This window comes from Canis aureus, chromosome 3 (assembly GCF_053574225.1).
Source record: "Canis aureus isolate CA01 chromosome 3, VMU_Caureus_v.1.0, whole genome shotgun sequence".
NCBI classification, from domain to species: Eukaryota; Metazoa; Chordata; class Mammalia; order Carnivora; family Canidae; genus Canis; species Canis aureus.
In genome coordinates, this window is record NC_135613.1 from 21268917 (window position 1) to 21403600 (window position 134684).

Here is a 134684-nt window from a genome sequence, read left to right on the forward strand (position 1 = left end):
CCTTGGGTTGTAGAAAGGAAGCCTTCCCAGAGAGGAGAGAGGCCATGTGCGGGTTGCCATGGTGCCCCTGCCTCCAGCCTATGCAGACAGTTCATGGTAATGTACTGGGATCCCCAGAGAAGCAAGTTTACCTGTTTGGAGCCTTTTCACTAAGCTCTTTTAGTAGCTTGTGTTCTTAATCATAGCCTTGTGCCACACACATTGAGAGATCACTCAAGTCACAGTGCTATCATCTACTGGTCATCCTACTCTGATTTGCTTGGCTGACTTGCCAAGTTATAGTTAGGTTCTCATTAAAATAACGTACAGTTCTTAGGAACACGTGGTGTGTGGAGTCCAAATTCACTCTGGGGTAAGCAACCCCTCACCTGCCAAAATGGAAGAAAGCCCTGTTGTAGAGTACTTCATTGAGTTCTGGGTTGTGATACTGGGATCCAGGGCATGTCCCTGGCTGTGTGAATGGCTTAGCTGTCCAGAAACACATCTAGCCTCTGTAACCTGTGCTGGTCATTCACCCCTAGCAGATAAGAGGCTCTGTTGCTGGCCTGTCTGTCCCCTGTAAGGCAGACTAGTGCCCTCTCCAGAATAAGGCCCTCTGACCTGAGAATGCCTTTTCCCAGGAATCGGGAACAAGAGGTAAAAGAACATTTTTGTTGGTACCTGCTTCCAAGTCTCAGAACACATCCTGTGTGTTTAGCTGAGAAAATGTCCCTTCAGGTATCATTCATGGGTATGTAATCTTCAGGCTCCTAAGGTATGTATTTCATCTAGGCCAAAATCCCTTGGAAATGACTGAGGTATTGAGAAACTGTAAAAGATCTCCAGTCTCTCGAGTTGTAGAGATGAGTCAGTCCAGTAGGGCCTTAGGCGTCTTGGTCAGTGTACAGTGTATAGCAGTACTGCATCCACTCTTGAGGTTGCTATCTGCTGTGGGACAGTGGACTTTTCAGCCATTTGGTTGCCAGTGAAGGGCTCCTCTGTTACCCTTTGTGTGCATATGTCATTGGTTTGGAAGATGTGGGCAGCTTTGCTTGAAAGAGGAGGCGTGTGGAACCCTCCACCACCTACCTCCAATCGTGTGTGTATGTGACAGAGGTGGAGCTTCCCTATTGTGTTTCCTCAGATCAGCACACCCAGCCACAGACAGAAGGGCAAACTTGCAAAGGGACAGGATATGTGTAGCAAGGGGAAGCCTGCCAGCCTGGAATCAAGAGTTCTCATTTTGTCCCTGGAGTGAGTAATGGACCCCTGGAGAGAGAATAAGGTCATTCTAGTGAACCCAACATTTTCTAGGGTACCAGGTGAATTGTTATTTATGTGTTATCTGCTCTTGAGGGTTTGAACTCAGTATTTTATGCTGCAATATTCAGTATTTTTGTAAGTTTCATAGTTGGGTCATTTACACTGAGCACTTGAATCGTTAAACTTGGTGTTAGGGATACAGATTCAATGATTTCCCTTCAGTAGACCCTGACATGTATTTACAGGCATCTTTGAAACCAGTACGAATGCTAGGGGACTGTTGAAAGTGAATTACAGGGAGGTTTTTCCTTAGTGTGTCAATGATGACTAACAAGACTTGGAAGTTCTCCTACAGGGAAGGATGTCATGAAGCTTATCTGGTTGGTATGTTTGCCCAGTAGCCAAGAGAGTGCACCATGTACTGTGAGTTCCATTCAGAATGACACATGGCGTTCATCTCATTGTCCTATTTGTAACAAACAGTTCGGTTGCCCGAGGGGCTTATGGAAGCATTCTGCTTTCATTTCTCAGCACATTCAGTCACATCCTCATGGTCTGATTCATGGGCAACACAAGCAAGAACTTTGTGATTGGCAGATGTGCCATCTTCTGTCTTTCCCTCCCTCAGTGGAAGTTTCTATTTATTGCTCTCATAGGCTGCTTGCACTTGACAAAGCCAACTAGTTAGGAAGCTAAGATTGCAATCGAAATGGGATGCTTCGGATTAAGCAAATAAACCAGTGGGTTTACTACTGCACAGCCGTCAAACAAATGTGCATTATCAGTAAGGTGTGCCAGCTTGGGTACACCGATCTGATGGTCTGTTCAGTCCCTCGGGACGGATGGAAGAGCCAAGGCTTTTCTGTTAACTGTTCTGGCTCTTTGTCCTTAGTGAAGACCATGCCCGTTTCACCAGTTTCTTGACTGTCATTGGAGTTGGAAAACATTTAAAAAAATGGGACTTTTAAAAATAGCTGATGACCAGCAAGATCACCTGTTTACAGCCAACTGTGCATGTGACGTCGTGTTTTTCATTTAAAACCAGTCCAGTACATTGCTAAGGAGGTGTGGCTTTCCTTCAGCAAGCCTTTTCTCTTGCTTCCTAGGGTGTGTGTGTGTGTGTGTGTGTGTGTGTGTGTGTGTGTGTTAAGTGTTGCTATTCATCTTCTGGACTGACCATTCCCATCTTATTTATATCTTTTGGGGAAAAGTTTATTTGCTTGGAAAATGAAATTGACCTTCTAGCCTGGCTTCACTCTGTGGTAATGTTTGTTCTGAATTTTGAGGAGTAAACAATGAACCAGTTCACAAGCGCCCCATCCCCTTCATGTACTTGTCTGCTCTCTGCCCCCATGGGAAGGGCACCCTGTTGTAGGTGGTGAGTGGGGGGCTTCCTCACTTCCAGAAGTTGTTACACATGGTTCTCCCCCAGTTGCATACACCTTCTGCTTCACAGACCTGGTTGCGTCTCTTGCTGTACACTGATCATAATTGGGATCATTTGCTGATTTGCTGAATGCAAGAACATTTTGTCAAGTGATCTTTCCTTGGAAACAACTGGCATGCAAGCTTTTAAATCCCTGTGTTTGCATTAAAGGAAATGTTCTCAGTCTTGGCGGCTGTGGTATTTGTGAAGTGCCTTTGTTTCGTCGACTCCAGGACTCCACACCAGGACTCTACACCGACAGAGGGTCTTAAAGATATTCTTGTTTGTTTATAAACTCCACTTTTCTCTGAGATTCCCATTTAAGTGCTTGCCCTTTGTCTTGTTTGTCATTTGTTGGAAAAGTTTACTGTTTATTTTCTAACAAGTAAAGAGCTTCATTTATTCTGTATGAAACACACTAAATAAACGTGTGTGCATCTGAAGAGTTCCTGGACAGACTTTGAGGAATGCCTACATTGCTCTCGGCACATTTGGGAACTAGAGAAGCCTCAACACTGTTTTTTTGTTTTGTCTTTTTTTTTTTTTTGCGTGTGTGTGTGTGTTTTGTTTTGTTTTGTTTTAGCATTTTAATGCATCCAGAAGGTGTCTTAGTCTCCGCTGTCGGCCTTCTGTGAGGTTTTCAGGGTCCGGGGTCACCCAGGGATTATGGGATTGGGTCTGGTGAACTGATCTTGGGTTTTCTACTTGTCCTTTAAAGAAAGCAAACCACTTTACATATTTTCTGAGAATTTGGGGATTTTTAGTGATTATTCCTCTGCTCTTTAAAAAAAAAAAAGATTGAAAACCTCTCATGTAAGATGTGGATTCACTGCTGATCTGAGAATTGACTCTGTCCTCAGTCAGTCCTCGTTTACATCCATGGATCCTGGCTCTGGACCTCCGCACCATCTGATCTGCGTGTCTGTCTTTGCACAGGTAATCAGTCATTGATGGCTGTCTGAGTAGCTTCTGACACTTTTAGAGCTGAGCTTGCTTTTCTGCTTATTTTGCTTCATGCAGCTTAAAGTGGCATACTCCTGTGTGCACTGGTGAACAAGTTGGTGGCTTAACTTCCCAGCAGATACCCACCCTTACATCTGAGGCCAGCAGGTGAGTCCTCCTAGCAGGTGATGGCAGTGACAAGAAATGTGTTCTAATTTTGGAAAGTGTAAATTACCTTGGCAAATGAGTGACATTTGCTTTCTAGGATGATATCCTATTTCCTATGGCTTCAAATCCACTCTGCCAACTGGGTCACACCTCCTAGTACGGGAAGCACAGTCAGATGGAGCCGCCCACCTGGGCTGCTGATAGTGACCCCTGGGTACCGGGACTAGCAAATCCCTGGAGTGTCCTCTGTGGTCACCCTGGGGTGCTCCTGCTTACCGCCACCTCAGCACCTCTCTGCAGCTACCCCGCCTCCCCTCCCCTCTCAGGCGTTGATTCTCTTATGGCTTGGGGCTTGGTTTTGTTTCTTTTTAAGATGTTCATGGTAGCTTAGACTTGTTAGGGACCAGGCCTGCTTCTGAGCTCTTACAGACATTTTGGCCCCCTGGCGACCCCTCAAGTGCTTTTTGTATCTGTATCATGCAGCCAGGGAGTTGGCACCAGCTGGGCTGGCTCCAGAGTCTGTGCTGTGCACGGGTGCTCCCCACTTCGGCCTGCCCTGCTTTACTGAGCTCAGCCCTGGGGAGTAAGCAGGAATGGCAGAGGCCAGTGGATATATATGGCCTTGAAATGGAAGGGAACACGTGCATGAGCTCTCAATGCTTGTAGCATTAAAAAAAAAAAAAGAATAATGATTACCGAAGCTGCCCAGCCTGCTTTCCAAACTACCCCTGTACTAACCACTTACGGGACCTTGGGGTGGTGGCCCAGCATCTGGTCTGTGAAATGGCCAGGGGTGGCACTGGGGCTCAGTGAGCCCAGGACACTGGCGGCCCTCCTAGGGTCACTACAGGGCTTGTGGCCAGGATCTTGTGGCTCACAACTCACATTTGAACTTCTGCCTTTGACCTGCCTCCGGCTTTGACTCTTTCCTCGTTCCCTCATTTCAGTTTTGCTATCTTGTCAGTTCTGGGTGCTTCTGTTCCAGCTCAGACAGCTGGGCAGTGTCTCCTGCCTGGTCAGAGCCCACCAGGGTAGAGAGACGTTTGCTGCTGGCTAGATTTCCACTAAAAAATAGTGTGAGTGGGTGGTGGGCAACCGCATCACAGGCTGCCTCGGGGAAGTCATCCTGAACAGCTCCGTAGACGGTTTATTGTTCCCACTGCCTTCCTTGGGTTCAGATGCAGAGGCAAGGGCTGGCTGCACACACGCCTCGTGTGTTGGTTTTTTTTTTTTTTTCCTTTTCTTTTCTTTTTTTATGTCTAGTCTTCTTTAAAGTTTTAATGGGACTTTAAAAAAAGCAAGTCACTAGAGCACAGGAAAAATAAACCAAAGACTAGTCCAACCTAAGATGTGGAGCAACCAAAGATTTGTTTTCAAATAAACAAAGATCTTCAACTTATGCTTACAAGAAGAAAGCACGCATTTCACTCTATAAACAAAGCACACACTTTAAAATGTGCTTTAACTCTGTGTTGGGACCAATTATGGGCACAGAAAGGCTGAGGCTGTGGGAAGGGAGGAGGAGATGCAGGAGAGGAGAGGAATACGAGCAAGGAGGCTGGGAGGGGCATGGGCCCAGGCGGCCCTGGGGTGGCTGGGTCCTCTGTGAGGCAGTGTTGACCATGGCCCACAGGTCAGAGCTCTGGCCTGTTAATGGTTGCCACCAGCCACAGAAACCAGCTTCGTTAACCCTAACCCCCTAATCTCTGCAGGGAAGAGCCTCATCACTATTTCTCCTGGAGGTAGCTTCCGTGAATTCTGAAAATCTCCGTATCTGAAGTATGGTTTGCATTTTAGAAACTCATTTTTGCAATTTGGAGGTGTCCATCTACTTGGCCTGAAAGCACGTTCCTTGTTCACAAGCAAGTGGTTGCTGGTTTTCTCTTATTGGGGCATTGGGTGGTTTATGTCCATGGTGCCCAAAGAAACCCACGTGTCCTCTTGAGTCCTGAGTGTTTTTCTCCCACCACCAAACCTTTCTCCGCGTGGTACTGTTAGTCTTAATGGTGAAAGTGTAGAGCATGAATCAAAGGGAAAATAAAATTCATTGGGAAAAAATATGAATAAATGGGACCAATGGCTCCTCTGCCTTTTGGGTCAGTGCCTCAGCACTCTCTTCCTGGAGCAGTGGCCACAGCAGGACCTCCTTGTCGGGTCTGGCAGGCACATCGCTGGCCCCCTTTTGCCCAGGACTGGATGGGATTAAGTCCTGGCTCAGAACTCGAGCTGCAAGCTGGCTCTTCTGAAGTGACCCCTCCCCAGCCCATGGAGCAAATGACCCACACTGGGTCTTTCAACAACACCCCCCACCCCCCCAAGCGTGGACACCCCTGAGCAGGTTTGCGTCTGTTTCAGCAGAAATGGAGAGAGGCAGGCCTTCCTTTCACGGAAATGATGAGCTCTCTCAGGCAATGGTGCCAGAGCAATAAAATCTTGGGGAGGGGGGAGGGGGGAGCGTCAACTCCAGACGCTTCTGTGCTTTACTTGTTGCGACGGCGGTGGTTTGGAAAGTATTGAGAAACAGAACGAAGTGGCTACCGTGAGTCTGCATGTTCATATGGTTCGTGTTTGCCTTGGAATACCCCAAAACCCAGCCCTTTAATTTCACTTGAGTAAAAGTGATACATTGACTGAAATGTCCCGTCCTACTTAAGTGGGGGCGACAGCCAGGCTGTGCTGCGCTGGAGAGGGAGGGAGGCAGGGCTCACAAACACCCGAGCAAGCAAGGGAGGGAGCAAGCGCATAGCTTGGAAATGTGCCGCTTGGTGGCTTGTTGCGAATTTACACACCCATGTGACTATGTAGAGTTTCCCAGCTACCCAGGGCCCCTGGGTTTCTGACGCTTCATGGCACTGTGGTCATTCTGTGGTTGGCCCATCCCATGCATTGCAGGGGGCTTAGCATTCTGGCTTCCACACCCCCTCCCCCAGGTGTGACAACCCAGTATGTCCCCCTGCATGGCCCAAGTCACCCCTGGTTGAGGACTGCTGCCAGAGACCATTTTGTCTGTTTGGGACTTCATACAAATGCCATTATGTAGTATGCACTCTTCATGTCTTCTTTTACTTGGTGTTATTTCTCTAAAGTTAACCCACATTTATTCTAGTAGCTTGCCCCTTTGCACTGCTGAGTACTCCACTGTATGACTGGACCTCAGTGTATTGCTGCATCTGCTGTAGATGGAGGGACTGAATAAAGCTCTGCAGATTCTCCTGTTTGTCTTTGGTACACACGTGTGCTTGTTTCTCTGGGGTGCGCACTCAGGAGGGGAAGTGCAGGGCCTGGCGTGGGCCAGTGTTGAGCATTAGTGGACACTGCCACACAGTTTTCCGAAACACTTGTACCGATTTCCACACCTACCAGCTGTGAGAGAGGATGCCAGTCATGGGGCTCTGGTCACAATTTTTTTTTAAAGATTTATTTATTTATTTTTATTTATGATAGAGAGAGAGAGGCAGAGACACAGGAGGAGGGAGAAGCAGGCTCCATGCTGGGAGCCCGACGTGGGACTCCAGGATCACACCCTGGGACAAAGGCAGGCGCCAAACCACTGAGCCACCCAAGGATCCCCTCCGGTCACGATTTTAAATGCACTGCAGGGCCAGTGCAATCCTTTTTATATGCTCCAAGTCACATTGTGTTGAAATTCACGGTAGGAGGAGTTAAGCTCACAGAAATCGACCAGAGTGCGCCAGTTTTAATAATGCTGTATCTGCCACTGGGTTATTCTCAAAGCGATAAACTCTCATAGTTCAGAACAATATAAAACCCTTTTCTTCCTGTTGGCCATTTATTGAAGGCATGCTACGTAATCCAATGCTAGGCTAAACAGGTAACACTGAGTCTTCACGCACATCTTCCTAATCCGCACATCTTCCTAATCCGAGGGGGCGGTGGGGCAGGATTAGTCCTGTTTGAAAACAAGGAAAATGAAGCTTAGCTAGTGCTGCTTTGCAGAGCCTCACATTGTGTCCACCGTGGCGTAACTCCTCTCTTGTCTGGTTTCCTCCTACTCTGATGTCACAGCCTCTGTGGAACGGGCAGAGTGATGTCCACTTTTTGTGGATGAAGTTCGCCTGAGTGACAAGGCTGGCCCCCTCTCCATCCCGCTGCCCACCAGGAGGGCAGCCCCACCCGCGTCCTGTGCCTGCAGCTTTCCCTTTCCCGGAGGGGCCACCACCGATGCCCTTACAGCTCCACCACACCTTTCAGTGACACATTTGCCACCTTGAGAGCCAATTCCCAAAGCCCGGGGCAAAACCCTGAAAGCAAATACCCTCATCTAAAAGCATCACCAGTGGTTGTCTTTGTAGGTTGCTTTTAAAAATCTATCTGTATATGTATTCCGAGTTTTCTACAATGGGTCTTTTTTACTTTCTAAGTTTAAAAATACTTTGTGCTCCTGTGTCTCCAAGCTTGAGTTGCCAGCCCAGGATGGCTGGAGCCCCTCCTGTCCTCCACTTCCTGAAGACCAAGGGTCCTGGTTCCCCAAGACCTGCAGTTTGGTTTTGTTGTAACCCAAGGGGCTTATTTTGATTCCAGTAATTCGGGAACACATCTGCCAAGTCTACACCCTCTTGGAATTCATGTACTGGTTTGTGAAGGACCATGGGATTCACTGCGTGCGTCTGAAGCGCAAGTGTCTAATTGCACGTTTCAAATATGGGGTGTGCGAGCCTTTGGGCATCGTGTGCCGTTCCATTGGGATGAGCTCAGCACAAACAAAGACTAAACCTAAGGATTAAATTCTCCTTTAAATACTTAGGGGTTTCCAACTTCTAGGGAAAGTATGCCTGGGAAAAATATCTTTGAGGTTTCATCAAACACTTGGAAAATAATCTGAAAAATTTTCCAAACCCTGGATGGTTCCAGCCTGAATCCTAATTGATACTTAATAACTATAGGGGCTTCGCCAGTCTATTCTTAGTACCCTAAATGGCTAAGGAGTCATCTGTACTGAGAATTTGTACTGGTGCAGATGAGGTCTGGGGGTTATGCTGCTCTGACCAGTCTCTCCACCATCACAAACCTGTTTTCTTCCCCTCCTCTCCCCCCACCCCAAATATTTGCCCCACAGCCACTATTAAGCATTATCAGGATCAGATCTTGAATCAGTTTCAAGTGTATTTATTCACTCTTCAGACCATCAGTTGAGGCACCAATTCAGTGGCAGGTTTGATTTGTAGTTATGGGGAGATCAGAAGTGAAAGGAGGTGAGAATTTGAACCAACTCTGAATTTTGACCATTTTGATGAGTTCACAGTCAGTGATAGGAAGCTGGGCCCAGGGAATAGGAGGGATGTAGTGTGAGTGCTTGGGTTACAGAACAAGACCTGTGGGTGGGGGAGCCCAGAGGAAGGGCAGACTGGGCGGGGTGAGTTCAGTCTTCTTTCTCAGAATTATTTTCTGTCTTTCTTTGCTTTCTACGTTGATTTTACTTTTAGCTTGCTTCTGTCTACAAATAGTGTGCTGGAATTTTTTTTTAAAGATTTTATTTATTCATGAAGGACACAGAAAGAGAGAGAGAGAGAGAGAGGCAGAGACACAGGCAGAGAGAGAAGCCGGCTCCATGCAGGGAGCCCGATGTGGGACTCGATTCCGGGACTCCAGGATCAGGCCCTGGACTGAAGGCAGTCACTAAGCTGCTGAGCCACCCAGGGATCCCCAGTGTGCTGGAATTTTGTTTGGAAATGTATCAAGACCTAGAAATCAACTTGGGGAGAATGTGCAACTTAATTACATTGAGTCTTTTTTTTTTTTTTTTTAAGATTTTATTTATTTATTCATAGAGAGAGAGAGAGAGACACAGGCAGAGGGAGAACAGGCTCCATGCAGGGAGCCCGACGTGGGACTCAATCCAGGGTCTCCAGGATCACGCCCCGGGCTGCAGGCGGTGCTAAACCACTGCGCCACCGGGGCTGCCCCACATTGAGTCTTCTTAATCCGTAAAACACAGTATCCCTCTCATTTTGTTTAGGCCTTATTTTTTTTTTTAATTTCTTTCATTGGCGCTTTGATGAGACCTAGAAGTAATATACAAGTTTAGTTAGATTTATACTTAAGTGTTTCACTTTGAGGAATAATTGAAAATGGTATTATTTTCAGGATTTCTGTTATTGCCTATTGCTAGGATATAGAAATATGATTGTATTTTGTTTGTTGACCTCATATCCTGTGACCTTGTTAAACTCATTATTTCTATTGTTCTTTCATAGGTTCCATAAAAGTCTCTATATAGACGATGATGTATGCAAATGCGGATAGTTAGGTTTCTTCTTTTCTAACCTGTATGCCAGTGATTTCTTTTTCTTGCAATCTCTCTCTGGTTAGACCTTCCAGTAAAATGTAGCATAGGAATATGGTAAGAATATATGTATTTGCTTTGTTTCCAATCTTAAGGGAGGTCATTTGACCTTTCCTCATCAGTTATAAGGCTAGGTAAGGAATTTTTAAAATGTCCATTGTCAGATTGACGAAGTTCCCTTCTCTCTCAGGTTTCTGAGCATTTTTATTTATTTATTTATTTTTTAATTTTTATTTATTTATGATAGTCACAGAGAGAGAGAGAGAGAGAGAGGCAGAGACACAGGCAGAGGCAGAAGCAGGCTCCATGCACCGGGAGCCCAACATGGGACTCGATCCCGGGTCTCCAGGATCACGCCCTGGGCCAAAGGCAGGCGCTAAACCACTGCACCACCCAGGGATCCCTGAGCATTTTTATCATGAAAGGATATCATGAGTTTTTTTTTTTTTTTATCATGAAAGGATGTCACATTTTTTCTGCACCAATTTTGATAGTGATTTCTTCTTTAGTTTATTAATATGGAGGATGCTGATTGATTAAATACTTTTTTAAAAATAATTCACCAGCCATGCAATCCTGGGATAAACATCATTTGGTCATGGTGTGTTGTATTCTTTATATATTGCTGGATTCAATTTCCTACTATCTGTTGAAGATTTTTGTGTCTGTGTTCCTGATGCACACTGGCCACTTTGCTTTTCTTGTATGTCTTCATATGGCTTGGGTATCAGAATAGTACTGCTCTCAGAAAATGAGTTGATAAAGATTCCTTCCTCTTTTATTTTCAGGGAGACACTGTGTTGTTTCTTCTTGAAACATTTCGTAGGATTCACCAGTAAAACCATCTGGGCCTAAGGATTTCTTGTTTGGAAGGTTTTTTAATTTTAATTTTTTATTTTTCAACTCGGGATGGCATGAACTCATGACCCTGAGTTTGAGACGTTGAGCTGAGATCAAGAGTCAGATGCCTAACTGACTGAGCCTCCAGGCACCCCTGGAAGGTTTTTAACTATGAGTTCAATTTCTTTAATAGATGTGGGGACTCTCCAATTCTCCAATGGTCTGTTTCACCTTGCAAGAGTTCTGGTAATCTGTGATTTGTCAGGAATCTTTCCCATTCGTCTGTGTTGTTGAGTTTAAGAAGTGCTTAAGCACAGAGGTGCTTAAACTATTATTTCATTAGCCTTTTAGTGTCTGTGTGGTCTAGTGATAGCTCCTTTTTATTCTGGATGTTGGTCCTGTTTCTTTCCCTCTTCTCTTTCTCTCTCTTTTCTTTATTTTTAATTTTATTTTATGGTCAGTTGTGCTAGAAGTCTGTCAAATTTTACTGGTCTTTTTGAAGTACCAGTTTCTGGTTTCATTGCTTTCTTCTATTTTTCTGCTTTCAGTGTCATTGATTTTTGCCTTTCATCTTTATTATTTCCTTCCTTCTGCTTGCTAACAGAGTGAGTCATCCAGGGAGCAAATGCACTTGGGTCAAGCACGCACAGCCGGGAATCTCTTATTTTTAATATTAATAGTAAGCGCTATCACTCATTAAACACGTAGTTGCACACTCACCCTTATGCACTTAGCAGTTACTAAACACTTCATAATTCTCTCATTTATCTGCCCAGCATCCCTGGAGGTGAGTCAGGGTTACCATCCTCATTTACAGGCAAGAGGAGTGAGGCCCAGAGGAGGGAAGTGATTTTCCCAAGGACCCACAGCAAGGAAGTGTTCTGGTAAAGATTCAAACACACTCCCTTTTTTTATGGTGCCTTGTAGCCAGGATAAATTAAAAAATAAAGTTCTGAAGCCTTCCAGGTATAGCTTACCTTCTGCTGATTAGTTGCAGAATTTCAATATGTGACTGATCTACCCTCCTCTCCTGAATAATCGACCCATCAGCCTCCCTATCAGCAGGTGCTCCACAGAGACCTCGGGTGGAAGCCAAGTTGCCAGTGCTCTCTCAGATGACTTCAGTTTACTGGTGGGAAATGTCATAAAGAACAGTTAACTTCGGAAAGTTTGTACATTTATGGCGTTCTGTTTTGATGAAGGTTTCTGGGAAGCTAGAGACCTCTTTCTGTGTAGAAAGCTGCCATTTCCCCACCAGTGTTGGCTCTTTCTACAGATGGAGCAAGCTCACGTCATTCATGGGAACTTCTTAACCTTCCCTTCCGCTGACCCGTCCAGTCTTGGTCAGCAGCACTGACTCAGAGAGGTCCGATTCTAAGGAGTTGGAGCCAGAAATTTCCCCGACTCCGTCATATTGATGAATCTCTGGAACAGGTCCGGGGAAATAGGGGGGCTACCCCAAGACCTTGCTGAGGCTGTGGGTGTGCACCAGAGGTGCTTCATCTGCTGCTCACACACTTGCACGGCTGCAGGAGGTAGACTTGATTGCTGTTCATAGTTAGCATGCTTCCGTCTGCCCTCGGTTCATAACGAGCAGGGACTCTGCAGCTATAGGTGCGGGCTGTTGAGCGAGTAGGTTTTGTCTGCTCCAGGCTCACAGGCTGCCTTGTCCTGGCAAGTCACCTGGCAGCCATCACCCTATGTTTAACAATGTCCTGACAGGGTGTTGGGGGGGGGGGCCTCCTGGCTTGCAAGTGCCCCGCTAACCATTCCCTCCTCTGTCCACCCCGCGAGATTCCCACCATGTGTTTTTCTTCGCTCCCTCTCTCTTCCTCTTTTTCTTCTTGTGCTTTTTTTTTTCTCCTCTTCCCTCCCACTCACTTTTCTTTCATTTTCTGGTTTTGCATTTTTCCCTCTGAAGTAACACGTGCTCTCTGTGAACATTTTTGCTAGGCATGGAACGAAAAAAAAAAAGAACTACCCCATAATCTCATCATCCACATGAGTGATTTTTTTTTTTTTAAGATTTATTTTTTAGACACAGTGAGAGCACATGAGGGGGGAGAAGGAGGGGCAGAAGGAGAGGGTGAACCCTCAAGCATACTCCCACTGAGCACAGAGCCAATCTCAGGACCCCCAAGATCATGACCCAATCTGAAACCAAGAGTTGGATGCTCAACTGACCGAATTCCCTAGGCACCCCTGAGTGCATATTTTCTTTTGGCCTTCTTATATTCCTTTTTTAAAAAAAGATTTATTTATTCATGAGAGACACAGGCAGAGACATAGGCAGACATAGGCAGACATAGCAGGCTCCATGCAAGGAGACCTATGGGGGATTCGATCCAGGACCCCAGGATCACGCCCTGAACCGAAGGCAGACGCTCAACCACTGAGCCACCCAGTCACCCCTATTCCTTTTATATATTTAGGATTTCTTTCTTTCTTTTCTTTCTTTCTTCTTTCTTTCTTTCTTTCTTTCTTTCTTTCTTTCTTTCTTTCTTTCTTTGTTTCTTTCTTCTCTTCTCTTTTCTTTTCTTTTCTTTCTCTTCTTTCCTTCCATTCAGATTTATTAGAGTGTGTGAGCAGGGGGAGGGGCAGAAAGAGAAGAAGAGAGAATCCTCAAGCAGTCTCCCCACTAAGCAAGGAGACTGAGGTGGGGCTTGATCTCAGAACCCCTGAGATCGTGACCTGAGCCAAAATCAAGAGTTGGCTGCTTAACCAACTGAGCCACCCAGAGCACCCCTATATTAAGAATTTATATATTTAGGATTATACCCTTGGTATGACGCTGCTGTCCTGTATTTTTGCCTAGTGTATTTTCATAAACTTTTCCTCTGGGGCCATGGAAAGAACCATAATTTTTTTCTGGTTGTTCTAGGGATCCTGGTGTGCATCTTTAACTTTTTTGCAACCTAGTTAAGGTTACTATTGAATTACTCCAGAAAGATGCAGGACCCTGGCAATAGTGTATTTCCATTTATCCCTCCCCCTGACTTTGGGCTCTTGTAGTCTGCACACTGTAAGCCCAGCAAGGCAGTATTACAGTACTTGATTTAAACAATCCAGTTTATCGAGATGCTTGGGTGGCTCAGTGGTTGAGCATCGCCTTCGGCTCGAGGTGTAATCCTGGGGTCCTGGGATCGAGTCCCACATCAGTCTCCCCGCATGGAGCCTGCTTTCTCCCTCTGCCTGTGTCTCTGCCCCTCTCTGTGTCTTTCATGAATGAATAAATAAAATCTTCTAAAAAATCCAGTTTATCGACCTGTTCTTTTATTTATTGTGTTTTTGATATTGTATCTAAGACATCCTTGCCTAACCACAAGATCACAAAGACTTTCTCCTGTGTTTTCTTCTAGAAGTTTAATTGTTTTAGGTTTTACATTTAGGTCTAAGATTGGATGCAGTTAACTTTTGCATGTGGTATGAGGTGTAGATCAAGGTTAATTTTCTGCATGTGGCAGTTTTTCCAGCACCTTTTGTTAAAAATACTCTTCTTCCCCTATCAAATGTGTCTTTCACCTTTGCAAAAACTTGACCATTTATGTGTGGGTCTGTTTCTAGACTCTGTTCTGTTCTGTTGACCTCTTTATCTCTCTTGATGCCAGTACCACACAGCCTTGCTTTCTGTCCTATATCAGAGTCTAGAGCAGCAGTGTAAATCTAACTTTGGGCTTTTCTCAAGTTGTTTTGACTACTTTATGTTCATTGTATTTCCATATGTACTTTCGGATGTGCTCATTAATTTCTTTTTTCTTTAAAACAAATTTATTTTTGCTCATTAATTTCTACTAAAAAACAACTTGCTGGGATTTTGATTGGAATTGCATATAATGTATAGATCAATTTAAGTTCTTCAAATCCTGATCCATGAGCGAGCATAGTGTATTTCTCCATTTATTTAGGTCATTAATTTCTCTTAGCTCAGGTTTTGGTATATAGATCTTTTTTTTTTTTTTTAAGATTTTATTTATTTATTCATGAGAGAGAGAGAGAGAGCGAGGCAGAGGGAGAAGCAGTCTCCATGCAGGGAGCCCGACATGGGACTCAATCTCGGGTCTTCAGGATCAGGCCCTGGGCTGAAGGCGGCGCTAAACTGCTGAGCCACCCAGGCTGCCCTAGTATATAGATCTTTTTTTTTTTTTAATTTTTATTTATTTATTATAGTCACAGAGAGAGAGAGAGGCAGAGACACAGGCAGAAGGAGAAGCAGGCTCCATGCACCGGGAGCCCGATGTGGGATTCGATCCCGGGTCTCCAGGATCGCGCCCTGGGCCAAAGGCAGGAGCCAAACCGCTGCGCCACCCAGGGATCCCCTAGTATATAGATCTTGATCATCTTTTGTGGGATTTAGACTTAAGTGTTTTGTATTTCATAAAATATAATAAATAATAATTTGGAAATTTCTGTTTCCAACTGTGATTTGATTTGTTACTTTCAGTTCTATAAGTTTCTGCTTTTTGTATTTTAAGCTCTATTATAGAATAGGGATTTTATTTTTAATGAATTGGCCTTATTAATCATTGTAATGAATTTCTCTTCATCCCTGGAAATATTCCTTGTTCCGAGGTCTGCTTCGATACTAATACCACCACTCTGCTTTCTTTCAGCGAGTTTATTTCGGTGGGTTTACTTTTTTCCATCCCTTTCACCTGTTTGTAGCTTTGTATCTAAAGTTGGTTTCTTACAGGCAACATATGTTGTGCCCTGCCTTTTTGTACAATCTGATAACCTCTGCACTTCAATTTTTTAGACCACTTACATTTAATATAAACTTTAGCAAAGTTGAAGTGAAACCTGCCATCTTGCTCCTTGTTTTCAATTTGTTTCATCTCTTCTTTGTTACTTTTGCCTCATCTTTCCTGCCTTCTTTTAGATCAATTGCATGGGTTATCTGATTCCAATTTACCTTTATTATTTGCTTACAGAAATTTAAAAAGTTGAAAGTTCATTAGGGACATATAGAAAGTAGAGGTTTTCCCTATAATAATGAGACCAATTTCAAGACCATTGGCTAAGGAAAAGGTTAACGGTAAGGATGCACATTTGGATTTGCTGCCTCTGGTTACATGAGGACACAGAATACATCTAACACCAGAAACATTTTATTCCTTAAGCTCACAGTTGTGGTATCTATGGTTGGAATCATCAAAGGAGCAAAGTGGAGAGTTCTGGAAATTCGGGAGAGACTAGATAATGGGCCCAAAGCCCAGCCATCATGAATACCATGCTCACCTCTGTTCCCCTTCCTTGCCGTTCTTCCTTCCCTCGTGCTAAGGCAGGAAGCTGCATAGCCCATGCTCCAAAACTGCCCTGGCCAAAGGATATTTCTCTTAACTAGTATTTTCCAGTTCTTACCATCATTAAGTGCAGTTCTTGGGTTAGTTTGCATGTCTCTGCCATATCAATTTTAGCATTTTGGGGGCTGATGACGTACTAGGCACTATATCCAGAGTTTTACCTGCACTAATTCATCTCCATCTCCTGACAACAGTCCTGGGTTCACACTGTTATCAGCTCTACTTGATGAGGTCCAAGCCTTTAGGGAAGCTACTGGGATTTAAGCCTGGGGTGTCCACTGATCAGAACCCGTGGTCTTAACCCCTAGCTTTCCCAGGGGGGGTTCCATCTTGCTTAGATCTCCTAGTTCTATCTTTCCTTCCCAGTGGCTGAAATGAGCGATACATAACCTCACAAAGCCTTCTAAAACATCTGCCCCTTCAACTGTGAGCCCTTTGCTGTGCTGGGGAGGCAGAGGGAATGAGACGCAGTCTCTATCCTACACGTGCTTGTCATAAAAAGAGGTGAGAGAACAGGTAGCTATTGCACAGTGATGCTGTGTAATGAGGCACCTGTAACTCTATGCCTCTGTCCTGCTCCCATATCTGCAGGTCAACGGAGAGCAAGGGCAGTGGAGTCACCTGGTCTAGGCCGGGCTCAGCTGGGCTTGCCTCCAAGCTGTAGATTTGATCCAGTTCTACTCCATACATCTTTGTTCTGTGCTTGGTTCTCCAAGGGTCACCTGGCACTGTTCCCTTGTGGCCATGGGAGAAACCCATTGGTCAAAACAAATCACACAGCTAAACTCAAAGTCAAGAGGTGAGGAGTGCTCTCTGCGCTCCAGAAGGCCGCGGTAAGCTCCAAGGCAATGGGGCCATAGAACAGTCTTCTAGCAGGGTAAAGAATTGGGCCCGGTAACTCAGTTTACCTTATACACCTGTGTAAAGTAATTTTCATGATAAATGGGGAAAGGGAGGAAGCTCTCGATGCTGAGGAACACAGTTGTCAGTAGCTGCCACGCCAGCCACATACCTTCACAGGGCAGGTCGTGTTTGTGCTGGGTCTTCCCAGGTGGGGATGGCATTCCTCAGGGACAGGGGTAGAGCACATGCAAAGGCCCAGGGACACAGAAGGCCCCTGTGGGTTCAGAGGGCGGGAGAAAGTTGGGTGTAAGCATCTGCAGGTGGGGCACGGGGTCGGGTGCAGGAGAGGGGGATGACCCCAGAAAGCTGCCAGTAATGGAGCCAACTGGGATCTGTAAGTGCTGGAGGTGTCTTAGGCGTGGGTTTGCCCATGATGCTTCTGGCTACAAAGTGGGCAGAGAGTGGGCACAATAATGACTCTCATTTATGAGCTTTTAAGTGTCAGGTACTTCATACACCTCATCACATCTGAATCTCATAAACAACCTAGTGAAATAGTTTTGTGTGTGTGTGTGTGTGTGTTTTAACACACAAATCAATGAATCTTTACTTACGTTAAAATCTTTCCTCATTGGACAAGCTTGCTGAGCTGGAGGCTTGAATGTGCTCTCTTGTAGGGGAAGGGAAAGGTCAAGAGCAGCTCTTAACATACCATATGATTCCATTTATTTGACATTCTACACCTGGCAGAGCCAGGACGGGTGGGAGGTAGGGGGAGGTCGACTCGGGAGGGCCACGAGGCAGTGGACACATCCAGTGTTGTGTTGTAGTTACGTGGGTGGAGAGGTTTGTCAGAACTCCTTAGGCGGTGTGCGCTGTACTGTAGAGGTGACCTCCCTTAGGGGTTGACCTCTCTTGTAGGGGTGATTTAAAACCCACGTCTGAGGCCTCCTGCTGGTGAGAAGGGGGGTCAGAAGAAGGGGATCAGGTCTTCAGAACACATGGATTGTGCCTTCCTCTTGTATCTCGGGGTACATGGCCCTTTCCCCTCCCAGCTGAGGCTCCCATCTGCCTCGAGGGTGGGGAGGGACGACTGGGCTTGCTTAGCAGGAGCTCAGCAAGAGACTGAGGAGTGTGGGTTTTGCTTTTATGTCCTTATCGAGATGGTAGCCCTGAAAGCTAAAGTGGGTAGAAGACAAAAGAGTTTCCTAAGTCCCTTTGGCTCCCTTCCCACTTAGGCATCAGGAGTCAGGCCTGTTGAACTTGACTGACAAGCTAATTACCCAGAGGGAAGATAAAATCCAGGGCTTCATGAAAGAGGCATCCTGTGGCACAAGAAGGTGGGAAATCGTTCCCTCCAGGTTCCAGCTAGGGAGAGGGAAGATGATAAAGAGATAGAGGCAGTGGAGGTGAGAGCCACCTTGAAGTGTGATGTGGAGGGGAGACCTCTGTGCGCTGTGGCCCAGCTCCAACGAGGCAAGGGGATGGGCGTTGCAAGCCAGCTGCAGCTGCTGGTGTGGCCTGGTTAGCGGTGACCAGCCAGAGGTGAGCCCAGGCTTGCTATAGTGGATTGAGTGGGGCCACTGATAAGATATATCCAAGTGCTAATTCCCAGAACCTGCAAATGGGCCCATGTTTGGGAAGAGTCTGCAGATGTGAGCAAGCAGCAGCTCCCAAGCTGAGTTCGTCCTGGATCACCTGGGTGGCCCCTAAATGCAATGTTGAACGTTGTTGTAGGAAGAGAAGGCTACGTGAGGACAGGGAGCAGCGGTTGGGGTGATGTTGCCACAGGGGACATCTGGAGCCACCAGAAGCTGGAGAAGGCAGGAAGGATTTTCCCCTAGGTCCTTTGGAGGGTGCATGGCCCCTCTGACACCTGGATTTTGGACTTCTGGCCTCCAGAACTGGGAGAGAGTAAATTCCAGTTGTCTTAAGCACCCTCAGTTTGTGGTTATTCGTTATGGCAGCCCCAGGAAACTAATCTTGCCTCCTATGTCTTGTAAATGGGTCTGGAGGGTTGGGGATGGGCGGTCCCCATCAAAACCACAAGGACCCCAAACCCTGTCCCAGGAAGGGCATCTCAGGAAGGTGAAAGCTGAGGGAGACACAGCAGTGAGAGGCTCCAGATGGCACATCCGTGGACCTGTGACCAGAGCCTTTCAGATGAACAAAGAGGAGATCAAATGAGAAACCGAGATGTGCTAAACGTCCAGTTTAAGTTAAGTACTGCCCCCCCGCACTACCCTCCTCACCCTTTGCTTCTGAGCATCTGCCCCATCTTGGGGAGGTGGGAAACGTGTGGAGGATGGCAGCTCGGGGAGACACCGAGGGTGCGCTGGGCTCTCTGCCCACGGCCTCGGCCCCTTGCCAGTCCAGCCAGGTCAGGGCTTCTGCAGGAGCATCCAGGTTCCCTGCGTGTGGCAAGCCGGCTACTGCCCCCGGACAGTGCAGGCGCTCAAGGGCTGTGGGGGTGCTGTGCAGCCCTAAGGGCTAAGGAACCCACGGGAGTGGCTTGTGTGCACCTCCCAGGCCACGCACAATCTAAGACTGGTCACTGTCCAGTTTGCATCTGGAAAGTGTTAACTCTGATCACTAGAAAAATAATCAGGGCAAACCCAGGGCATTTCTGGTAAAGAGGCTGTAAGGAGGCGCCTGTTGGAGCCCGATGACTCAGGGCTATGCGGAGCGCTGTGTGGTCTGCGAGCCCGGCAGCCTTGCCTGCCACAGCGCTCGCCTGGGAAGCGGCTTTGCTGCGCTCTGCTGATTCATGGTGGTTTCCCCTTGAGGGGCGGCGCAGGGGCCCCTGGCCCAGCTCAGCAGCCACCCGAGGCCCTTTACAGATGCAGCCAATCATGGGTCTGTGCCAGTGTCCCATGGCTGCTGTGACAAGTGACCCCAACCTTAGAGGCTGAAAACAACATAAATTTACCATCTCAAGTTCTGCAGGTCTAAAGTCCAAAATGGGTCTCACAGGTCTCAAGTCTAGGTGTGTCCAGGGCTGGTTTCTTCTTGGACTCCTGGGGAGAATCTGCTTCCTGGCCTTCCGGGGCTTCCAGAGGCACCCATGTCCCTTGGCCCGTGGCCCCTTCTCCACCTTCAGTGCATGTCATTCCCACTTCTCCTGTCACCCCATCACCTTCTCTGACCTCTGACTCCCCTGCTTCCCTCTTATAAGGACCTCTGTGATCACATTGGACCCTTGAGGGAATGCAGGATAGCGTCCTCCTTAATCACATCTGCAAAATCCCTTTCACCCTGAGTGGTGGGTGGAGCAGTATCCCCCTTCCCACAACATTCCTGTCCTCTTGGACCCTCCAAATGTGACCTTATTGGAAAGTAGGTTCTGCACACGTATGAAGTCAGACTGGATTAGGACTTGCCCCGATCCAGGCACCGGCGTCTTGGGAAGGGAAGGGGAAGGTGACCAGGATGCACAGGAAACACGGCCACGTGAAGACGGAGGCAGAAATGGAGGCAGAGGAGACTTGGAAAGCCAGCGGTTGCCCACGACCAGCAGGAGCTGAGAGCAAGGGACATTGACTCCTTGATTTTGGACTTCTGGCCTCCAGAACTGGGGGAGCACATGTTTCTGTTGCTTTACCGCCTTTATGCACTCCCCCTTTGTGGCTTTTCATCACAAGGGGCAAGGGGATAACATGTATACATAACATATATTCATTCATGTGACATAACATTCATGGGGGCCCAGAGTAGGAGGGGACATCTTTGGGGGTCATTATTTAGCAGTGCTGGAGACTGGCCTGGAGGCTCTGGGGTTCACAGCCTCAGCTGTGCACACATGAGCAGGTTGGGCAGCCCCTCTAGGCCTCGGTTCCTTTATGTGAGAGAGGAGATAGCAGCACATGCCCTGCAGTAAGCATGAGGACTGCCCAGCAGGCTCCGTGGGCCGTATTAAAAAATCTTATTCCACAAGTATGGAGTGGGGCACCTGAGTGTTTGGGGCTCAGGGCTGAAGGCAGTTGGGCCCTTGGAGAAAGGTAACGGTTTCCTGTCCAATGATGACCCAGCAGCGACTGAGCCAAGGGCAACGCAAATTTCCAACTCAAAGGTCAGCAGGGAGGCAGGACCTCGGCCTGAGCTGCATAACAACTTGTATTGGTTAGGCCGACTGGGGGCTTAGACAACAGAAATTTATCTGAGGCCAGTCATGAGAATGACCTCATTTTACTTTAATTACCTTTTTTTAAAAAATCATAATTTTTGAGTAATCTCTACACCCAATGCAGGGCTTGAACCTGGAACCCTGAGATCAAGAGACGGACGCTCCACCAACTGAGCCAGCCAGACGCCCCTCCTTAATTACCTTTTTAAAGACCTATCTCCAAATACAGTGTCACTCTCAGGTACTAGGGGCTAGGACTTCAACACGTGAATTTGAGGGTGGGGGGGGGCACAATTCGGACTATATCAGAAATACAGAATATTCCCTGGGGTTTTTTTTGTTTTGTTTTGTTTTGTTTTTTTACTGGACAAGTGGCTATTTTGGAGGGGAAATGTTTGACCTTCAGAATAATCTCTCCTTGACAATGTTTGTCATTCCAGGACATGATCTGTTAGTGTTGGCTGCATAACAGAGTACCCCAAACTGTAAGGGCTTCAAACAGTGACAGTGTATTATTCTCATGTTCTGTAGGGTGGCAATCTGATGGTGCTTCTGTGCTCTTGCTGGGCTTACTCCTGCAGCTACAAGTGGCTGACAGCTTGAGTGGGGCTGAAAGTCCAAGGTCACTCATACAAAAGCCAGGCAGTTGGTGCTGGCTGTCAGCACAGGTGCCTGGCTTTGCCTCCATGTGGCCTCTCATCCTCCAGGAGGCTGGACTGGGCTTCTATAGGGCACAGCTGTCCATGGGTCTGAGAGATGAGAGCAGAGGCTGCAGACCCCTGAAGTCCTAAGCTTGGAACAGGTACTCTCACTTCTGCCATAATCTGTTGGCCAAAGTCAATCACATGGCCAGCTCACGCACAAGGGAAATGGACTCCACCTCTTGAGGAGACAAGGGGCAGGACACAGGGAGGTGTGGGGTTCACTGGGAACTTTCATGATAATGATCTATAATGATTCACATGGGCATTTCTCTTTTTGAGAGACAGTCTCAGTTTTGGCTTGGGATGAAAGCAAGACCTAATGAGCACCAGCTCCCAGTCAATGAGCTGATGGCAGTGATCTGAAATACCTGCACACAGTCACTCTTACGTGTGTCCCCAGGTTGAAGCACCTGCTAGGACTTGCACGTCTGCAGGACTTATGAATTCAATTACCCAGCCAGAGCTGACCACTGGCCATGGAAGGTCTGTCCTCCATCAGGGGCCAGTATGGCCTATTTAATAGGAGTGCTGAAGCCGCCCCATCATTTGGAAATAAAAGTCTCAGTTTACTGTGGTCTAGGTGAGAAGGAAGATGGACCTGGCACATTCTATTTATTAATGGCTTCAGTTGTTGCCAGTGCCAACTAGTTTCTCAAGAGTCAGAGAGGGTTCTGTTCTACTCAGCAAACACCGGTGAGCATCTGCTGTGTGGTGAGGGCACTGCATTCATCCTTCCTATTCTTTTTTTTTTTTTTAAGATTTTATTTATTTATTCATGAGAGACACACACAGAGAGAGGCAGAGACACAGGCAGAGGGAGAAGCAGGCTCCATGCAGGGAGCCTGATGTAGGACTTGATTCTGGGTCTCCAGGATCACACCCTGGGCCGAAGGCGACGCTAAACCGCTGAGCCACCTGGGGTTCCCCATCCTTCCTATTCTTTTGTCTGTTGCTGCACAAGAAGCTATCCCAGCACCTGGTGGCTTGGGGCACAACAGTCACTCATTTTGCTCACATGTCCACTGGATCTGAAGTACCCGTTCCAAGATGGCACACTCATACCTGCACATTGGTACTGACTATTGGCTCCTTTTAAGAAGAGGAGACATCAGGCAGCCCCTGTGGCTTAGCCATTTGGCACCGCCTTCAGCCAGGGTGTGATCCTGGAGACCCGGGATCGAGTCCTGTGTCGGGCTCCCTGCATGGAGCCTGCTTCTCCCTCTGCCTGTGTCTCTGCCTCTCTGTCTCCGTGTCTCTCGTGAATAAATAAATAAAATCTTAAAAAAAAAAGGAGACATGAACAGAGCAGAAGCTGGAAGAGGCAAGAATCCTTCCATTCCAGCTCCAGATGGAACACAGCCCCACCAACACTTTGATTTCAGACTCTGGGTTCTGGGAGAAAACAAATTCCTGTTGTTTCTGTCCCCTCTTGGTGGTCATTTGTTACCAGCTTCAGGAAGCCAGTGCAGTGCATTCATGTACCCTGCTTTTCAAACTTTGGTCACAGACTACTTGTTTCTTGGGGTGGGTGTGATTAGGGAGGGTGCCTTGTAGGAGGTCATGCTTGGCAGGGATGGTGTTCAGAGAAACAGGAGTATGGACAACTTGAAGAGCAAACATGGAAGGCAGGTTTCCAACAGTTAGCTTGTTTCCAGCCACTGCGCCGTAATACGGGCTGTTACTAGTGCCGTCTATGGAGGAGGACGCTGGCAGACAGAGAAGGTGAGGCGGGTGGGATGGAGCTTGGATTCAAGGCCCACAGGGGAACTGGAAGCTCAGTATTGTGAGGAGGGGTGCGAGGCCCTCTCCCCGGCAGGAGGGGGCCGTGTGGTTTCCATTCTGCGGCCTGGCCCTGGCACGGAGGGGCCCAGGTCATAGACGGACCCAGCACACGCCCTGGGGGACATGGGAGAATGAGCAGCATCCGGTGGCTTGGCTTCCTCCCAGGCTGACAGAAAGGTTTAGAATCTTCCCGAAACACCACACCCTGGGCGTGAACCTTGGGGCCAAGCCTCCTCTGGAGAAGCCTGATTGTCTCCCAGGGAGAAGGCAATCACCGTGGCAGCATTTGCCAAAAGAGCTGGATTTCCGAGGAGTTTCCAGTCATGGTCATCGGTGTTCTCTGGCTCCTAGGCTCGGAGATCGGGGAGACCAGACAGCACAGAAACCCCGGGGAGGGCGGGAACCTGGACGTGTTTGGACATTGGTTTGGGCTGACCTGGGTTAATGGTTTCAAGGCCCTGTGAGCAAGGAGTTTCATGAAATTATGATGTGAGGTCTCCTTTTTCGTAAGGATGTGAAGACTGAGCTGTGGGCCGTCCCCATCAGCCTGGCCTTCGGGTGCATCCACTCTACCTCTCAGTGCCTGCTGTCACGCTTGTGTTGCCTGACAATGTTCTCTGGGTGTCACTTGATTGACCAGAGATGGACATCAGCTCCCGACAGGGCCAATTAGATTCTCTCTCTAGGAATCAGAGCTGGGAGGTGCCTGGGCACAACCTGAGCTGGTCCGTGGAACCAGGGGGATGTGAAGCCACACATGCTGGGGGGATGGTCACGTCCACAGGGAGTGGGCGAGGCCTGGTCACAGAGGGAGGAGGAGGGGACCCCTAATCAGTGCAGTGAGACAGGCACACAAAGTACTGCCAGGATGCCTGACACCCTCCAGGACTAATTCTTGTTCTTTGAGGGTCTTGACTGCCCTTGGGTTCCACAGCTAGCTACCATCCTTCCAGAAGATCCCTGCTCACCTGCACTGACTTGAGTGCATTTTTCTTACAACTTCAGGTGATCAAGACCTTACCCCAGATCTCCCCACAAGCAGGGCCCACACTGCCCCCAAAGGGTTGCCTGCCTACATAAGTTGTAGAACTCACTCTGTACCCCTTTTTCTGCAGCAAGTCAAGCAAACCCATCCCACTCAGATCCCAGAGGACCACATGATTGGTACCTGTCAACCCAGAGATGTCACCATCTTTCCTGACCTTCTGGTTCCTCTTTCTTTTTTTTTTTTTTTAATAATAAATTTATTTTTTATTGGTTTTCAATTTGCCAACATACAGAATAACACCCAGTGCTCATCCCGTCAAGTGCCCCCTTCAGTGCCCGTCACCCATTCACCCCACCCCCCGCCCTCCTCCCTTTCCACCACCCCTATTTCGTTTCCCAGAGTTAGGAGTCTTTATGTTCTGTCTCCCTTTCTGATATTTCCTACCCATTTCTTCTCCCTTCCCTTTCACTATTATTTATATTCCCCAAATGAGTGAGACCATAGAATGTTTGTCCTTCTCTGATTGACTTACTTCACTCAGCATAATACCCTTCAGTTCCAGCCACGTTGAAGCAAATGGTGGGTATTTGTCATTTCTAATGGCTGAGGAATATTCCATTGTATACATAGACCACAGTTTCTTTATCCATTCATCTTTCGATGGACACCGAGGCCATACCACCCTGAACGTGCCCGATCTCGTCTGGTTCCTCTTTCTAAGCCATGTCCATCACAAAATGGTACCCCTGCCCCATGTCTCCTTGTCTCAAATTGTTAGTGACCTTTGATGCATATTAAGGCTCCCTGACCTGGTAGCTGCTGAGCGGGTGTGGCAGGAACAGACAAGAAGCTGAAACTCCCCAGCCTTGGCTCTTGATGTCCAGCCCAAGAGCTTCTGATGAAAACAGCTGGTGAAGAAGATGTTGGCGAGAGTCCAAGACCCACCAGTCCTGTGGCAGCCTCGTCGAGATCGGAAAGAAAGACCTGGCCTGTGCTCTGAGTGGGGAAACCCTTGGGACTGTCTGAGGCGACCCACTGTTCTGCACTTCTGTGTGTGGCCTTCCTATCAGCCCACCCGGGTTCTGAGAGAACAGGTGGGCAGAGGGATGGAACCTCTCCCTGATGTCGAGACTGTGCTTATACGCTCCCATTTCCAGGCTGGGCTGCATTCTAACCAGAAAAAACTTTTCCTTTGTCTCAAATGCTCCATGACCTGACTCCTGCCTGGCTAGCAAACAGGATCCTTTTCTGGGATTTCCAAGGATATAAGTTTCCAGTCCCTTCCCACAAGGACTCCTGGGTGCATCTTGGCCTTTCCCCATGTTCAGAGCCTCTCAGGGACCCACGTTCCCCATGACACATCAACTTACTCGAATTCAAATAATTACTTTTTGGAAATTAGATTCTAAGATGGCACAGTGATGGAAAATTGTTGATTAAGATTAAAATTCTGTCTCTTGTTTTAGTTTGCTGGCTCTAATAACAATATTAACTAATTCTTGCTATGTGCTAGGCCTTGTCCCAATTATTTTCTATTAATTAATGTATGCCTTTAAGCCATTTAATGTTTTAAAGGCAGCCCCTAGGGAGAAAGATGCCATTCTCATCATCCACCTTTTATAGATAGGGAGTTGAGCACTAGCCAGCGGCTTGGAAGTGGAGTTGGGATGGGGACCAGCCTGACTGGTGCCAAACGGTGGCACCAACCAGCAAGTCACACACTCATCCTGCCTCTTTGGAGCCTTGGAGGCAGTTGTCACTCATTGAGGTCAGGTGACTTGAGCAATGACACACAGCAGGTGCGTGCCTGGTAGAGTCAGGATTGGAATTCATCCGTGGACATGCGAAGATGGTGCTCATTCCACACGACTGCCTAGCTTAGCCCCTAAGAAAGATGGATTCTCTTTTATTGAGTGTCTGCTCAGTACCAAGCTGTGTTTTCATGTATCTTGTCTGCAAATTCTTTGATCTCCATCTATTGAGAAGTGTGACCTGTGTCTTCTCTTCTTGACCTTTGTGGCAGGCTCGGCGATTCAACTAAGCATACTAAGCAGGAGTAAGGTTCTCTGATTGCCAGTGGTGGGTCACAGAAGGCCATGAGGGAGTAAAATTCTGACTATCCTGAGACCACCTTCCAGGAAAGACCATGTAGGGGTACCCCAGTCGAGACCTCCCGCTGGGCTCCCACCACGTGGGTGACAACCCGGCGGATGTCCAGCGCCGCTGAACCTCAGATGCTGCCCCCCACCCCGCCAACATCCGACAGTAACCACACGAGAGACCCCTAAGGAAGGACCGTGCAACCAGGCCTTTCCCAGACGCCTGACCTGCAAAACTATGAGCAAAATAAAATGGTGGTTTTAAAGCACTACATTTTGGAGTTGTGGGGGTGGGGGGAGAGTTGACAGGCTCATGTGTGTGAGGCTCCATGTCCGAGAGGCATCTCTCTCCCTCTGGGTTTGTCCTTTGTCGAATAGGAAGTTGTTCTGGACCGGTCTGCTCACCACTGGATAGTCCGGTGTTTGGAACAGAGCCTGGCACACAATAGATGCTTAGTAAGTGCTAGATGAGTAAAGGGAATGAACCAAGGAAGATAACAGGATGCCTGTGTCTTTCTTGGCATTTGAGCTGCACCGAAGCCCTGGCAAGCGTTTGGGCTTTCCGAATCTGTGCCACGCGTGCCCTGCCCCACTCTCTCTCCTTCTTGGCTCCCCCATATGCTCTGACCCCTCTGGATGCCCCCGATGCTTGAGATCCCAGAGGAGCTCTGTCTGCCCTGCTGGCGCTGCAGAGGACAGGGCTGGTGCAGACTGACCCTGCTGGAGCGTGTGGAAGGAGCAGGAGACCATTCCTCATCTTCATGCAGGGACGTGCCAGGGGAAGACAGGCTCCTCCAGCCCTTGTCTGCATGCAGTGGGCCAAGCCGCTAGCCTTGGTTTCTTCACCTGCCAGCAAGGGCCTTGGATTTACGCGTTTCAAAGGCAGTGTCTTCTGGCTCTAAATTGATTAGTATTTACCTGCACAGGTTAAGAATGCTAAATGCCTGCAGGCCAAGTGTGGCAAGAGCAAGGCTGCTGCTCACCAGCTGTGGGACTAAGGACACTCTTCTTCCGGCCTCAGGTGTCTGATCTGTGAAATGGGATCATTTCCACCCTAGCAGAGTCCTGTGAACCGGTACCGGTTCATAATGAAGGGAAAGCGCCTGGCCTGGAGCACAGTTTCTTCATCTGCACATTGGGAATGCGCACGGGTGCATGAGTGTGTGTGTGTGTGAGAGAGAGAGAGACAGAGAGAGACGGAGAGATGAGTGGAGTTTTCAGCCACCGTGTAGAGGATGGGAGTAAATATAGCAAGTGTGTATTCTGTGCCACAGTTTACAGAGCCCACACCCTTCCCGGTTTTATTTGCTACAATCCCGGGAGGTCACTTCCCTGTTCCCAGTTTCCATGTGAGCCGCAGAGAGAAGGGATTTGGTCAACGTGCAAACCCCTGGTGGAAAGTGCTTGGCACCTCGCCGGGCGCCCATGAGCGCCCAGGGGAACCTAGGGTCGTCACGATCGCGGAGAGAACCCGAGCGCGTCCTGCGCGCAAGCCGAGGTCTGGGGACGCGGGGTCCGGCCCGCCGCGCGCCCCCCGCCGCCCGCACCCCCGGCGCCCGCGGGCCTCCCCGGGGGAGGGGCCGGCCGGGCCGGGGCGGAGCGTGGAGGAACGGCCCTATCGGCGCCGCCGGGGGCAGGGTGCGGAGGTCCCATAAGAGCCGCGCGCCGAACCCGCATCCCCGACATCCCTCGGCTGCTCCGGCGCGGGGTCCCTGCCGAGCCGCTGGGCCCGCCGTGTCCGCCCGAGTGTCCGCGCTGCCGCCGCTGCTGCACCGGGGACGCCGGCGCGCTGGTGACAGGAGAGCCCCGCGGAGGTGAGTGTGACCTGGCTGCCCGACCCCGGCTGCCCTCCGCCCCCGCGGCCTCCCAGGCGCCGACCTCCCCGAGCCGGGGCCGCCCATCCCTTGGGGCTGACGGGTGCGGACCGGGCGCCGGGCGCGCGACCTGCGGCTCCGACCGGCTCCACCGCTTGGCCTTTCGCAGATGGAGAAACTGAGGCTCGCAGGGACCAAGGCACTTGCCCAAGACCTCACAGCCAGGGAGCAAGGGGGCGGGGGGCTCAAAGCCCGTCTGACGCAGATTCAAGCTCCTGGCGCGGGTACTCTCGCCTCCCTTGCTATTTGCTAGCATCTGTAGCGTTCCTGTCTACGCAGGGGGCTCAGTGAGCCGAAAGCCGGCGGCGTGAGTGTGGCAGGGGGTTGGATGTGTCTCGTCTACCCACGTGTGGATGGCCAGGCCGATCCTAACGGAGCTGCTGTTCTGCTCCGGTTTACAGGGCCACACCCCTCTCCGCCTTTATCTGCAGCAAACCTGAGAGGTAGCCTCTCTCTTCCCATATTTCAGATGAAGATACTGAGGGTCGGGGAGGGGGAGCGAGGTGTCCAGTTAAAGCGAGGGCTGCAACCCGGCTCTCTCCGCCTCCAAAGCTCCAGATGGATGTGTCCGGGTGTGAGGCTTGCCAGAGTTCCTGCGGGCTTGGGAACACACGCTGGGTCTCTTCAGTCAGAGTGGACATCCCATACACTCCTTGTGGGGGGAGACTTGTGCTGGAAGCTGAGGACTCGACTCTGTGGTCCTGAGAAGACCGGCTGCCCTAGATGGCCAGAGCCAGGGAGGCCCCTCGTGTGGTACAGACCCAGAGCCTCCCTTGCCCAGGACTCGGGGCGGGGGGACGAGTCAGAAAAGGCTTAGCTGATGCCTGCTTGTTGAGGTCTACCCTGAACGGGGCATCTTTTAGCCAAAAGGTGAGCTGCTGCTCCTGCTGAGAGAAGCAGCTGGGGGCCTGTACTAATGCCCAGCTGGCCTTGCTAAGTGGGTTTGTAAATTTCCACCTTGAGCATTTGGGTGCCACGTTCTGGCAGAGGAGGGTGACCCTGCCTTCCCTAGTAGGGTCATCTAAGGTCTAAACCTGCCAGGGGAGAGCCCAGGGTCCAGCAGAACAAGATGAGGGGCATGTCCTCTTCCCCAGGCAGATTGAGAGGGGGCCTTCTAAGGTTCTCTGTGTACCTGATTTTCTGATCTGGTAGTTTCCACGTGGGAAAGAGGAACAGAAGGTGTGGGAGCTGTACTGCTGGTGTGGCAGGTATGAGACCGTGCCCCTTCCCTGCATTTCCATCCCTGCCACATACCTGGGCGGTCAGCCTCTTGATCCCCATTTCATAGCTGAGTAAACCAAGGCTCAAAGAGGTAAAAATGGTGCAAAAGGCCCCCTAGCTGATGCGCCATGCTGTCACCCCCTGGTTTGTCTGGTTGCAGACCCTATACTCTTAACTCCTGGGCCCTGCCTCCTTTAAGACCCCTCTCGACCCAACCACTAACTCCACCTCTGGACCTGACCTTCACACAAAATGTGTTGTCTGAGAGGGGCTCCAGGGAAAATCTGTCAGCAGAGTTAAGCCCAAGTCCCCAAGTCCCAGTAATATACACCCTGGGGGGAGAAGGAGGGCGATTTTGTTTTTTTATGGAGTCTCTTAAGATGTAGGAGTGGGAATAATAATAGCAACATTTATAATAATACCAGCAGCTGACATTTACCTGACACTCAGAATGAGCCAGATGTGCCCAGGTTTTACACAGATGATCTCATGGACTTCTTTATGAGGCAGCCACTAGACTGCCTTCCTTTTTACAAGGAGGAAATTGAGTCTCGGTGTGATTAAGGCATGTATGCATGACATAGCCAGGGCTGGGGAGAGCTGCCCTCCAGGCTGGGTCGCACCCCAGATTCTAGAAGAAGGTGCTCACCCCGTGGCTAGCTGCTTGACTGTCACAGCTGAACTTGCTGGGTCTCACGGCTTCTCAAGCCATGTAGGATCTGGATCCCTGCCTGAGTTAGGGGCGGGCCTGGGGAGAGGATGCCCTGACACAGGGGCTTGGGCTCCCCTCTGCTGACAGGTACCAGTGTCAACATGGAGGGAGCCCCGCTCTGGGACCCAGATCAGTCCTGGCTCGCAGAGCCTGCCACTGGACTGGAAAGGAGAGCTGGCTTGGCAGGGGAGGGCCTGGGGCCTTGGCAGAAGCACACAAGGCCTCTGGAAGTCCTACACTTCATCCCTCCCTCAAAGACCCCTCGTTGGATATCTGACCTTTTGTAGGTTGCATTTGAAAACTGGCTTTTGGAGGCGGGACCCTCAAATACTGACCTCCTTGGCCTTGTGGGAGCTGGAACGTTTCTTTGCTCTGTCACCAGTGTAATTTACTACGTATGGGAGGTGCCTCTGTGTCTGCTTGCTCCAGACCTAGGAGGATTTTTTTCTTTTTTTTGTAAACTCACTGGTTTTTGATCAGTCCCAGATGTGCAAACCCAGCATCACTCAAAGGGGCTGACGGCTTGTCAGGAAAGGAAAATACAACATGAGCATCATTGCACTTTATCTTCAGTTAATGGAGCCGAGTAGCTGCTCAGACCTTCTTGGGATGGGCACCCCGAGCCTCTCATAAAGTCTTAAGTGAAACACGCTGTGTTCTGGAACAGGAAGGGTAGGGCCGATCTAGGTGGTGGGTGGTAGGACCTGCCATAACCTTTCTTCTTTGAAAAAAATTATTTTAATGTGGTAAAATATGCATAAGCACCAAATTTACCATTTTAACCAGTTTAAAGTATATAATGCAGTGGCATTCAGCACATTCACAACGCAGCGCAACCACCACCTCTATCTAGTTCCAGAATGTCTCCATCACCCCCAGAGGACACCCTGCCGCCATTGGCCACTCTCTCCTCGACCACCAGTCTACTTGCTGTCTCTGTGGATTTGCTTATTCTGGAAATCTTATATAAATGGACCGATATAACACGTGGCCTTTTTTGACTGGCCTCTTTCACTCAGAGTCCATCCACGCCGTAGCATGTGTCAGTGCTTCGTTCCTTTTTATGGCTGAGTAATATTCCATCGTGTGGATGCACCACATTGCAATTATCCATTCTTCCATCAATGGGAGTTCGGGTGGTGTCCACCTTTTGGCTGCCGTGAACGGTGTTGCTGTGGATATGTGTGTGCACGTCTTTGTTTGGACATCTCTCTGCAGGTGTTCTGGGTGTGCGCCTAGAAGTGGAATTGCCAGGTCACATGGTCACTTGATGTTTAACGTATAGAGGAAATTGTGTTTTCCTTCTTGGCTTATCTTGAAGAAGCATAGACCCAGGTCATCTCGTTACACAATAGATCAAGGCCCTCGACTGTGGACGCAGGGAAACCTGGCATCTGGGTGTTCTGGGGGAGGTGTTGACATTCCAGTAGGGTCACAGTGGCAATTGGCAGAGAATCCCGTCCGAGGCATCGTGCCCCAGGCAGTGCAGTTGTGGGTGTTCACGGGCAGACACCCCTTGTCCAGGCCGGGAGGACAGGCAGTTTCTCATGGTTCAGCCCCAGGGAGATTTATCTTCTCTGATTGTCTCGAGTGCTGTGTCAGCTTAGACAAAAACCACAGATTCCGGGGAAAAAGAAATTCATAATGCAGCTCATGCAATTTCTGGACCATCATTTAAAAATATTATAAATTATGAAATCCCACATTTTCAATCCAAATTTCTGAACTGTGTCCCATTGTGAGTGAAGAAAGGCAATATCCCAGAAGGAAAAAAGAATAGAGCTTCCATTTCATTTGTAGTCAAATGGTCCTGGAGTCAAGCCTGCTCTAAAGTTCTTCTAGATTGGAAAAACAAGAAACAGCCCACTCTGATCTCCCTAGGATTGGGAGCTGGATGGTACCTGCTGGGATGGACTTGATAACGGCCTGAGAACTCTTTCTAGAACAGAGGCAAGGAAAGATGATTGAGAGTGCCCCAAGCGGAAGGACCATGTGTGTGCAAAAACTTGGAGATGGGGAGGGGCCTGGCACTCCTGGAAGGTGGCAGGAAGTTTGGCTAGAGTCTGAGCATCAGGCCCAGAGTGGCAAGTGTCTGCCCTTCGGGTGGTGTGAGTTTAGATTTCCTTTTCTTTTCTTTTCTTTTCTTTTCTTTTCTTTTCTTTTCTTTTCTTTTCTTTTCTTTTCTTTTCTTTTCTTTTCTTTTTTCTTTTCTTCTTTTTTCTTTCTTTCTTTCTTTTTTTTTTTTTGAGAGAGAGAGAGAGCATGTGTGTGAGCAGGGAGGTGGGGGGGCTGCAGAGTGGGGTGGAGGGACAGACGGAAAGAGAGAGAGAGAATCCTGAACAGGCTCCAGGCCCAGTTTACAGCCCAAGTTAGGGCTCCATCTAATGACCCTGAGATTATGACCTAAGTTGAAATCAAGAGTTGGATGCTTAAACGACTGAGCCACCCAGGCAGCCCTGCGTTTGGATGTCCTCCTACAGGCTGTGGGGCTTGTACTTGAGAACAGATTACAGTGAAATAAGCAGTGTTCCCCAAAGCATGGGGAGCCATCCCCACCAGTTCCCGAGGTGACCTAGCCTGTGCACAGACCGCAAAGGCCCCAATCTATGGGCTGTCCTTTTAGGTCAAGGTGAATGTGGGTGGTGCTGTCCATGCCTAACGCTTCCCCTGCACCCCACTCACCCTTTACAGCAAAGACAGAGCACCCTCGGCCTAACAGCCTGTGGCTGGCATCCGTGACCAGATGGGAGGCCCTCAGTTTGTTCTGTTTTCAACACATAAACTTTTACTCCTGCCTTCCGTTCAAGGCAGATGGGATCATGTTCTTTGCAAACAGTGATGATGGGAAATCACCTTTTTTTTTTTTAAGATTTTATTTATTTATTCATGAGAGACACACAGAGAGGCAGAGACATAGGCAGAGGGAGAAGCAGGCTCCATATAGGGAGCCCGATGTGGGACTTGATCCCAGGATCCCGGGATCACGCCCTGAGCCAAAGGCAGATGCTCAACCTCTGAGCCTCCCAGGTGGCCCGGAAAATCATCTATTATGTGTACATTTCTCCGCACCCTTGGTGTGGGCCATCTTACATAAAAGTACAGAGTATGGACTATAGCAGGGGGCGGGTGAGAAGAGAGGTATGCCAAGGTGGGAGTTGGGGAAACGCTGAATTAGGGTGAGGCATGGGATTTGGGACTGTTACGATCTGGGGCCATGGCTGTCACAGTGGGGTCCCCCTCCAAGGAGGGCACAGCAGTACCTGGGAACTTGCGAGAAATGCAGATTCTCAGGCCCCATCCCAGGCTTCCTAAATCAGAAGCTTATGAGGGTGGGGCCAGCAATCTGGGTTTTATTTTTTTATTTTTTATTTTTTAAGTTTTATTTATTTATGATAGTCACAGAGAGAGAAAGAGAGGCAGAGACATAGGCAGAGGGAGAAGCAGGCTCCATGAACCGGGAGCCCGACGTGGGATTCGATCCCGGGTCTCCAGGATCGCGCCCTGGGCCAAAGGCAGGCGCTAAACCGCTGCGCCACCCAGGGATCCCACAATCTGGGTTTTAATGAGGCTCCCGTCACTTTCTGGCACAGGCCTGGATGTGAGACCTGCCACCCCATACAGCTGATGAAGACTTGCCCAGGGACCCTGACACTGAGATGGGCTGGAGACGGCTGGCTAGTGGGGGTGGATGTGAAGTTGTGTGGAAGGTTCTGTGTCTAGGGCCTGGTGCAACCAGAGAGCTGTCTCACGGCCAGACGGGAGTGAGAGCCTTGGGGGCCTGCATGGCCACCTCCCTGCAGGGTCAAGACGCCCCTTGACACGTTGTTGGTAGGTTCATAGCTTTCCTTCTAGAAGAATGCTCAGCTTGTTGGCACTCATTGCTCGGGGGCCGGAGGGGTCTAGTATCTTCTTTCAGAGCACATTCACTGCCCCTGGGTGTCCAGGAGCTTTCAAAGTCCATCTGTTCATAAGCCCAGAACGCCACCCCCCCGCCCCAAAACAATGAGCTGCTCCCCCACGGCAGTGTCGACCGTCAATACCTCTGTGTGTCCGGCTGTCCTCCGCCACCATCCCCTCTCTCTCTCCTGCCCCAAACCGGCTCCAACACAGCCAGTCTGTTCTCTTCGGGGGAAGCGCCTGGCCGCTGAAAACCCTGTTTATTCCCGGGAACCGTCAAGACTCGGGCTTCACTGGCACTGAAGGTATTTTCAGCTTTGGCATCGCCGGACAAAGTGCCCTCTCAGACTTGGGATGAACTGGGCCCTGTCTGGGAGAGTCGGTGTCTGGCCCCAGTGGGAGGCCCCGGCCGGCCGTGGGGCTTTCTCGGGGTTGCACTCTGAAGGGCTGTCAGAGGTCAGGCCCTGCAGCCTCCTGAGGCTCCTAGGGACAGCCTTGAGGATCTCCTCCTGCAGGCTGGCGTCTTCCTTGCTGCCTCTCATGTTTCCCTTGATCTGTTCTTAGAAGCCAAAATGACTTGAAACTTAAAAAAAAAAAAAAAAGTTGTATTAAAGTTTCACATGCCAGAGAGGAATGCACACTCATTGGCTCGCTGGCGGGCGACTCTTCCCCAAGTGCATATGCCAGGCCACCGCCCCAGGGTGGGCTGCAGAGAGCCTGCGGGCCCCTGGGCCCCTCCCACAGTCCCACCCCCAGGGGTAACCATTCCCCCCTCTAATGGCACAGGTTGGTTTTGTGTGGTTCTGAACGTGACATAAACGGAACCGAGCATGTTTAATCCCTGGAGTCTGGCTTCTCCTGTTCGGTTGCTGCCTGTGTCATTGCATGCTGATGGGCCTTCAAAGCATCAATCTGACCCTATCACCGTCAGCTGTACCGCCCCACTGATGCTTCAGGACTCCTGGCCACCTGGCCCTGTCCTCCTCTGTGACCCCGCTGTCCCCCAGCTCACAGATTTGTGCCTGTCCTCGGTCATGCCAACACGGTGAGCATCCCTGAGCCTCTGTCCTGGTGGTCCCCGCTGTCTGGAGTTCCCCTTCCTTGAGATTTCAGCGAGACCTTGCTGTCCACCCCAGCCAGAGCGGTCCCTGTCCCTTCACCTACCGAGAGTTAACATCCCATTCCCCGGGCGCTTTTCTCACACCTTCTGTCTCTGTCTATTAGCTGTGATGTCTCCTCCCTCTCTCGAGGGCAGGCTTGCTTGCTTGCCTGCACATCCGAAGGACTCCGTGGCCACCTGAGGGCTTGCCCTGAGATTCCTGTCCGCATGGCTGTGGAGATTCCATAGGCTGGTGCTGTGGGATTCTTGAGCACCAAGAGTTGGGTGAGCCGTGTGCCTTCAAGCTTGGTACATGAGCCAGGGGCCGTGACTCATCCTTCCAGATACCACCCAATACTGGTGAATCAGGCATTTCAGCAGAAGGCGGGTGCAAGTGCTGCCAGACCCGTAGCCTGGAGCAGAAATGATCGGAGGAGGGAAAGACACAGTCGGTAGGCAGCTCCAGAACCACTAGTTCTCCCCTCATCTTCTCACCCTCCCTCCTCTACGCCTGAGAGCAATTCAGAGCCTCATCGTCCTCTTGAAGAACTGGAAAATCAGAGGCTGAGGTACCTTCTGGGCAGCACGAGGCTCGCCGTGGTGCAGTCACAATTCAAACCCAGGGCTCACCCAACAGCCACGCTTTCCCACACCCCCCTGGGGCAGCCCTGGACTGCTTGTCTTCGGGAGCCTGTTTCCTGATGCTTATCTGAAGCTTTGCTAAACATCCACACATGGGCAGGAAGGCAGGCGAGGGGCCCTAGGAGTGAGATACTAGGTATTTTGAGAATATATTAATTTTTTATCCAGTCACTTTAAAATGGCTTTTCTCATATATTATCTTGGTTTATATTGGACATGCCTGGTTTTTAGTTCTTTTTTTGAAAAATGAGTTCTTCTTTTGCCCAGGTCTTTATATATTCACAGTGTAGTAGTTAAAAAAATCGAGGGGCACCTGGGTGGCTCAGTTGTGCGTCTGACTCTTGATTTGGGCTCAGGTCAGGATCTTGGGGTCATGAGATTGAGCCCCGAGTTGGGCTCTGTGCTCAGGGTGGAGTCTTGAGATTCTCTCTCTCTCCCTGCTTCTCTCTCTTTCTTTCTCTCTCTCTCAAATAAATAAAATCTTTTAAAAAAAGAATTGGATGGGTTTCACATAGGCTCTTGTTAGCCATCTGTCATTGGTTGTGCGCGAGCCGGGGCTGGGTGCAGAGTGGCCGCAGGGAGGGGAAGGGGCTGCCTCCTGCTGTGTCCACCCCGCATCCTGAGAAGAAGAGTTTAAGGAAAACCAACTGGATCCCATGGAGGAGGGGAGACACCCCCTCATGCCATGGATGTCTGGTGCTCACACCCAGACGCTCCTCTCTGGAGGTTCGGCCAGTCCTGGGATCTGCCCCAGACATGTTGCGGGGGGGTCCCTACTCCCCGCTCCCAGCCACGGCTTCATTCCTAGAATTTTGGGTGGTTTGTGGGCATGAGTGAGATCTACCCTTGGCCTCAATCATATTTGTATTTCTCCTCTGTGCTTCAGAGGAAGAGCAGAGCCTGGTGCCCCCCTGGCCTTTCGGGTTCGCTGCTGCCCCATCGAGTAGGCGTGTCACTGCATGAGCCTGGCTGACGCGTGCCGGAGGTTAAAGCTGTCCTGATGTTTCAGAGAGCCGTCCCTACGGGCCAGGGCAGGCCAGTGATCAGAGTGTGACGAAGCATCGCATCCTGCAGGCATTCTGCGTGACTGGAAGCAAGTTGCTTATCTGTTTGGAGCCTCCGTTCCCCCGCCTCTAAGACGGGGCCCTAGCGGTGATCCCATCCGGGTGTGGAGTGCGGGGAGTGGAGGGCCCAGTGCAGTGATTGCTGCTCCGTGCACGCTCCAGAACTGTTGGCTGTGGTATTTGTGATAAATGTTTGTGGAGCAGTTAATACTCACTGGGGTATGAAGTGGAACAGGACTCAGTGCCAGCCAGTGGTGTGCTGGAACCGGCTCGTTACGTTTTGTTAAATTTTTCAGAAAGCTTGTGATCCAGTTAAACACAACCATCATTAAACATCAAATTATATGAAATTACAGTTAAGTAAGTCCTAGGTAAAATGAAGGTAATGAAAACTCACAACTTAGCCCGTCCTAATCTTTTACTACACTTTACTATTATCTCTGCCTGCAAGGTGATTGGGGTGGCCCCATCCCTGTGATAGAAAGACCACATGATGGTGTGCCATCATGGGTCCTTCTAGAAATTCCATGTGCGGTGAGCTCCCATGAGTTGCCTGAAATTGGCCACAGTGGGAATATTTATACCAAGGGAACTGATGAACACTACATATCAGGGTGATTTTTAAAAGTTTTTATTTATTAAAAAAGTTTTTATTTATTTATTCGTGAGAGAAATAAATAGAGAGGCAGAGACATAAGTAGAAGGAGAAGCAGGCTTCCTGTGGGGAGCCTGATGTGGGACTCGATCCCATGACCTTGGGATCACGCCCTGAGCTGAAGGCAGATGCTCAACCACTGAACCACACTGGCGACCCAAATTTTTTTTTTTTTTTGAATGTCAGTTGTTAGACCTTTACCAGCATACACTGGTTCCAGCCCTCAAGAAGCATGCAGTCTTAGCTGGAGAGGCTTAACACAGTGATGGTGAGGTCTTGGGCACCTGCCACTTCCTAACTCAGCTAAGACTGAGCCCTGGAATGAGGTGGAGCTTCATGGCAGTCACGGCAGGTGAATTGGGTCATTGTCATCAACATGAATGAGTATGTCCCTATGTACAGGCAATTCCTGGCCAGATAGTCAGCATTAATGCCCTACACCCAGTTCATTTTAGTTTTTTAAATTTTTAAAAATTTTAAGTAGGCTACATACCCGACGTGGGGCCCAAACTCACGACCCCAGCATAAAGACTTGCATACTTTACTGACTTGAGCCAGCCAGGCTCCAGACCTGGTAGTTTATGACATCTTGGAACCTGCTTACCCAGAAGCTGGGAGAAAGAGGCCATGGCTCAAGGCATGAACTGAGCAAAGCATGTTTCCAATTTAGGGGACAGATTTTAACCCCTGCAAGCATTAGACATTTAATATGATTTTAAAAAATTAGTTTTTGGGACGCCTGGGTGGCTCAGTGGTTGAGCGTATGCCTTTGGCTCAGGTCGTGATCCCGGGATCCTGGGATCGAGTCCCACATCAGGCTCCCTGCATGGAGCCTGCTTCTCCCTCTGCCTGTGTCTCTGCCTCTCTCTGTGTATCTGTCATGAATAAATAAATAAAATCTTTAAAAAAATAAAATAAAAATTAGATTTGTGTCAAGGCAGCGATGGGGCTTTGAAATAATGTAATGAAGAGAGAACAGTCTTTACTCCACTCCCCATTATTAATCCTGGCCTTCTAGAAACTTCTTCAAACAATGCATGTGGGGCACATGTAGCATCACCATCATCGTTATAACAGCTAATACTTATGAAGTACTCCTGTTCATGATCTCGTTCATTCCTCAGCACACAGCTCATCCCATGACCCTAACCAGGCCAGGTGGATGAATCCCTGCTCCTCTGTGGACCCTGCTGCGAAGGACGCTGCTTTCTGGAAGCCTCCTGGCACACAAGCACGTCCGCAGACCTGTCTGGCTTGTTCACCGCTGCATTGCCAATGTCAGACAAGCCCTGTAATTCCCCTGTACCCTATAGACGTGGCAGCCGGGGCCCAGAGAAGGTACGTGCCCACGCCACGCCACTGGTGAGGGGCAGTGTCGGCAGTTGACTCTGCTCTGTGTGCCCAGACGGCCCGTGCGGCGGGGAATGATCCAGCCAACACCACGCACAGCCCTTATATGGCTCTCCGGACCTCGTCGGGAGGATGAGACCCGCACATTCATTTCATAAATATTTATTGAACACGGACTTGTCAGTTGTCGGCGCTTCAGCAGCAAACAAGCCCGGCAGGTCTGGGGGTGTGACTCAGCAGTGACCCTGGAGCTAAATCTTAAGTGAAAGAGCAGGAATTAATCGGCCTTGCCCGGGCCAGGGAGGGGGCAGGTTGGGGCCGCGGGATGAGCTGTGGGAACAGCATGTGCAGGAGGGAAGAGCTTGGCACATCTCAGAGCTGACGGCCCACGAACTCAGGGCTGAGATTCATCTTCCTGGCAGGCTTTCCCAAACACAGGCCGAGGCGGCCCTGGCCGGAGGACGCCCGGGGCGCCCAGCGCGCTCTCTTTCTCTTATTGCTCCCCGGGGGAGGGTTGGGGGGCGGCCTTGCCCTGGAGGTAACCACGAGGAGACCCCGATGCTAGATGGGCCCCGGCGGGGGTGGCGGGGTGGATGCAGAGCTGATACCACGACGTGTGTTGAAAGTTCCACCTGGGACGCCTGGGTGGCTCAGCGGTTGAGCACCTGCCTTTGGCTCAGGGTGTGATCCTGGAGTCCTAGGATCGAGTCCCGCATTGGGCTCCCCGCGTGGACCCTGCTTTTCCCTGTGTCTTTGCTTCTCTCTCTCGGTCTGTCTCTCATGAATAAATAAATAAATAAAATCTTAGAAAAAAAAAAAGGAAGTTCCACCAGCTTGCAGCAAGCTGGATTTCAAGCTGGATTTTGCTCCATCTTGGACCTGGCCGCACAGCCTCACCAACACCGGGCAGTTGTCTCCTAGACTCAGTTTTTTTTTTTTTTTTCTAATTTTTATTTATTTATGATAGTCACAGAGAGAGAGAGCGAGAGAGAGAGGCAGAGACATAGGCAGAGGGAGAAGCAGGCTCCATGCACCGGGAGCCCGACGTGGGATTCGATCCCGGGTCTCCAGGATCGCGCCCTGAGCCAAAGGCAGGTGCCAAACCGCTGCGCCACCCAGGGATCCCTAGACTCAGTTTTCTTTTCTGTAAATTGGGGTTGGAAACAGCCACCACCCTGGCGGCTCCAGATGTGTTGAAGAGGTCTGGGCAGTGTTGTAGGAATTTGATTCCCTGTGACTTTCATTTGCCAGGCTGGGGTCTTGCCGTTGGCCATGAGGCTTGAAAGCCTCATTGCTTCCCCCCCCCCCCCCCCCCCCCGGGTGGACTGACATCTGCATCCTCGTGAGACCTTGGCACTGCTATCATGTTTGTACTCTCATGGGCTTGGTTTTGCAATTGTGGCAAAGGAGAACCATAGCTTCTGGTGAGTGTTTCTGCCGCGCGGTACGGCTGTCCACGACACGTATCTCAAGCCACCAGAGATGGGCCCAGGCTGACAGAGTGGAGGAGGGCTTCTCTAGAAACGAGGTTTGCCCTAGGGGAACCAGAGATCCAAAGAGTCTATGCCAGGGGTCAGAGGTCAGCTCGCCATGTGGGAGTCAGGCGCGGCAGCAGAGGGAGGTTAGATGGGTGCCACGCCCAGTGATGGAGGCATGTTTTGATGAAAGGTCACTGTGTTGTAATGTTTTAGTCCCCTGAGGTGACACATGGGTGCCTTCTCAGTTCCAGAACCACTATCTGACCCAGAGGCCGGCGTGGAGGGGGCTGCCGCGGGGTCCTCTCCCCCACAGGATGCTGCCAGGAACCCCTCCAGGAAGCCCCCTCCCAGGGAGGCAGGGCAGTGTAAGGAGAGGGCCCGGGGCCAGACAGGCTGGGTCCCAGCACACTGTTTCTGCTCACCAGCTTTGCGACTTCAAGCTCTTCCGGAAACCTCAGAGGCCTTACTCTCTCCTCTATAATGGGAACATTAGAACCCAAGCCTCGTGAGTTATTGGGTGGGTGAGATGAGAAATCCAGGGACTGGCGCACAGTAGGTCTCCCTCCGTGTCAGCCTCCCTGGTCGGTTGTGCGCTGTACTTGTCACTGGGAAGCCCCAGGCAGCCTCAGATACTGCCTATGTCTCATTTGAAGAAAGGATTTTAATGTTGTGATTGTAGGTGGGAAAGGGGCTGAAGTACTTTGGCCCTAAGTTCTGGTTGAGCTGTTGGGGTAGCAGATGCACAGGCCCGGGCTGCCGGCGATGCCGCAGTGAAGTGGGCCTCGGCCTCCTGGTGAGCCATGCTCCCTTGCCTCCTTCCCACAGCAGCCAGTAGGGTATTGGGAACGCAGTCCTGATCAAGCATGTACTGCCCGACGCACATATTAGGTTGCCAGAGGCCCTACAGGCCAGGGGGCTTCGCCCACAGAGATTGGTTTTCTCGCACTGCGGGAGGCTGGACATCCGAGCCCCCACTGCAGGCAGGGCTGCTTCCCCCCGAGGCCTCTCTCCTGCGCCTGCAGATGCCGCCTTCTCCCTGTGTCCTTGCACAGCCCTCCCTTGGTGAGTGTCTGCATCCCAGTCCCCTCTCTTATGATGACAGCAGTCAGACAGGGTTGGGGTCCACCTAGTGGCCTCATTTTAACTTAATGACCTCTTGAAAGGCCCTATCTCCACATACAGTCACACTCTGAGGTGCTGGGAGCCGGGCCCCCAGCCTGTGAATCTGGGGGAGGCCATAGCTCAGTCCAGAAGCCCATGCTTGTTTCCTTTGTGCCAGCACCATGGGGGCCCCTGGGAGGAGAGCCACTGTCTCTGTCCTACGTGCAGACTTGGCAGGAGTGGCACGATCCGGGCCTTGCTCCTCCCCAGCCCCCTGAGCTCTGGCCAGGCCAGAAGATGTTCAGGACCAGTGGTGCACGGGGTGTACTTCCTGTGCAAGCCATGAGCGGCGTGACCCAGGGCGTGTGCATTTCCCAGGCGGTGACTGGCCGAGGCGAGGCAGAGGAGGCCCTTGGAGAAGTGTCTTGTCCCTGTCCTTTCGGTTGTGTTCTCCTCTGTCGGGAGGGTGTGACTACACCCTGTGAGTGATGCTCCCATGAGTGGTGCTCCCATAAGTGGTGTTCCCAACTTGGAAGCTGCCCTCAAGGCCTTACAATTTCTCTTTGGGGCCATGCAGACAAGGACCAGCCTACAGGTCCTGCGTGCAGGCAGTTCCGTCATGAGCACAGTGAAGGCACCGTGTCTTGTCTTTTGAAATAAGGCTGCACCAGTTCAGAACTTGCCCGAAAAATGTACTTGGAACCAGCAACTGCTTCCTTGTCTTTTCATGCTTTGACATTGTTTTCCTTTTATTAATTGATAATTTTAAAAAAACAGACAAGTCCAAAGGATAGCACGGGCTCCCCACCTAAGTCCTGTCCCTGTGGCCACCCTCCTTGGGCCACCACTTTGCGGGTCTTCCCAACTCGACCTGTCCCCGTACAGTAAACAGTGGTGGACAGTTTGCCTTATTTGCTTAAGATTCTTAAAATATAAATGATATATTAAAAAATCGAGACAAGGTCCATCGTATTCTCCTTCCCAGATTTTCTTCCCTCACCCTGGAGTCAGCCAGCATCATGAACTTGGTCTGGTTCTGTTGTGGTTTTACCATATAAACACGCACACACACCCCATATACTTATATGTACATGCAAACACAGACATGTGTGTACGTGTGTATAACATATGTATATAACATGCACACATAGCATACACCTAGATGTATGTATGCCTATATCCACATCTACCCATGAATTACACAAGATATGGTCTGTATGTTTTAAAATTTGCATAAATAATACCATTAGTGTCCTATTCTCCAGCTCACTTTTTTAACCCAACATCGTATTTGGGGTTTATTTGTGCTGACGCTTACGGGGTTCTAGGTTATTACACCTGTTGTGTAATACTCCACTGACTCCCCACTATTTACCTGGCCCCTGGTGACAGTTGTTTGAATGGTGCCCACTGGGGATTTAAGCCCCACTCAGGCTTTAGTCTAGTTGAATCACATTTGAGTTGTATGAACAATTCATGCCCCATGGCTTCGGGGATGCCCTGGCCCTCAAGCTGCCAAGACGCAGAGTGCAACAGACCCAGTTCCGTCCTGAGGCCTGGTGGGTGCTCTGTGACGTTGGTCTCTGCTCTCGCTCCATCATGGATCACCATCCGGCGTCACTGTCTTGGCAACTCTGTCAGCTTGGCCTTTTGCAGCTGGAAAAATGTTCATATATGGCCGTGCAACTAACCCTGGAGAGAAGTCAGGACTCCAGGGGTCTGCATTACTGGTTCGATTCCCAGTAGGGCAGGCAAGGGCCCATGCGCAGGTCCTTCTGTGCCGTCGGTTCCCTGGGGCTCTGCATCTCACCCACTCCAGAGGATGCCGGGCCTCCCTGCTGGACGGTGGCTATTTTTGTCTGAGGCATGGCTCGGTCAGGACCCTGGAGAGTTTCCAGGGTTGCCCTGTTCCCATGGCTCCTTGGCTCCCTGCTCTGCCTCGCACTCGTCCCTCTGCCCCTCTGCGTCGTGCCCCTGACGATGCCTCTGCTGGATGTTGTCTTGGAAACCTAGCCAGCTGCACCCATGAGAGCTGGCTCCTGCTCATGTGGAGGAAGACCAACCAACGAGCTCTGGTGGTAGGACAGGGCGTCCCGGTGGCCCAGGTGGCCCGGCACCCTGGCGGGGTCCTGCAGCGCCTTCCTCCAGCACTGCCCCGCTGCTGGTGACTGTGGTGTTCCTTGCCTCTCTCCCCAGCCTAAGTGGGAGCTCCCCGAGTCGAGGCACAGTGGCCTCTTTCATCTTTGTGTCCCAGGGGCTGCCACAAATAGATGCCCGGTCAGGGTCCCTTGGAGGTGAAGCAGAGGCGAGATGTATGAATAAACATGTATGAATGTATGAATAAACACACACTCCCCAGCCCTGCCTTGTCCTCTCGGACCAGACGACAAGCCAGGATGAGGGTGACTGCACCTGTCCTGTCTGTGGGACCTTCGGTATTGAGCTTCCGGGAGCCTTGGTTTTCATGTCTGCAAAGTGGGCAGAGTGATAGCTGCTCCTGGCGGCTCGAGCCCAGGCTGGAGCTGGGTTCATGCTGACCGCCCGCCCCTGCCCTGCCCTCTGCTTCCCTTCAGAGCTCGCGCCCAGCACCGCCTCCGGAGCCCAGCCTGCCTCCCCTGCCCGGTCCTCGCCGCCTGCGTGGCACCATGAGCCTGAACGGAGTCGTCCCCTTGGGGCTGGTGCTGCTGGTCTGCGGAGCCCAAGGCTTTTTCCTGCCTAACGTCACCCACTTAGAGAAGCTGCTCAGCAAATACCAGCAGGACAAGCCCCACTCCCGCGTGCGGAGGGCCATTCCCCGGTCGGACAAGGAGGAGATCCTCATGCTTCACAACAAGCTGCGAGGCCAGGTGTACCCCCCGGCCTCTAACATGGAGTACATGGTAAGCGCGGGCGCTCCCACGGGGGCTGGGGGCCTCTGCTTTTGTCTCCGGGTAGGGGTGGGGGTGGCAGGCTCGGGGTCTCCCGGCAAGAGGGGGTCCCCTGCCTCTGTTGTCGACATCACAGTGGCACTGGGGAGTCCCCAGGACAGAGGAGCCCAGCCCAGGCGCCCACCCCTGGCTCCCCACTGGCTCTCCTCCAGGCTGGTAGAGGCTCTCAGGGCTGGGCTTTGGGGAGCCCTGAGACCTTGATGTGCCCTTGACCAGTGGGAGCCTCGGCCTCTCGTGGTTGTCTGATGACAGTCTGATGACGGAATGCCCTGCACAGGTGCTCACGCCTGGGGCCACGGTCACCGTGGGGACTGAGCACCTGGGCCTTCCTCCGGCCCCTTTAGCCGCCCTACTCTGCTTGAACAGCAGCAGGGCCAAGCCTGTGAGAGATAGGGTGTCTGCTCTCTGAGGGGACAGTGGAGGGTCTCCCACGACCCTGGAGAGATCCTGCATGTAGGGAGCAGAAGGGCTCCCCGATCCCTGCCTCCAGCCCTGCCTCCAGCCACGCCTCTCTGTTGCTGCCAGAACCACTTCCCGCAGTCCCAGCCCCACGAACACACCTGCTGCTTTTCTCTCCTCGTACAGACTAGGAAACGGAGGCCCAAGGTCAGAGCTGGGAATGGCAGGACTGGCCGCGGGACCCCGACTCTCGGCCACCTCCATGCTCACTTTAAACCCTGGCACCCCCGCGGCTCCTGTCCGCTTCCATGGCCCCTCCAGATGTTTTATCCTGTCTGCCCAGCCCAGCCCCCAACACCTCTCACGGTGCCCCCACCAGCCCCCCGAGCCCTGCCTCCTGTAACCTTCCTGACCTCCAGGAAGCCTGTCTGCTGCCCAGAAGCCTCAGGGCCCTGTGAGCCCAGGATGGAGCCCAAATACTCATGCCTGGCGCTCGAGGCCTCCAATCAGGAGTTCTTCTGTCCTGAGAGGCGGCTCCGTGTTCCCTGAGGATGCCACCAGGCCCTCCCTGCCCCAGAGCCCTGTCCCCACCTCGTGCCTCAGCCCATCATAAGCAAGCCTCCCTCCCTCCCCTGGACCCCACTGTCCCTTTCCTGGGTACCTTGTGCTCCGCTACAGGTAGCACATGTGGCCCCTGTCCCTCCCACGTGCCTGTGGAGCCCCTCCTGAGTTGGCCCATCAGAGGCTGTAGGGCAGATGGAAGGCTTGCCCTTCTGGGCAGATCACCGCCCCCACCCCCACCCCGCCCCAAGCAAGGCTGTCCTTTGGAACCTGTGATGAAGCCATGTCTTCATTCCTTCCAGAACATTGCCCAGGCATTCACTCTGAAGGGGTTGTGCTAATCTTGGGAGGAAGCGTGGGCACTCTTCCAAAATACTAACGCAGTAGCTGCTGGCGCAGACCTTCTTAGGGTTAAAGGTTTCGAGAATTAGCGTAGAATTCTTTGTGACTTTGGGTGTGAACTCTTCCCCCATCCTTCCCGGGACCTCGTGGTTTGGCTTGGCCCCGGGGGACAGGGCGCTCTCCGCCTCCCTGGACAGGTCAGCCTTCCTCCTGTCGCCTGCCCACTCCAAGGCGCCCTCCAGGCAGTAGAGAATTTTCCTCGACTAGGAGCTTGACTGAGCCCTAAAGCCCTGGGATCCTGGTTGTTTCCTGCCCTGCCTCCCGTGGGGAACAGGCTCCGGTTACGATGGTCTTGTCGTCGCTGCTCTGTGCTTGTCCAGCGGGTGTACAGAAGATTCCAAGCGAGGGGGGCTCACATACACAGCAGGGGGCGTCAGTACAGCCCAGAATGAGCCTGCCATGTTTTCCTATTTTTTTACTTTGTGTTATTTCAGGATTGGAGCTGGGATCTGGGTGCTCAGGTCTAAATGGCCTGCCTGTCGGGGAAGCTGAGCTTTTATGACTATTGTTGGGGCCATCCCTGAGCGGGCATCGTGAGGCAGGGAAGGCAGTGCGAGGCCCGGCCGCTGCACCCCAGGGCTGCCCATCTGCTCCTGTCTCCACCCTAACAAGTGGCACCAGCTTGAGAAAGTGGCTTGAAAATCTAGCTTCCCCCCCCGCCCCCCAAAAAAAAGAAAATCTAGCTTCCCGTTCAGCCCTGCCTGCAGGGGCTTCAGGCTGTCATCCTTTGAAATAGCCTTAGCCCCAAAAGGTGGAATTTAAAACTCCGAAGACTTAAGACACCCTGTTTTGAGGTTTTATAAGTGGATAGGCTCTGGAGCCGGCCTGCCTGGGTTTAGGGTAGCTGCCGCTTGGTAACCGTGTGACTTTAGGCCAGATTAGTTAGCCTCTCTGTGTTAATGCTTCCTCACGTGTCAATGGGGAGAGGAAAAGTACCTTTCTCAGGATTGTTTGAAGGAGTTGATGAGACGATGCATAAGTAGTAGATAAATGTACTAAATAGGGATCCCTGGGTGGCACAGCGGTTTGGCGCCTGCCTTTGGCCCAGGGCGCGATCCTGGAGACCCAGGATCGAATCCCATGTCAGGCTCCCGGTGCATGGAGCCTGCTTCTCCCTCTGCCTATGTCTCTGCCTCTCTCTCTCTCTGTGACTATCATAAATAAGTAAAAAATTAAAAAAAAAATGTACTAAATAAAATGTTGCTATTTACTATTTTAGTAACTATTATTATTTTAGTGGAGTGGGACCAGCACGTGGTGACAGCACGCAGAGCAAGATGCGATCCCTTAGAAGCAAGATAAAGCTGAGTTGTTAAAGTTCTAAATTCCTGCTGTGTGATCTTAGGCAAGTTACCTAACTTCTCTTAGCCTCAGGGTTTTGTTTGGGTTTTTGTTGTTGTTGTTGTTTAGTTTTTTTTGTTTTGTTTTTTTCTGTGACAATAGGAAGATATTCCCCAAGGGCTTATTTCGAGAACTAAATAAGAAAATGGTGCTAATAAGGTTCTCTGGCAAGTGGCAGGTGTTCAGGCACAAGACCTAAGCAGTAGGTGCCTAAGTTGATTTCCTTAATATCCATGTACTGTTTACTGAGCTGCTTTGCATCTCACCTGGAGGCTGGATGCCTGTTCATTCAACCCTCTCCCCAAATCCTCTTCCAGCAGCATCATTGGCCCAGATGGGGAAACAGGCTCAGAGAGGTGAAGCCACTTGTCCACAGTCACCCAGCCAGCACGGGGCAGAGCCTGGCACCACAGCCAGGCTCGCCTCACAAACACTCTCACTGGTGCCCCTCACTGCCCTCTTCTTTCCCTCTTTCGACCCCCGGTCATCCCTTCATGGGGTAGGGGATGTTCACCTGCGCCTGTTCTTCAGTGAGACATGGACTGGTGGGGGGGCGGGGCATGTTCATCTGGGAAAGCACAGGCTGAGTGGGAGGTGAGGGGCAGGTGGGGCCTGGGGAGGTCTTTGAGAGCTGCAGTGAGTGAGGGTGGGGAGTTGGCGGGGGCTGGGCCTCACCAGGCTCGCATTCCCCCACGCACGCACGCATCATTCTGGGGTGACAGTCATGACATGTAATGCTGCCCTGGCAAGGCCACTGAGCCAAAGAGCCTGTTGGCTGTGAGTAACTCAGCACACAGCCAAACCCCTTTGTTTGGGAAACATCACTGTGACGTCCTACTACGTGCCAGGCACGGCTGGAGCCGAGAGGAGGGTGGGAGGTGAAGAATGGGCCTGGAAGGCCCATTCGAGGCCTCAAATGCAGGGAGGGGAGAGCTGGGTCCTTGTTGGGCTGCGTCCTGTTGCAGACCACATGTCAAGTTTGCCCGTCTCCAGCCAGAATTTCAAAAGCCCTTGACCCCCAGAGATCTTCCAGGGCCCTCCCTGCAGCCCTCCTCATGGAGCTGTAGAAAATGTTATGGACGCGGACCAAAGGGACACAAGGTTCATGTTGATCAGAATAAACAGGGAACTTCTGAGAAGCTAGTGAGCCTCGGGCTGGGGTCAGTGCCTGCACAGGCTGTGCCTGATCTCCCTGGACTCTGGGAAGGGCCTCCGCTGGCCCCGTCCAGAGGGATCTTCGTGCACACTCAAGCTGCCCTCCCCCCACCCCCCACCCCCCACCGTGGATGCTGTCTTCTCCTTCATGGAGCATCAGGTGGCCCCCTGCTTGGAGACAGATTCACCACATTGGTGCAGGTAGTTTATTTGGGAGGAGGTGATCCGTAAGTCCAGAAGGCGGAAGGAGAAAGTCCGACGTCACAGCATGCTACAGGGGGCTCCTGGTGGGAGCGGGAGCTTGGATCTGCTGCATAAGGGGAGCAGCAGGAGGATCACCCACCCAGAGGAGGCCTGTTCCCTCCCCGTCCCAGGCTGTGCCCTGGGCTTTGGAGAAGGATCCCAGGCAGAAGCGGCACAGGGCTTGGTGGGCACGAAAGGGGAAGGCATTGACGGCAAGAGATGAGTCTGAGGGCTGAGTGTACCCAGAATGTCCACTGCAGCCGAAATGGGGTTCATCAGAGGGTGTGCCCCAGGTTCCCAGAGGTGTCTGTTCTAGGCCAAGGCTTGCCCCTGGATTCTCAGGAGTCTCTGTCGTTGAGGCAAGAGGTCAGGGAGGTGTGGGGCTTCATGATGTTCCATACCAGCCCCTCCCCGCAATTGGCACGGTCCGTGTCCCAGTCCCGAGATCCCAGGGCTCTCCCTGACTGTCGTCCAGTGAGCACCTACTGTGTGCCAGGGGCTAGGGCTCCCTGAGGAGGGAAGAGCGCCTGCCTGCCTGCCTGTGAGTTGGAGCATGTGCCTGATGGCTGAGAGGAGGCGGCCGACAGATGGCCGGAGGGCCGCTTGGCATCTGCTCCACCGCGGAAGAGCACTGACCCCACCGCCTTGTTCACCGCGTTCCCTCCCCGGGAGTCATGTGTGTCCCTGGGCCAGCTGGGAGGCAGGATGGGCTGCGGACTCTGTTTCAGACCCTCTGGCCCAGACCCTGCCCCTTCAGGGTGGGCTGTGCTGGGGAAAAGCTGGATGGGGCTGCTTCTTTTTTTTTTTTTTTTTCCAAAAAAAACAGCAGTAGATTAGGGACGCCTGGGTGGTTCAGTGGTTGAGCATCTGCCTTTGGCTCAGGGCATGATCCCGGGGTCCTGGGATTGAGTCCTGCATTGGGCTCCCCACAGGGAGCCTGCTTCTCCCTCTGCCTGCGTCTCTGCCTCTCTGTGTGTCTCTCATGAATAAGTAAATAAAATCTTTTAAAAAAAGAACAGCAAAATGCACAAAACATGAAATTTCTGTTCTGACCATCTTTAAGTGTACAGTTCTGTGGCATCAAGTACGTTCACAGTGCTGTGCAGCGGCCACCACCATCACCAGGGCTTAGGCGTCCTTTCACTTCCCGGGCGAGGAGGTGAAGGCCATGCAAGGGGCTTGCCCAGCATCCCGGGCAGGTGGGAGCCCGAGCTGGAGCCGCGAGGACCGCCGTGGGCCAGGCTCCTCCGAGTGCTCTGCTGCCTCGCCCCTTCCCACTTGCTGGGTCAAGAACCCACCCAACGTATGCATAGAACCCTGTGTCCAAGAACTGCGCCTGGCCCGGGCTCCACCTGGGGCCCAAGCAGGGGTGGGGGAGCATGGCTGCAGGTTGGGACCCTCTACCCATCCCTGACCCTGGCCTCCTGGTGCCTGTGTGTCCTCTCCCTGCAGACCTGGGACGAGGAGCTGGAGCAGTCGGCGGCAGCGTGGGCTCAAGAGTGCATCTGGGAGCACGGCCCCACCGGTCTGCTGGTGTCCATTGGGCAGAACCTGGCCGTCCACTGGGGCAGGTAAGAACTGCCGTGGTTCCCCCCTTACCTGTGACTTGGCCACCGCTGCTGAGCACCTACTGGGTGCTGGGCTTGGCGCTCACTGTCCATAGTCATGTTTAGCCCTCAGGACCACCTGTGCCATTTACACATCGGGAAACGGGCTCCGCGCCCAGGGCCACTTCTGAGTAATTGGCAAAACGGATGCGAGCCTGCTTGTTGGCTCCAGACGCTGATCCCTGGGCTCAGGGTTTCTGGAGCTTGGGTGTTCCAGTCCACCTCCTTGAAAGGATTCCTGAGCCCGTTGTGGCTGGCCAGCGGGGAGCTGGCCAGGTAAGTGGGAAATGGGAATGTCGCTCTTGCAGTGCTGGGCCAGGGCGTCTTCTGTGCCCTGGCACGTCTGGGTTCTGCTCATTCTCAAGGCCCAGCCAGTTCCATGTTGAGAGCAGCTGTCCCTCACCTTCCCTTCCTCATCTGGCCATGGGGAGGCTCAGTCTCACCCCCAAGGACCCCATAGCTGGAGGAGGGTCTTGGGAGCGGTCTGTAAGATGTTGCCCCATGGCCTTCCCCGGGGTCAGCTGAGTGCACCCCCGGCTCAGGGCTGGTTTCCTTCGTGGGGAACTTGCCTTCCGGCCAGTGTAGACTCATTAGCCGACCAGACAATGTGGTGTGTATGCAAGGCTCCGGGGTTTGGACCCAGGGCTGGCCAAGGGCTCAGGGCCCACCTGTGCTTTGCCTGTATCATTGAAAAGTTGGACTGGGCTTATCGTATCCCCTCAAAGCACAGGTGGCCTGACCTGCAGTGCAGCTCTTTCCCAGCTCCGTAAGCGCCTGCATCGGTGTGACCGCGAGTGGAACGCTTCCCCTAGGTCCCTGCCTTTCCAGGATGGAACCTGCGCAGGTGTCCTGAGGGCTGCAGACATCTGGCTTTGCAGAAGTGAATCAACACGTTGTTTTTGGTTTTTTTTTTTTGTCCTCCGGTGAATTCTGCTTTTTTATAAAAATCAGTTTTCCGGTTTCATGAAAAGAGAATGTCTACAGGGAGAAAACCATCATTCCACTGGTCTGGCTCAACAACCAGAATATTCTTGGACTCCTGTGTACCATCTGGCTGTGGGCCGGCATATTTTTACATACTGGTAATAGTGGCCAGGACAGCTTTTAATTCTCCCCCCCACCTTCTCATACGATATCAGACAATTCTTCTATTCCATAGAGGTCGCGGCTATCGTCGTCGAGGCTGCCTTCGGGCTGCCCAGCTGCCAGCTGCCAGGTTACAAGTTAGCCGTTCCATCAGGCTAAGTGCCGGGACTGATGGCGCAAAGGCCACAAAGATCTTGCCCCTGCTGGACGCAGAGGGCCATCTGATTTCACAAAGAGCCCCCCTCATCCTCCAGGGGCTCCCGCAGCAGCCTGGCCATGGCGCTCCGGGGAAGCGGACGGGTGTCCCCACACGGCCCTGTAGCTCTGTGGCCGGTGGCCGCGGGCGTCCTTCCCCCGGCTGGCCCCGGCCACGTCACTGACCGCCACCATGCGCTCTGGGCTGTGACCGTAATTGTTACAAGACCTCTAACTGCCCGGCTCACCACAGCGCTCTTAGGAACGGCCAGACCCGTTGTGCCTTTTCTCTTTGATTCGAAACCGTTTTGTTTACACTTGCTGGTGACGCTGACCTGACCGGGGATTTGCATCCAGTTTATTTTCTTTCCTGGGAGGAAAGTAAGGATGCCAACCCCGTGGATGGGGCCGAGCCAGGAGGCAGTGGCCACTCATGGAGATGACCAGGGTGGGGGCTGGGGTCTCCTCACCTGGGGGCGGATGAGGGCTCAGGTGATCAAATCCTAAATAGGAACTTCTTGAAAGGCTTTGCCCACGTGACAGCAGAGCTCTGCACACCTGCAGGTTTCCGCACCTTGATTTCATTTCCTTCCTTATACCGGAGTCCTTGGGTCCTCAGCAGCTGAAGAATGAAGCCAGTCATGACGAAACAGAAACCTGAGTCTCTGGGCTCTTGTTTGGGGGTGACGGGGACCCGTGTGCCCTCTTCCCCATAGCTGGCTATCTCACAACTTTTAGGCCTTCCCTGGCCCTTCTGTGCATTACCTGGACAATTACTTACTCATTGTTTTTCTCTGCATTGACTTTAAATGGACTCATGTTTTAAATCAAGTTGCGTTTTAAACAATAATATCTGGGAAGTACAGGGTTCGTGGGCTGCATATATCTCCCCAAATATACATGAGGGTAAGTACATAATTGTAATATGAGAAAATGACTCACTGGGGGCCAGGCAAACGTTTCCTGAACACACAGGTGGCTTGTGGGCCACCCAGGAACACCCCTGGATCCCAGAGGGGCTCTAGGGATCCCCAAGGTACGCTCTTTGCAAGCTTGGAGTTTAGGCACTGACACAGGTGCTGGGCAGGACTGGGGGCTCTTCACCCAAAGTAGCCCCTCCTCCAGCCTGCCCCGTGGGCAGCAGTGCTATGAGCCACCGTCTCTGCCGGGTATCATGGTGGCCGGGACGTAACAATGTGGTCTGCCCCCGCAGGTACCGCTCTCCTGGCTTCCACGTGCAGTCCTGGTATGACGAGGTGAAGGACTACACCTACCCCTACCCCCACGAGTGCAACCCCTGGTGTCCAGAGAGGTGCTCTGGACCCATGTGCACCCATTACACACAGGTAACACTCGCGGCATCAGCTGAGACCTCAGCCCAGGACCCCCAAACCCCATCACTCCCCTGGCTGTGCAGGACTGCTCCCCGGTTGGAAAACTCTGCTCTGTCATCACCATAATTTTTTCCTTTAATTTGCTGTTACTTAAAGTATAGCTGCTGGGCTGAGCTTGTGTTTGTGAGGCCAGTGCAAGAGACCGACAGCGCTAGAAACCTGTATGGCGATTTCACATCGCTGGCACTTTTTCCACGTGTGTGTTTGTTTTTGTTTGGGGGCGGTGTGTGTTCCACAAACAGATGGATCTTCAGTGGGTTAAGGAAAAAACCCGGTCCTTCACTCCTTTAGCGCCAGCACCCTGTCTGTAGATCCAGGCCGGATTCTGTGGCCCCGCTGTGCCTCGTCCCTGGCTCTGACACATGGATGTCATCTTTTCAGATAGTCTGGGCCACCACCAACAAGATTGGCTGTGCTGTGAACACCTGCCGGAGGATGAACGTTTGGGGAGATGTTTGGGAGAATGCGGTCTATCTCGTCTGCAATTACTCTCCAAAGTAAGAACAAGTTAACATGGTTGTCTGGGTTGGGATGCATTTGCCTGCCATGGAGGACCCAACAAAAATGAGCTTAAACAGTGAAATCTCTTTATTAATTCACAAGACAAGACATCTAGAGATTGGTGCATCCAGTTCAGCCCAAAAGCTGAGCAGTGTCAGTGAGGACTCAAGCTCTTTCTGTTTTCCTGCTGTACCATCCTCTCTTCATGGTTCCGAGATGGCTGCAGAGCACCGGGCATCACATCTTCCCAAACCAAATGGAAGAGAATGGTAGAAAAGGGCTTTCTCTTAGGCCTTTCTCAGCCCTGGTCCACTTTCCCCTTATGTCACGGGCCAGAACTAGACCACTCACAGACAAGCGGTAGGGGCACGAGGTTTCCCTAACTGGCTTCGACCAATGACATTGCCCAGTTGGCTTTGCAGGTCATCTTCTGGGACTCCCTGAGCAAATCAGAAATGGGAATAGCTGTTGGCTGGCCCATCAGTGGGGTGTGCCATGGGGAGAGTCTTTTTTTCTCTGAAAATATGCAGCAGACAGCACTCTAGGAAATGTATTCACGCTAGACCTAGCTTTTGCATTTTTATGTTTTCCCTTCTAGCAAAGACCACATGGAGCCTCTGTGTCTCAGCTCCCCCCCTCCTCCCAGCATCCTGATAGCATCCGGGGGCCATATACCCCTCAATGTACTCATTCACCTCCTTTGCCCATCAAGTATGTGCTGCTTCTCGGAGCACTGCCCTCCCCGCATATGGCCTGCGGTTTGCACGCCGGCCGCTGGGCTGGCCGCCGCCCTAGCACCGTGCCTTGCACACAGTGTGCCCTCAAGGCATATTTGCTCGGTGACTGAAATGAAACGCAGTGACCTCACTTATTTGGTTTGGGTCAGGAGTGGCCTCGAGGAGGCGGGATGAGGGGAATCGCTGAGGTCAGGAGGAAAATACACGCTCTCCGTCGGGCGTCTGGCATGTCCGTGCTGGCCGTGTCTCAGCAGCCCACAGACGTGAGGGCAGGCGGATTAGGTCATCATCACTGGGGAGGGACTCCCGCCCCGTGCAAGAGCTGTGACTGGCCCATGATGGGGGGACCCCCCGGCAGAGTGGCAGGTGGGGCGTGAGGGATGATTATCAGACTCTGTATATAGAGAAAAAATACACTTGAAGATCCTATGAGAAGCCGCCTTCTGCCCTTCCCAGTGCCCAACTGCTTTCTTGGAAAGAAGAAGAACACGTAGGATACACACTGGTCTCAAGCGTGCGTGTGCATGGGCTAGCCGGCGCTGGTGGCCGTGACCAAGGGCCAGGGGCTGCGTGTCCCGGGGGGAGGCACGGCGGGGCCGGGCGCTGGCGTTCCTCTTCCTCGCTGCATCCCCACATGGCATTTCTTCAGGGTGTGCACGCAGAGGGAGGCAGGGAGGCCGGGGGGCTCCCCGGTGTCTCCTCTTCTAGGGACACCGATCCTGCTGCATCAGGGCCTTTCCCTGTGGCCTCATTTCACCTCACTTACCTCCTAGGAAGCTCCACCTCCACACACAGCCACCCTGGGGGTTAGGGCTTCAACGTAGGAATTACAGGTGGTGGGGAGACACACAGTCAGTCCGTGGGACGCATGTATACCCAGGTAACTACCACCCAGCTCAAGATGGAGCATGTCTCCAGGGGCCTGGGATGTCCCCCACAGGGGCCACCATTCCACATCTCTCCCCGCTGGTCAGTGTGCCTGGTTTGGACCCTCACGTGAACCGACCAGCCACGTCTGTCCTGCTGTGCTCAGCACGTCCTGCTCACCACTGTGTGTTCGAGGTTTGTGTGCTGTATTGCCTGTTCACTGGGCCATCCTGATTGCTGTGTGGTACTCCGTGGCGTCCATGGCCTCTTTCCTCAGGAGTCTGAGGGCCTGGCCATGCAGGACGCTGACCTGGGCACCAGAGCTTGCAGCCAGCACCCACAGGGCCCCCGACTCCCTGGACAGCCATCAGACAAGCTTGTTGGTTCAGCAAACGCTCACAGAGCACGCGGCCCTCTTCATAGGCCCTGGTCCGAGGGCCGCCACACCTCACCCCCTCACCACCTGACCTCCTGCTGTCACCCTTGTTACAGAGAAGGAGACAGAGGGTCAGGGCTGAGGGCAGCGCTGGGGTGGCGTGCTGGCAGGGCCGGAGTGCAGCCCGGGGAGTCGTTCTGGACAGCTCGGCTGAGGGAGGCCGGGGCCAGGCTTGGCTTAGCAACGGGGCTCTGGCTCTCCTTCCTGAGTGAGCCAGGTCAACCCTGAAGGAAGTTTCTAGAAGGAATCACAGAGATGGGTCCCCAGTCACTCCAGCTTGTGCTGCCAAAGGCCCAGGCTCTGAGAGAAGGGCTTGGGAATACCGCTCTGCACCTGCTACCCGGCCCCTGGAGAACTTGAGAGAGAGGTGGATGGTATCCATGACATCCAGAGGGACCTTGGTCCCCACCCCAAGGGCAGAGTGGTCAGAGGCTCTGAGCCCTTCCCCTTGTGTGCTGTGTGACCTTGGGCAGGTCACTTAAGCTTTATGAGCTCTAGGAGCCTCCTGGGTGTTGGCAGGACAGAGGGACCTGGTTGATAGGAGCTAAGTAAACACCAGGTCCTCCCTAGAACATGCTGATATTGAGAAACAGCTTAGAAGGAGGGATCTCAGCAGCTTCCAGCACGAAAGTATTGGGGCTGGGGTAGGGGTGGCCGATAGCGTTCAGTCTGTAAGGCAGGACACGGGAGATGCAGGGCTAGGTGGTGCACACAGCAGTGCCACGGGCCGAGGGTGCTGGGGAGGAAGGATGTGTCGCAGCTCCCCACGGGGATTCCTCTAGCATCCTCTAGACTCTGGGCAGCTGTCTCCCTTCCTCGCACCTGGCACACAGCGTCCTTCCTCCCCTGGACAGCCCAGGCCCTTGGGCGGTGGCCCCCCTGACGGTGTTTTTGGCGTGTCCGCAGGGGGAACTGGATCGGAGAAGCCCCGTACAAAACCGGCCGGCCCTGCTCCGAGTGCCCGCCCAGCTACGGAGGCAGCTGCAACAACAACCTGTGTTACCGAGGTAGGAAGTGACTTACAGGCCGCCCTTGGTGGCCGTCCCTTCTGTCTGTGGGTCCCGGAAGAGCTGTCGTCACACGGGAACATGAGCACTGAGGTCAAGACGCCTCTGCCTTCCCTCCCCCTGCCTGTGCAGCCCTGAGCGGCAGGTGTCCCCCTCTGTGGCCCCGGGGGTGCTCAGCGCCCAGCTCCCTGGGGACACAGGGCTGTGCTGGCATGTGCTCCCCGTACGCATCTCCCACGGCCACCGCCGGAGCGGATGCTGGATGCACACACGTCCCTGCCAGAGTTGGGCTCATGGTTCGCCGTCAACACACAACAAACAAGAAATGCAGAGCACTTGACTAGACGGTGCCCGTCCCGGATGACCCCCTCCGGGCTCGGCCAGGCTTGCCCCTGGGTGGTCGGTCTCCTTCCTTCTACCCTTGTTTGCATCTTGCTGACGCCTCACCCGATTTGTCATCGCTGCTCATGCTGCCTTCCCCCCTTGGCTGAGGCAGATCCCTGGCTTTCAGAGGCCGGGTACCTGCCCCCTGGATTCTAGTCAGCCACCAAGGTGTCCCCACTACCCCCACTGCTGTAAGGAGCGCATCTTGCCTAAGGTGCTGCTCACGATTTTCAGTATTTTCTCAGGCTCTCCGCCAGGAGGGACAGAGTGGGGCCAGAGGGACGAGCCAGGGGTTTGTGTTTGGGACGCGCTGTTCATGTAGCTGCACCCGCAGGCCCTGTGACAGCAGAGAGGGGCGTGTGGGAAAGGGCAGCTCTCCACGTGGGACTTTCCCCATCAGTCCAGTGGGCTCTGGGGTGCAGAAACAGATGGGCTAGGGTGGGGGTCCCAGACCTGCTCGGGGCCCAGGGACCCTGTCATCCTGGCCAGCCGTTCACCTCTACTTCCACCCATTGTGGGGGGCGAGGGTCTGGACGTGTGACAAACCTGTGTGTGCTGCTCCCTGGGCTGTGTGTCATCCATGAGCAGCAGAGCGGCCAGGGGCAGACTTCGAGCCTGGTTCTCAGACCCTTTGGTCACTCTGACCAGCAGGAAGATGAGCATGACACCAGCCTTCCGTGGGGGGTGTCAGGCTCCATGGAGAGAGTCCGCATTTGGTATGAACGTATTGAACGCCTGCTGTGTGCAGGATGTTGCTGGGTGCTATCTATGGGGATGACCATGGGACCTGACACTTAAGGCCCTACCCTCTTAAGATTGGGATCCAGGAGGATCATTGCCGCACAAGCAGCGACATGTGTCTTCCTGGGGAAGTAACTGACTGTCATGGGGCTTATAGCAGGAGCATCCACTGTTGTCTGGAGGGGTCAGGGAAGGCCTCCCGAGCAGGTGGCCCTCTAGGAGGGGGATGTAGCCTAGGGGTGAGAGAGGGGTGCTTCTGCAGGGGCAGGAGCCCACGTGTATGCTTTTAGGTGTGAGGGTGGTGTGACCCTGAGCCTGGGAGACAGGGAGGCTGTTAACTGAATTCCTCCTGCTGGCCCAGCCGTCTTCTCTGTGTTCGAGGCAGGGCTCCACACGCTGTAGTGAAACCCCCCTAATATCCCTGCTCGGAGTCCTGCGTTCATGAGACACGTGGGTTCTAGAGTCTGGCATACCTGCATTAGGAAGAGCACACCCGCCACATTCCAGCAGCAGGCCCCGGGCAGGCCACCCCCTCTCTGAGCCTCAGGCTCCCTGCCTGGAAGTGGGGTCAGTGCAGGACAAGACCATGGGTGGAGGCTGGCCCTTGGGCCTGTCTGGGCCCTTCCCCGGGTCCCTGGCAGGCCGAGCCTGTGGCTGCTGTCCAGTTGCCCAGGAGGGGGCAAGTCCCCCGTCAGATCCTGAGTGCTGATTTGGGGACTGAGAAAGAGAGAGAGAGAGAGAGAGAGAGAGGGCTGGCCATTGAGGCTCCTCTTTGCGTCTTCCACTGTTCTTCACTCAAGCCTAATCTCGTCACAGGGCTACTTTGGGGGCCCATCAGGTGCACAAGCCAGAGCTGCTCAGGCTAGGGCTCATCTCTGTGGTTCCTGCAGGTGCATCCTTGGGCCTACTGCTTGCTCTCTCTGAACCTGTTTGTCCATCTGTGACCGTAAGAGTCGAGTCCCTCTGTAGAAGCTTTCCTGGATGGAGGATGTGGAGAGAAGGGTGTGAGATGCTAGCACAGCAGCCTGCACATAGTGCTTTATAAACACCCCCATTCCATTCCCCCTCCCCGAGAGGAGTGGGGGTGGGTGGTACGACTGCACTTACCACCTTGCGTGGGGCCCTTCCTCACCTGGTGGGGAGTGTAGGCCCTTTCACCGCCTGGGGGCCTCATCCATGTCACGAACCTGGCAGATACCCGCTCCCCTTTGGAAACACAGCTCTGGTGTCACACCTCCTCCAGGGAGCCTTCCCTGACTACACAGGCAGTGCACCTGTGCTCTTCTGCACCCAGACTCTCCTCGAACCCTGGTCACCTGGTGTTACAACTGCCAGTTCGCTCTGAGGGCTCCAGGGTCATGTAGCAGATGTGTTCTGCATGCCATCTGAACACATATACTGCCCATACCCACAGAGGATCATTTTCAAAGAACAAATGCACACAAAGACACCTTAGATGCTGGGTTGCCCACCCAATGAAGCCTCTGTGCTTGTTTTTTTATTTGTGGTGGAAAATACCCAAGTTCCCTTGGCAGGCATCCCAGTTTTCTTAGCTAACCATGCAGAAAGTCTCCTGTAAAGCAGCTTATCTGCATAAGCTACTTAATAAGCATTGATTGAGGGTGCCTGGCAAGGCCTTGACCTATAATGGAGATAGAGCAGGGATAAAGATAGACCATACGAGAAGCTTCCGTCCCTCCAGGAACCACGTGGCGATCAAGGGCGTGGGCTTCATGGAAGGCCAGCTTGACACTCAGCTGTGTGAGCTTGGGCAGGTAGCTTAGCCTCTCCAAGCCTTGATTTTCCTGTCTGTGAAATGGGGCTGACTCAGGGTTCCTAGGGAGCCAGGAGAGCACGCCAGGCAAGGGCCGAGCCAGCAAGTCATCATTCAGTTGGTGTCCAGCAAACGTTAGCTCTGAGTGCTGTCACTACCTGCAGAACCAGGTAGGAGTCTGGAGGTTGATGTGAACGATGCCGTGGGGCCCGAGACCCCTGGTCTGGAGCTGGACGGTGCACACAGTAACCTTGCCATGAACTTGGGCATGGAATTTCCCCAGGTCTGCACTGCTCTGCACAGAGGATCTTAATTAGGATGTGCTCAAATACAGCCTGTCCTCTGGGTAAGCATTCCACTTTTCATGTGTGTGTCTGAGGGCGAGGACTGTCTGCCCATTTTCTTAAATAGTGAACCCTCAAATGCTTTAGACTGCTTTACCAAACTATATTCGGCTGAATAAAGCCACGATTATGAGGTATAAAAATCCTAAAGGCCAGTGGAAGAAAACTCGGCTCATTCCAGAGATAGCTCTGGCCTTCCGTGAAGCACAAACCTGAATAGCCACATTGACGGGAAGAGCAGGCCAGAATCAGATGTGTACCGAGGGGTGTTTGCAAACCTGGTGTCTTCGTAGAGATTTTGCCTATAGCTTTGGGTGACAAGTGGTGCTGTCAGAATTCTCACCGTGAATGTCTTTAAACTCAGCTAAGACTTTTTTCTTTTTCTTATTTTTTACCCGAAAGAACTCAAAGACCGAAATCTTTAAGGGTTAGCTCATCCTTCATTCAGCAAATTTTGTTGAACAAAATTGTTGTGGCTGGGAGCCGGGTGTCTGGTGAGGGGGAGTGAGGCAGGCTGGCTCCTGGCCCCAGGGAGTTTGCAGCTGGTGGGAGGGGCAGGTGGTGGCAACACGCTGTGAACCCTGATAAGGACGGCCCTAGGGCTCAGGACTGCCATTCCCTACCTGCTTAAATCCCACCCACCTTCCTCACCCGGGGTGGTGCTTGTGCTTGGGGGACTGGCCTGTGAAACAGATGCAGAGCGGCCCTGCCTTGACAAGCGCCAGAGAATTTGCCCTGGATTTGGATGCTTGTTTTGCATAGCCACCAAACACCTGGTCCACCTTTGGAGACTGAGAGATCGTGGCTCCTAACCAGAAGCGGGAATGAGTCTATAGGGTTGATGAGCACTTGCTGGCACTTGAATTTTAATCCGGTGCCACAGAAGAGGCTTGGGAGGCGCTCTATGTCACCTTCACCCGAGGGGCTCCCAAGGCAGGGTTTCCAGCTCTGGTCCACAGACGCCCTTAGGGGATGGGTGTGCACACCGTAAGGGTGGGAGGGCTCTCCCGGCAAGGGTGCGCATCGTTAGTGCTGGACAAGGCCTTGCCGGCAAATAAAAATAGCAAGATTTTTCTGTGCGTTGGCTGCAATTTATAGCGTGGTACCCTGACGGCCTGCAGGTGGGTGCTGTTGAGTGCCCTCAGGTGTCTTTCAGGATGGAAACTGGAAAATACTTACAAGAAATGGAATCTATGGTTAATTAACATGCTTGAAACCTGGGGGTCATGGTCATGGGTTGTCAATGAACGTGATAATACTGGGGTTGGGAAAACTATGAGGACCTGATGGAGTCACTCTGTTTTTAACCTGGAGTTGGGTCTTTGGCTGGTTGTACGCGTTGGACAGTGAAGCTTCCGTGCAGAGAAAGGCGTTGAGTTGGTTGAGCAATGACTCACAGGGGCCCAGAACGGAGCAGAGAGTGCCTGCGGCGGGGTGCAGCGTGGTCCAAGGACACCGACTCGGGTCTCCTGCACCACGGTGGGCACAGAACCTAGGAAGGCTCCCCTCCCCCCTAGTGAATACCTGGGGCCAGAAGGACCTCAGGGGAGACGGTGCCAGTTTGGGGTCAGAGGGTGAGGCAGCTCCTGGAGCCGCCTCCTCGGGCAGGTGGTGGCGTGCAGGAAGAGGTGGGACAAGAAGCCACTGTGATCCCCCAGGTGCCAGCAGCAGCAGGGTTTGCACCTCTGGCCTGCCCGGCTGCCCCCGGTCCAAAGCAAACACGGCGAGCAGATTGCCCGGCCGCTGGCCTCGGCCGTAGAATTCCACCTGGCTGGCTCTGCTCCGAAGCGTAACTCTCTCGCTGCCGCTGAGCCCACTCTTTGTGAACGTGAACCTCCAGCCAGTTCAGTTTCACAGTTGCTGTTTTCCCCACAAAGTGCATTTTTCTTGAATCCTCTGTGTTATCTCTTTCGCCCTCTCCACGATTAAGGAGAGTCTTACAGCCCCAAACCCGAAACAGACGAGATGAACGAGGTGGAGGTGGCTCCCATTCCTGAAGAGAAGCACGTCTGGGTCCAGCCCAGGGTGGTCAGACCCACGAAGCCCAAGAAAGCGCCCGCGGTGAATTACATGAGTGAGTGGGGGCTCTGTCCCCTGCCCCAGGGCTGCGGGGGGGGGGGGGGGGGGAGGGGGGGGTGCGTGTAGCGCTCCTGCAGGGGTGCGGGGAGGGGAGTAGGGATGCTGGGGTTGTGTGGAGAGGTCTCCAGGTCAGCAAACAGTGGGGAACAGGGCAGGGCGTAGCTGCAAAAGCACAGCCCTAAGGTATTTTTTTAAAATGATATCTTTAAGTCTTTTCAAAATCTAGCATCCCAGGGGTGGTGCTTGGGTGGCATTCCCCCCTGGCCAGTATTTTAAGATTAGACCTTATCCTTTCAGGACAAGGGGGCCAGCCCAGGGGGGCCTGGGCTAAAACTGGGTTCTTCTGGGGGTGTCAGCTGGACGTGGCTCCCCAGGGCCGGCACTGGTGAGCTGTGGCCCCTCACCGCCCCATACCGGCTGGTGACTCGGACCCTCACTGGCCTCTGAGACTTGGTTTGCTCATCCAGACAAGGGGGCAGTAGGGCCCAAGCAGGGCTGCTGTGAGGACCATTAGCAGTAATGGGGGCCACCCAGTGTCAGCTCTGTGGTCATCACCACGGTGCCTCCCAGGGCTCCCCACGAGGCTCCTGGAGGTGCCCAGGTGTGGAATGTTGTTATGTTCACCCCTCATCATGCTTTGCCCTGCCCTGCCAGCTCACTCAGCTCACAGCTCCCTTTGTTCTGCCCTCATATGCTCTGTGTCCCCAGTGTAGTGCCTTTACTGAAGGTTCGGGGCTCACGGGCACGTCACAGGCCTGGGCTGTGTGCTGGGCTTCTCCGTTTCCCCCTAAGCTTCAAACAGCATAAAATGCACCCCCCCCCCCTCCAGGGCCAAGGTTGTGCTCCTGTTTCTTTAGGTTTTTCAGCTGCTCCACCCTGCCCTGCCTGACCAGTCTCTGTCCTCTCGGGCCTGCCAGTGTCCTTCCCCGGGGAACTTCTGCCCACCTCATCATTCTGTAGCTTTCTTTCACCAGAAAATACTCTGATGCCCTTGTCTGTCCAGAGGTTAAAATTGTTCCATTTCTAAAAAAAATTTTTTAAATTACAAAATAATATATGTCTTTTGGACCAACTCTAACACTATGCCAAGATTCTGATGTGTCCCTAGAAAACAAACAAGGAAAGCTTGACCAAAGCCATCTTGGCTGGGGAAGGCCTGTAAGTCCTACCCTTCCAGAGCCTTCCAGGGCTTTGGGGCACTTGGTGTGTGCCAGTCCCCCTTCCAAGGCTATGCTGACTTTCTTGGTTAATGCTCACAGAAATAGCACCTGCTGGACTTATCCCTGCTGCTCAAAATGTGGAAACCAAACCTCAGAGACAGGAGGGAATGTGTTCAGGGTCTCACTGCTACTCTAAAAGGGTGGGCCTGGGATTCAAACATCGCAGCTGAACTGTGCAGCCTTTGGGCAGCACTGCCGCTCGGGTTATGACCTGGATCCCAGGATGTTCCAGAAGGTTCATCGGTGTGGGGGGTGGTCTCTTTTAACTCAGACCAATTCTTCCGTTTGCATGACGTGTATTATCGTACTTTCATCCTAGCCCAAGTTGTCCGATGTGATACCAAGATGAAGGACAAGTGCAAAGGGTCCACGTGCAACAGGTAAGGTCTAGGCTGAACTTGTTGCCGGCACCTGCAGCCCTACGAAGGGCTGCTGTGGGTTATGGGTCACCTCACAAGTTAGACTGACCGTGATGTCTTGGAGGTCTCTCTGACTGCCACCATTTATTATGAGCCTGGCACACGAAAATGATCTGTGTCTGTCAACTCAGAGCAGGGCTTCTGAACCGTGATGTACTGACACTTAGAGCCAGATAATTCTTTGTGGCAGGGCTATTCTGTGCCCTGGAGGGTTCTGAGCAGCATTCTGGCCTTAATCCACTGGATACCAGGAGCACTCCCACCTTTAGGTGAGATGACAAAATGTCTCCAGAAATTTCCCACCGTTCCCTGAGGGGTAAAAATCACTCCCATTGATAACCTTTGACTAGGGAGTTGGCCCAAGCCCTGGGTCTCCTCCCACCTGGACATATATCCCAGTTAAGTGTTTCATCCCTAATGGGGAGGAGAGGCCTGAATCATGGATGCTCTAGGTTATTGGCCTGAAAAGAGTCCCCAGACTGTGGATGTGCAAGTAGCAGATGTGCTGTAGACATGGAGATCTTGCACGGTTGGGGCTCCATTCCACCTGTGTGTGTGAAGGGGGTCACAAGGCAACCCAGGGTTCTGTGCCAGGGAGGTCAGGGAGGGGGCCGTGGGAGGGCACGTGTGAGTTGGCGCTGTTGGCCACTGACAGATTCAGCAGGACTGCGGTCTGTGAGTCTCCACTGAAGGAAGAACTGTCAGTGTATTTATTCCCCTGGTAGTTGAATGAATTCATCTAACTGATGGAGTCAGTATTGTCCATTCAGATGTTGAAGAATGTTTGCCAAGAAGGATGGGTTTGGTTTTGGCAGTGCAGCTGCTAGGCCGCTCTTTCTGGCAGCAAATGGCCAACAGGTGCAGTGGCCTCACGCAGAACCTCGGGCTCATGGTTGGAAAACCATGTCAGTGGTAGAGTGGTACTTACTCCTCTTCCTCCAGAGTCTGGCAACCATTCATCTAAAGGTGAATTGTGGTATTTAGCACATATGCTAAAAAGAGAAGGTAGCAGATCCTGCTATATACAATGGGGATTTGGGATTTTGTTTGCCAGGAGAAGCTTCCCTTGGACTTTGGCAGGAGTGTCAGGAAGTCAACTTTGAACAACCCAGGATGAGGTCGCTCAAGGGCTCGTGCAGCCCAAGAGCAGCTGGCCAGCAAGTACTGCAAAAGTAAAAGCAGTCAGTTTGTTGGTGAGATGAGCAACATGTGGCCATGAGGGGTGGTGGTTTAACTGTCCCTGTGCATGGCGTTAGGGCACATTCGCATGGGGCTGGGGTTTTCAGAATGCTGAGATGTCCCTTTGCGATGATGTGCCTTTCTATACTGCAAGCTCATTATGAGAGCAACATGCCTGAGTAGTCAATGCGAAAAAATTATAAGGTTTGGAGACCATCCATCAGGTGGCATTGAGAAAGTTCCAGAGTCGGTAGGTGGGACCCTCTGCAAGCAGCGAGAAGGTGGGCGTCCATCCACACATAGACTATTTGAGGCCTCCAATCAAGAACTATAACTCTCCCACCTGCAAACACAAGTGCATCCACAGTCTGTCTCCTTAAAGGGATCCCATCACCTGATGCTTTGACAAAAATAATATTTACTGGGCCATTTCTTTTCTGATCTAAAAGGTATTCTTGTTTATTGTAAGTAATTCAGGAAAATTCAGGAAAAACAACAACAAAGAAGTTTAAAGCAAAAAAAAACCCAAATGTCCCAGCATCTTCTTGATATTCTTAGCAATTTGATGTAGTCCCTTCTCGTCTGTTTTCTGTGCCCCCGTGAGATTACCGCTGCTTATGCATCTTGTGCATTACTGTTTTCATTTAAGATTTTCCAAAGTCAAATATTTTTCAAAGACTTCATTTCTAGCAGATGCATCATACTCTAACATACGACCACACAAACATATGTTTGGCCATTGCTTTGACAGTGCTGGCTTATTTCTAGTTTTTCATTATTATAAACACTTTGGAATAACATGTGGGTCTTTCTGACTTCTACCTTGGGTTATACACTTACAAGGAAAGTTCAAGAATTGGAGGATATGAATTTTTAAGGCTTTCCAGAAAGCTTAATTTATGCATTTTCATGGGCATGAGCATTATCATTGAATTTTATTCTATTAAAAAAAACCTTGCAATTTGACACCTGAGAGAGGCATCTCCTTTCAATTAGTACCTTCTTTGATGACTGATAGTTCAGGATTTTGGGGTTTTTTTTGTTTTTGTTTTTTTGGTTTTTTTTGGTGCCTTTAAAGTTAAAGCCACATGTCTCTCTTCTGTGAATTGTCCTATTTGCGTCTCTGCCTTCAACACGAATCTCAAACACGTGATAAGAAGGTCAGATTGAATCTAGAATGGTGCTCGTGGGACTATGAGCTCCAGCCTAGGGAAGTTGTGACTCGCTTGGAAACAGTAAATTGTGTATCACCGAAGCTTCTCTCTGATATAATAGTAAAGCTTTTGTAGGAGACAAACCCAGATAAGTTCTTGGCGAGATTCCATCAACACGTTCACCTGTGAAAGTCATCTCCTTTCTTTTCCATTAGGTATCAGTGCCCCGCAGGCTGCCTGGAGAGCAAGGCAAAAGTTTTTGGGACTCTCTTCTATGAAAGTGTAAGTGTCCTGTGTGGACTCCCACCGTGTGTTTGTAAAGGAGGTTGGTGGTTCCTCACGATGAGATTTCCTTTCCACCCCTCAGCCTGAGAGCTGATCCGCACATATCTCTGGGATCACGGACTAGTAAAGCCACTTTGGGGAACGGGGGCTGACCCTCATGAAAGTCCGTCTCCATTCTAGACCTAGCATTAATGTGCTCCACTGGATGGGGAGAAAGGGCTGTTTGTCACTGTTCTTAGTTTGTAAAGCACCTCGGATGAGTTTTCTAAGATAAGCTACTCCAGGAACAAAGACGTGTTCTAGGGAAAGGAAGGTCAGAAGTGGGGCGAGCTCTGGCCTGACGTTTCAGCTTTTTGTGGGTTGAGGACAAACATCCTGGATATTTCTAAGAAGCCTGGACAAAGGCCAATTCAGATGGACTTATGGTGCCCCGTTCTTGCCCCCAGTCATCCAGCATATGCCGGGCCGCCATTCACTACGGAATCCTGGACAGCAAAGGTGGCCTGGTGGATGTCACCAGGAACGGGAAGGTCCCCTTCTTCGTCAGATCTGAGAGACATGGTGTGGAGTCTTTGAGGTAACTATTCTGTGATCAGGATTCCTTAAAACATTTTCCCCCATGGGTTATGAAAACATTGTCGAAATTTCGAAAAGCACCGAACAGTATAACGAAGCAGGGGGAAAAAAAACTATAAAGATAAACTTAACCATGTAGCTCAAAAATCACCCCATAGGCAAATTACCATCTTTCCCCCAAGTGGGTTTTTCTGTGTTTAATTTGGCTGAGTTTTGACCCCTTCTTGAGTTTATAGGTTTCTTCCTGATTAGCATCTTTTCTTTCTAGAGAATGAGGCTTTTCATTTTTAAAATGTATTTACTTTTTTTTTGCAAGATACTGTTTTTCAGATAAGGCCTGCAGAGGCTGCAGGACAGGCTGTCCTCCCTATCCTGACTTTCTGGGGAGTGGTGGGGGAGGCCACATCGTGGTCTGTCCATAGAGGCATAAAGTAACTGGGAGCATGGAACCCAACAGTGGCCAAACAGACTGGCTCTACCCTTCCTCTGCTCTGTGACCTTGGGCCAGTTTCTTCGTCTCTTCTGGGTGTCAGTACCTCGCTGGTCAAAGAGAGCCATGGTAGAACCCAGGGCTGACAGGCTGACACCCAGCTAGTCCACAGAGGTACAGCCAGCCAATCTTTAAAATGATAAAGTTCTTCCACAGTCGCCAGGAAAGATCTGTCACCCAGAGCCCTCAGAATGCACCCCTCCTCATGCCCGGGAGCCCCCTCCCCATGCAGGATTTAGTGTCTGGCCCAGCAGGGACACTGGGGACCCTGTCCCAGCTTCCTGCAGCCCTGGGCCATGGTGCATTGCATCAAGCAAGCTTCCCCGTGTCAGTGCCCTTCCCAGGGTCTGCAGCAAGGACCACAGTGACCAAAGCCCCTGTGTGTGTTCCAAGGAGTTCCACTCAGGACATTTCAAAAACCACATGAGTCATTCCCCTTTCAAAGGCCTGGTTCTTCAAGAGGTCTTGCAAAATTCCCTCTTCGTCTTAGCTAGGGACTCAGGGGTTGTGTAAACACAAGAGCAAGGAAGTCTAAACGGAAGCAACATATTCTCGGAGGCCCAGTGACCTAATGCTGGCCACACGAGGCTCAGCAGGGGCACCAGGTTTGGGCCCCACGTGGCCCAGCACGCTTGTCACAGAGCTGCTTCTGGGCCCTCCCAACTGCCAACTTTGCATCTGGAACAGAGTTCTTCACATTTTAGGGAGTCTGCAAACAGCGACACAAAGCAAATCAAAGCTTTATTTTCTCTAACCTCTAATTGAAATGTAGTATTTCCTGCTGGTATGAACGTTGGCCCCAAACCACAGTAGCATTAGCAGGGCCAGCAACCCTCTCACTGGGACAAATCTGGTTGTTGCGGCCATCTGAAAACACGGTCTCTGCCATCATTACCCTGAGACAACAGCGGTTAGAAGACTCGCCTCTCCATTGTGTTTTTAATGCATTCACTGGAATGCAGAGTCGTTTTAATACCTCTGTAACAATGTCATGAGTAACTGATTCTCTGTTAATCTTGTAAATTTATCATACACATTTTAAAGTCACTTTTCTGTGAAGAGGTCCATAGGCTTCCCAAGGCTGCCAGAGGGGTTCTTGGCACAGAGAAGTTTAACGAGCCCCGCTCTGGAATGTTCTAAGGGTGAGCCCTACTCTGGAATGTTCTAAGGGCTTTGAGCCTTCCCAAGGCTGATGAGAAACAAGTAGGAAAATATAAAGTTGAGGCTGAAAATAAAATAAATGCAGGAGCAATCTTGGACTTTTAGAAACGATTCTGTTTGCATTTACCTCCTGTTTTCTTTTCTAGCAAATACAAGCCTTCCAGCTCATTCGTGGTGTCAAAAGTAAAAGGTAAGCTGGCCAGTCTGTTTTTATGGAACTGTAATACACAGGTTATCTTGGGTTTTCCTGGAGATGTCATTCTCCTTAGCTATTGATTGTATTTGATGCCTGTTAACACTGCTGTTCTCAGCCCTTAAAAAGGCATTTGAAAGGAGGCTCCTGATGAGGTCAATTCTTTAACCAGTTTCTAAACATATCTGAACTTGACATTGGTTCCCAGCTGAGTGCTGCAGAAATGCTAATGCCTGGGTGTAAAGCACCTGATAGGAGGTAGTCCGTTCCTGCTGGTCCACAGTAGCAACTGGAGCCCTGTGTTGAGAAGGGTGCTGAAGCCGCATTCTGAGCTCATTAGAAAATAGGGCTTGATAGACCAGTATTGTCTGCCATGAGGACCAGAGGAAAACGCAAGGAAGTATGTGGCACATGTTTGCCATCTCTGGCCCAGCTTTTCCTATTACCTATAGTTTAAATTGCCTATGTATTTTTTTTATTGTCTAGGGTACGTTCATTCAGCAGGGTGGGGTGCATCCCTGGGAGAGCATGCCATAAGCAGAAGGGGAGCTGTGCGTTATAGTTGCGCAGACTGGGCACTGGACCAGAATAGTCTCAGGCAAGCGGAGATGCAGGGGCCCTTCCTCAGGAAGCTGGCCTGCCAACCCTTCCTTTCCTTTGGGAAAGCAGTTCTTGTCGTCATAGCCCTGGATGCACAAAGATCTGGTTAGATGATTTTATAAAAACATACGGTAGTTTTTTTCCTTATTACAAAAATAATGCCTATTTATTCCAGATAATTTAAAAATATGAAGAAGCATTAAAAAATGTTTGGCCCATATTCTAGAGATAACATTTGTGAACATTTTGGAAGTACTTTTATAATTTATTTTCCCATGATTGAGTATGTGCACTGGTAATACACTGATACACTTTTAAAAATTGCAATGGAATTACATAAATTTGGTAACATGATTTTTTTCCCCTAAATAATAGTGTATCAGGAAGATGCTTCTGTGCCTTTAAATGGTGTTCTAAACCTAATTTTAATGACCTCCCCTGCCTTTCATGGTATAGCAACCTGTGGCATATAGAACCGGTCCCCTTTGTTGGATTGCTACCCACAAATGTAGGCTGGACCAGGGGTTGGCAAACTACCACCCTCAGGGCAAATCCTGCCTGCCATCTGTCTTTGTAAATAAAGTTTTATTGGCACACATCACACCCATTCATTTACACGTCTGCTATAGCTGGTTTCTGCTCCTCCAGCAGTGTTGAGTGGTTGCTACATAGTCCACAGGGCCTCAAAGCCAGAAATACTTAGCCTCTGGTCCTTTAGGAAAAGTTTGCCGAGCCCTGGACTAGCTGACGACATGCTCTCAGAGACCACAGGCAGCCAGTATTAGAGCCACTTTCAGACCTCTGTGACCTTGAGGATGAGCTCTAGACCACGAATCGGAAACCTGCCCTCCCACCATGCCCTATGTGGACCCAGGATGGTCTCTGGCCTTTGGGCCTCTGTTTTTCTCCTCTGTGTAATTAGAATAATACCTGCCATGAGGATGGGGTAGGGGAGAGCTTCAAAATAGAAAAGCAGACAAAAGGTATCATTGGTCCCATGGAGAAACTATAGGGGGTGATAACACTCCTGAACCGTAGACACACTCAGGCCACAGGGCATCTCATCCCTTGAGGGGCCCAAGATGAGGTGCCGGTCAGTGCCAAGACTCAGCACCTGCTGGCTTCTTGTCCCACCTCTGTTCGAGGACCCAGTGAGCCCCCAGGACCTGCTTGTCCAATGGGCTGTTTCACAGGCTGGTGGCCTGAGACCCCAGCTTGCCAACGACCTCACCATTTCCCATCATGTTCCTGTCCCCAGTGCAGGACCTGGACTGTTATACCACGGTTGCTCAGCTCTGCCCGTTTGAGAAGGCGGGGACCCACTGCCCGAGGTAAGGCCCACTGGCATCTGGTTTAGCAAATACAGGGGCTGAGAGGAGGCATCATGCTGAGTTGTGGGGGAGGGGCGGGAGGTCATCTCATGAAATGAAGCACAACTGCGTTCTAGGTGTGTCCCTTTGGTGCAGACACCCAGAAAACCGACTTCTTCATGCTGAGTTACAGACCCGCTGGACTCCTCCCTGAGACCACAGTTCCCAACCCTGGCTGTGGGATAGAATTGCAGGACGTCACCTTATTAGGAACTCCAGGCTGTCATCTGTCTGCTTTCAATCAGTTCCTTGATCCTTGTGCTTCATCTGTGACATCTTCTATGGGTCATTTTAGAACCAGCTCATTATACCCCAGCTTTTCTGGGGTGTAACTTGCACACACTAAAATCCAGCCATTGTTAAGTATGCAATTCTATGAGTCTTGACAAATGTACCCAATCGTGTCGCCACCTCCACAGTCAAGCTGGAGAATGTGTTCATCATTCCAGAACGTCCCTTCTCATCCCCCTCTCCCTCCACCTCACACCCATGTGTCTGCCAGCCACTGGTCTCCTTTCTGGCATTATAATTTTGCCTTTTCTAGCATTTCACACAAACAGCACCATCATAATATGTAGACTTCTGTGTCTGGCTTCTTTCACTCTGCATAATACTTTTGAGATTCATCTGTGCTGCGAGCATGTCAGCTGTTCCCTCTGTCGTGTTGCTATGTGGGGTTCTATTCTGTGCACGGAACACAATTCGTCCAAGGAATTGGTTTTACATGTGTTTACCCACACCTTAATTGGCTGGTTTTTGGAGGATGATGAATGGTGACGTAAAGTAACCTTTGGTAATATTGGCCTCTGAAGTACCTGGTAGTCCTCTTGGAAGCTACGAATCCATCTCCTGGGCCCCTAGGCCTATGGACTTTCCAAAAGACTCACCTTAAAACTAACATGTAGACACCCTCAAGGTGTGTGCAGGGAAGAGCCCTGGGAGGGTGCTGGTGATGGAGAAGACACTGGGTGGGGAACCCCCCCTCCTCCCCTCTGCTGCTCACGATCCCCCTGGAGCTTTCTCATTGGCTTCTACCACCAACATCACCACCATGCTGATCCCCTTGGAATATTCAATCAACTTTTTATTAAGTATTAAATAGTTAACCCAAATATTCAAGAGAAGCAGAAGGAAATTATTTCATAAAACATAAAAGAATAAAGATCTTGATCTAGTGCAAGCTTACAAAACACAGGTTTCTCACCTGCCATTCTAGAAAAAGTAGGAAAGAATTTTCTTCCCCAATTTCTTTTTTCTTTTTTAAAATCTCACATACATCTTCCTTCTCTCCTCCCACCTGCCCTCACACCTGCCCCCCTTCCCCCCAGACTATTTTAACTTCCCAATGCCTTTGCCTGGCTCTCTTACCTGCCAGAATCTTGTCTGTTGTGGGGCCAGATGGTTTCCAGCCACCATCTTGGTTTCTTGGTCTCTGGGTTCCAGCAACATGGTGTACTATTGCAGATAAAAGCTAAAAAACCTTTTCTTAAATTCATGCTTTTTACTGATTTGAATCTTTTGTACCACCTAGGACCCACCCATTTCCAGTTTGAGGTATTCTCCTCATCCCCTATGCCTTTAACAGGGACGTGGTGACTGACCCAGTGGTGATCTAACCTCTTCCGCCTTAGGTTATCAGTGCCCCTTCCCTGGAATAGTCTGACTCACTGAGGTGAGGGCCCTCCGCCCTTTCCGCCCTCACCCAGGGAAGTGGCCTTTAAAAAAAGTCTATTGATTATAATCGCTCTGATTATGAGGTACCCATAATATGAATTGGCCAACACCCACAAACGGAAGGTTCAACCTCTCCCAATCCCATATTCACCTTTCTTACATATTTATTCTTTTTCACCTTGTTATTTTTGCATGTCTCATATGGAATTTAAAAATTCTGTATGCACTGTTTACAAAGAGGGAAAATATCTACCACTGCTAGGGTGGGAGAGGTATATTTTTTTTTCTGAAAGAGTAAACTGTATGGTTGTCTCCTTTCCCATGTAAGAAGTTAATCTTGAAATTCAAATAGGGAAGGCTAGCTGCTTCTCGAGAACTTTTGTTTTCTAATGATCATAACCATCATACAAATGTTTCTTATTTTCCAGAGTTCATTGCCCAGCACACTGCAAAGACGAGCCATCCTACTGGGCTCCTGTGTTTGGAACTAACATCTATGCAGATGTGAGTATGCCAGCATTTTCCATGACCACCTCTCAAAGCATGCTAAGACCTTAGAAACCACGTTCCAAGGCCTGGATACCAGAAACCTGAGATCTCATTCCTGTGCTTCTAGCTAAATTTAGATCATTTATTTCTGCAACCCTACCCTAGTTTCCCCATTTATAGTGGTATTAGTACTTCCACTTATGTATGCTTATGAATGCGGATGCAGGTGAACCTCATGTTATGAAAGTGTTTTCAGAGTTTGGTACATTGAATCCTGCTTCCCCATTCATGTGCATTTTTAATATGAAGGCTTTCACATATCACATATATCATTTCCCCAGATATTTAATAATCTTTCCAGCTCTCTGCTGCATTTATAGAACTGGTCCACTCTACTCACTGCACTTCTTTTTGGCTATATCTTCACTTAGCTAAAAGCACATGGAAGGTGCTACAAATTAGATTAATTTACTACTTGTTCATAACCACTCTTATTACACTGGAGTCCATTCTTCTACATTTTCTTACTAAATTTAACAAGGAAGCTTTAGCTTGATTTTTCTGAGTGAATCTTCCAGAATATAGTCTGTTCTTTCCAGTTGCCCAGCGTTGAGGGACATGGTGTCCCAAAGATGGGAATGTGGTCATAGCCATGTGCACCAGGCTGTGTGATGTTCTTGCCAAGTTGCTTACCTCTCTGTAGAATTAGCCAGCTGGGCCTTTCAAGTCCAAGGAATTTTTGAGGCCTAACATTTCATGATTAGTTCAGCATCACTCATCCCCAGCTAACATTTTTACTCAACTCTTTTCCATCTTCATATTAATTGTTCTCTCCCACCCACCACCACAATCTGCCTCCCTCTGCTTCATTTGTTCCAAATTCCTATAAATATGAGGTCACTAAGTTCTTTAAAGTCAAAGCAACCTTCATGACTACCTTTTTTTTCCCCTCATCTTTTTTCTCTCCTTTTTTAAATGAATTTTTTTCTTTTCAGAAGCCATTCAGCCGAAATTGAGTTTTAAAATTTTAATGAAGTAAAATAATGTCTATCAATTGTTATACCAAATGTTTGACCCAAAGCCTGCTATTAAAGATGGAGACTTTGATTTTAAGGACTTAAAAATAAAGGGATAGGCCAAATGATTCTAGTGAAATACAGAGAATAAAGCAGGCGTGACAATATTGCTATCTGAAAAGTGGAATTTAGGGCTAAGCATACTGAATAGGACAACACAATTCATTGCGCAGTAGCACAAATGGTATAATTTATGAAGATAAGAGATCAAATCTGTATGCACCAAACAACATAGCAGCTAAACATATAAAGTTTTTTTAAAAGGTTAGAAACGCAAGGAGAAATTGATGAAAATTAACAAAAATATAAAACTATCTTTTACTATGTTTTAGGTTCTTTAAAAACACCATTTCTAGGTATTATTGTCCCCATCTTATAAGAAAATAAAGCGAGGCTTAGAATAACCTGCCTCCAAATCACATAGCTAATACAGAGCCACGATGAGATGCTGTGAGGTTATGTCTTGCTTTAGGTTCTTTTATTTCCCTACTGTACTCTGCTTTGTTTAAATGTACCTGCATTCATAATTACACTGATGTGAATGGGCACGTGAGTGAAGACCTGTATGTAGTCTTTAACTTGTTCACTAGGGTTTTGAGCTTTTAGAACCACAGTGCTCACCGCAGGGCTTGGCACATAATGATTGTTCAGTTAATGTCTGTTGAAGGAATAAATAAATAAAGATGCTACATTAATCAATGTTTAAATATTAAGCTCTTCAGAAAATAAAAGAAGGAAGGGAGAAAGAGAAAGAGAGGGGAGACAGGGAGAGGCGAGGGGAGGAGTATGGAGAGAAGGAAAGGAGTTCTGTCCCTCTCAAAGGTTCTTTCCTGGCCTTGGTTTCTAGGTCACTCTGTATTCTGGGAAATGACGATGTCTTTTGGAAAGTGTCTGTTTAGCTAAGAGATTTATTTTGGGAGAGTTGTCTCCAGATCTTCGAAGGGCCTAATAGAGCCACCATTCCTCCTGCTCACCCATAGTGCATTACTTGGCAGCCCCTTCCCTCCATGGTGAGCTGCCTACAGGAACAGCAGCAGGGTGTAGCCCAAAGAGCAAAGTCTTGGTCACAGATGCAAATTTAAGACCTGGTTGCGAGATGGTGGATGAGCCTTTCTCCTACTCCGAGCCTCAGTTTTCTTATCTCTCTTCCCTGTCTCCTTCGGCTGCTGGATAAGTTCTCACACTTGGGCATACATCAGAATCCCCCAGAGGGCTTGTTCAAACAGATTTCTGGGCCCCACCCCAGCATTTCTGACTCAGTGAGTCTGGAGGAGAGCCAGAGAATCTGCATTTCTGACAAGTTCCCAGACGATGCTGATGCTGCTGGTCCGGGACGACAGTCCCTTGAGTGTTTTCAATAATGGTGACGGTGACAGTGATGATTATGGTGGTGCCCAGTTATCTTATTTACTAACATCTACTGAGTGCTGCCTGCAGCGAGCCTGCATTCAACCCCTGAGCTCATTGCATCTTCCACATAGTCCTCTTAGACTCTTCCTGGTCCCATGAGGAGTAATGGGCAGCTTGCTGGCTATGGAGGGCAGTCCTGGCTCAGCTGTTTGCCAGCTGAGTGATTTGGGGCAAGTCATTTAACCTCCTTGAACCTCTTTCCACTCCTCTGTTAAGAGAGGACAATAATACCTACCTTGCAGGATTATTGAGAGATTTCTCCATCACTGCACAGGGAAACTCATAGAACAGGGCCTGCCTTGGTAAATGCTCCTAAGTGTTACCTATGATGATCCCCCCTTTATATCAACAAAATAGGGGCTCTCGGGGTTAAAGCAGGTCATTCAAGGCCACCTAGCTGGTAAGTGGTAGAGGCAGGATGGGTTCCAGCCTCACTGAGACCACATTTGTGGTGATGGCAGCAGTTAATAAGCATGCAGATGTTCGTGTTACTCGGGCCCTGAGGAGAGAAAGTGGACAACCTGTATCTATAGAAGCTTGCCTCATGAGGGGAGACACCTCTGAGGAAGGGAGAGGAAGGGGAAGACACGGGTTTGTCCAACGTTGTGGTTGCGTGAAGAGGTGTGTGTTGATAACGGACGATAGCTGTGCCTATCTCGTGAGAAAGATCCGGCTGGCTGGGTGGTGTTCATACTCACCGCTGATGTTATCACAGAAAACTTTCTGTGCCACTGGTGTCCAGAATTCCTCTGGGGACCGGAGGCAAAGGACAGTCACAGAGGGCGCAAAACCAGAGCACCCCACCTTCCGGCAGCGTTTAGTTCAGAGGATGCGCCTCCCCAGGAAGGGTCTGCGCGAGGTGGGATCGGGGCCCTCCTGGCACTGCCGTGGAAGTGGCCGCTCGGTTGGTGGAATGAGCAGCAGCCGAGAGGCCGGAGGACTGCCAGTTCGGCCCACGCACGGGGACAACCTGCACGTCTGCATGCGCGCGGCGTTAGAGCGCCCCGGAGGCCCTGCCTCCTCATCCTCGGTCACCGCACAGCCTTTGCAGAACTGGAAACCTACGGATCGTTTTTCTGAGATGATCGTTAAGAAGGCTTCCTCGTGCAGACAAGGCAACTGACTGTCCCCGCTTCCCTGGGCCTGAGGGGTCGCCCTCATTCGGCGCTAGCATCAGGGTCCTGCCCACCCTACGGGCCCCCAGAACGCTGCCTGCACCCCTGGGGCCTCCCAGATCCCCGGAGCCTGCTTTGCTAAGGAACCTGCCCTCGTCCGTTTATTTATCAGAGAAGCAAAGATGTGTCAGGGCAGGATCGGCCGTGGCCTTCGGTTCCTCACCTCGTCACAGGGGTGAGCACTCCCACGTCGTTGGTGCGAATGCTCGCTTGGGCTCTCGGGCTCTGCCCTTTCCACAGCCCTCGGCACCCCCGGGAACAGGCCGGGCGGCCTCTGCTGCTGAGAGCCTTATTCTTTGTATGCAAAACCAGCGGCTTCTCGGGCAGGACCTGGTTCCAAGGAGGGGGCAGGAGCCCACAGCCTGGACGGGGGTCCCTAAGAGGGGCTGCCCGGGGCTCCCAACAGGCTGCAGGTTCAGAGCAGCCACGCGTGAGATTTCAAATCTGGATTTTCAAAGAGCCCACTTGAATCCGTTCACTCACGTCTGGTGTTAGGAACCTGCTCATGGGCTGCTTGTCCTATTCAAAGGGCGGTTTAGGGTACGAACTCCAGTCTACGTTCTGTGTCTGCACTTGGCCACTTCTGATGCCCCGTGTAAGTAGAATCATACAGGGTTCTTCTGCACCAGCCTACTCTCTTCAAGAAGGAGGTGCCGGCTGGGCTAACCAGTGGTTGGAACCTGAGTCACGCCCCAGGGGGTTCCTGGGTCCCAGGCACTGCGTCGACAGGTGGCCTTGAGAAGACAGCCAAGCCCAGACCCACCCTCCTGCCGAGTGACCATCACCTGGTGGTGTTTGCACACTGGGGGCACGGCCAGCAGTGGCCTCACCTCCACTCCCTGCGTGGCACATGTATGGCACGAAGCATCCTAGCATCCTCCCCCATCTACCCTCGACACACACGGAGTCTGCGGGTAAAGCCCCCAGTCATGGCCACGGCCATGGCCACAGGTCACTCGGTCATGAATGAAGGCAGGGACTAGAGTCAGTCCTCCTGCCCTGTAGACATCGGCCTGACTTTCCGTCTTCAAGTTGGCAGGTTGCTGAGCTGGACTGAGCAGCTCGCTCCATCAGCCTGGGTGAACACGTTATCGGATGTCACTGGGGCCACCCTCCTGGTGACTCTGTTTTCTGGATATTTGGAAGTCATCAAACTTTAAGGGACCTCATCCGTGGAACATGTTTGTAATAAGACAGTGATTAGAAGCTGTGTTGGTGTCTTAGGGCTGCTGGAATAAATGTCCACAGACTTAGGAACCTCATGGCCTAAAACACTACCTCCTTACTGTCCCACAGTCTGGAGGTCAGAAACCCAACACAGGCCTCCCCGAGCTCAGGTCAAGCTGTCGGCAGAGCTCCGTTCCTTCTGGAGCTTCCAGGAGAACCTGTGTTTTCCTGTCTTCCCCACTTTCCAGAGGCCGCCCACAGCCCCTGCTCGTGGCACCCCCTCCATCGGCAAAGCCAGCGGTGTGGTATGAGGTTTCTCTGACTCTGCTCCCTGTACCCCCCTCCTGGAAGGACCCTTGTGATGACTCCTCACAAACTCCTCGCTTGACTCAGTCACCTCTGTGGCGCCCTTTGGCCACCTGAGCTCACACGGTCCCAGGCTCCGGAGACGGGGATGTGGACACCGTTGGAGGCCAGTACTCTGCTGACCACAGAAGCATAGACTTTGCTCAACCAGAATCTCTGCTAAGCCACATTCTGCATGACCCTGGCCAAGTTCTTGAATCTTACAAACCCCATGCTTCCCGGCCTGTAAAATGGGAATAGCGGTACTCACCCATCCTATTGGAAGATGAAATGAGATCACGAGGCAGAGGCAGTCAGCCCAGGGCCTGGCACTGAAGAGGCTCGGAGTTAGGCATTAGGTCTACTGGGAAGGAGGCTGGTGGCCCCACAGATGGATCGGCTCAGCCCTTGTATGCAGCCCTGGCCACTCGTGAGAACCACCTGACCAGTGTGTAATTAAAATGCTGAAGTTCAGGCTTCCCCCACAGCAGCAGAATCCAGTGGGGTGGGGAATGGGAGGCCGGGCACTGTCACCGAGTGAAGATGCGGCAGGTGGCTCTGGGTTGCAGTGAAGACTCACGCCCACTGCCAAGGCCAGGGCTGGATTTTACCCCAGGATGGATGACAGGATCATGGAAGTGGCAGGACAATGTACCGATGTGGTTCTTCACCTTGAGTGTGTCTCACATCACCTGGCCCTAGTTGGGGGCGATTCTGATTCAGCAGGTCAGGGGGACCAAGAACCAGCCACCCCACCCCTGAATGAATCTCCCCAGTTTGAGAAATCTTGATTAATTAGTCCCAGACATTTCATCCTGAGGATCATTTTCCTCCTGGATAAGTAAAGACCCTAAATGAAAGTTTAACTCAAGGACGGGTTTATTATCCAGAAATTCAATTACCCCATAATCTTGGAAAACAGCACATCCTGCCTCTACTTCAAAGGCAGTGGCTCCCTTGGCCCCTAGAATGAGCCTAAAATCCTTGTGGTCCTCACGGCCCCACATGATGGGCTCTGTTCACCTCTCCCTCCTGTCTTGCCACACTCCACCTGACTCTCTGTATTCCAGCCACCCTGGCTGTCTTTCTGTTCCTGGGACATGACAAGTTCACTCTTACCCCAGGACCTTTGCACAGCCTGTTTCTAGGCTGCGGCCAATTCTTTTTTGTCATCCAGATATAAGCTCAAAAGTCACACCAAGAGCGGTCTTCCCTGATGAACTGTTGAAGAGAGTGCCTCCACCCAGTCATTTTATCTCATGAGCTGGTTTTTTCTTCACAGGCAGAGTTGCTTGCTTGTTTGTTTGCTTGTCAGGCTCCCTCAACTGCATGAAGGCAGAGTCTTTATTTTGTTCCCTGCTGGGTTTCCCTGCATCTAGCACAGTGCCTGGCACATAGTAGGCACTCAGAAAATACTTGCTGAATGAAGGAATGAGTGCATGAATGAATGGTGCCAGGTTTCTCTGGAGAGACCCCTGAGAAATCAAGGTGGTGATGGGTATTTCCTAGGGGTAACTTGATCAATGCCCCTTCCCCAACCAGGCCACCAAGTACTGGTTGGCAGTGGCAGGGTCTTGCCTGAGAGCACAACATCCTTGACGTTGATCATAGCTCTTCTCGCGCTTTTAGAGTTCAAGCATCTGCAAGACGGCCGTGCATGCAGGAGTCATCAGGAACGAGAGTGGGGGCTACGTGGACGTGATGCCTGTGGACAAAAAGAAGACTTACGTGGGCTCACTCAGGAATGGAATCCAGTCTGAAAGGTAGGGCTGCGTTCTCTGGCTCTTGACACCCAAGGCCTGCCACGGGTGCCCCTGGGGCCCCTGGGAGGAAAGCCAATGACCTTGACCCTGAGAGTAAAACTCAGGTAGGCTTGCACTCATTCTCACCAGAATATCCAAGACGAGCCTGTTCTTTTCTCTTCTTTTCTGTTTTAAAGATAAGAATGTTTTTCTATGACAACATGTTATTGTAGACAATTTAGAAGCATCCAATAAGCCCAGAGAAAAACAAAACAATCATCCATAGCCGATCACCTGGGGGAGTTGCTGTGAGATTTTTGGTGCGTCTCCCTCTGGCCCTTTCTCTGCCTGTATGAGTGTGAAACAAATAGGATCAAATTATGTTGACACGATGGTTCTCATTTGCAACATGGTAGTATAGTTACATTCGTCACAGGAGTAAGGGCAGAGGGTCTGAGTCCAACAGACCAGGCTCTGCTTCTCACCAGCTTGGTGACCACGAGCCAGCCATTGATTTCCTTGCACCTCACTGTTCTCTCCTGTGATATGGGGTCAACAGTGGTCTCGGCCTCACAGAGTCACTGGAAGATTAATCCAGTGGCTGTTTGGTACCTGAGAGCAACAGGCCCTTGGTAGAGGAGAGTTTATTACTCTGTATTTTCACAGAACAGATTCTCTAGGCTCCTCCTAAAACCCACGCCCCGTGTCACTGCTGGTGACCCCACGTCGTTGCATCCAGTGAGCGTACCACACCTCGCTTCCTGGTTGGGCAGTTCAGCACTCCTCCACCCTGGGGCAGGCGGGGGGCAATTGTCACCATGATGACCATCCTCACAAAGGACTGTCTGAAACTGTCATGCTTGTTTCCTGAAATCCTTGGAAGTGACATTCTCAGATCAAAGACGAAGAGAAAGTCTAAGGCTTTGGGTATGCCTTTCCAGAATGTTCTTCAGAAGGGGTCCCAGTACCACTTCAGGCTGCCAATCCATTTTCTGGCACATGCTGCTCAGCCTCACATGTGTCCCTCAGTTGTCCATGGAAGCATGTCACAGCCTTGCAGCCCAGGAATCCAGACTCCACGCCCAGGGTCTCCTCTTGAGACCCCCATGACCTCACACGAGGCACCAGCCTTTCCTGAGCTTCAGTTCCTGTATCCGTGAAATGGGACTGATGACTCATCTTCCCTGGGGGCAGATCCCCATTGGGAGTATATTTGTTCGTAGGGCTGCTGGGGCGAGGTACCCAGACAACAGGGGGCTTATACCATAGACATTCATTTCCTCGAGGTGCTGGAGGCTGGAAGTCCCAGATCAAGGCGTGGGCCGGGGATAGAGTAGGGGGGACTTCCTCCTGAGGCCTCCCTCCTGGGTGTGGAGATGGCCACCTTCTCCCTATATCCTGACATGGTCCTCTCTCTGTGTGCATCTGTGTCCTGCTCTCCTCTTCTAAGGACACCAATCAGATTGGATCAAGGTTCACCCTTGTCACCTCATTTTTAACTTCATTATCCCTTGAAAGATGCACTCCAAATAGGGGCACATTCTGAGGCACTGGAGGTTGGGACTTAGCCATAGGAATGGGCCAAGGGGGGACACAGTTGAGCCCATAGAAGAATGGAGTGCTGAGATTTTATATTTGAGGGGCCTTCTTTCAAAAAGAGTGTAAAATCAAGAACACAAAATGTGCCAGGCCCCTGGAAGCCTAGGCTCCCGTGGCCCCCCATCCTCCCGGGCTGCCTGGGAGTCTCAGGACGGCGTGCAGATCCCCCGCCCCAGGGGCCCACACAGGAACTCTGCCCTGGGCCCCGACGCTGCAGCCAACACTTCTGTGTCTTCTCCTGCAGCATGGGCAACTTTGGGAAAAGCTTAATGAAAGGAAATTCCATTGATTTAATGGGAGGGAAATGAGGCAGCTGATGAGGTGGAATTTCCCGGCCAGGCTGGAAAGAAGTCCCAGGACCCCCCTCCTCTGAGCTCTCTATACCCCTGAAGAGGAACCGGTCATGCCGAGCAGCTTGGCCTCCGTACTCGCTGCCCGGCTCCTCCCTGAGGACATCGCAGCGGCTCCCTGAGGGCTGCCACACGGCTCAGTGTGCAGCCCCCAGAGGTGGGTGTCTGGGGAGAGCTGGGGACTGAGATGGGTCCCCAAAGTGGCTTCTTTCCCATTGTCACTCCCTCCCCCCCAGGCCCAATCGTTCTTTCTCTCTTCCCGAGGGACCCGCCCAAATCGCCACTATCATCATAAATATCTTCCAGGCAGGCTTTCCCAGGCCCAGAGGGGGCCGATGCCCGCCGCACTATTCAGAGGTTCTAGTGAGTTTCTGCAGCATCTCCAGAGTTGAGATCCTGCTTCCCTTCCTCCTTGGATGCTCTCTTGTGCCTCAGTTTCCCCACCTATAAAGAGGAGGGTGATAGCACCTACCCCCCTGGGGTAGTGGTAAGGCAGTGGATCTCAAACCCAACCCCACAGACCAGCAGAATCCAAATCAGCTGGGAGCTTGCTAGCAAAGCAGATTCTGTGGTGCTCCCCAGACCTGCTGAGTCACAGGCCCCAGGACTAGGCTCTGGTGCACTCAGGAGGATGATATGAAGGTGGTTAAGTCCCTGGAACTTACAGACACTGTGTGGGATTCTGATATTTTGCAATTAAGACTCATTTTTTTCATTACATATTCATGGGGTTCCAGGACCAGTGCTGGGGTCCACAAGCAGCCAGATGACAGAGTCCATCAGAAGGGAAGGACTAGGCCGGGAGGGCGTGCGGAGTCTGATGACATTTAGACATCTGCTCCACTGCTCACCAGCTGGGTGTCCTCGGGCACGATGAATCCAGTGGCCCTTGTTGTTATGCTATACCTTATAAGGTCTGCTGTACACCTCAAGGCGCTATGGTTCTTACACACAGGGCCAAGCGACTTGTGTGTGAAAAATAGTCTGTATGGATTGTCTTTCAGGATGAGGGGGAAAGCACCTTGCAGGAACCCCCTCTTTTATCCTTGTATCAGTCCTTCCAATGTGCACCCACTATCAGGGATCTTATACTTGGCAAGCCCACACGATGTCCCAGGCACTGGGATCCAGCAGGGAAAATGTAGCCTACCCTCTTCCCATATGGGGTGTGTCATCCAGTGGGGGTACAGATGATGAGACAAATAAGCCCTGCAGCTGTAGGGTCCCAGGCATCACTGTTAGGGAGGGAGGTGCAGGCAGCTGAGCATGTCAAGCAGGGCCCCACCTCACTATCTGGAGGCTCCTCCTTGGTGACATGGCTCCAGCCATGCGCTACCCGCCCCTTGTTCAGATGGGATCTTGGCAGCCCTCTGCACAGAGACCAGAACTGAGAAATCTCCCAGGAGCCTGTTCCCATTAGGGACTGTGGGAACGAAGCCTGGGGCTGGAGAGGCCTTTCTCTCCAACCTCTGCCGGTATCCTAGAGTAGGTCACAGTCGGTCCCAAGGGAGTTGTGGATGCTGGACACTCTGGGACCCATTCGCAGCAAACTTCATTCCAAATTTAGGGAATCCTTCAATCAATCACACAAACAAGAGCCTCCTGAATAGAATTCTCAGCACATGGGCCAAAAGCTGCTGCAAAGCAGCTTTGGTTTAGCAGTGGTCTTTTTCTAGAAGAGGATTTCCTGAGAGTTTTGAAAAATGAGTGTGCAGAACTGGGACACTGTGAGAGGACTGGAATCTTCTATCTCACACACGCGCCTGCAAAGGATAGCAGAGGAAAGGAAAGGTGTCAGGAAGAGCTTTTGACATTGGGACTGGCGTTTCCCTGTGTATTCTCGTAAAGAAGCTGGACATCTGGATGAATATTGGTTTAGGAATTTGTCCTAGACCAGGACTAATTTTTTTTTAAACTGATTTCACAAGGATATTGGGAAATAGACCAATGATGACAGATAGCATTCTTGGTCACTTTGTTTTAGTAAATACAAGCCATATACAGAGGTTGATGGTATCTATGTGGCTGGACTTCCATCCAAAAGTGGACTATTCAGGTAGCATTTGTGGGGCAGCTTCTGTGCCAGGCACTGTCCTCCTGGGATACATCCAGAACACACTTGAGCCACATAGTTTCTAGTGGACACAGTAAAAAAGAAACAGAAGGGAAATTTTAGGATTTATTTGATTTAATCCAGTGTATCAAAAGTGTCATAATTTTAACATGTATTAATAGGAAATTATTGATAAATATTTTTTTAAATAAATAAGACCTTGGAGATGTAGTGTGTATGGCACACATGCAGCACATGTTTGGGTGAGCCCCATTTCAAGTGTTCAGAAGCCAGTGTGACTGTCGGGACTCGTAAGGGTTGGGTGTCTGAAAACCACTTAATGCATACAGAAACTCTGAGAAATAGAGACTTAATGGTTGTTTCCAGATATCATGCGCTCTGCACCCTCCCTCAAGCCAGCTGGACCAAGGCTGGGTGTCAGGTTCCCTCTGCTGTGCAAATGGGTGGGTTTCCCCCTCCCCGTCCTCTAGGATCTATACATGCTGTAGCTCATCTCATTCCCCCAGCAGCCCCAGGAGGTGGGGGACCCCAGTTATCCCCACTTTATCAATAAGGAAAGGGAAGCACAGAGAGGTTAAGTGACTTGTTCAAAGTCACCCAGCCGACAAGCCACAGAGCCGAGACTTGAACCCAGGCTGCCTGCCCCAGCACCCATGCCCTTCACCAGCACACATGACTCCCACCATAGATAGGTCCCTGAGCCTGGGGACAGGCCCTGCCTAGGAGTGGCCGGTGAGCCTACAGTGCTAGGGTACACTTGTTTCTATCTTTAAAAGCATTTATTAGAAAAGAAATACAAACTTACTATTTAAATACTAAGTCTAGGGAGTAGAAAATAAGAGTCCCCCACAGCTGCCCTGTTAACCTCTGTTAATTGCTCATTTATAGCTTTCTAGGCCTTTCCCCCCGGTGCACATACAACACGCATAAAAATCAAAACAGAGATCATGTTACATTGTTCTAGACTCTTACCCCTAAAGAATACTTTTATATTTCATGAAATAGGGGAAGGGTTTTGATGGGGTTTGGGCTTCTGTGGGGTAGTGCGTTCATCCCTGTGTGTGTACCTGCCACGTGCCAGGCACACTGTCCTCTCCCCGAGAGGAGCACAGGGTTTAAACCACGTAGGAAGGACGATGTTTGCATCTCAGCGTCCTGGAGCTCCTGCTGGATGCCCGCACCGACCGAGGGCTTGGCGGGAACGAGCTCCCGCCCTCTTCCCACTGCCCCTAAGGAGTGAGTGCTTCCACGAACAGATGTGGGAGCGGGCTCAGAAATGGACTAACCAAAGTCCTGCAGTAAGCTCTGAAGCCGCATCTGTCTGACTTTTGAATTCTCTGAAAGATCAGTAAATGGATGAGACTTTGGGAAAATAGGGTTCGAATCCTCAAAACAAACAAAATACATACACAACATACCAACGTATACACACACATGCATATGTACATATTACATGCACATGTGTACATAGAAATGATATTTTTTTAAAGATTTTTATATATTTATTCATGAGAAACACAGAGAGACAGAGACACAGGCAGAGGGAGAAGCAGGCTCCCTGCAGGATCACGTCCTGAGCCCGCTGGCGTCCCTAGAAATGATATTTCTTAATCATAAAAAAGAAATCACACACTTAAAAAGCCAGAAGGGCAGTCCTGTGTTCCTTTCCTACTGTCCTTTTGACGCTGGGTTCCGTGACTCTGTGGAGTGAGCTGTCAACTGGTGGGTAAGCCCGCGGTCCCTCCCGGGACAGGCCACCCCGCGCCCGGAACTGCCTGCTGTGCTGTCATGCAGCTTGTGTCGTGTGGTGCCACATGCCCACTGGTCCCTCCCTGAGTGATCCTCGCCCGCAGCCCTAGGATGCAGTGGGATGTTTGCAGCTCCTCTCGGGCCTGCAGCCTCCCCCTCCCACTGGGACCTGGCTGGGCTGATGTCGTCCTCAGATGTGGCGCGCCACAGCCCGACTGCCCAGGATAATGGTTGGGGACCTCGAGACACCGGGGTCCCCATCCTGGCTGTGCCCAGAACCGGTATTCGATTTGGGACAAATTGCATCATCTCTCAGAGCCTCAGTTCCTTTTCTGTAAGCGGCAAGAACCTTAGAGGTCTTGTGGGGTGGCCGAGAGGGACACACGGGGTGAGATTATGCAATGACCTAGGTGGCATCCGGCGGGCAGTACAGGTGGCCAGAGCTGCTGGCCCTCAGAGGTGTGTTCCCACCAAGGGGCAGGGTAAGCGATCAGCACAAGGCTGCGAACCCCTCACCAGGGCTGAGTTGTGACCCCCGGAGACTGCAGACCCTGGACATTTCCTAGAGCTCCCTTGTCACAGCTCGGCCCAAACAGATGAGCGCTCTGTGTGCCCCCAGTCAGCTAGAGCCCCACCCCCAACACCGCAGGCTTCCTGGCCACGCTGGTGGTGCTCCCCAGCTCTGCAAGGGACTTCTGTGTGGCCTTTCTCTTCCTCCCTCCCTTCCCCCCTCCTTTCCTTCCTTCCTTTTTTATTTTTAAAATGAGCGAAACCTCAAGAAATCATTTTAATTTTAAAATGATTCTAAGAAATTAATTTTAAGGGATAAAAACCTTAATTTTAAGAAATGTCAAGATAATTTTAAGAGATGGCTACCACTGAACATCCCACACCCAGAAACGACCAGTGCAAACACGCTGGTGTGTTTCCTTCCAGATTTTTTTCTGCTCACAAACACCTTATTGCTTGTTTTTGTTTTAACCTAGAGGGATCAGACTCCCTGTATTGTTAGGTTAAATGTCTTTTTTCAATCAGCAGCAGCTTGTGAATGTTCTCCCAAGCCACGTCCCAGGTAGCCACGGCATCGTGTCAGTGGCTGCACACTATTCCCTTGTGTGGACAGACCACCGCTTGACAGACATCCAAGCTGTTTCCTTTCTCTTTTCTGTGATAAACAACACGGCAGAGAACATCTTTGCACAAGCCTGTGTACTTTCCTAACAGTGTCTTAAGATAACTTCCTTTTGGCAGATTAGTCACCAGAACTCCTCTCTCTCTCTCTCTCTCTCTCTCTCTCTCTGTCAGAGGGCAGCACTTCTTGCTCCGGGTTAGGCCTGCCCCCAGTGGCTTCCATGGTGGCAAGAATGAAAGCTGCTCCCCTTACCACCCAAGGTCACAGCTGATGCAGCCCTTGCCCGTCCCTCCAGCCTCTCATTGCATTGTTCCTCCTCATTACCCTTCATACACTGACCTCTCCATTCCAGGGACACACTGAGACCAGGGGCCTTTGCACCTGTTGTCACCTGACTCTGAAACGCCTCCTCCCCCCACCCCCCCAGGCCCTGCAGCTGCCATGTATTCCTGTGACAGGGGCCTCCTTGTCATTCAGCTGCTGCCTCCTCAGGATGCTCCGTCCCATACCCCGCATCCCTCACCTCTGCCCTGCTCTGATCCCATCTCCCAGGGCCTGTCACTGTCTGAGATGATCCCTTATAGGTAATTTGCTGTTATCTCCCACCCCCAGTCTCAGGTCCATGAAAGCAGGAACCTCCCCAGTCCTGCTAACCCCATGTCCCCACCCCGTGCCTGGCACCTAGTAGGTGCTCAGCTGCACACCGGCTGAATGGCAAATTGCTGAGTTCAGAAATTTATTCAGAACTCACTGAGGGATTTTTTTTTTTTTCACTGAGGGATTTTTTTAATACATTTTATGAAAATGGTTTAAACCCTTTACTAAAATTGTTCAATACCTTCTATGACAATTGCCCAGAAATGCTGTGCCAATTGACACTCCCTCCTCCTACATATGGGAGTTACAACTAATCCAAGGAGAGAATCAGGATAGGAGGGTGAGGTTTAGGAGTAGGGGGCAGGAGACCAGTTTACATTGAGTCAATCACACCCACTCTTCCTCAAATACACAGCCACTGACTTAGCAGGACTGGGGCTCGGTCAGTGTTTGAGGCACAAACAAATGGGGACCCACCTGGAAGGCTTTCCTGAGTGGCCCAAACCTGCAGGAATTCTTTGCCTGAGACAGTGGATGAGCCTGACACTTGTCACATTGACACCCTCGGCGGTATCAGCACTCTGGTCTGTGTCAGCAGGGCCTGCTCTTGCCTCCGAGGTGGATGGCTTGCTCACTGGGGATGCTTGGTAGATCCAGGCAAGACGTCCAGGTACCTTGGGGCACTTGTCTGGACAACAGCCTGAATGGCCCTCTTGTCCCTGGGTTGTTTAGGGCCCTGTGTGGGGGAGAAACCACGGCCTCATCTATAGATTTTTACAGAAGTAAGTCCGAGGCACAGACCTTGGTATTTTTACCAGCGTGGCTTGCCCACCATGAGGGATAACTGAGAGCCTTGAGGCTCTGGGTGGTTCTCCCAGACTGTTCATTTGGGCAGAGAATCTGGGGAAATCTCGCAGCCCAGAGGCCCGAGGGGGGCCCTGGAACCGGAGCTTTCCAGAAACCAGCAGGGCAGCTGGGGTAACCCCAGCCCCAGCTCAGCCACCCTCTCTGTCCACAGTCTGGTGGGGAGCTGCTGGCAGGGAGGCCGGAGTTCTGCTCTGTCTGGACTCCTGGCTCTCCCTCACAGCCCCATCTCGCCAAGTGTTCCCATCTGATACGCGTTTCAAAAGTTCAGTCCCAGGGTAGCCAAGAGCACGGAGCTGCCATGAGGGAGGGGGAAGATCCCCAGGAATCACCGGATCCCCTGCTTCCTGAGGATTGCTGCCCTTACCAAGCAGTCTGAGAGGGCGAGGGCCATCTGTCTGGTCTGGTGGTTTCCAGGCTGGGTCCCTTTCAGCTGGAGGGGAGACTCTGCTGGAAATCAGGCTTCAGTCCTGGCTGGGCTGTTAATCTTATGTTCAAATTCATTCATAATGAGCAAAATGCAAGTTAAAACTCTGGATGCCATGCCCTACTTTTGAATGGCTGAGCACCAAAAGCTGGATGCCACGCTGTGCTGGCGAGCTCATGGGCTGGACCGGCTGCCTCAAGTGTTGATAGGACTTGTCCATTGGTGGAGCCATCACAGAGGGCAGTTTAGCAAGCTGTCCAGGTTGGTCCTGGGATGCCCAGTTCCCCTCCTCGGAGCATATCCGCAGGTGCTCTCAGACTTGTGTAGGGGAAAGCTAGCACTCCTTGGCGTTGTTTGCAAGAGCAAAATATTACGAGCTACTAAATCTTCATTGAGAGGGATCTGGTTGGCTGTCGTTGGAATACTTTAATATACTAGAATACTGGGCCGCTGAATATAAAGCACGGGGGGCTCTTTGTGAACAGCAGCCCACCACAAGCTATGTGACACACAAGGGCCAACAAGAATGTGGAACCCCTACAAGCCCCTCGCATGCTCCCGGCAGGGAGGCAAAATGGGGCAGCTGCCTCGGGAAATAGTTTGGCAGCTTTTTAAAAAGGCAAACATACATTTAACGTATGGACTCAGCAGTGCCACTCCTCGATCTGTATTCAAAAGAAAAATGTGTCCGTACAAGCACATGTCCACACACATTGACAGCAGCATTTCTCATAGTAGCCGGAAGTGGAAAGAATCTACATACCCATCAACTGGGGAATGGATAAAGAAAATGAGGCCTATCCCTGTGATGGAATATTATTCGTCACAAAAGGGAGTCAAGTACAGATCACGCTGCCACATTGAGGGATGAGCCTCACACACCTCCTGCCGGGCGAAAAGAGGCCAGGTGCACAAGGCCGAGTATGGCATGATTCCGTTTACGTGAGATGTCCACATCTGTACGGACAGGAGTTGCCGGGGTCTGTGGGAGGGGAACTGATTAAAACTGGACGCAGACGATCTTTTGGGGTGATTATGATGATCCAAAAGTGGTCGTGGTTGCACAACCCTATAAAATCACTAAAAAAAAAAAAAAATCACTGGATTGTATATACTTAGGGTGAATTTCATGGCATGTTATACCTCAGTGGAGCTGGGTTTTGCTTTGTTCTAATTAATTTATTTATATTAATTAACATAATTTATAACAACATAAATAATAGTTAATATAATTATAATTATAATTTATAATAATTAACATAAATAATTTATATTAACACGCTGGTGGAGGAGGGACAGAGAGAGAAAAAAAAAATCTCAAGCAGACTGCCTGCTGAGCATGGAGCCCCGAGACGGCCCTGAGATCATGACCGCTCAACCAACTGAACCACCCCGGCGCCCCATCAGTAGAGCTGGGAGGTTTTTTTTGTTTTTGTTTTTGTTTTTTTAAAAAACTTTTGTTAGCTGAAGGATTTAACTGCCGCCCTGAGAGTGGCTGTTACTAGCTGTGTGACCTTGGGGAAGTCCTTGCTTTCTACTGTTTCTGTTTTCTCACCTGCCAAACAAGGCCACTAAGGGCACCCGCCCCCCCCGAGGAAGGTGAAAGGGCGGGAAGAGAGCGCTTCGCAGAGTCCAGCAGAGGGGGCCCGCTCTGTTTTAGTAACAGTGCGGGCGTCGTCGCTGTCACGGTGCCGTCCTGCCAGCCCGCCCGCCCGCCACATGGCCACCGGAGGAGCCCGCGGGTGGCAGCCCACACCAGGCGGAAGGCTCGGAGGCCGGAGGGGCGCTCAGTTCAGAAGGATCGGGGCTGGAGGTCCCGGGGTTCAAGACCAGAGCTCCCCGCCCTGCCTGACCCAGATTCAGACCCAGGCCCCGGAGGAGAATGGGATCTGCCAGCTGTTCCTGGGCGCATGCAGCAGCTGTGTTTGCAGCAGCTGCGGGGAGGTGGCCCTCGGCCACAGTTCCCCACCTGGGGCACGGGGGCGCCCGGCTCTCCCTTCCCCGAGCTAGTCTCTGTGGAAGGCCCTCCAGATCCTTCAGTAATACGCCCTCTGCCTTCTTTTTCAGCCTGAGGACCCCTCGAGACGGAAAGGCCTTCCGGATCTTTGCCGTCAGGCAGTGAATTTCCAGCGCCGGGGAGAAGGGGGCGTGCGTCTTCAAGAGGGCTTCAGGGTTTTGCTTTTTATTATTATTTTGTCATTTGGGAGGGGGGTGGGCTGGGGATATAGAGAGGCAGGAAACTTCCTTTGAATGGCGTTCAGTGTCACACCCTTTGTGCCTTTGTCTCGAACCACACGGAGAAGCAGCGTCCTTGGGGGCCCGGCTGGACAGCTGGTGACTGGTCCTGCTGAGGCCCGGAGGTCCCCATCGGCGCGCCCGCTCTGCACGGATGGTCACCAAGGTGCTCCTCCCCAGTGCTCCTCCGTGGGTAGGAGAGGGTTCCAGGCCCCCGGAGCTGGCAGATGTGGAGCTCACGCAGGGAGGCACGCAGGGGCGGGAGGAGGCATAATGAACACCCGAAGGGCGAGTTTCAAGAATGGAATAGAAGGTGGCTATTTAAAAACTTTGAAAACACAGTCTGTCCCTACCAGTGGAATAAAATGGGGTTAATGTTTGCTGGTCAGACAAATGGGCTGGAACCAGGGGGCTGGGGAGGTGAGGCCGGGGCCCTGCCCTGGCACCTGTCCCTGCCGGCACCCCGCCTCCCGCAGGCTGGATCTGTAGACAGCAGTGCTGGTTTATTTAGAGTTCCACGGTAACGCCGGAGATTTACCATGTCTTTGTCCTTCCCTTTGTCCACGTGGCCCGTCTATTTGCTTCCGTGACCTTTGGTCTCATTGAGGACAAATGAACCAGGATCCTTTCTTTGCCCCCCACCCGTGTGGCTCCTGGCCCAGCCCAGACTGGTTTGTGCATCACGTTCCCCACCAGGGTCTTCGCTTTGCAAGTGGTTCTGTTGGCAGCCCACTTTTTTTTTTTTAAACTTAGTATCAGTTGGTTCCACTGAGGTGTCTAAGAACAGCCAAAGGAGGGCTGTTTTGTTGCTGCTTTTAAAAAGTGACAATTAAATATGCAGATTCCCCGATCCATCTGATGACCTAGTTTTTAGCAGTGGGAGGAATGGATTCCTTGGTACATTCCTCGCCCAGGTTAGCAGCTCTGGGAAGAGGAACAGTTTGTGGTTATGAAACCATCCTGCGGTGTAATAGCAAGAGACGGTAACACTCTAGAAAGATTTCTCTTCCTGTTTTTGTGGAACAGCCCTTGCCAAATGCTCCTCGGGCTCTGAGGAGTGCGGTGCTCTCTGGCTTCCACTTTACAAAAGTTCTTCATAAGCCCAGACCAAAACCCACAGTGAAATAAAATACCTTTTTGTAAATAGCATTGCTTTGCAGAAGGTAAAATTCCACCCTCCACCAGCAGGCTGGCCAATCTATCACTTCTGTGAACGCCGGTTTTAAATTTTAAGTTCATTCTTCATCAAAATATTGCAAAGGCAAAGGAACTAGCAGGCAGTTTTTTAGAAAAAACAAACGAAGCAAAACTAAGATGATCCGGACAAGGAAGTCTACCAGGGGGAGTAAGCTGGTGTGTTGTTGAGAGCACCCCTACTTCGTGCACACGCTGGAGGTAAACAGCTTCCCTCTTCCACCTCTGGGGAGCTGCTATAAGCAGTGCAACTCGTAGCCCAACAGAGCTGAAACTAGCAGAGCTGTTTTTAGTTCGTGCATTGCGGGCTCATAGTAATTTGTAGGTTTTGACAATTTGACCCCAAATGTCAGAGCATAAGAATTTGGTTGGCCTGACAGTTATGTGTCTAGTTATAGCCAAAGATCTGAGTACTGGGAAACTTCTGGATTCTAGGTGTTGTGCTGCTGGACTCTCCATCAGACTTTGCTCTGCCACCAACCTTCTGTGGCCTGTGGCTTTGTTGAGACTACAGGGTTGGGTTTTTAGAATTCGAGACAGTCCAGGGGCTCTTCCCATGGGTTTGTTGGAAGCATCCTACCCAAGGGAGAATCTGAAACATCTGGTGCTAGTGGACCCCGTCCACTATTTTAAAGTTGAGTTCCCTGACTGGCGAATGCCTCGGTAACCGGCCGGCCCAATGGGATAGGCAATCCTCACCCAGAACCGGAACTTGCTCTCCTTTCTGTACTCACAAACATTTTGAAACTGGAACCGTTTGTCTTCCGAGAATGGAAACAAGGCAGCAAAGTCTAAGCCCCTATAATCAGAGGCCACCTCTCACTTTGCGTGTTAACGAGACCCACCGTGCCATTGGCACGGAACCCACAGAAAGATGACAAATCAGGCCAACAGTGTTGCTGGGTCTCCTGCCTCCAAAATAAAAAGTTCTCATTTCCTTCAGATTTTTGCCCTATCATGTTCTGAGTTTTTATATTGTCTGTAGGCTCACTCAGCCCGCAGCTTACATGTGTGCTTTTTTCTATGAAAAATGATGTATTTTACTACTTCCTATGTACAAAAGTTTATTGTAAATTTTGTGTGTGTGTGCTTTGCATGAACGGGGGCCACGTTGCTGTTGTTTCAATAAAACTGGTTTGATTTCTAAAGTGTTTCTGTGATGTATCTCTTCTGGACAAATTTGAACAGTTTGTGAAATGTTTAAAAACCTCCTCGAAGGCTCTTGGCTCTTGTCAACACCACTTCTACTAAGTGTGTCGCATGTAGGCAGGGAGATGCTGAAGGCTGCAGTATTTTCTGGAGCCTCCGGGAAACCTCCACCTGATAAGTGGGAAGAAACGAAGCGATGTCACAGAAAGTGTGCAAACTTCGTGTAGATGGGGTGGGGTGGGGGGCTCATCAAAAATGCAGATTCTGAGGGCACCTGGGTGGCTCTGTCAGCTGAGTGTCTGACTTTTGATTTCGGCTCAGGTCATGATCTCAGGGTTGTGAGATCGAGCCTTGCATCAGGCTCCGTGCTGGGCATGGAGTCTGCTTGAGATTCTCTCCCTCTCCCTCTGCCCCTCCCCCACTCACACACTATCTTTCTTCTAAAAAAAAAGACAAAAAAGAATACAGATTCTGGTCCTGCAGCTCTAGGCTGGGCCTGAGAACCTGTCTTTCTCATGAACTCCTAGTGACATGCATGCTGGTCCCCGAGAGCATACTGTAGGTGCCAGCTAGAGGCTGCTCCAGCGGCCCCAACAAAGCACCATAGACTTGGTGGTTTACACAACACAGATTTATTATCTCCCAGTTTAGGAGGCTGAAATCCAAGATCAAGGTGGCAGCAGGGTCGGTTTCTCCCGAGGTATCTGTCCTTGCTTGCTCGGGGCCACCTTCTCCCTGAGTCCTGTGTTCTGTTTGTTTGTTTTTGTTTTTTTTAAAGATTTATTTACTTATTTATGATAGACACAGAGAGAGAGAGAGGCAGAGACACAGGAGGAGGGAGAAGCAGGCTCCATGCCGAGAGCCTGATGTGGGACTCGATCTCGGGACTCCAGGATGGCGTCCTGGGCCAAAGGCAGGTGCCAAACCACTGAGCCACCCAGGGATTCCCCCCTGTGCTCTGTTTGTACGTCCCTAGTCCTACTGGATCAAGGGCCTCGCCCGTATGACCCCATTTAACCTTAATTAACCCCTTAGAGGTCTCATCTCCAAATACAGTCATATTGGGAGTCAGGGCTTCGACATATGAACTTGGGGAGGAGGGAGCATCAGCCCCTTTTGGTGATTGCTGTCATGTGTCCTTGTGTGTCCCAATCTGCCATAGTCATGGGAGGGTTTCGGGGGCTCGGCTGATCTTTTATTTCACTGTCAATGCTTTTGCTTTTGTGTTCTCAGTCCCCTGCTATGTTCTTTCCACTGATGGTGGGGATAGCTTTCCTCTGTAAAATGTTGATTTAAAAATAATATATGAGCACTTGTGCGGCTGGATTGCAAAAATCATGGACATTGGATAATAACTAATGTCCGGCAAACACTGGTTTATGACAAGAGCATGGCCAAGTCTGTAGAGATGACCCCGCTGGCAGCTCCCCACAGGGCACTGGGGAGCCTCCCCTGCCACCACCATCCCCAGATCTACAGTCTCTTCCACCTGCATCCAGAAGTTCTGACATCCCACGATGTCACCGTCCTGTGCTCACCCCCTAAGTTCCCAACATGTAAAAGTGGTAGCATTGGCTGGGGAAGGTGGCAGCCACAAGGCAGGGGCTGGCTTCCTCCTCGCAGAATCCACTGGAGACGAGGCAGAGAGTATTGCAAGTTCATGCTGAGGTTGTGGTGCCTGCAGCCCAAGCTGCTGACATGGGTTGCTCAGTGCCAGGTGACACAGTGACTGTGAGCAAGCACCTGGTAGTCCCCAGGTAGCCTCCACCTCTTACCAGCTCTGGGACTTGAGACAAGCTGCTTTGCTTCTCTGGGCCTCAGGCTGCTCATGCACGCTTGTGCACGAAATGGAGATTTAGCACACACACACACACACACACACCCGCCACGGGGCAAGGATGACATCAGGTGAGCTAAGATAGCAAAGTGCTCAGAGGCGGTTCTTGAATAATGATGAAGATTTGCACCTGTCGGGACACTTTTGGTTACTGAAACCAGAAATGCATCTAATGGCCCCAGGACTTGTTAGAAATGCAGGATCTCGGGGGCTCAGCCCAGACCCACCAAACCTCTGGTGGTAGGGCGGCACCCTGTGCATTAACAAGCCTCCTGGAAGATTCTGGCGCTAAGGACATGCAAATATCTCAGGTATGAAGGAGGGGGGGTGATTCCTGGAGCCGCTGCTCAGTGATGTAATGTAAGGACTCCTGGTGGACACCTCTACAACCCTCACTGCACCCCCTGTGCTTAGGAGAGCCGCCACCCCGCACACTGTCCCCACGCACGGGGCCGAGACAGTTCGTTGGGTGGGAGAGGTAGGGCCTCTTCCCACAGCTGTCTGCTCCCGTCGGGGAAGAAATCTTTCCTGGTGTCACCCAGTGGGCCTGTTTTAAGTCCCTTTCCTCATAAAGGCCCATATGCCCATTCCCAGGTTTGTCCCAAGCAACTGCTGACAGAACAGGAAGTTCCCATAAGAGTGGAGAGAGGAAGACCAGGGCGCCACGAGGGCTGTTTTATTTCATTTTATTTTATTTTTTAAGATTTTATTTATTTATTCATGAGAGACACAGAGAGGGAGACAGAGACACAGGCAGAGGGGAAGCAGGCTCCATGCAGGGAGCCCGATGTGGGACTCGATCCCGGGTCCCTAGGATCAGGCCCTAGGCTAAAGGTGGCACTAAACCGCTGAGCCACCCAGGCTGCCCAGGGTTGTTTTGTGGTTTTTTTTTTTTCTTCCCCAGGGCTTTTTTAAATACATGAAGATTTGCTTCAGTCAGGGTGGCACAGTGCAAGAGTCATGAGTGGGGACCCAGTTGTGTCTGAGTTTGAATCCCAGCTCCATTCTACAAGCTGTGATGCTGGGCAAGTTCCTGAACCTCTCTGAGCATCATGGTGTCCTCCGTAAAAGGGTAGTGACACCAGGGTCTGTTCCATGGGGTGGTTATGTGGATTAATGAGGTCACACCTGAGAATGTTCACACTCACACTTGGTGTGCACACAGCTGCCACATACGTCACTCTGTTGTTTTGAGGTGTGGAGCTTATGCCAGTAGGCATGTGGCACAGAGAGACTACTACCAAATACAATAAAGATGTTCTAATTGGCAGAACTGCCCAAAGATGAAATGGCTCATGTGGAAAGGGAGTGAGCTCCCTGTCCCTAGAAGGATACAAGCAGAAGCTGGAAGAATCTTGGAGTTGAATGACTTTAAGTATTCTTCCCTGATTCTGGTTCCCAGCAGAGACCTGCCTTCCCCCCACTGCCCTGCCCAGAGGGCCCTGAGGACCCAAGGAACAGGGGCACCGAGACATAAAATCCTGGATCCTCAAACCATGGCACCTTTATTTGAAAAAAAAAAAAAGAAGAAGAGAAAAGAAAAGAAAAACAACCTCTGGACCTATGTAGAGCCATTGTGTTGTGTTGGGTCATTTTTGTCATTTATTCACACTCTGTCCAGAATTTCACACCAAACCAAAACCTGTCCTAGACTGCTACTGGGGCTTAAAAAAATCTTTTAGACCCTTAAAAAATAAGGGTAAGTGGATGTTGTATCCAAGAAGCGTGGAGAGGGCCCCTAAACCAATCCCTCCCATCAGCACCTGGCCAGGCTCTGAGGTGGGCAAAGAGGCCTCTTCTGTGCCCTGGCCGCCCCATGCTGACGGGAATGGGCCAGCTGGTCAGCAAGCAGCCTCCCAGCTCACCTGTCTCACCCCCTTACACCTTCGTGGCTGGCTGTGGTCCCCGGGGTGTTTCCTCCCATCCACTGCCCCCTCCCCACCTGACACAGGAAGATGGCAAAGGGATTCACCTAAGAAAGTGCCCACTACGTGCCAGGTATGGGCTGGGCACCAAGTATGTGCTGTCATTTACTAAGGACATGTCTTGCAAGGACTTGCTCATTCAATTTATTTGTCAAGAGAAATTCAGGTGCCATTCTACTACGTTTGTCAAAGTGTCTGTTAAAAATGCATTTGGTTGCATGTAACAGAGACCCAAGCACAGTGGAAGGTGGGTTCAGGGATACAGTGCCTGGGGAGTCCCAGGTGGCCGTCGCACTTCCTGCTCTGTCCTCTTGAGCACCTGGCATTTCTCCTTACTGTCAAAAGATGACTGCTTGATCTCCGGCATGCCATAGGCATTCAGGCAAGGAAGAGAGACAATGATGGAGGGCAAAAGGCACATGGTAGCTGTCCCTTTTATTTCAGATGTGGTATTTTTTCAATTCTAGAATGTCCATCTGGTTCTTTTCCTAATTTTCTAATTTTCCATGAACTTTTTCATTTTTTCCCATGTATTTTGAAGGTATTTTCCTTTACGACTTCAGCATAGATAGATGTCAGCTAATTCCTATGTCTGGGTCATTGTGGGGTCATTCACCTTTTCTCTTGAGCAAGAGTTGGCATACTTTTTCTTGAAGGACCCAACCAGTGAATTTTGTAGGATCGTGAGCCATAACATCTCTGTTACTAAGACTCAACTGTGTGGTTGTAGTGTGAAGGCTACCATCGATCACTGGTGCCCAGTGAATGATCATGACTGTGTTCCAGTAAAACAACTTCTTCTTCTTCTTCTTCTTCTTCTTCTTCTTCTTCTTCTTCTTCTTCTTCTTCTTCTTCTTCTTCTTCTTCTTCTTCTTCTTCTTCTTCTTTTTTAAGAGAGAGTGCATGTGGCTGTGGGCAGAGGGAGAGGGAGAATCTTAAGCAGGCTCCAGACACATCATGGAGGCCAACTTGGGGCTTGATCTCACAACTCTGAGTTCATGATCTGAGCTGAAATCAAGAATCAGACGCTTAATTGACAGCCACCCAGGCACCTTTAAAACTTCTTTTTAAAAAGCAGATGGCCAACCTGCAAGCCATAGTTTACTGACCCTTCTCTTGAGTATGGACATTTTAGAGACATTTCTTTGTATGTCTAGTCATTTTGGATTATAACTTAGACATTGTATTAATGCATCATGGAGACTAGATTGTTACACTTTAAGCAGGAAATTAACTTGTCTGGACTCAAATTCTGAATGCTGCCCCTATTGCATTTCAGCCAGCAGCTGAAATAATTCAGCTTTTGTTGGCCTTCACTGCTCTGCTTGGAGTCTGCCCTGTGCATGCATGGTTCAAGGGTCAGCTAGAGACTTGGACCCTCCCCTCCTGCAACTCTCTCCTTTTGGGGTTTCCTCTCTACTTTCTAGCTGCTGTGTCTTCTGCTTCTTTAAGACCTCAGGTCCTTAGTAGACGTTTAGCCAACCCTGCATGGTGTTGATTGGCTTGTCTTCAAGCAAAAAGTTAAAAAATGTGCGAGACTCATGTAGTGTAGTCCCCTTCCTCCAAAGGTTGACTTCCACGTTTCTGCCTGTCTTTGCTTCTCTCAATAACCATCAGGTAGTTGTGTTTTATATTTTTTTCTGGAGACTATAGTCTCCATGTATAGACTAGTTGGTTGGGTTATAGCTACTCTGCTAGTACTGGAAGCAGAACCCCTGAGTCTATGACTTAGAAAAACAATGAAAGAAATAGCTTTCCCAGGTGTGTCAGCCAATAAATCTCCACTTACACCCCGATGGCCTGGATTGGATTCCACAGCCACTCCCAGCTATGAAGGAGTTTGGAGATATGTGTATTTTTAACTGTGTACATTGCAGCTCCTCCTGGAAAGGGGGTCCTGTGGTGAGGTAGAGTGAGGGAAGGAGCCTTGAGCAGACAAGGTGCGGCCCTGGGAACTTACCACAGGTGTATTAATTTCTTGGGGCCACTGTAACAAATGACCACGAATCTGGCAGCTTAACCAACTGAAGTTTATTCTTTCACAGTTCTGGAAGCCATAAATCTGCACTCTAGGTGTTGGCAGGACTGCACCCCCTCTAAAGTCTCCAGGGAAGAATCCTTTCTTGCCCCATCCAGGTTCTGTCGGCTGTAGATGGATGATCCTTGGCTTGTGAGCACATCTCTCCTGTCTCTCCCATCTTCACATGGCCTTCTCCCATCATTGGATTTAGACCCACCCTAAATCCAGGATGATTCTATCTCAAGATCCTTAACTAACTATATCTGCAAAGACCCTATTTCAAAATAAGATCACGTTTTGAGGCTCTAGGAGGTCAGGTATTTAGGGAGACACCATTCAACCCAATCCAGTAGGTAGAAACATATCCTGCAGGCTGAGGGATGGTAGCTCTCAGGCATCTTATCTCCCTGGGATTTTGTCTGAACCCCTTTGCACCTTTTCTCCATCAGGGCAGCACTCCGGGGGTTGCTGGGTGGCATGGCTTCAGTTTCTAGACTACGCTCAATCTTTTTCCTCTTCAGCTTCTCTTGGCTCGAACCTTTAATAGGACGCTTCTGAAGGGCAGGAAAAGAACCTGGAGCCAGTGGGTCTGGATTCAAATCCCAGCTCTACCACTTATGATCTGGGAGTCCCAGAACAGGTTACTGAACTTCTCTGTACCTTAGTTTCCCCAAATGTAAAATGGTAATCAGGTTGTTTTGAGGCTCAAACAAGTTAACATCATTTTTTTAAAGAAGCGTTTGGAAGCCTGGGATATAATAAAGTTTTATACATGTTAGTTGTTACTGCAACTAATACCATTATTTTAACAAATGTGTTGTGCTTTCCCAGGAATGTTTTCCCTCTGAAACCCTCCCCTGGGCCTTCCAGCAGCAGCCCCTGCTATCCTGCCTTCTACATCAGGACAGTATGAACAAAAGGGTCAATTTTGACTTTTAAGTTTCTAGACAGACTTTTTTTTGTTTTGTAACTTTTTATTTTTACATAATTTCAGACTTGCAGGGAAGTTGCAAGAATGTTACCAGAATTCTCAAATAAACTCTACTTGGATTCCCCAGACATTAACATTTAACCACGTATGCTGGATCCTTTTCTTTTCTCAATTATTTAAGAAGAGGTTACAGACTTGAGACCCTCTTTGTTCTAAACATGTTTAGTGTGTATTTCCAACAAATAAGAACATTCTCTTACTTAGAGAGGTTTTCTTACATAAATCCTTGTGTAATTATCTAAATTGGGAAATTAAAGTGGGTACGTTATATGATCAAATCTACAGATACAGACCTTACTCTGATTTCACCCACCCGTCCAGGCATGTCCCTGTGGTAACAAACTCAAATCTTGAATCATTCAGTCTCCTGTCTTTGTAGTATCCTTGACTCCGAACGAGCACTTCACTGTGTCTTCACCTTTTATGTTGTTTTCAAGATTATTGGCCAAATATTTTGCAGAGTGTGTCCCTCAAATTGAGTTCATTTGGTATTTCTTCATGAGGAGATTCTAGAGTCACATTCTGGAAAGGAATCCCCCACAAGTGCTGCTATCTCTGTCTCAGTGTGGGGTAGCAGGACGCACATGTCTGTTCATGCTCTTGCTGTTGACATCATTTTTGATCATTTGGTAAAGGTGGTGTCTGCTAGATTTCTCCACTGCGAAGGTCTTTTTTTTTTTTTGTAATAAATAATTATCTTAGGGAGACATATGGGAGACTATATAAATATCTCATTCCCTACTAATTTTAGCCTCTACTGATAATTCCTGTCTGAAACAAGTATTCTAGGGTAGTTGTCAAATGGTAACGTTTCTAATTACACTTTTATTAGTTGGCACAATCCTGGCACATGCCCTCTTCATTTATTCACACACACAAACACTCTGTATTTTGTATTTTATAAATATATGGCATATATTTATATATACTTTATATATGATATACATACATATACACATTGGGAAGGTGCACTGATTCTTGTTTTGTGCAGGGAATCACAATGCCTTACTCTTTTTCTGTTTGATGCTCATTCATCCCAGATTGGACAGTGGGAGCCCCTGCCAGCTGGCTTCTGTGTGCTTTTGACATGGCCCTATCCGTTTTGGCACAGCTTTCTGGCACAACAAGATGTTCTGGGCTCATCTTGTACTTTCCTTGCCCCAACCCTGGAATCAGCCATTTCTCCAAGGATCCCTGGTTCCTTTTAGTGGAGTTTATATCTAAATAGACATAAAACTCGCTGGCAGAGAAAACACTTTGAAGGAAAGGATGCTTGCATCTCAAAAGCCAAATCTCATGGAACATACAACAGATTTGGGGAGAGTATGATTCTTCACCTACCCAGGCTCTCCAGATAATAGGAGAGCAGAAGCCTAAAGCCAGGTTCTGGCGATCATCTGAGGGGCTCCCCAACCCATGAGGTGGAGCTCCCTCCTACTGGAGAGGCTTAGAGTTTCTGATGCTCGTTTCCCCAGACTCCTTTGCAGCTAGGGTGCACACAAGTGGCATGCTTCCCTGACTTTGAACTGGGAGCCTCTGATGCAAAGAAGTTGGTGTCCAGAGCCTTCTCTCAGAGGAATGGTGGGGGCTTTAGGAGCAGTGGGTAAGGATGACAGATTTAAAGAAAAGAAAATATAATAATAACAATAACATATATTAACTAATATATTATTCATTGTTTATCTGCAATTCCAATTGAACTGGGTCTCCTGTGTTTTATCTGGCAACGTTGGGTGTGGGGCTGACAAGAGAGTCCAATTTCCCACCCTGCATGCCCACACTCAGCCACCCAATGGGTAGGTCCCAACAGATGAGTTCTCTGGTGTGATCTTGGCCATTGTTTCCAGCTGTAGAACCTTCCCAACTGGTCCTCCAGCCCGCCCTGAGATCCTGTGGGGTCCTCCTGTTCTCATAACAAATCCCTCTTCTGTTTAAATGAGTGCAGGGCACTGGGAAGGGCTACTTGTGCCCACCTCCTATGCTGAAGCCAGGTGGGAAAGAAGGGAGGAAGCCCCCAGATCAGTCTGGGAAACTAGAAAGTAGAAGGGACTCATCTACTTCCTTCCAGAACTTGGAGAATTCCCCAGCCCACAGGCTGAACCAACCATCCATCCCTCCTTCTTTCCTTCCTTCCATTGTTCATCCATCCATCCATCCATCCATCCATCCATCCATCTGATGATTATTGAGCACCTACTGTGTTCTAAGCACTGCTGTAGGTCCTAGAGGTACCACAAATGAAAAAAAAAACAGACATAGAGGTGTGGAGCTTACATTTGCATGGTGGGGCAGGTGCAGGCAGGAGACAAGAGAACAAATTACCCATTTTATGTGTCCAGTGTAAGAAGTGCTATGAGAAAAGAAACCAGATGAAGGAGGCTGGAAGTGCCAGAGACAGAGTTGTTGATATGTTAAACAGGGTGGTTAGGGAGGGAAGGTGAGGTCAGGTCCCAGAGAAGATGACTTTGTAAAGGGGGCACAATGGAGGTAGGGTGGAGTCAGACGTGTCAGAGGGACTAGAGGCTGAGAAGCTGAAGAGGGAGTGTGCCTGGCCCCAGGGACCCCAGGAAGACAGCACAGAGGGAGAGGTGACCTGAGGGCAGGCAGGGGCAGCCATCAGTCGTGGGGAGGACTTAGGCTTCCAGTCCAGGGAACTGGGGAGCCATGGGAGGGCTCTTGGCTGAGAAGAGATGGGCTCTGACTTCCATTTCTAAAGGAACGTGAGCTCCAGGAGGGGGCAGAGGGTACTCTCAGAATGAACCAATTTAAACCAGAAATAGAACCAGGCTGCTTTTTGCACAATGGCCAGTTTTCTTCTACTGAGTTTGCTGGCTGTGAGGGTAGGGAGGGGGGTGGGGGACCTCCAGAGATAAAGGTTCACTACAGAAAAATAAGGGGCACCTGGGTGACTCAGCAGTTGAGCTCAGGTCGCGATCCCAGGGTTCTGGGATCGAGTCCTGCATCAGGCTCCTCACGGGGAGCCTACTTCCCCTCTGCCTCTCTGTGTCTCTCATCAATAGATAAATAGAATCTTTAAAAGAAAGAAAAAGAAAAGTGCACCTTTCCTTGTCAACCTGGGTGTGTGGCTTGAAAACTCATGATGGCTCAGGTGCACCCTTGCATTCATTCCTCATCACGAGCTCGCGAAGCAGGTGTGGATGTGTCCATTGCTGGGTGAGGAAGCTGAGGCCCGGGGAGGCTGAGTGCCTTGCCAGGCCCCGCGACCCCGGCCCTCGGCCCACCCCAGGCTACCTTCCCTGTGGAGCACCTCTCTCCCTTCCCGCCTGAGCTTCTGCTGGCTCGCCTTCACCTTCTGTGGGACCTTGAAAATCAAGATGGAAATTACCGAGAGCCCAGGCTGCCCCTCCGTCCGCCCGCACCGCTCCAACACCCCTGTTCCCATTGGCCTGGAAACAGCCGGCTCCGGCCAAATGGGTCAATTGAGAAGGAAGAATTTGCTGGGGGGTGTGGACGTGTGTTGCCCAAGAAATAAGGTGGTCTTGTCATGCAGGGCTATGTGAGGGCACAAGAGGGCAGGGACGGCCTGAAGTTTCCAGAGCGACCCCAGGCTGAGATCGGAGAGGACCGTCCTCCTCCCCTGGCCAGCCAGGCCCGGAGCAGGCATGATGGTCAGGAGCCACCTTCCCTGGCTCTCGAGGCCTCTGGGATGACCTGCCCACTTCCGGAGGAGGTTGGCAGAGCCACGAGACGTCTGATCCCAAATGGAAAATTGAAACCATGATTCTCCGTCACTGCAGCCATTTGTCACCGGACAAGGACGCATATAAACAGCTTAATAGGAACCAGACCACCCCACCCGCTCCGCTCCTTCCCGGGGCCTCCCCTGCTCACTCGGGGAAGGGAGCAGACACGGTGCAAGGTCAAGACAAAGGAGCCATTTGCTCCTCTTGGCTAACCCACCGCATCTGGTCTCACGACAGCCCGGCGACGTAACAGCTCTCAGGCCCATGAGTCCACGAGGAAGCTGAGGCTTGAGTTCCACCATTTGGCCAAGGAAATGCAGGCAAGGGGCAGAACCCAGATCCTGGTCAAGGGGCCCACAGACCCAGCTGCCCTTTGTGAATGTGGCGGTCGTGCCAGGGACACGCAGCCTGGGCTTGCCTGGCTGGACCAGGGCACCTGCACCATGTCCCAGCGCACCCTGCCTTGCTGGGCAAGCTCAGCCCCAGCCCCTCCTCCTCGGAGCCCCAGTGGGGAGCCTACGTGCCTCAGAGACTCGTCACACGGCTGGCAGGTACCGGATCTGGCCTTCGCCCCCACGCGGCAGGACTGCTCTGAGACTCGGTTTCCCTCACTGCCTCACACTCAGTGCTTCTGCCTTCTGAGGATGCTGTCCCCATGTCCCAAGCGTATGCCATCAGCACTCTCTCCCGTGGACTTTTTTCACCCCAGCATCGTCACATGGGGGATAACTGAAGAGTTAGTAGCCCGTGGGTTAGAGTCCCAGCATGGCTCCTCTGTGTGACCTCGGGTGAGCTCCTTAACCTCTCTGTGCCTCTCTCCTCAGCTGTACCCGGGGGACGGTAATAGGCCCAGCCTCATACAGGTGCCGGGGCTTCCAGGAGATAGTGGGTGGAAAGAGCTTACAGCAGCACGTGGACACAGCCAAGCTGCTGATTAACAATAGCAAAGCCCTGCACACGTGCTTGCTAACGTTACGATGAATAAACACAAACAGCTATAAAGATAGCGGAGCAACAATGAGCATTTATACCAGTAACACTCTGATGAGCGAGCGAGTGAGCAGACAACCAGACGGATGGACTGGCCCTGCAGGAACGTGTGTGTCAGCCTGGTTCCGCCGTCCCGTGTGTGCACACATGTGTGCGCCTGTGTGCGCGTGCCTGTGCGTGTGGGTGTGTGTGAGTAAAGGGAAAGCCCTGGGGGAAGGGAAGTGAGGGATGGGTGAGTACATCCCATGTGACTGAGCCGCTGTCCCCAGGAGCGCTGTGATGCAAGCTGTGTCTTCAAGATCGTGTGAGTGAAACCAGACAACCAGTGTGTTCCAGGAAGGCTTCCTGTGTCACGTGCGCTAGGCATGTCTCAGCTCTTACAGACATGAGCTTATCCATCCTCATGACATCCTACCATGAGTACCATGTTTATCCCCATTCCACAGATAAGGAGACTTCGACACAGAGACGGTAAGCGACTTACGCCAGGTCACACAGGCTGGAGCAGTGGGGTAAGAGGCATGTCCCTCGCCCAGGAGCACGTGGCAGCCACACATCGGGACCACATGACAGGACGTGAGTGCTGACCAGATGTTGGGGCATCTATTTCATCATGCACTTAACTCCTCCAAACTGGGCTCAGAATGGCTGTCATAGTTTCCAACTCATGGGAAGAGACAAGACAAGAAACACAGTCTTGAGAATCAACAAGTCAGAAAAGACCAAGACGGGCGGAAAAACTGTTGTGAATTAGAGGGACGAGAGAGACGGCATGACCACAAGCAACCGGGCCCTGGAGCCCGGGAGCAGGGACGGCCGTGGAGTGCTTCACGGGGCCCCTGGGCAGCACGGGATGCGGGCTGGGTGACCGTATCGATCACAGGAGCCTGAGTACACACGCTGTCACGCTCTGATGGCACTACGTCCCCGTGAGATGTTCAGCGCCCCGACTGGGATCGTGCTACTGTCATTAAGGGATTCCTGTTCGTAGGGAATATGCATAATTTCATTTAGGAACAGAAAGGATCGGTGTCTGCACTTTACTGCTGAATGGGATGGGAATAAACCCACAGGCACACACGCAAACCGATACAGCAGTGACATCAGTGCAAACAACTGGTTAATCTGGGTGGAGCATGCCTAGGAATTCCCTAGATTGTCCTTGCAGCTTTTCTGTAAATTTGAAATTATACCAAAATAAAAAATCACGGGATATAATAACCAAGAACGGCAACAAAAAAGGCACTGAACCCGTACTGTCAACAGTGCCGTGTGACCCCTGGCTCAGGTAAGGGACAACCGCACCATCGAGGCAGGCCCGTGCCTTCTCAGTCCGCTGCGTGGCTGCTGGGCATCATCACGCTCAGGTGTGCAGCCTGCTGCTCAGCGTGTCGGAGGGGCCACAGGTGCCCAGAAACCCTCACCTCCTCCCCCCAGCTCCAGGGGGACAGAAGCACTTACTGTGCACCCGGCACAAGAGTTGAACCTGGTGGCCCCAAGGTTAATGAGACAGACCCACCCCTGCCCTCTGAGGACCACCAGATGTGGGACCAGGATGAGGAGGCTCCAAGGCCGAGGCGCAGGTACCAACGGGCACCTGCTGGTCTAGGGAGGGTGGGAGTTGGGAAGGCTCCCAGGTGGGAATAGTTTGGGCATGAGGAGGGGAGAAGCTAGGGGAGGAGGGAAGGAGGCAACGCGTCCCCCTACAAGTCTATGCAAGAGGCACTATTAACCCTTTTTAGAGGTGAGAAACAGGCCCCAGGTGTGTCATTTGCTCGCCCATGGTCTCGGGGCTGGGGGCGGTAGCCCTGGGATTCAAACCTGACCACTGGCACCCCTTCCTGTAGGAAGGAGGGGTGATGTCTACAGGGAGATGGAGCCCACTAGAGCCCACGGTGGGGGGCACGGGCCCCAGGGCTTCACTCTCATTCTGCCCCATGGACTTTGGTCCTCTACCTGTCCCAGCCCTTCGGGTGTCCTGGGAGTGGGGAGCAAAACAGGTGTTGACCTGCAGGTAGGGAATTGAGGAGGGGGGGCGGGCCCGGCTCCACTGCTCCCAAGTCCTGGATCTGGAGGCTAAGCCTCCATGGTCTTGTCTCTAGAACGGACACGGATAGCGCACCGGGCATGGGCTGGGCGCTCGACAGACTTTATAGCCACAGCGACGACGCTGAGCAGAATGACGATCATCTCAAGGAGAAAACACTTCGTCATTCTCTCCGCTTGTGTCCCAGATGCTACGGAACTGGTCCAGATCTTACTATTTGGCCACCTCCTTTCCTTGCAGACTGTGTGGGTTTATTTTTCCTCTGGTTGCTTTGCCAAAAGCCAGAGTAACAACCCCACAACACCTGCCACTTGGTAAGAGGAGAATTATTATTATTATTTTTAACCAAAAAGGCACTGATTACGGCAGGAAATCCTGAAGTGTGGGCAGCGATGGGTCCCAGCTTGGTACGCCCAGACTCTCCACGTGTCCCCCCACGGGGGCCTCTTCCTGTGTCATTTCTGCACTGGCCTCAGAGGCCCCATGACCTAACCCCAAAGTATAGCCAAGGAGAGGGGGTTTAGAGGCTGGCCACTGGAAGAGTCCAGCAATTTCCTTTTAGGGCTGGACCTGTGACCTCAGGCTACCCCGGCAGCTGTCTTTAGAATGACCCCCCCGGTAGTCTTGACTGTGGGTTGCACACATGCATGTACACGCAAGCACGCCCGCGCACGCGCACACACACACACACACACACACACACAGGTGGCTCACTCATTGATAAAGACAGCCAGCAGTTGGTGTCATTGCAGGACAGACAACAGTCTCCAAACCACGAGCAAGGAGTGAGAACAGCGCTGTGGGGCTGACCTTGGAATCCTGGTCCCCTCTGGCTCCCGGGAGCAGGGAGCGCACAGAACCCAGCAAGGATTTGAGGGACCTCAGTCTCCCGTCTCCACTTCCTGCTGAGCTATGTCCCTGGAGATTCTCTAGACCAAGTGCCAAATCTATCTCTCTGATAAGAGAATCAGGGTGATCATGCCATCCTCAGCACTTCAGGCGGCCAACACCTAAATTTTGTGGGTGCATAGAGTGATTGCCTATTGCTGGGTGATCACTAATCCCAAATTCCCCTGTTCTTGGTAAATGGGCAAGGATGGAGAAAGCGCCAGCCTCCACCGAGCAAATCCTAACACCCACTCTGACACTGTTTACGGGCGGCCCCGAGAGTGTTGGCATTCATTTCATCTATGATGCATTTTCAGAGTGCTCATAGCTCATTGCTCTCTGTGCAGAGAGAGCGGCTCCCAGAGGCCTCGTGACTGGGGGAGGTTACATGGGAGGCCCACAAACACCAAGTGGGTGGCATCTGGTGCCCCTGCAGAACAGGGAGGCTTCCTGGAGGAAGAGTCTGGTCTAAACCCCAGGAGCAATGGACTACAGCCATTGAAGTTTTAATCGAGGGGGAGAGGGCAGTGATGTGATCAGATTTGCTTTTTGAAAGCATGTTCCAGGGACAGTGTGGAGAGTGGAATGTTGGGATCCAGAGTGGAAGCCAGAAAGCGGGGGGCAGCCATCACCCAGCCCTGGTGAGAGGTCACCAGCCAATTATTTCTAAGGTGCTTCTTTAGTGCTGGGCGGCAGGCAGCTTGGGGTGGCAGTCGTGGGGGTGCAGAGAAGTGGGTGTATTGAGAGAGATTGGGACGGCAGCGCCACAGGACTCGGGGGCCGTGGACTCTGGGAGAGGAGGAAGCAGGGTCAAAGCTGCCCCAGCATACCTTGCTTAATTAGCTGAACTGGACGAACAGTGGTGTCCGTCAGTCCAGGTACCTCTTGGCCGAGGAGAGAGAAGGGGGAGAAAACACCTCTGTCATCTTAAGTTAGAAAAGGATGTTTGATCTTATTTTTTTTCCTTTACAGTGTGTGGAAAAAACACAGGAAGAAATTTCCTAGCATTTAACAGAGGTTCTCTGTGGACAGGGGATCGTCCTCTTTCACTTTTCTCCACTTCTCAAGTTGTCATCAATGATCGCACTCTAATACTGTGATTAGGGGGAACCGCGTGAAAATACAGATATTTTCCATGAAATCCGTGCTGCTAGTGGAGGTTGTGTTTCTGTTTTCTCTCTCGAGTCACTGGCTGGTAGGAGCCCGGAGAGGGTCTCCTAAAGCCAAGACTTGGTGGCCCTCGGTGGCACCTCGCCCCCGTCCAGCAGGATGTGCCAGTGGGGTCCGCCCTCGTGGTGCGGAGCTGCCCTGGAGGAGCCACCTGCTCCAGCCCCCAAACTGGGTCTGCAGACTGCCTTCCGAATTCCAGCAGTTTAGTGTAAATTTTGTGTTTTAGCCTCTGTGTTGCATTCTCTTCCTTTCTCCCGAAGATACGTGCAAACCACAGCTTGACATGGTTGGCATTTTCCTGCAGCTCTGGGGCCTTTCAAAAAGTGAGTGGCGTTCCCTCCTGTGGCTCCCAGCCCGGAGACAGCTCTGGTTTGTTTCATGTCTGGCCCCGACCAGATAGGGTCTGGGTGGGAAGAGCCGCTTGGAGGAAACCTCCATCGGGAAGCCGTGTATTTGCTGGGATTGGGGGGAGGGACAGGAGATGCTGGGGTGCTTTGAAAGCATGAGCCTGAGAGATGGGGCCTGGTACATCGGGGCTGTGACCTTCAGGGACTGTCTGGGGAAGCCGTGGCTGCACTTTGCTCTGGCCAGAGGGACCACACTGCTCCCAGAGTGCACAGGGAGGGATGCCCCATCCCCAGAGAGAGGGCCCAAACCGCTCCCAGAGTGCACGGGGAGGGCTGCCTCTCACCCCACACAGCGAGAAAGGGCCCCCCATCTGCTCTGCACTGGCAGCCCCTGAGCCTGGGCAGTCTTGCTTCTGCAGGTGCAGGGCTGGAGCCGGGTTCCTGCAACTGTCCCTCCTGGAAGCTGGGAGAAGTCCTTCTGCCTTGCCGAAGTAGTAGTGATAGTAGCAGGAATTGTAGCAATGATACCAAGAACAGCAATACTGACAGTAACGATCCAAAAAGAAACTGTAGGAAGACTCGTACGGTCGTATCAGTAGCACAGTGGTAATGGCATGGACAGTGGCAGCACTTTTAGGGCCGTGGTAGGAGTGGTCGTAGAGGAGGAAGCAGAGGGATACTGGCGGCAGCACTAATAGCATCAGTAGCAACAACTGGAGTAATGATAGGAAGAGAGGAACGAGCGGAGCAACTGTCACCGTCCAAGAGACGCGGTGATGGCAGCAGTAGGAACAGTGCTGGTGGTAGTGATGATGGTACAGGTGCTCACCGCAGCACCAGTAACCGTGGTGATCCGAACGACGGTGGTAGTAATAGCACGTGTGTATCCTATAGACAGTGCTGAGCCCCTACTGTGTGCCCCGCCCTGACCTGAGCGCCTACTATGTGCCACACCCTGCGCTGAGCACCATGGGGGACAAAGCGAAGATGCCCCGCCCTCACAGAGCTTAAATTGCTTTCTGTGCTTGCATCCAACGTGGTGCACTTTGTGGGGGTCGCGGGGTTGAGGACTAAGGAAAGGTTCTCACTGCCAGGCCTGGGACTGGAGGTGCCACCCCGGTGCCCCCTGGCCCAGTGTGTGGAACACTCAGTCTGTCCTTGGCTCCAAGCTGACCCAGCGTCCAAAATTCCCCTCTGAACCAGTTACATAAGTGTTCCCTGAGGCCTGGAAGCTTCCAGATGGCCCTGCGGCCCACCCTACCAGCTGCTCCCGGGATGTCGGCCCTGGCTACTTTCCTGGGCCCTGGGATTCCTGGAGCAGCCTGACCCAGAGCAGCTGCTGAAACACTGGGGTGAGGGGGGAGCAGGCGTGCTGAGTGAGCACATCAGCCTCCGAAAGTCTCTATGTGCTCCTCGCCCTTCCCAAGAACAGCTACGCCCAGGGACAGAGCTGGGTCCCTGTGATCCTGAACATCTGGGCCCATGGCATAGACTGGCCTCAAGGAAGGCATGCTGGTGACATCGCCTCAGCAGAACAGTCCACCCTTGTCCCTCCTGTTTTACTTGGACACGTTCCCGATCCCTCTTGTGTGATGAGCTTCCTCCCACCTGCACTCAGGTCATTCTCATGGCCGCATCCAGGGACCACAGGTCCCCAGACCCCCAGGTCCATCAGATCCCTGGAAGGATGGTTTAAAGTGCCCATTCAGGGGGCTCCTGGGGGGCTCAGTCAGTGAAACATCTGCCTTCAGCTCAGATCACGATCCTGGTGTCCTGGGATGGAGCCCTGCGTCGGGCTCCCTGCTTCTCCCTCTGCCCCTGCTCATGCTCTCTTTTTCTCCCAAATAAATACATAAAATCTTTTAAAAAGAATTAGAAAAATAAAATGCCTGTTCAGGGCCTCCACCCAGGGAGTCCAGTCCCCTCAGTCTGGAAGTGGGCTTGCGGGTCTTTATTTTTGGCAAGGTCCCCAGGTCGTTTTTTTTTTTTTTTTTTTAATTTTTATTTATTTATGATAGTCACACACAGAGAGAGAGAGAGAGAGAGAGAGAGGCAGAGACACAGGCAGAGGGAGAAGCAGGCTCCATGCACCGGGAGCCCGACATGGGATTCGATCCCGGGTCTCCAGGATCGTGCCCTGGGCCAAAGGCAGGCGCCAAACCGCTGCGCCACCCAGGGATCCCCCCAGGTCGTTTTAATGCAAGTCTTCTTAGGCCACACCTGGGAGAAACACTGACACAGATGGTATATCCTCCCTTCACATGACAGGTGAGATGCACATGGGGGAGGGGATCTATTTTCTCTCTCTCTCTAGATAGATTTATGTAGTTAGCCATATAGATACAGATATATTGATACATATCATATGAGTTTCCTGCAGCCCCCATAACAAATGATCACAAACTACATGGCTTAAAACAATAGAAGTGTACTCTCCCACTCTCTGCAAGCCACAATTCCAAATCAAGGTGTCACATGGTCACCTCCCTCTGAAGCTTCTAGGGGAGGGTCCTTCCTGCTTCTTCCAGCCCCCGGGGGCTCCGGGGTCTGTGGCCGCGTACTCTGGTCCCTGCCTGTCTTCACACGACCTCTCCCTTGATCGTGTCCGCTCCTTAGCTGTGTCTTATGGAGACATGTGTCCTTGGGTTTAGGGCCCACCCACATGATCCAGGATGAGCTCTTCTGGAGATCCTTAATTACAACAACAAAGACCCTATTGCCACATCAGGCACATTTCCAGGTTGAGGGGGTCAGGATGCGATATATTCAAATTTGCAGAGTCTCTCACAAATTGGCCTGCAAACAAAAGGACAGTAAAGGTGCCTGAGCCTGGCTCCACCTCCAGGATGGGGCCCCCAGCTGTGCCTCATGCCCCCCCTTTCAGACGGCGGGCTGTGCACTGCAGTCGGTTCAGTGGTTGATCAAATGGTAGATTTAACTTAGAGACCGTGACTTCCAGCCGGTGTCCACCTGTTAGCACCTATATCTCCACCCTCATGGTCTTCCTCCCTCCCCGGCCTCTCCTTCTGCTCCTTTCCTGTCCCCTCTGATGCTGACCCTGGGCCCCTGCCCTCCCGTGGATCCACCCTCCCTAGGAGAGCTCATCGCATCCCTGGCTTCAGGCGCCTCTTCGGAGGTCCGCAGCGTTCTAGGGACCGCGGGCCACTGGCCCCTCTGCTTGGACACCTCCCTGACCCCTCAGCTTACCAGTTGTCAAGAGAGCAAGCCTCCTAGCCTGTCTGAGCCCCCACAGCTGCGTCCGTGAGCTACGGATGGACAGCAACCCAGACCCTGGACGCGGCCGCACAGGAAGACACAGAGGGAAGCCGAGCACGGGTTAGGTCTCGGGATCAGAGGTTAGTGTCTTGGTGAGCAGATGCAAATGACACACGACCCACCTCCAGGTCAGGAGCCCAGTGCAGCTGGGAGACAAGCAGGACCTCGGCCAGGTTCTATCACATTCCAGGGTCGGAGGAGACAGTTACTCTCCAAGGGTCTGGAAGGACACCCTGCCCTTCTCTTCTCCATGCATGAAACAGGAAGCCAAGGGGGAGTTTTCCTGTCCTTCAGCGATGAGCTCTGGGACTGACGGAGGACAATCAAGAACTTGGAACTGACTCTTGCTAAAGTAGAAATGACTGACAGCAGATCAGTTACCGAGAAAGAGCAAGTACGAGGGTTCTGGCCTTGGGGTCCCCTGACTTTGGTCAGCCATCAAGGGGCACCTCCCAAAGGAGGTGGTGCAGAATTGCCCACCACTAGGGGGCAGCAGAGCACCAGGGATCAATTTAGCAATCTAAATCCAGGGGTCCGAATTAATACTCTGATAAGTTGCAAAACTCCCCAACCCGGTCTGGGTAGCCCCTCTTCTTCCCTCCAAACGAACATGTGCTTCACTGGCATATCCTACATAGACCGCCGGGTGGAGGTCCAGAAAGGCCCCCGAGGGAAACAGGCATAATTTCTCAAACACAGTTTTGCCCACATAGAGGCCAAAGCACCTTACTCGTGATTCGAGGGAGATTCCTACAGACCAGCCCCAGGACTGCAGACATTCTCAAAGTGGGGAACCCCGGGCCGGCAGGACCAGCCTCACCAGGGAGCTTGCTGGAAATGCAGATTCTCCGAGTCCGCCCCAGACTGGCAGCCTCAGAATCTCCGGGGGCCGGGCCCGGCCCTGTGGGTTTAGACAGGCCCCAGAATCCGGGGGATTCTCCGGGCACAGCTCAGCCTTGGGGATGGCTGCTTTCGATGAATCAGGCCAGCCGGGAGCAGCGATTTATTTGCCGGTCTGTGTCGATGTGGCTTTGAGGAAGAAAAGGCAGAGCACGGTGTGGTGCAGCATGGGACCGGGTGGTTGGTCTAGAGCAGGGCATCCACCAGTGGTGGTCACGGTGACGGGTGAGTGAGTCACCCACAGTCGCACAGCCTCGGGACCCAGCCCCAGCGATTTCCACAGGGAGGAGCTAACCGGTGACCTCAGGGCTACAGTTCACCCTGATGAGCATGGATGCGGCTCAAAAGGAGTAAAAAGGAGCCACAGGGCCCTTTCCAGGCACTAGAATGAATAGAGACCGTCCCTCGGGAGGAATCAGGAAGAGAGGGTTCAAATCCCTGCTCCACACTTACAAGCTGAGCCACCCTGCTCAGTGGCTCAACCTCTCTGATTTCTCTATTCCTGTCTGAACAGTAGAGACGGTAACAGCACCGGCTGCCAAATCAGCGGGCCGCGAGGATAAGCCAATTCCCGGGACCCCTGGCTCATAGTCAACACTCAGCACGTGTCCATGAACCTTCTTAATAAACAAGCCATGTGTGTTGTAAACTCCTGTTTTCCCAGTCCGGCTGTTCCCAAGGTTAAGCAGACTCCGTGTATGACCCAGCGATTCCGCTTGTCAGGAGACATCCGAGAGAAAACAGACACAGGTTCGCGGGGAAACCTGTCTGCGATGCTCCAGCAGCTCGTCCCAGCAGCCAGCGAGGGGAACCTCCCAACCATGCACGCCCGATTTTGAGGATGCAAAATGTGCTCCATCCCGCTGGAATCATACTCGGGCTATAAAGATGAGTGAGGGGCAGGTGCCCGCCACACCGCGGACGCCCCTCGACAGCATCGGGCCGTGTGAAGGAAGCAGGCCACAAAGACCCCAGGGTGTTTGCCTCCCATATAAATATGGGAGCATCCAAATAAGCAAATCCACAGAGGTGGAAAGCAGGTTCATGGTTGTTGGGGCCGGGCCGGGGGGGTGGGTAGGGAGATTGAAGGTGAAGGCGAGGCAGAGAGGGTGATAGAACGTTCTAGAATAAACTGTATTGATAGCATGACTCTGAACACACTATGGAGTCACACACTTTAAACCACAGAACTGTGTCGTGTGTGAATTAGATCTCACAAGAACTGTTAAAAAACAAAAAACCCATGTTTTCCCCCATAAAATGTCCTATGGCTATTATTGTTCTTATTGGGAATGAGCCCTAGGTAACCTGCAAACATTTTAATTTTTACCAAATTGACTGCTAAGCAACAAAGTTTTTAGAAAAGCTACTCGAGCTCAGTTTTGTCTCCCAGGGAGAAGGCTCTGTCATGGGCATCCCATTCAAGGTCAGACCCCTTAACACCAGAGCGAGGCAGGCCGTCAAATTGTGAGTTGTTTTGAAAGGTTGCAGGCTTGCCAGTTGCATTTTGTCTGTAGACTGTGCAGACCTTGAGGTGGGTTAAGCCCCTAGGATCTTCAGGGTCTTGGGGTTCGCTTATCAGAAAAATTCCAGCAACCCCAGGCCCAGGGAGGCGAGCTCCAGATGCACAGCTGTCCTCGAAGGCAGCCGCCAGGGAGGCCTGCCAGACCTTATCTCCAGAAGGCAACGTCCCCACCCTGCTCCAAATGTTTGTCCAGAAGGAGCTGGCCCAAGCAGAGCCGCAGCGAGCCAGAGGGAAAGTCCCCAGGGAAAGGAGGGGCTCTTGGCACGAGGCTGAAGGATTCTCCGTCCCCTGCCTCCTCTCCTGCTCAGACCCTCCTCTGGCTTCCCATCAGCCTCCCATGGCCTTCAGGCTGGCGGGGGGGCCTCAAGTCCTGCAACCCTGCCCCTGTCTGCCTCTGTGACTCTCCTCAGCCCTGACCTGTCGCCCCACTCCCCACACCCCTGGGCCTTTGCACGGGCTGTTATGGGAAGGCTCCACCAGGTCCTAGCTGCATGCCCTTGGGCCAGTCACTCCCTACAGGGCGTCTGTCCCCACTATAGGGTAGGGAGCGTCCACAGGCTGCTTTTGAGAACTCATTAGGTAAAGCACCCCCGGGTGCAACTCTGAGGCCCACGGGTGAGCCAGTACTCTGACTGGCTCCCACCTACAAGGTGGCTCCTTCTCTGGACTCAGCCTGCTGACCACCCACTCACTTCCAACTACCGCTTCCCTCCTGCCTTACCCCAGAACCTTCCAGAATATTCAGGCACAGTGGAACTCCTGAGCTCTTCTGTGATAGTCTGGTGGCCTATTTGCTCTTTGGTCACACTGACAGCTCCTGGAAGGCTGGGTTCCCGTTGCAGTGCCCCCAGCATGCCCTGCCTCCCCCCGCTTGGCCATTGTGGGCTCTTGACAAAGGTTTTTGTAGATTTTTTTTTTTAAAGGTCTTATTTGTTTGTTCATGAGAGACACAGAGAGAGGCAGAGACACAGGCAGAGGGAGAAGCAGGCTCCATGCAGGGAGCCCAATGTGGGACTCATCTCAGGACCCTGGGATCACAAATCACAACCTGAGCCGAAGGCAGACCCTCAATCACTGAGCCACCCAGGCGCCCCTCTACAAAGGTGTTCAATGGAGTGAGTTTTCGGAACACTCTCTCTGCCATTATCTTACTGGGTCTTACTGGTCCCTGGAGGCAGGAAACAGGCTATTTCTCTGTATGTTCAGCTGAGAAACTGAGGCTCAGGGGACCGAGCTGAAGGCCAGCCTCCTCCTCCTCCTCAGCTCCCCAGGGTTCCCAAGACAGTGGGAGAGGGCTGCTGGCTGAGGGGGAAATGTGGTGCCCTGCACAGCCCTCCATGCCTGGTGCAGCTCCTGGGATGCCACTTAAACGAAGCCACCAGGCCCGGCCCAGGCAAGAGCTCATGCATCCTCTGGGTGAGGAGAACCTGTGCCAGGGCACAGGCCGTGTGTTTGCTGGTTCATCAGTCCCGGCCCCGGAGCAGGTGGCCAGCCAGGGCTGGACGAGCCGCTCTGCCTCCTGGCCCAGCCCGAGACGCAGCGCACCAGCTCTGTTCTCTTCCCTGGCGGGAAAGGAGGGACCCGGTCCTAGTGGACCCCGAGGGCCACCCCTTTGGAAGCAAACGTGGACAAGCTGTCTAGGCCGGTGAGAGGACATGGTTTTTGCAGCTGACTCCTGCACCATGGTGCCCAGAACGAGCAACGGGGGTGTCTAGAGACTGCGGCCAGGCCAGACCTGGGTTCAAACCCTGGCTCCCCTGGCTCCCTGCAAGGTGACCTTGGGAAAGCACTGACTCCTTCTCCCATGTCCATACCCAACACAGGGGGGTGGGTAATAACACCCTCATCCTGAAGGACAGGCATGAAGGGAAGTGCGGGGCCAGGTGCTGGATGCATAAGCCCTTGGTTAGTATTACTTATTTATAAAAAGTTGGCTTCTTGTAAAATTCATCTGAAGTCCTTAAGGAAGAGGCAGAGTGTGAGAAAGCTGCATTTTCAGGGTGGGGAGGATTGGGGGGTTCCTGTGTGAGGGAGGGTGTGGATGGCTGGGTGGTGCTAGAAGCCCGGGCGCTGGAGGAGTAGAGGGATGGGGCCTGGGGGTTGGTGAGAGAGGTTTTGGGGGGCCTGGGGGAGTCACAGAGAGCGAGCCACTCTAGACGGTGGAGGGAGAACAGGAGAGAAGCGAGTGTCCAGCACTGGTGCAGGGGCGGACGGGGCGCGTCCACTGCAGCGCGCTCTCGAAGCTCCTGGCTGGCACAGGGAAGGTCTGACTCTTTCTTTGAGGGAGGAGGCACCTTGGGGAGCCTCTGGGCCCCTCGGGATTTGTCTGGGTTAATACGACTGTCATTAGCTGACGGTGGGAAAGCCAAGTCTGGGCTTGGTGGCCAGTGGCTCCAGAAAGGGGTCTTTAGGACGCCCCAAGGTCAGGTCCAAGTCTGAGCTTGGCCCCAACACTCAGAGCAGGGCCTGGCAGGGGGGCGGGTGGTAACAGGGAGCCCCGGACACTGTGAACTCACATCCCAAGCAGGAGGCCCCAGCTTGGCTGCCCGGCTGGCTCTTCCCAGCACGGCGTGTTAGTGAGGGCCACCTCGTGTAAGAGCGGGTCAGGACATTAACGGCTTAAAACCACGTCAGTGTACTCCCGGTGCAGGTCTGGAGGCAGAGGCCCAAAATGAGTCTTCCAGGTAAAACCAGTGCAGGGCTGCTTCCCTCCAGGGGCTCCGGGGGAGGACCTGGTTCCTGGCCGTCTCCGGCTTCTGGAGGCACCTGCATCCCTTGGCTCGTGGCCCCTCCTCCACCCTGGGTGTGCGGCCCTGGTCTCTGCTTTTGCCACCACGTCTTCTCTGACTCCCCGCGGACCCTTGTGATCACCCTGGACCCCAGGACTCTCTCCCCACCTCGAGGTCCTTAGCCACATCTGTGGTGTGTCCTGTAAAGTCACCTAGTCACGGTTTCTGGAGATGGGAACAGGGACATCTTTAGTCCACCTACCATGTGCCCTCTACCTGCATGGTCCATCCTAATGGGGCTGTGGGAATATTACTCACACAACTTCAAGCTAGGGTTTGAATGTAACAACTTTCTTCCAATGTCTGCCACCAATATCCATCCTCTTCTTCCTTTGATGGTAGAAGGCCTCCGCTTCACTGAGCCTAAGATTTTTTTTTTAAGATTTTGTTTATTCATGAGAGACACAGATTGAGGGGGAGGCGAGACACAGGCAGAGGGAGAAGCAGGCTCCCTGCAGGGAGCCCGATGTGGAACTTGATCCCAGAACCCCGGAATCTCGCCCTGAGCCGAAGGCAGACGCTCAACTGCTGAACCACCCGGTGTCCCAACTGAGCCTAGGATTGCTCATTTCGCAGCCTCGTCTACAGGGAGGAATGACCACATGGCTGTCTGGCCTGTGCGGTGGGGGCAGGAGGGGTATGTGGCACTGCTGGATGGTGCCTTTAAAAAGAATGAGCATGGCTCCCTTTGCCTTTTCCTTCCTCCCACCAGCTGGGATGTAGCTAGGATGGCAGGGTCTGTGGCAACCACTTTGGATCCAGAGGTAACCATGTGCTGAAGCTCGCAGAGCTATCCTACTAGCCCTGGACCACCTCCTTCTGGACGATGAGAGAAATACTGTCTATCTTGTTTAAGTCAATGTATCAGGGGGCCTCTTTGTCACAGCAGACAATGCTGTGGGTATGCCATACCCTAACTCAGACACGAGGACCTATGTGTCAGAGAAGCTGTCTCGACCCTCGCCTTGCCCATGACCAAGGGCCTCTGACTCCTCTCTTACACCTCACCACTGCTGAGCTTGTGGAAACTATAGGCAAGATCATCAAAGCTTCCTGACTCTGGCAGAGAGGGGAGACGTTGCCAAATGCTCATCGTGTGCTCAAAGCCCTGGCTACAGGCCATTGGCATCACCTCGGAGCTTGTTAGACACACTAACATCTTCTGCATCTGCCCCTGCACTTAATGAGACCCTCACTTGGGACCTCTGATCTCAGCTCTCCAGGGCCTTGTGTTCAAGCTGTCCTTGAGTCCCCAGGGTGGTCCTTTGGGCCCCCCATGTAGGAAATGGGAAGCGGGCAGATCTAGGTTCTCCACTCCTGCTTTAAAAAAGGTAAAAGCACATTTTTTGTTTTATTTGATGAGGTTCTGCACAGATTAATTTGCTAAAGTGGAGGAATCTGGACACCCTGGTCCTGGGCTGGGTTCCCTCCAATGACCACATCAGGGATTGCTAGAGGCTCCAGGGCACAGGGCAGCAGAGAGGCCACTGCAGAAGAGTCAGGAATCCCAGGTCTCTCAGGCATCACTCGACAGTTCCCCCATTTCCTTTGGAGGAGGCAATCTCCATGGCTGGAAAGGCCTGCAGTCTCATCTCCAGGTGCATTTGAGGACCTTATTTCAATATAGTGTTGTTTTTAGATCATTTTCATTCGTTTGGTGGATAAATGTTTACTGTGCACCCGGCACTGTTCTGTGCATTAGGAGTAATGCACTGTTCATACCCAGCAAACTTCTCACATGGTGTTTGTATTTCCCTGCATGCGTGTCTGGGAAAGAGACTTCAAAGCAGAGGGAACAGCCAGTGCCAAGGCCCTGAGGTCAGAGGTGGCGGGAGAGTTTGTGGAACACTGTGGCTGGCTGGAGTGCTGTGGCTCGTGAGTAAGGAGGGGCAGCAGGAAGGATGCAGGGAGGTGGGGCAATCAGGTGTATGGGGGGGGCCTAATCTGGTGTAGCAGATCTGCTGATATCCCCTGTCAGTGTGCCCTCCGACTTCACCATTGCGGTTCACACCAGCAGCTTCTCACCTGAAGTGCCCCAAGGCATTCTCTAGCGGCAGGAGCAAGTTCACCACGCATCAGGGGCCCTGGAAGGGCCAGAGAGTCGTAGGACCAACTTGTGCCAATTTGCCCAGGACGCTCCCGTTCCTAGCACTCAAAGTCCCAGAGCCCAGGAAACACCTTAGTCCCAGGCAGACCAGGATGGGTGGTCATCCCATGGAGGAGTTAATGTCCTGGGGGCAGTCCCCTAGCAAGGAAGGACAAGCGTGGGTAGTAAACACTGGCTCCCTGCCCCTCACGCGGGATTCTCCAAGTGATCCCTGGGGGTCCCAGCAGGATACCCACCCAGGACACCTGTCATCCCCCTGCCTGGCCTCCCTTCCACATTCCATCACTTGTGCTTCCCGGGAACACATCCCCCATAAACTCTTTGTACCAAATCCTTGTCTCAAGCTCTGCATCTGAAGGACCCAACCTGAAACATAAGGCAGAGGGACTAGTGAATACTGTGGGGAGACAAAGCCACCCACTTGAGCTGCCCCTGTCTTTTGGGGAAGGATCTTGGGATTTGGGGGTATCCCTGTTCTGAGTCTCCTGTGCTAAGCTTGGCCTTGAGTCAGAGCACATATTGCTGCTGAGAAGCCAGAACCGTGGGGTGCCTCCCCAGACACTTGGGTCATCCCAGCTGCTCTGCCGGTTTGGCCTCCCCAACGACACTTCATCAGCCTCTTCCCCGCAGGAGGCAGCCAAGGTCATAGCTAAAGGTGAGTGGCCTTTGTCCTCCCGCAGAAGCAGGGTCACTTGCAGGCACCCCTGGGCTGAGAAGCAGCTCCCTGCCCACTGCCAGGCTCTCTGAAGCCGCAGCAGCATCTCTGTGCTGACTCTGGCCTGGGTGCTCCGCCGCGGCTTGGTGTGGAGCCCAGGAGCTGACGCTGGCCTGCTGACCCGGCCTGCCCGTGCTCGCCCTCGCCTTCACTTGGCTCTGCTGGTGCTGACCTCGAATCCTTTTCTTGGCCTCCAGCCCCGGCCTCTCTCTTCTGATTGCCAGGGGATGCCCAGATGTGCCTGCAGGGGCCCAGACTGAGCGTGCACTCTTGGGCCGGCGTGACCCTCTCCTCTCGGGCCAGCCGGGCAGTGGTGGCTGCTCAGAACCAAGGCCAGGGGGACTCCCCTTGCATCGCAGCCCCAGGGATGGTGGCCGCTGGGGCACACCTCGGCCGGACAGAGCAGAAGCGCTGTCCTCTGGACGTGGCTCAGGCGGCAGCAACCCTGCCCAGCCACGGCCCCCTGCCCACGCTCATGGCCAGCCTGGGGTGGAAAGGTGGTGGCCGCAAGGAAACCCCTTTCTTGCCCTAATGACCTTTCCAGAAGCCCCCCCCCCACACCTGAATGGCATCCTGCCTTAATATCAGCTCTTACAAAGTTTTTTGTTCTCTTATTTATTTATTAATTTATTTTTAAATTTAATTGAGAATTTTAAAGAGATTTTATTTGATTGATTGATGAGAGACCTAGAGAGAGAGGCAGAGACACAGGCAGAGGGAGAAGCAGGCTCCCCACAGGGAGCCCAAACCAGGACTCGATCCCAGGACCCTGGGATCATGACCTGAGCTCAACCACTTTTTAGATTCAAAAGACAGCCTGTGTGCCCCGGAGCCAGCGGATCCCTTACCCTCCCTGCAGCCTCTCGTTTTCCTGTAATAAGTCACTTCCGTGTTTGAGCCTGGAATCCAGGTGTTGACCAGTTCCCTGTGGGGCCCTTGCGGTGTGAACGGATGTATGAAAACACGGGGAGGAGGAGTCCTTGTGGTTCAGAATGTTTCCATCTTATAAGAAGAACTGTGACCATTTTTAAGCGTGCCATGCCCGATCTCTGTAAAGCTCTCAACGTCCCCGTGAGGTGGTTCCAACTGCTGTCCCAATTTTATGGGTCAGAAAACAGAGGCCCAGAAAGCCTGAGTAATTTCTTAGCCCAAAACACACAGCAGGAGTCAGACCTAGATCTCTCGGAGAGGCCAGAGGGGCCCCCGGTGATTCACTGCGGAGCGTCTAAAGATTACTTTTGGAATCAGCATTTATTTTACTCTTCTGGCTTCTTGTGGGTTTTGTTTTTCCAAATCAAAACCAGTTGTTGTTGTTTTTGATTTAGTAGGGTCCTAGCAGGACCTCCCCAAAGCAGGAGGAGAGGCCTTTCCAGAATAAATGGAAACCATTTACACAACAGTTGTCAAATGCGTTAGCAGGAAATAAATCATATAGAATAACGCTTGAAAAGCTGAAATAAATCTGTGTGGGCAGCTGGTTTAACCCCCAAATTGGTTCCAGCCTTTAAAAAAAAAAAAACATTTCCCCGATTTTTCTTATTTCAGCTTTTTTTTTTCTTACGCAAATTTTCCAGACCTGGCTTTCTGAGATGTTGTCGGTGAGTCAAACCATTCTGCTTATCTAAATGGTAATAAGGGCCACCCTCGTTCCTAAGTGTCTTTATTCAGGCACAGACACCAAGGTGACCAGGAAGGGTGTCCGAATGTGAGCAGGTCACAGAGGGGTCTCAGGCTGTTCCACCTGATGCTCCGCCAACCCCTTCCTGTCATGGGGTGGGAGTGGGGGGTCCCGACCCAGACCTCCTGAAGCCACAATGCCCGGGAATCTGCATTCTGAGGCCTATCTCCTACCCCCACCCCCAGCCCTGCTGGAAGCCTGGGTGGCCACAATGCTCTGCCACGGCTCCTGGAGCAGAGGGGAGGACCTGAGGCCTTGACCTGAGTGTGTTCACCCTAGAAACAGTTCTTCAGAGCAATGTAGGCTTCTAGCACCCCCCTGCCCGGCCGGCTGGGTGGCCAGGCCTACCCCGGGGCCAATCTCTGCCGGTTTGGGAGCCAAGGGATGGCTGAGGAGCCCCGTAGATCATCTTCCCGTCACCATAACGTTGACAAGTCCCTTTTATGTGCTTCCACTTTGTCTTCCTTCAAAATATCAAAAATATATCTAAGAAAAGTTAGATGTTTCTGAACACGGTACCACTGAGGAACCCTTGGGAGTCAAGACAAACCCTTTGGGGCTTTTGAGGTTTACCCACTGGCCCAGCACACCTGTCACTGCGCTTCCACGGCGTCCCAAGCCCAAACACAGATGGATGTGAGCCAGCAGCTGTGCCCCTGCCCACCTTGGCCTGACATCCGGGAGATGCACTGAGCGATAAATCATTTCACCGGGGGGCCTCGAGAGCTTACAGTGGGCTGTGACCCAGCTTAGGAAGCGGGGGGCTGTGTACCCAAGAGCTGAAGGGGGCAGGCAGGGGGCTGGGCAGGCATTCCTGACAGAGGCTGCAGTGCAGGGAAGGCCCCACGGTGGGAAGGACGTATTAGGGTTTGAAGCCCGTAGAGGGTCTGGTGAGAAAAGGCCTCATGCATCACGGAATGTTCCAGAACACCCTGCTCGTCCTGCTCGTCTCTGGCCATGTGTGGGACAGGATCCAAGCGGGATCTGCCTCTCAGCTGTCCCTCTAGTCATCAGATGTGACATTCCTCAGGTGCCCTGGCCCCTGTCCACTTGGACCCCGTCCCAAGTTAGCCAAGGGCCGTCAGCGGAGATTGGGAAATCGGGTAAGGTTTTCCAGATGTCCAAGGCAGATCCGGGCCTGGCTGCTAAGAAGGACAGTTTGTTTGGCTTTCTGAGGTTTACAAACAGCAGGATAATGTTCTCGTCCTCTCCCTCGTGAGGGCTGCGCGTGAGGAGGCGGGGGCCAGGGAATGCCCACCCTGCTGTCCCCAGGGCTCCAGGAGGCGGAGCCCTCTCTGGCCTGCCGACACTGGCCTTTGAGGACCCCCGGCTTGTTCCAACTGCTGCTGTTGTTCATCCGCATCCACCCTCCACCCTCTGCATCCCAGAGCCCACCTGTAGGGACTGGCTGCCCGGGGGGTCCTGTGCGGTTTGGCCAGTGGGAAAAACCAGCAGGGGCTGGAGGAGATAAGTGGGTGTTCACTCCCCCAGTTTCCTCTCTGTGGACTTGGGGCTGGCCATGTCCCTCAACTGCAGGCCTGGGTGCTGCACACAGACCTCCCTGGCTGGCCGATGGCTCCCTCCTCTGGCCCCACATCATCTGCCTGCTGCCCCCTCCAGCCCAGGGAACAGCCCACCTGGTGGCGCACCTGTCCACCTGAGCACAGATGGCTCCCAGACCCTCTCTCAGTTATCCTGATGTGGGCATATGCCCATGGGGCCTGCTATGCCCAGCTGCTGTCCTGGGAGGCAGCTTTCCCTCGATCCCCCTGAGGACTGAACCCAAACCCAGGGAAGTCCTGTTCCATGACCACCTGCTTCCAGCCTATATCCCCAGCAAGAGAGAGACCCCACTGCGTTGTGCAGAGAGCCGTTCCCACAGTGGACAGGCTCGGCTCCGTAAGTTCCCAAAGCCTGTGGCCATCTTAAGAGGGGATCCTCCTAAAATGTATTTCGAATGTAGGTACGAATGTAGGTTGTGAGAAGCTAACTATGTGATAAAAAGTGTGTGAGATTTGAAATGGTGTGGATGTGATCCACCCCAGTTACCCCTGAAACAAACACTCTCCCCCTAATAAAATGGGGAGAATTGTCAGGATGTCAGACAGGTGACAGGGAAGGAGGGTCAGATAAAACTTGGCCAAAACCCCAGGTGTATCGCAGTGGTGTAAAGATAATGGTTGGTAATCATCGGAGCTGTGTGCACAGCACTAGCTCATGGTACACATTTTCACAGCACTATCTGCCAGGGGCTGCTATCACCCCATTCCACAGAAGGAAAAGTCGAGGCACAGAGAGGTCAGGTGACTTCACCCCCAGTTAAACTGCTAGTGAGTAGCACCACTAGTCTTGATTCCAGGTCCATCCGACCCTGAGCCCACGCTAGTAACCCTCCCATATCCCCTAAAACCCACCATGAGGATTACCATGGTCTACTCGACGATCTTTTTTTTTTTTTTTAAGATTTTATTTATTTGAGAGAGCACACAAGCAGTGGGGGAAGGACAGAGGGAGAGGGAGAAACAGACTCCCCACCGATCAGAAAGCCCAACACGGGGCTCGATCCCAGGACCCCGGGATCATGACCTGAGCTGAAGGCAGACGCCTAACCTACTGAGGCACCCAGGTGCCACTACTCACTCGCCAACTTTCTTAATTAGAGACTCCGGTTCACATAATCATGAACATCACCTGGACTAGTAACATCCCAGGCTCAGTGTTGACTAAAATATCATCCACTCTGATCCCTGAAGGTCTCTCTAAGTCTTGCGTATCTTCCGTAGCATTTCTGTTCCCTGTTCAGGGAGTAAGGGATGGGTTCTGTTCAGCACCCAAGTACCCAGATTCCAGCCCCCAAAGAGAAATAGGGAGGCAAATCCCACAAACACGAGGGAGGTTGTGCTTCAGTCTGGCCAGGCACAGAGGATTCCGGGACAAGCCTTTGACGTGAGCATAGCCCCCCTGCAACCCACGAGGCCCCCCGGCCCCACGTGGCGCCACCCCACACAGACGCATTCACCCGTCTGCCGCCAGGCTGAGCTGAGGCGCCGGCCACTCTGACATGGGGGCTCGGCCCCCGGGATGTGGTGGGGAGGGCTGGTTTCAGATGACAAGACACGTCGCCTGTTTTCCCAGATAGATGTTGAGCATGCCCTCCCTCTGACTCACTTAGTGGCAGACGCTCTTGTGAGCAGCCCCGCCAGGAGGCCCCCCCAGCACTGCAAACCCCAATACACAAACAGCTCATTGCTCTTCTTCCAGAAGCTTCTGGAGGCCTTTGTGCTCTGGCCCTTGACAATCCTCACTGTCCATCTAGTCCTCCAGAGGCTGGAGGACTCTCTCCTTTCCTTGCTTGTTCAGGTGAAAATCTGCACACCCACGTTCCTTCCGAGGCCCTCCCTATGCCCACATCCCTACCCCCCGGTGACTGCACAGCTCCAGCTGGTCTCCCCAGAGTTCAGCCTTGCCCAACGTGGGGTTTTTGTTTTTTAAACTAATTTCCTGGGGCACCTGGGTGGCTCAGTGGTTGAGCATCTGCCTTCGGCCCAGGCATGATCCTGGGGTCCTGTGATCGAGTCCTGCATCAGGCTCCCTGTATGGAACCTGCTTCTCCCTCTGCCTATGTCTCTGCCTCTCTCTGTGTCTCTCATGAATAAATAAATAAAATCTTTAAAAAAAATAAAACAAAATAAGATAATTTCCTGAAGTGAACTCACATAACATAGAATTAACTATTTGAAGTGACCTGTCTGGTGGCATTTAGTACATTTGAGATGTTGTATAACTATGAGCTCTACCTACTTCACAAATGGGTCCCCCTACCCCCGGCCGAGTAAAGCCCAGTGCAATTAGGCAATTGCTTCCTGTCTCCTCTCCCACCCCTAGGCCCTGTCTCTGGATTTTTCTCTTCTGGACATTTCATACAAATGGAGTCACACAATATGTAACTGTGTCTGGCTTCTTTCACATGGCATAAAGTTTTGTGAGGCTGTAGCCTGTGTCAGTGCTTCATTCTTTTTTATGACAAAATAAAATTCCATCGTATGGCTAGACCGTGTTTGCTTTATTTGTCATCTGTTGACGGGCACTCGGGTTGTTTCTGACTTCTGCTACTGTGAAATCCATGTAAAAGCACTTATATTGGTCCTTACTTTCCTTTCTCTGGGTAGGTACCTAGGAGGGGGACGTCCAGGTCATAAAGTGGCTCTGTGTGTAACTTTTTGAGAAGCCTGTGCATGTCTACACATGCATGTCCTTTAAAGGTGGAGGCTAATTGCCCTCCCTCTGGCATGGACCCAATCACTCAGTCTCACTTCTAGCAGTAGAAGCGGATGGAAGTGATGCTGTCCTACCTCCAAGGCTAGGCCCCGGGAAGGTCAGCCTCTGCCTACCTCTCCCTCTCTTGGGTCATTTGCTCTGGGGGAAGCTAGCTGCCATGCCAAGCCCTCGTGGAAAGAGACTGAGGCCTCCTGCCAACAACCAGCACCAACAAGGCAGCCATGAGTGGATCCTCTATCTGCAATCAAGCCTTCAGGCCTGCATGTTGACCCCAAGAAACCCCAAGCCAGAACTATCCCACTGAGCCGTTCTCAAATACCTGGTACACAGAAACAATGAGAGATCATAAATGTTTACAAATTAGTGTTGGGATGATTTGTTACACGGCAATGGCTAGCTAATACACCCACCCACACCCATGCATTCCCCCCGCAGCAGCTAGAAACATGTGTGCCATGTGGACAGAAACGAAAGGAAAGAATAAGTGAATAAATGAGGGAGAAGAGAAAGCTCTCTTTAAAAGAAAGCATCTCTCTGGCATCCATATATCTACCAAGATAACTGCCAACAAATAAATGCATTAAGAATGGTGGAGTTAGATCATCAGTGGATGCTGAAAATCTCACAAGAGACAATGTTTGGAGGAATAGGATATTTATAGTCTCAAAATATTTCCCCACACATCATTTATAATTTACAAAGGGGAAAATGGTAACTTTTCAGTGGAGAAAATAGGCAGACACAAGCCTAATCAAGTGGTCAAAACTAACGTCGGCAACCTCTCAGCCACCGACGCCAGTCCCTGCCATGCCTGGCAGGTGGGGTCCGAGCCTGGTGGCCCTCATGTGGCTCTGCAGAGCGCTCTCTCAGCCCAACAGGGCTGCCCTCAGGCAGAGGAGAGCACCAGCTGTGGCATGGGGAGCACAGGCCACAGGGCACGTGGCCCTTCTATCTAGACGGTTCACCTGGGCTTGAAGCTGGCCCTGGTCCAGAATGGGCTGTGAGTCTTCTGCTCATTGCTTCTGTATTTATGTTGCACATTTGGGGCGAGTATGCTCATTCACAGATTCAGCTACATCCATCTGTTTGTCATCGTAGAGGAAGGGGAAAAATGCAACATATCTTGGACCAAAAGCATAGTGATTTTCTGCTCATGAGAGAGAAATATTCTGTAAGCTTACTGTTTTACAGGGAACATAAGAATTGATTTTGAGGAATCGATTTTTTCCTAGGGCTAATAACTTTTAAATTTATTTAAAAAAAAACACTAATGTCATCCACGTGAGACCAAAACAACATCGTGCCTCTGGAGGAAATGCACTCGGAGGGACAGAGCATCACTTTTGCAGTATTTGTGCTCCAGATGCAGCACCAGAGTCTAAGTCTAAGACTAGCCCAAACTTAGGGACATTCTAGAAAATAACGGCCCCATATACTTCAAAACTGTGACCACAAAGATCAAAAGAAGGAGGAGGAGGAGGAGGAGGAGGAGGAGGAGGAGGAGGAGAAAGGCCAAGTCCCCTATTCATGAGAAAAGGAGATTCAAGAGACCTGGCAAGTAAATGCAATGTGGTGTCCTGGCTCATATTCTAGAAAAAGCAAATATAGCTGCAGAAGACAGAACAGGGGTGCCTGGGTGGCTCAGTGGTTGAACGTCTGCCTTTGGCTCAGGTCGTGATCCTGGGGTCCTGGGATCAAATCCCGCATCAGGCTCCCCACAGGGAGCTTGCTTCTCCCTCTGTCTATGTCTCTGCCTCTCTCAGTGTGTCTCTCATGAATAAATAAATAAAATCTTAAGAAAAAAAAAAAAACGAAGAAGAGGAAGACAGAACAGGACGTTGACGAGAGTTGAATATGAACCAGAAGTGAAATGGATTAGATACGAGGATGGTATTTGTGTGAATTTCTTGCTTTGATCTTCACACCGTGGTTAAGTAAGAGAGCATCCTTGTTCTTGGGAATTGCACACCAAAGTCTTTTTAACCACTTTATTGAGGCATGATTGACATCCAGAAAGTTGTGTTTAATGGGCACAACTTGATGAGTGTGAAGACATGGATACACCCATGAAATGATCAGCATAATCTGCCATGAACACATCACCTCCAAGGTTCCATCCATCCATCCATCCATCCATCCATCCATCCATCCAGTGATAAGCACACTTAACGTAGGAACCACCACCCTCCTAGCTCACAGGGCAGCATTTATGACGACAGGCTCCATGCTGTGCGGTAGGCCTGTGGGACTGACTCATCTTCAGAACTGAGATTACATGTCTGTTGACCACTCTCTCTGTTCCTATGAGTTTGACTGTTGGCTTCATCCTGTAAGTGGCCCCTTGCCATGTTTGTCTTTCTGCATCGGGCTTATTTCTTAGCATCACGTGCTCCAGGTTCATCCATGTTGTTGCAAATGCGAGAATCTCCTTCTTTCTTCAGGCTCTATAATAATCCAAGGGATGTATTTGCACATTTTCTTTTTGAGGTTGCTTCTATCACACTGAAGTGTGTCCAAGTGAAAGTGTCTGCTGGCTGTGACTTACTGTCATGTGGCTCAGGGAAGAGACATGTACATACATCCACCCAGAGCAACACAGGGGTGTGAAGCAAATGGGGCAAAACCCGAACAATTGGTGAGTCTGCATGAAGAACACACAGAAGATCCATGCACTATTCTTGCAACTTTTCTGTGAGTTTGAAATTATACCTTATATAAAAGTTACCAGTCAAAGGGGTGCCTGGGTGGCTGAGTCAGTTAAGCATCTGCCTTTAGTTCAGGTCATGATCTTGGGGTCCTGGGATCGAGTCCCGTGTCAGGCTCCCTGCTCCGAGAGGAGCCTGTTTCTCCCTCTCCCCTGCTCCATGCTCATGGTCTCTCTCAAATAAATAGAATCTTTAAAAATAGTAAATAAAAGTACCAATTAAAAAAATATTCAGGTGGCTCAGTGGTTGAGCATCTGCCTTTGGCTCAGGGCATGATTCTGGTGTCCTGGGATCGAGTCCCACATCGGGCTTCCTACATGGAGCCTGCTTCTCTCTCTGCCTGTGTCTCTGCCTCTCTCTCTGTGTCTCTCATGAATAAATAAGTAAAATCTTAAAAAAAAATCAGTTCTGGCCAAAGCAAACAAATGGTTTGGTCCAGGCAAGCCTACAAGCTGCCACGTTTTCAGTATTGGGACTGGACTGGAACCAATGTGAGTGCAGACTTGCCTCACTTCCCCACCCAAATCCCCAGAATGGAGAGCAGTGTCACTCATGAAATGGGTGGTCTTACCTTGTCCTTGGGTCAGAGAGATAGAGCCCAGAGGCTAATGGGACAAAGAGAAGGTTCTGGGACAGTCCAGGAAAGGAACTGAGTGAATGGAGCCTTCTTGCTATTCCTCACACATGCCAGACACACGGCCACCCCAGGACCCTCGCACCTGCTGTGCCCTCTCCCTGGAATGCCATGCCTTGGTGATCTTACTTCCTTACCGTCCTCTGTGAGACCTTCCTTTCCTGGGCTACCCCAGCTGAGAGTCCTGCAGCCGCCCCCTACCCCTGCCAAAAAACTGCATTTCCCTTCCTTATTTATTTGTTCCCCAGAATGGTTTTTGAATTTTTTTTCATTTATTTTCCTTTTAGAAAGGGAGAGGGAGATAGAGAATCTCAACCAGGCTCCATGTGCAGTGCAGAGCCCAATCCAGGGCTCAATCTCACGACCCTGAGATCATGACCTGATCCAAAATCAAGAGTCAGATTAAGTGGCTTAAACAATGGAGCCACCCAGTCGTCCCTTGAAACTTATTTTTATTTACTTGTTTTCTTGTCCATCTCTCCCACTGAAAGATAAACTCCACAAAGGCAGGATTTTGTTGTTCTTTTCATTTGCTGTCAAATCCCCCGTACCTAGCAGGGTATCTGGGACCGAGTAGGCTTTTAATAAATATTTGGCAAAACAAAAAGACAGGAAGAGGCAGGGAGGGAAGAGGGAAGGGAAAAATCCCAAATCTCCCCTCCTCCTAGGCCAAAGCTTCTTCAGCTCCATTTGGGGGCCCCTCCAGCCTCCCCCCAACTTCCTACTGCCACGTAGGAGAGCTGGTCTCCAATTTGGGTCAGCCCACGCTCAGCCCGGAGCTGTTGGCCAGGGAACGACCTGGCCTCTCTCCAAGGACTGAGTCTTCTTCTTAAAACCGATTGACATTTCCACTTAAAAAAGATATTGTCCAGCCCAAAGAAGCCCATTGCACACTTCCTGCCTGCTGCTTGCTCAGCTGGGGCCTGGCCCGGGCCAGCTCTGGCTTTTTATCCTATTTGGGCATTTAAACGACCCCCTGCTCTGGCCCGGTTTCGGGGGCCCGTGACCCACCTGGCATCTATAGAGCCATTTCCCACAGGCAGCCCGCTGCCCACTTCTCATTAACAAGAGGCAGAGTGGGGGTCCAGGCTGCAGGGCAGATCCTCAGTGGGACCAGCAGAGCCGGGCTTCGTGGATGGGCCCAGCCAGAGGCTGGCACTTGGTCTTGATCATACTCTAATTCCCCCTCATCTTGGTCAGAAAGGGATGTGGTTAATGTAACACTGTGGACGGGCCCTCAAACCAGCCAGAGAGAAGGTGCACACTTTCCGCCTGGGATGCCAGATGTGGATTAATATGAACACCTGGGGCAGCCCGGGTGGCTCGGCAATTTAGCACCACCTTCAGCCCAGTGTGTGATCCTGGGGACCCGGGATCGAGTCCCGCGTCGGGCTCCCTGCATGGAGCCTGCTTCTCCCTCTGCCTGTGTCTCTCCCCCTCTCTCTGTCCCTCATAAATAAATAAATAAAATCTTAAAAAAATATGAACACCTGATGACCCAGGCGTGCTGTCCCCGTGGGCACAGCAACAGGAGGCATCAACAGCCCTTGCTTTCAAGGAGGATTCACAGGCATAAACAGACAATTAATTAATGGCTCTAACCCAGTGTTAGAATTCATGTGTGGCCACATAGCATTTTGAGGCATTTGTTTATGCTGAATTGTTCTCGCTGGGTCCCCCTCCTTCTCCTCCCCCATTAAGGCAGCAGCAAGCCTGGCCTCGCTGCCTGGGGAAGGTGTCTGGAAGCCCAGGTAGGGGAGAGGCGGCCTGGCTTCCCGGCGTGCCAACCCCGTGAGGAAGGCAGAGCCGAAGCGGTGACACGGGCTGGCGTGCAGCAGGCTGAGTCCTCGTGTCCCGTTTCTGGGCCAAAGGCAGCGGATCAGTCAGGATGGGCAGCACCGGGGCTTGTAACAAGCACACCCTGAGCGCCGGTGGCTGAAGACAGTACAGATTTGTCTCTTGCTTATTGTCCCCATCCACGACAGGTGAGCAGGGCAAGTGCGCTCATCACAGACACCCAGAGACTCCAGCGAAGGGAACAGCTGCCCCCTGACTGTGGCCAGGCGCCGGGCTGGAGGGGCTCGGCCTGGCCATTCAGTGCCCTCGCCTGGGCCGTGGCCGTGGCCCTGCTGCTCGCAGCTCATCCCCTGCAGGTAGTCCTACCAGGTGCCCGGAAGGGTGGGGAACCAGAAGTATTTGGTGGCTGGCACCGATGTCCACCAGACACCCTTCCAGCAGCCGTCAAGCAATATCGGCGTCGTGTGGGCTGGGGAGTCTGCGCTGAACAAGGTACAGGGAGAGTCTAGCTGGGGAGACAGTGGACGAGCAGCGAGACAGTCATGACCTAATAGCACCTACGGCGAGTGCTGCAGGGGAGGAGTGCAGGGTGCCAGGGCGGCCGCTCAGGGCCATGGGCCCTCATCCAGGGGTGTTTGCACGGCCTCCCTACGGGACTGGGCTGATGTTTAAGGGCAAACGTACAGGATGAGTAGGGTCCTGTAGGTGAGTGAACGAGGGTGGAACAGCCTTCTGAGAAGTGGGCAGGGGGTTACAGAAGCCCTGCGGCCACAGGGGGTGTCCCCTTTGCCAGGAACTGCGAGACAGCCATTATTGCTGGTGAGAAGCCAGGAAGGCCAGCAGTCACATCATTCATGGCCTTGTACGCCGGATTTAGGGATCTGGCCTTTCTCCTAAGAGCCATGGGGAGCCATGGAAGGTTTCAGAAGGGGAGTGGTGATGTGGCAATGGACAGTGCCCTCTCGTGGCCCTGGGAGGAACGGCATCTTCAGTGCTTTGGGGCAGCAGCAGGCTGTAGAAGGTGCAGCCAGGACCTGTCCTGGGCTTGGTCCTGAGCCTTCCTTGCAGTGTCTGTAGGTACAGTCCTGTCTGCCCCGTCGATGCTGGTGCACACAGCTCACAAAGGCCAGCCTCCCAAGGCATGCCACCAAGCCATGCTCTCCAGGAGACCCCAGATGGACCTGCCACCACCGCATGCAGCAGATGCAGGCAGCCGGTCTGTCTGGCCTGGGTTTCCCCCAGCCAGTGCCGGGTCTGGGTCTGACTTCAGAGGGGGAGGGATGGGCTTCTGATCACTGTCCCCTTAGTCATCTCTGACCTCTGGTCTCAGACCTCGGATGAGTGTGTGCATGTAGGTGCTCTGACACACAGACCGTGAGCAGGGACAGGATGATGGCAACTCGAATCCTCCGCTTTGCCGGAGGCAGATAAGCCTCCAGCAGCCAGAAGATGGGGATCTGGTGGCTGCCACCCACACCCTCCCTCACACGCTCGTGACGTTTCTGCCTGAACCCGCAAACGCTTATCGCAAAAGGCAGGCAAGGGGTTAGCCTGGCTTGGGCACTTCTGCAGAGCACAGCCTCGAGCTGGAGACTTTTAGCAGCTGTTTTTCTTCATTTTTTTTCTGTGTATTTCAGACAGGATGACTTGAGCCAACTGGACTTTTTGGAAAGAGGGATGAGATGTTTTTCCCCCTCCATTTTCAGAAGGTAACACCCATGCCCGGCATTAACAGTGCCAAAGGGATGGTCAGGGACCTCGCCTTCCTCTCACCCGAACCCCCTTTCCCTCCCAGTTAGCAGCTTCTGTCCTTCCAGAGAGACCAGACACATCGGGGCAACCACATTTCACCAGTTCCTGTGAAAATTTGCTCCTGTGAGTGTGCTCTGTCCCTTGCTGGCTGCTGGCTTTGCTTCAAGGGAAGAATATTATAAAACAGCTCAGAGGGGCACCTGGGTGGCTCAGTGGTTGAGCATCTGCCATCGGCTCAGGGCATGATCCCGGGGTCCTGGGATCGAGTCCCACGTCGGGCTTCCTGTATGGAGCCTGCTTTTCCCTCTGCCTGTGTCTCTGCCTCTCTCTGTGTCTTTCATCAATCAATAAATAAAATCTTTAAAAAAAAATAGAACAGCTCAGAGATTTTCTTTTGGGGTTCTCCCCATCACCACTCCCACTGATGTCACAACCAGCCACAAAGTGCAGCTTATCACTCAGGGCAGAGGAGAACTGATACAGGGGGATAAACACTCAGCGCTTTGAGCTGTGAAATAACTTTCTGACGTTTTCTGGAATCCTTACTCAGTGGTCTTGAAAGTCGGGCTGTCAAGGGAACTGCACGTTTCTGGAATTCCCAAACCTGGTTGCTCTCGCATCAAGAACTGCACGTGGAAGACAGACCTCAGCATGAATCAGAGGGGAAGCTGCAAGATGCAGCTGAGGGAATAGAACATGGAAGGGAAGAACAGAAGAGGCCTGCGCCCGGCTGCGGCAGTGCGGTGGGAGGTGGAAGCCACATAGAGATCGGGGTCCAGCCTGGGAAACAAGCACCATGACGGGGGTAGCTGAGTGCGGGGAGCTGGGCATGCAGGCCACAGGACACCGAGGAGCCACACAGCTGTGCTGTGACCTGAGCTCAGCAAGTGCAGGAGGCAGTTCTCCTTCCCCGTTCTAGAACTGAAGGGACAGATGTGCCGCGATCTGGGAGGGGGCAGGAGCCATTGGAGGAGACCCTGGGCCACCAGAGATGTAGCCACAAGGAAGGAGGGGACACCTGGCTTCTCCTCCAGGGTCCCCACTGGCCTCGGTTGGTGGACTCCGGCACCTGGGAGATATAGCCGCTGGGGATCCTGTGGCACAGAGGATGGGAAGGCCCAGGACCCCCAGCCCCGCACCACCTTCACGTGGCCCGGAGCCTGACAGAAGAGCCCTGTTTCCCACGGCTGTGTACAGCATGTGGGGTTTCAGAAGTTGTGTGGGCCCCAGAGGGGCAAGTGGGATATGGGCAAGGGGACAGGTTGGTGCACACCCGGGGGGAGGGGAGTCACCAATGCAAGGAGCAGAGTGACCCTGGTTGAGGATCACAGAACAGCCAAGCTGGGGACTGATCCAAATAGCATCTGAGTTCGGAGTTCCACAGCTCAAATAACGTAACGCAGGTGACCGAACACTGGCATGGTACTCAGGATGCCAAAGCCCTGCCTCGAGGGCCCGAGGACGGTCTGAATAGATTTCA

The 134684-nt window shown here is 51.7% G+C and overlaps 1 protein-coding gene and 1 long non-coding RNA gene across 2 annotated transcripts; one reads left to right on the forward strand and one right to left on the reverse strand.

The window, feature by feature from the left end:
• The first annotated feature begins 28430 nt into the window (after window positions 1–28430).
• On the forward strand, window positions 28431–93128 carry CRISPLD2 (cysteine rich secretory protein LCCL domain containing 2). Its single transcript, XM_077891048.1, has 15 exons — window positions 28431–28575; window positions 44428–44733; window positions 50335–50453; window positions 52984–53116; window positions 53546–53661; window positions 56612–56712; window positions 61886–62029; window positions 63574–63634; window positions 66222–66288; window positions 66738–66868; window positions 68665–68708; window positions 70570–70642; window positions 72784–72859; window positions 79647–79780; window positions 90619–93128. The coding sequence occupies exons 2-15, from the start codon at window positions 44500–44502 to the stop codon at window positions 90671–90673; spliced, it is 1488 nt and encodes a 495-aa protein (XP_077747174.1). The 5' UTR covers window positions 28431–28575; window positions 44428–44499; the 3' UTR covers window positions 90674–93128.
• On the reverse strand, window positions 69164–73715 carry LOC144310272 (uncharacterized). The gene is made up of 3 exons (XR_013375973.1): window positions 73538–73715; window positions 72050–72152; window positions 69164–69397 (listed from the first exon to the last, which is right to left on the reverse strand). It is a non-coding gene; the product is annotated as an uncharacterized LOC144310272 (long non-coding RNA).
• Window positions 93129–134684: the final 41556 nt, after the last annotated feature.

What these genes read in the sequence shown, in the direction of transcription:
- CRISPLD2 (XM_077891048.1), top strand. Translation starts at nt 44,500, where the DNA reads ATGAGCCTGAACGGAGTCGTCCCCTTGGGGCTGGTGCTGCTGGTCTGC. An exon ending in AAAGGGTCCACGTGCAACAG is followed by an intron (nt 63,635 to 66,221) that starts GTAAGGTCTAGG and finishes CTTTTCCATTAG; the next exon opens with GTATCAGTGCCCCGCAGGCT. An exon ending in GAACTAACATCTATGCAGAT is followed by an intron (nt 72,860 to 79,646) that starts GTGAGTATGCCA and finishes TCGCGCTTTTAG; the next exon opens with AGTTCAAGCATCTGCAAGAC.